The sequence below is a fragment of the Stegostoma tigrinum genome, chromosome 8 (genome assembly GCF_030684315.1).
Source record: "Stegostoma tigrinum isolate sSteTig4 chromosome 8, sSteTig4.hap1, whole genome shotgun sequence".
In the NCBI taxonomy this organism is placed as follows: domain Eukaryota; kingdom Metazoa; phylum Chordata; class Chondrichthyes; order Orectolobiformes; family Stegostomatidae; genus Stegostoma; species Stegostoma tigrinum.
Window position 1 is genome coordinate 20,100,070 of NC_081361.1, and position 144,179 is coordinate 20,244,248.

At 41.8% G+C, this 144,179-nt stretch overlaps 1 non-coding gene across 1 annotated transcript; it reads right to left on the minus strand.

Annotated features, from left to right (window-relative positions):
• Window positions 1–60,657: 60,657 nt before the first annotated feature.
• On the minus strand, window positions 60,658–60,732 carry trnae-uuc (transfer RNA glutamic acid (anticodon UUC)). The gene has a single exon. It is a non-coding gene; the product is annotated as a tRNA-Glu (tRNA).
• Between the last annotated feature and the right edge of the window lie 83,447 nt (window positions 60,733–144,179).

Below are 144,179 nucleotides of genomic sequence, written 5' to 3' on the forward strand. Positions count from 1 at the left end.
ACTTGCTGAGGAATAGCCATTCATTCCCACCTCAGAGTACAATCAGCAAGTCTTCAATGCACTAATCTGCACATTCGTAGTCTCACGAAAAAACCCCCTGAATGCATGTTCAATAATGCACATTTGGGTTTTAGCAAGCATATTAAATTATTACTGGCCCTGAAAAAGTTAATGCAATACCTGCGGAACACAAATTCTTTCTTTTTACACATAAGTATGTTTTTTTTTACCATGCCTGTCGATAATAACTTTGTCATTCATGAAATTCATTAATTGCTGTCTGAAAATTTAATTCAAGAAAAGAAACGCAGTATTTATAACTTGTGGGTTTGCTGTCTTTGAGAATACTTCACATGATTGTTTGCTTGCCTTCTTTGCTGGCATCACCGCTCTGACATACTTGCACATCCCCTCAACCATGTGCCACATTAAATCTGTTTTTTTCATCTGAGCCTCCTATTTATAATATTAACGTATGTTAAATCTTAACTTATTTATTCAACACATCCTAGTGCCAATAGTAAATCCTGAAAAAGAAGATTTGCAGTTGTAGTACTGAAAATAATTTTTGATGGTACATGGAAATGTTTCTCAGATATTATATGCAATGCCGGGCATACTCTAGTATGCAGGAAAGCATACCAAACATTCCCAAGCATGGAAACAAATGCCAAAGGTTTCCAGTCACCATATAAACAAATGGAACTGCAACTTGCTTCAGAAATTGCTACAATTTTGTTTTTATTGCTTGTTTATAAGAAGTCTAGCTCAAAACACACTCATTTCAAATGCAATATTCCATGAAAACCAGGAGGAACGTGATCATCAATTGATAGAGAAAGCAAGCAACAACAAAGTTGTTGACAGATGAACATGAGCCGGAAATGCACCAGAGTCCCAGATGGCCACAGGAAAGTTCTATTAAAAGTGGGTGGTTTCAACTGATGGTCACCACATTTCAGGAGAGGGGTGAATGCTAGGAAAGAGAGTCCTTCATCATAGCCTCAACTGCTCGCAGGAATTAAACCCACCATACTGGTAACACTCTGCACCACAAAACCAAAATCAAACTATCCAATTAACCATTCATGACATTAAAATATTTAGGTGGTGTTTTTGACCAGCGCAGACTAAATGGGTCAAAAGGTCTTTTTGAGAACTGCGGATCTCTATCACTGTATAACATCGTCTGTCTGGTGATGTTATTCTGTACAATTTGATGTTTTCGGTTATGTCGCTCTCATTTTGGACACTGATTATCGACATTTCTACACAATGGGTAGACAAGGTAGAAGTAAATCCTGTGGACAATTATAATTTGAGTAACAATTTGAAATGGTCACTCGTTTGAATTGAACACAAATGACACATGATTGACACAGGCAACAAGAGTTTTGCAAGTCATGTAAATTAACCTCTTTTTCCCAGTTTATAAAACACCAAGGCAGTGATTCTTCGCCTATGAAGTCATGCAGTCATTACTTGGCTCGTGTCACATTTGCAATCCCAAGTGAAACAAAACAAAAAGCAAAAATGAGACAACAAGGTGTAGAGCACGATGAACACAGCAGGCCAAGCAGCATCTCAGATTCTCCAGTACGTGCAGTTCCAAGTATCTCTGAAAAGCAAGAACGATTGACTGACTCCTCAACACCATTCGACAGGACTTCCCCAAATGCAGAAGCCTGGTGCTGACATGGAAAACTTCGTAAAATGTCAAGCTGACTTGTTCAAGAATGCAGATTTGGGATGCAGCCAAGCCTGTGAAAGACTGCACGTGGGTTAGATCCCATGCCCCCACCAGCCTGGAAAACACCGAGCTTACCAGTTGGCTTCAGGAGGCATGGTACACCTTGGTGTGAAGGATAACAGAAAGCTGAGCATTTGCCGCAGGATATTGCACAAAGGGAAGGAAAAGCATACCCCCTTCCTAATCAACCACACCTGCAGGATTTACACACGGTGTAACATATGGGCAGCGGGAAGTGTATTTACAATGACCCTGCGAGTCTGGCAGTGAAGTCAGACGACCTGGCCACAGCACAAAATCAATGGTAAACTTAATTCTCCAGGGAATTTCACTGAGTCTTGACGTCAAATCAAACCAATGAATGCTCCAAGACATGCACCAATTCTTACTAACACTTCACATTTTGTGTGAACAGAGCCCCAAACTGTAATGCAAAGCGAGATAGCAAGGTGTAGGGCTGGATGAACACAGCAGGCCAAGCACCATCTTAGGAGCAGGAAAGCTGACATTTCGGGCCTAGACTCTTCTGATGACCCTTCAAATGCAAGATTTTAAAACACCAGAGATGGATGTGAATCCTATTTCACAAATGCCACCTCCAGTTATGAATCGAATGATCTTAAGAGCTCCAAACTAACTATTCCAACCATGCATGAATCTTACAAACATGCTCCTGTTGCCTTTTTTTATGTACAGCCACTTCAACAACAGAACACAAAACCAAAAAATGTTGTGAGACATCTCAACATGCCAAACATATCCAAATGGAAAATACCAACAAGTTCAGCACTGCGCAACATTCAAGTAACTAAAACAGTTGAAATGATGGAATCTCCAATGAGGAAAAAAACAAACAATTCAAAGCAACAGAGGAAGGCAGGAAAAAGAGAAAAACCTACAAGAAAGAATTAGCTGTCAAAAACAGCTCTTTCAATCGAGTTAAATCTCTGAATGAAAATGAAATCTCTTTTAAACAGGACTGAGGCCCACCAATTTTCACAATAAATTCCACCGTCACTGCTTTCTCATAAACTCTGTGCAGGAAATACAAATGTAATTAAATCTGTTCAACTATGTTTGTTAACCATGACAGTTTCAATTTTTCATCTCAATTTTCTTTCCTTTTCTCTCGCCCACCTACAAGACCATTAGTCCCCAAGCATCAGTTTTCAAGTAGTCTGGTTTTATGCACAAATCCAGTGAATTATTGAAGACACTTAATGAAGCGAAATATTGCTCTTCCACTTTAGAGTACAAACTCTGAAACAATAACAATATATTACCAGCCTTGTTGGGATGATATGTTCATGTTCTACAAGAGATTAGATGAGGCCTCTTTTGGAATAATGTGTCTAGTACTGGTTGCCCAGTTAGAAGAAGGATATTAGCAAGCTGGAGATGGCTCAGAAGAGATTTACCAGGATGTTGCCGCGTATGGAAGGCTTGAGTTATAGAGAAAGACTAGATAGGCTTGGAGTTTTTTCATTGGAGTGGAGGAAGTTGGGAGGTGACCTGATAGAAGTTTATCAAGTAATGAGAGGTATAGATAGAGATGATGGTCGTTGATTTTTCCCTAAGATGGGGAATTTCAAGACTTGAGGATACATCAATAAGGTGAGAGAAGGGAGATTCTGAAAAAGACATAAGAGGCAATTGTTTTACGCAGAGAGTGGTTCCCATGTGGAATGAACTTCCCGAGGAACTGGTAGATGTGTGCACAGTTACAATGTTTAAAAGGCGTTTGGATGAGAAAATGAATAGGAAAGGTTTGTCGTAGATATATCAATACGTCAATTCGTCTTTCTTAATGCAAATAAGTGATAATCAAGCTTTCCTTTTTCAGCCAAAATAGATTGTGTTCTTCCAACAGATGATGTTAATTTACTTGCCCACTCTCAGCCTCTCCATGACTGTGCATTTCTCACTGTGATGGTTGTTTTACACAGTGCTGATTACAACAGAGATAGAGAAAAGCATTTAAAGGCGCTTGTCCAAAATAAATTTATCTTCATACACTGTTTTTCATCTGTGCTTCCATTTATAATATTAACTTCTTTATTCAACACTTCCTAGTGCCAAAAGTAAATCCTGAAGTAGAAGATTTGCAGTTGTAGTGCTGAAAATAATTTTTGGTGATTCAAGGAAATATTTCTCAGCTGGATAATTCAGAGTAAATGCTGTGAACTGTTGGACCATTCCTTTCTGACTGCACACCTATGTGCCACCACCTCTGGTGGAACTGTCCTGCCAGTGGGGAAGAACAGAAGCGGGGTAGTTATGTGGGAGTCTGTACTTTATCAGGCGTGATTAAGGAAATACGACTATATCAGACTATTGCTCCTCTAACGTTGATGCAAGTTCAGGATAATAGTAAGTCAGACTGGAAGGACAGAATGGGGATGATATGCCATTATGGCTGCCTGATGGCCAGATACATGCCAGGTGCTCAGTCCAGTTTTATCCCTCATTGATACTTACGATCTGATTCCTTACTGCTGCAAGTGCGATAATTTCAGTGGGCAGTTAAGAGTTAACCACCTTGCAGCCATTCTGGACAACTATGCATTAGACCGGATGACAACAGCATATTTCTTTCTTTGATGGACATTTGTGCAATCGATAGATTTTCACAGCAATCAAGGAGCTTTGCAGTCACCATTACTGGTACCAGCTTTTTTTCCCAAATTTACGAATTAATTGAATCGAAATACCTTTCGCTGCCGTACTGGGATTTGAATTTGTGTGCCTCAAACAACAGGCTCACATGTCTGAATTACTCATCTAGTTACATTAGCACACGTCTGTACCCTTGTGCAAAAAGGCTGGGAGAATGCCACCTATTTACACAGCATGATTGACAGTGCAGCCCATTGAAAATGATTGAGGTGACAGGAGCAGGAAAACATACAACGCCTCGCTTTTGAAATGCAGAAACAAAAACAATCAATTTTTCCAAAGTTGCATCGAACACCAAAGCAGCAGTGACAGTTGCACCCTAAACAAGCATTTAGATTGAAAGTTGCTTTGTGGGTGTTCCTGACATTTTGGTGGCCTGTCATGAGCAATTCAGAACACAAAGGCTCCTGTGTCTCCTCAACTAAACGGTTCAGGTAACCACATTAATTTCGTAAGAGTCTCTAATGACATCAACAAAGACAATCAAACTCTACTAAACTGAACAATCAGAAAGTTTCATGATAGTGTTAAAAAATACCTGATTTGATTTGAGTTGAATGCACGAATAACTGACGTTTTCCATTGTCTGAAATGGAAAAATGAGATTGAAAATTAGGTCTGTAACTTGGTCGGTGAGGGAATATATTCAGTTGTAATATCGAAATCCAATTTCATTTTGCTTTTGTACAACACATGCCCAAAGGGGACACCCATTAAGATCAATCATATTGCCCAGCTAACTCTGAAGAGCAGAAATCAATAGGTCAAGCAGGAGGTCTGTGACTGTAATATAAGCCTGTTTCCTGACTAATATTCCGCTCACTTATGCAGAGACGCCAAGGTAAATTCTATTTTTCTAGTCATTTGAATGGATAGTAGTTAATTAATCATATATCGGCCTTTTAGTCTGCACAAGTTCTCACTCTCACCTTCTGCTCAAACACTTGGGACATATTGCTGCATTAAAAAGTTGCTGATATATTTTTACAGCTCATTGGATAATGCTCAAGAGGCTGTGGAAACACTCCAACGTTGCCTTCTAAATGGAGAAAGGTTCCAGTATTATTTAATTGCCATTTGTGGCAACCAGTTTATGCCATCCATCCCAGGAGCAGAACCTGACTGAAAGGCAATATCAGTGCAGCCTCTGAACTGGGTGGACGTTAACTCAGGCAACAACTTCTTTGGTGGAATATTGGGGGAAGAAATCATTTGCAACAACTGAAAAAGATGATGCACCTCCCACTGACTCAATGGCCAGACATGTTATGGTTGTGTAAGTACTGAAACAATGAAAATGAGACTTTCGGTAAGTGTTCAATAAATGCATGGCTTGGTGTCACTGTGCATTTTATAGCAAATAAATTTCCCTCCTTTCATCTGGTTCAGCAATCAACTTGTTGCTGTTTTGACACTGCCATTCGCACGGCAAATTGCGCACAATTCATTCATTCAAATGAGACACGAGCACAACACGGCGCTGTAAGAGTAAGCTGGCATTCCTCAGTGTGTTAGTGTCTGGTGGATTGGAAGAAAAATGGACAGGAACAAAATTCAGTGTTTGTTTCATTTCAACTCTCAGTCTGTTAATAATTTCTTAGCCAAATCATCGGGAGCTAAGTCTTTTCTGCCTCTGAAATAGCTGCTATTTAAATGCATTTCTTTATTTTGTGTATTTAATTGAACAGATATTTGTATTTTTCTCATCTTTCAGAACCAGTATTGACCAGATTTAAAATATCATCATTTTTAAAGCTTAATGCATTTGGAAAATCTGCGGTACCTTGCGCCAGTAGAATATGCTGATACATTTTTCTGACACACTACACGGCAACAAGAGACCCAATTCCTCTTCATAGTTTTATGGTTATTTTGTGCTCATCATGCACATAAATTAGATAACCATTCTACCTCAGTATTAAATTGAAAAGAAGATTTCAAACACATCATATCCTTAATTCACACCAAATGGAAAACTTTGAACAGATCTCTATCCTCGGAATTTCAGCTACATTTTTTGAATTCATCGGAATAAGGCTGCTTGAGCGTGTTCCATTGAATCAAATCATGACGCATTTCTCTCTCCATTCCATTTACCCACCATTTGTCTATTGACCACTAATACACTGACATAACAAAAATGGGAGTGTTGAAATTTTGAATGAGCCCAACAGAATCCAACTTTCGAAGCTCCAATCGACAACCTTTTTTGTGAAAAACATGGATTGCCACATTTCATACCCATCTGACGCAGCTCAAATTTGAAAAGTGCCACAACAGATATTTCCTGATATAAACTGTCAGTGGTGATCACAACAAAACCCAGATTGTTTATTCCAAAGTCACCCATGCTTCACAAAGAAAGGTCACCATTATCGCACCACATCACAGGGCTGTGCACACATTCGAGTGAGGCAACTGGTGTTATTTAACCTGGGGGTCAGGCAAGGGGAGAGGTTGAGACGGAGAACCCTTCGTGATAAACACAAATGTTTGATGACAATTTCAGTCTCATCTTGGTCTTCCTTGGAACACTTGAAACTTTAAAAGGCCAAGTGTGCAATTGAGGAAATCAGCCTTCTGATACTCCAGCTCGCTCAAAATGAAACTTGCCAAAACTATTCCACAACACATAAAACATCTTGCACATCCTGGAAGAACATGTGAGTGAGTGAGTGCAGGATGGTCCATAGTAATATGAAGAATAAGTAATCAGTGGATTGGAATTTGTCGAGTGTGAGGAACCAAGGATAGTTCATACCTTTTAAATTCAGTACAGTATGAAGAAAATCTAACTGATTCAGTTAGCTGACTGACTGGAAACGACAGTCAAATCTATAAGACAAATGAAACCATCATGAGAGTCAAAACCAAATTCAACATGAAAAGACAATGACGAAGATCAAAATTTAATATCAGAGCAAGAATGATCATTTGCTGACTTCAGTGTATTTATATCTGTCCATGATTTGTTTGCTCTTTTGATACCATTTTGGTCTTCCTTAGAAAACCTAACAGTTTAAAATCCTAATTGAGAAAAGTGGGGCATCCGGTTAGACATTTCAGGACACAAAATGAAAATCAACTAAGCTTTCACATTGAATTATGAAAAAAATCACTCTGTACATGCTGGAATGATGTCTCACAATCTAAAGGGAGGAAAACACAGTCAAGGCAAGGGTGACTACCTTCATGCAGGATAAGTTAGTCAAGAGCAGTCTCTGACGTTAATCCAGAATAATGGGCAATGTCAGTTGTACAGCCAAGGCAGTCAGCTTCTCGGAGCCCATACCTCAGCAGTGCGGTCAGCGGGTCACAGTCAGCCCATTGGGAGACTGAACCCAGTCTGGGCAGTGGGGACAAAACAGCTGGCAAACTGTACAGGCATCAGTTGGACGTCTTGGTCATTCATTGCTCACACTGTCTGTCAAGGTCACTCGTAGGGTTTGCCACATCAGTCCTTGTTGTGCTTAGTTGTATTACGACTGAGAACTGTTTGACTCTGCAGTCAGACTGCTGCCAATTGATGCTTTTCACTGCCATCGTGCAAGCACTGGTGTTTTTATCGTGTAGGATCTGTCAGAAATGCGTGTGAGCAAATGGAACAAAGGAGCTGGCAAAGTTGCATGTGAGTTTCCTGGATTAAGTGAGCCAATACCTGGCTGAATGTCGGGAGACGACAAACTGGATTGAAGCTTGCATTTTGTGAAAAAGTACCAAGAACTAATACCTTTCAGAATCAAAGTAGAGTGGAGTCTGAGGAACGACAAAGATGAAGTTTCGTCAAGTCTAAAAGACAAATGAAAACACCGTGAAAGAGAAAGCAAATTCAACATAAAAAGAGAAAGAGTGCATCAAACTTACACACTTAACCAATAATATCAACTGCTGATTTCTGTCAATTTACGTGTGTCTGATATTCATTTGCTCCTTCACGATCTACTTGGTCTTCCTGAGAAAATGTAAAACTTTAACTTGTAAATTCAGCAGACAGGATACCCTTCAGACCACACTTCAGATACTTCAGGCCAAAATGAAACTCAACAAAGCTTTGCTCTCATCCACCAGCTTGCACACCTGGAAGGATTTCCCAAAGGGCTTTTTACCTCCAAGTATGTTTTGGCTGCTGCTGCACAATGTGCAGACAACACATTTTCATGACTAGCAATCGGTAACAACTAGTTTCTCCTTTGAAGCGATACTCATCGAGAGATAAATAGGAGATAATGTAGACAGGAGAATTCCATTGTTTTGTTTTCAATTGTTGTGATAATGGGATTTTATGGTCATCCGAGATGAAAATTTTTCCCTGCTGATATCACATTCAGCGAAGACCAGAATAAACTTGATGCTGCAGTCAAAGAGTAGGCACAAAAATGTGGCCAATTTGGTTTTGGTTTTGTCAAGTATTGGAGCCATTGCCAACCGCAACATACAAACATTAATTCAATAGATTTACCCCCATGTGAGCATCATATCTCCAATTTTCCTGTCTTTGAAATTTGTACCAAAATCCAATTTCTATCAAAGTACTGCTCGTTATAAATTGATTTCAGATTACCTCAAAACTCTTCTCACAAACAAGAGTGATACCACAAAGGTATTGCTCCTTTCTCTCTGCTTCAGCTAGTGTTCGTTCTAATTGCACTGACGAGAGAGAAAAACAAATAAGTGATGCGTACTTGAAACTGCAGAGTTAAAAGTCTCCAATGTTCACTTCACGTTGTCTCAACATGAAATGAGGGCCCAGCAGCTATCGTTGATTGTTGTTTGTGCTGTCACAAGTTTCCTTGTTTGTTGGTTTATGACATCACAGTCAAACCATTGTGAAGTCACTGGACTCATTGTTTTGTTAAAAAAAAACCTTCTGAGAAAGAACACAAAACCTGTTTGAGCAATTAACTGCTGTTTTCCAATTCATCTCTGTTTGCATGGGTGTCTTGTGATGAGGGTTTGTTCGTAAAGGTGGGCACTATGTCATGGATGCACTTCCCCATCACCACTGAGTTCCCTTCACCGCCTTCCTGGAAGCATGGCCATAGGGGTGAAGGCACCATGAGGCCAGCCCACATGCGACCAATACGTTCACTAATTTGATTGCTGGTTGGAATGGCTGGTCAGCTGTCAAGAGGGCAGGTGGTCACATCAGTCCTCAAAGTCCCATCAAAACATTCCTGAGGTTAATTCAACCTTTACATTGACCTTTGAATCCTCTAAAGACTCCACCAGCACCATTTGGTTTATAGGCTGAGAATAAAACTGGTTCTGGCACTGTTGTTCATAATCTTTTTAATTCATCCTCCGGTGTCTGGTCTTTGTGGATGTAATTGTAATGTAATTGATTCTGAAAATGAGATCTGGCACTGATGTCTTTTCGTTGGTGTGAACAGAAGACATCATCTTTCTCTTTCCTTGTCGCACGTCAATGAACCAATACCATTTAGTACATACTGTGTGATTATCCGACCTTTGTGCCATTTCTTTGTGATTTGGATGAATGATTAAAATGGCACAGGAAAGGGAAACAAGCTACCTGAGCCTGCCAGGGTATTAATCCTTCAGATACCTCAGTAGGCCATCCTAAATGGAATACAGGGAAACTTTGATTTACCTTGCATCGTTATGCAACTTTGAAGCAGGTCCAAAAACCTCTTACTTTCCAAACTTCATTTGCTGCATTGTTGGAAACATGGCTGACCATTTGCACACAGCAAAACCCAACAAACTGCCAAATGGAAATGACTGAATACTGTTCACTGTTTTTGTGAATATTTTTGGGCTTGTATGTTTTAACAAGAACCAGGCAGAAATCCACCATCCCTGTTTACACAAGGCCACAACATTTAAGCAGAGTAGGCAACCAGTCGCTCAGTTGAACATCCTCTCCAAAAGATGAGAATTTTGAAAGTGCAAAACGTGCTCAGTGCTGGACAGTAATTCCCAGCCATGACTTTGCAATCAGTCGCATGTTGAATGGTCAATGTCTGACTCTCGGATGAGACAGCTGCCACTGTTGCAAAGCTAACAATAACATTTAAAAGAAATCTGGGAGGGGATATAAATAGAAAGGGTTTAGAGGAACATGGGCCAAATGCTGACAAATTGGACCAGATCAGTTTAGGTTAATTGGTCAGCATGGGCAATTGGACCAAAGCGTCGGTTTCTGTGCTGTCCAGCTCTATGATTCTATGAGTACCAGAGACCTTAAACCTCAGAACACATTCCTCCTCACCTCAGTTTTAGGCTAAGCAGTAGGATCTGTCCCCTCTGTTCATTTCTTTCCTATTGCTTCCTGCTTTTTTTGGCTTCTTTCTTCTTGATGATAGAACATAGAACACAGAACATGGAAAAGTACAGCACAGTACAGGCCCTTCAGCCCACGATGTTGTGCCATGGAATAATAATCCTCATCCAAAAATAAAATAACCTCACCTACATTCCTCTCAACTCATTGCTGTCCATGTGCATGTCCAGCAGTCGCTTAACTGTCACTAATGATTCTGCTTACACGACTACCACTTCCAACTCTCTGGGTGAAGAACCTCCCTCTGACATCTCCTCTGTACCTTCCTCCTAACACCTTAAGATTGACAAGTCGCCAGGCCCGGATCAGATTTGTCCTCGGCTGCTTTGGGAAGCGAGAAATGCAATTGCTTTGCCACTTGCGAAGATCTTTGCATCCTCGCTCTCCACTGGAGTCGTACCTGAGGACTGGAGAGAGGCAAATGTAATTCCTCTCTTCAAGAAAGGAAATAGGGAAATCCCCGGCAATTATAGACCGGTAAGTCTCACGTCTGTCGTCTGCAAGGTGTTAGAAAGGATTCTGAGGGATAAGATTTATGACCATCTGGAAGAGCATGGCTTGATCAAATACAGTCAACACGGCTTTGTGAGGGGTAGGTCATGCCTTACAAACCTTATCGAGTTTTTTGAGGATGTGACTAGTAAGGTTGATGAGGGTCAAGCTGTGGATGTGGTGTATATGGACTTCAGTAAGGCATTTGATAAGGTTCCCCATGGAAGGCTCATTCAGAAGGTCAGGAGGAATGGGATACAGGGGAACTTAGCTGCTTGGATACAGAATTGGCTGGCCAACAGAAGACAGCGAGTGGTAGTAGAAGGAAAATATTCTGCCTGGAAGTCAGTGGTGAGTGGGGTTCCACAGGGCTCTGTCCTTGGGCCTCTACTGTTTGTAATTTTTATTAATGACTTGGACGAGGGAATTGAAGGATGGGTCAGCAAGTTTGCAGACGACACAAAGGTCGGAGGTGTCGTTGACAGTGTAGAGGGCTGTTGTAGGCTGCAGCGGGACATTGACAGGATGCAGAGATGGGCTGAGAGGTGGCAGATGGAGTTCAACCTGGATAAATGCGAGGTGATGCATTTTGGAAGGTCGAATTTGAAAGCTGAGTACAGGATTAAGGATAGGATTCTTGGCAGCGTGGAGGAACAGAGGGATCTTGGTGTGCAGATACATAGATCCCTTAAAATGGCCACCCAAGTGGACAGGGTTGTTAAGAAAGCATATGGTGTTTTGGCTTTCATTAACAGGGGGATTGAGTTTAAGAGTCGTGAGATCTTGTTGCAGCTCTATAAAACTTTGGTTAGACCGCACTTGGAATACTGCGTCCAGTTCTGGGCGCCCTATTATAGGAAAGATGTGGATGCTTTGGAGAGGGTTCAGAGAAGGTTTACCAGGATGCTGCCTGGACTGGAGGGCTTATCTTATGAAGAGAGGTTGACTGAGCTCGGTCTCTTTTCATTGGAGAAAAGGAGGAGGAGAGGGGACCTAATTGAGGTATACAAGATAATGAGAGGCATAGATAGAGTCGATAGCCAGAGACTATTTCCCAGGGCAGAAATGGCTAGCACGAGGGGTCATAGTTTTAAGCTGGTTGGTGGAAAGTATAGAGGGGATGTCAGAGGCAGGTTCTTTACGCAGAGAGTTGTGAGAGCATGGAATGCGTTGCCAGCAGCAGTTGTGGAAGCAAGGTCATTGGGGTCATTTAAGAGACTGCTGGACATGCATATGGTCACAGAAATTTGAGGGTGCATCCATGAGGATCAATGGTCGGCACAACATTGTGGGCTGAAGGGCCTGTTCTGTGCTGTACTGTTCTATGTTCTATGTTCTATGTTCTATGTTCTATGACCCCTCATGGCAGTCAATCCTGCCCTGGGGAAATGTCTCTGGCTATCAACTCTTTCCATGCCTCTCAATACCTTGTACACCTCGATCAGGTCACCTCTCTTCCTCCTTCTCTCCAGAGAGAAAAGTCCCAGCTCAGTCAACCTATCCTCAGAAGACAAGCCCTCCAGTCCAGGCAACATCCTGGTAAACCTCATTTGCAAAAACCTCTCCAAAGCCTCCACATCATCCCTAAAATAGGGTGACCAGAACTGGGCACAATATTCCAAGTGTGGTCTCACTAGGGTTTTGTAGAACTGCAGCAAAACATCACAGCTCTTAAAGGCGATCCCCCTGTTAATGAAAACCAAAACATCATATGCTTTCTGAACTACCTTATCTGCTTGAGTGGCAACTTTGAGGGAGCTATGCACATGAACACCAAGATCTCGCTGTTCCTCCACACTGCCGAGAAACCTGCCTTAAATCCAATACACAGCAGTTAAGTTCAACCTTCTAAAATGCATCACTTCACATTTATCTAGGTTGAACTTCATCTGCCATTTCTCAGCCCAGCTCTGCATACTGTCAATGTCTCGCTGAAGCCTGCAACAGCCCTTGATACTATCAATGGCACCTCCAACCTTTGTGTCATCAGCAAACATACTAACCCACCCCTCAACCTCCCCATCCAAGTCATTTATAAAAACTACAAAGAGCAGAGACCCAAGAACAGAGCCCTGCGGGACACCACTCAGCACTGACCTCCAGGCAGAATACTGATCTGCAACCACTCTCTGCCTTCTGTCAGCCAACCAATTCTGAATCCAGACAGCCAAATCACCCTGTATCCCATACCCGCTGACTTTATGAATGAGCCTGCCATGGGGAACATCATCAAATGCCATGCTGAAGTCCGTGTATACCACATCCACTGCTCAACACTCGTCTACCCGTCTCGTGACCTCCTCAAAGAACTCACGAAGATTTGTAAGTCATGACCTGCCCCTCACAAAGCCAAGCTGACTCCCTTTAATCCCGCTTTGCTTTTCCAAATAGTCATAAATCCTATGCCTCAGAATTCTTTCCAAAACCTTGCTGACCACAGAAGCAAGACTGACTGCTCTGTAATTTCCAGTGATTTCACTATTCCCTTTCTTGAAAAGAGGAACAACATTTGCCTCCCTCCAATCTTCCAGTACGAGTGAGGAAGCAAAGATCTTCACCAGCGGCTTATCAACCTCCTTTCTCGCTTCCCGTCGCAACCGAGGATAACTAACAATGGCTACTTTTCACTGCTGTAATGCAACAATGTTGCTATCATTCAGTAGATTAGGGTTGCTGTTTTGAAACAGTGTTATGAAAATTGAATTATTTCCTCAAGTTGACTAAGACGATGTACGGATAAAATCTAAAAGATAAAAGTAAAACCAAATTGTGTCAAATTTCAACTTTGAAAATGGACAGACTGCTGTCAAATTTAATACTGCAATTTATGTCAATTGCAGTCTTCAGAGTGACTACATCCGTCCATTATTCATTTGCCCCTTCAATATCTATTTGGCCTTCCTTAGAAAACTTAAAACTTTCAAAGCCATTGATCAGCCCAGGACCATAGACATCAGACATTTCATTTCACTCAAAATAAACTCAACAAAGCTTTTACCTCTAACGATAAAACACCTCGTGCATCTTGAATGGAATTCCTAAGCAGCTTAGCAGTTCTTTAGCACTTTGTTGGCTGTGGTTACTGCTGGAAGGTAGGAAAGGCACTTTTTAATGTGCACACAGCAAGCTTTCATTTACAACAAGGTGGTAATGAATAGCTCATCCATTTTGGCAATACTGCTTGAAGGATAATATTGGCCGATGTATGAGGGAGATCTCCACTATTTTGAATGAATCCTTGGGATAATGGGATCTTAAAGCCATCCGAGATTAACATTTTTCTCTGATGTCGACGTCTCTGGAAAAGGCCAGCTCCCTCTTGACAAGCTTTGTTTCAACACAAAAAAAGCAACTGTTTGGCTCAACGGTGAACATACTACACCTCTACGGAATGAAGAAAGTCCTGTTGCTGGATTGTTTCCTTGGGACAGTGTCAAGGGATCTTTACTTTCAACTTCTTTTTAGTTTAAAGAGAAGGCACATAAAAAGCAGTTACATTTAAATTTGACTGTGACAAAAGTTGGAACCATTGCCAACTGCAATATTCAGACAAAAATTCATGAAAGGTATCCCCACATGAACATTCATATTTCCAAATCTCCTGCTTTTGAAATATGGACTAAAATCCAAGTGCTTTGTAAAATCTACAAATTGATCTGAAATTACCTGAAAACAATTCTTATAAGCGAGAGTGACACCGCAAAGGTATTGAATCTTTCTCCCTGCTTCAGCTAGTGCTGGTTCTCTTGACACAAACGAGGGAGAGAAAAAAAAATAATGTGATGCACAATCGAAAGTGCAGAACTAAGAGTTTACAATGTTCACTTCAGATTGTCTCAACATAAAATAAGGACACACGGCAGCTATTCCTTCTGGATCGCAACGTTGACAAAACAGTTTCCATGGTTCCTGATTCATACTGATACAGGCCATTGTGAGATTATTGAACTCATTACTGTCAAATAAACACCTTGTGTGAGTGGGCACAAAATATGCTCAAGCAGTTTGACACGTCCACATTGTTTACATGGTTGCCATGTAGTTAGGGTCTGTTGGTAAAATTAGGCATCATTACATGGATGCAGTTCGCCACCTCCCTCAACATCTTTTCTGCAATCATGCCAGTGGAGGTGAAAGTGCCAGGAGGTCTGTCTACATGTGATCAAAATGCCCATTAATTGTTTTTGTGGTCGGACAGGCTGGTCAGCTTTCACACCTTCTGTCCATACCAACCCCTGCCAACACTTGCGCAGCAAAAGGTCTGCCCATCTGAGTATTTCCTCATCCATTCTGGATTTTATCCAACCGCATCTCCCCTCACTCTTCCATTGCTGAGTCCTGGCCCCAGGGTGACCTTCAACTTACCTGCAGCTGTCCTGCCTGTATCGTAGAATATCTTCTTCTGGTTTGACTCCAGTGCCAGAAGTGGGAACATTTCCTGGTCATGCTGATGTGACCAAATAGTGGACTGCTATTGTATTCACTAACACATCAGTAAGACCAGTTTTTCTGCTGAATGCTGTTGACGAGTGCCTTATTGTTTGATAGATATTGAGTCATGAAGGGGTGAGCTGCCCAATATAGGTGCAACTGATCCCTGATGGAGGGGTTTCTGCACCCCACCCTTACAATCTAGCTCCATGCTTTAGTAGACATTATTTCCCATACTCCCTTAATTTTTGATACAATCCCAAAATCCTGATGAAGTGAGCGAGTGGAACCAAAATACGTGAACATATTACATCTAAATTAGAATAGCTCATGACTTTGCGTGGCTCATGTTGTCCTCCGTTTCTGAACAATTGTACTTACTCATTTGTTGCTTAGAAAAGAAATTTTGCTGAGCATTGTCTTTCCATAGCGTGTGAATGTATCGGACAAATACAGTTTTAATTCCAAATCATACCGTTTGGTGTGAGTCAAGGTTTTCCACTTGCCTTAAAATTAAAAGCTGAAATGACTACGGCTGCTGAAAATCTGAAGCAATCACAAAAATTACTGGAAATACTCAACAGGTCTGAGAGCATTTTTGGAGAAAAAGCCAACTTTGTTCTAAGGGTCCAGTGATCCTTCTTCAGAGGTTTAAAAATACGTTTGTTCTAAACAAATGGTTTCCTTTGACTTCATTCAGGAAGCCTGGTGAATATTTCTTTTATCCTGGATAATACGACAATAGAAAAGCAATTGGTCATCATGGTAATTGGATCAAAACATTCATATTATATTCGTGATGCAACTGATAAAATATTAGGACTCGATTATCAATGTACTACTCTCGTCACAGTCACAACAATGCTTACTTGTTATTTCCTGCATGTTAACCAACTCTCTCTTCATAATGATACATTACCTTCAGTTCCAGAGCCCTTATCTTATCTGAGAAAGTAGGAACTGCCGAACTGGAGAATCTGAGATGACAAGGTGTAGAGCTGGGTGCACACAGCAGGCCAAGCTGCAGCAGAGGAGCAGGATAGCTGATGTTTTGGGTCTGGACACTTCTTCATTCCTGGACTCAGGGAGACCTTGGACTTACTTGCAGGTGTCCTGCCTACATTATGGAACATCTTCTTCTGGATTGATCATGTTGATTTAATCAGAAGATAACATTGTTTTAAAAGTGCACAGCTGTCACATATTTAATGAAGGAACATTATTGAGCACTTTTCCAAGTGATTGCTGTCATGCTAAATTACCTGGGTTCTGTAATTCCACTCCGCCTTCTTTCTTAAATAGCAGTGCTACATCTGCTAATTTTCACTCCACTCTGACTTTTCCAGAATCCAGGGTATTTTGACAAAGCAGAAACCATTACGTCCAGTATGTCTGAAGCTGGGCTCCAGTGACATTCAGTATTTTTGGAAGGACAGACAAGAAGAAGGAGGTGGGTTCGCATTGCTAGTGACAGATTAAACACAATATGGTCATGAAAATGGATCTTAGTTCTGGGGAAATGGATTTTGGGCACGATTGAGAAACACTAAGGGACAGAAATTGACAGTGGTTGATGTTCATACACCACACAAAACTCTTGTGGTAATTTTAGCAGAAGGCACAAAACAGGAAATTGAAGATTCCATCAGAAAGGGAGACCACTAATTATGATGAAAAGTCACTGACTTCAAGAGTCAGGTGACTTCAGTCTGCATAACGATTGGACAAAACAGATCAGTTGTCATTCCACAGAGGTTGATTTCTTAAGCACTTTTAAAAAAAAATCATTCAAGGGATGAGTGCATTTCTGGCGATGCTTGCATTTATTACTCATTTCGAAATATCCAGAGGGCAGTGAAGAGTTAACCAAATTGCTGTGGGTCTGGAGTTACATGTCAGCAAGGCTGGTGGGTGCTGCCTCCCCTGCTGAGTGTTTCAACCTTTTAAAGGCATTTTTTTTGTGCCACACATGTTCCTCTCATTGGCCCATTTCTTGTGGAGATGGAAACACTCACACTGTTCACCTCCACACGTTTACCACAGGACTCTGACTGTACAAATCTCAGGAGCTGCGTGGAGGCTGACAAAAAGCTGTGCACTCAGTATCTTGTCAGAGATATAGCAAAATGTTTTATGCTAAAAAGTCACAAACAGGTACGGTTTAATAATACCACACTTGCCAAGTTGACTTGGTTCAAATGCTGGAGCCCACTATCCAGTGACTCTTCACCAGAAGTGTCTGAAAGAACTGAAGGAACACTGCTTTGATACAGGCACCTTCATTTTAATGTTCTGTTCAACCTCTCAGCTAGATGTTAAAATAACACCATTTGGAGAACAGCATGAGGCTTCTCCAGTGTCTGGGTGAGCATGAAATAATAGATGGTCATCATCACATTGACGTTTGTAAAATGAAGCTGCTGTAAAATAGCTCTTGAATCTAGCGATGTCACAGTCATTCCACTTGAAAATAATTTATTTTATGTCGCCTTCAGAATTACTTTCACAGAAAGATCTGTGTCAATATGACGCAGATCTCATCAGAATCTGAGTGATGTGGGCTATGCATTTGACAAGTGGGAGGGTCACTTTCTGACTAACAAGCAGCGAGCTGCCATTTAAATGCTTTTTCATTTGTGAAATAACCTCTTCTCCCACAACTCACCTCATCAATGTTCAGCTTCCCATTTACCAAACGTGCCAGTCAAGGCAAATTTTGAGAAAATGTGATTTGAAAATCACAGCAGATACCTGGCGACTTCAGCTCACCACTTGCTTGAAATGGTATCCACTGGGCACAAACATCTCAAGGCAATCTCCATGGGCATCAGCCACATGGGCCCCTCATCCAGAGATATCGGTATCAAATATGTGCCAGCCTCTATAGGCCTTCATTACTTTTCTTTGATTCGATTACAGGACGTCTTTGCACTTCATTGGCATGCCTTGGGTTTCACAAGTAACTATCACTGTAATACTGCAGTGATGAAACTGTGTGCATGGGGTCAGCCATCCACCTCATGGACTGGACCAGGCTGAATCACTGAGATCTTCACTAACTGTCATACCACTCGCTCACTTTTAAGTTTCCGAGATACTCACAGCATCTCTGCCTCAGCTTCCCCTTTGTATTTTGCCAACTGACAGAGAGATTCCAGTCTTATACTAACTCTGTCTTGTCTTGCTGTTTAGAATGGGCACAAAGACAAGAAGCTGGTCAAGGATGTCCACAGCCCCCAATCAACTCATGGGTGATAGAGTCATAGAGTCAAACAGAATGGAAATATCCTTTGGTCTATCCAGTCCATGCTAACCATAATCCCAAACTAACATAGTCCCACCTGCGTAAATTTGGCCCATAAACCTTCAGAGATTACTCACCTATCTAAATGTCTTTGACTTGATTTGCTTTATTATTGTATATGCACTTTGTTACAGTGAAAAATTGTGTTTTGCATGCAGTTCAGTGATACCATACCATACAAAGTGCATGAGGGTAAAAGACAGAAATAAGAAAACAATGTTATGGCTGGATAGTAAGTGCGCAGAGAATGTGACCCATAATAAAATTAAAACTTGAGCGGTCCATTAAGAAGTCTAATCCCGCAGCGAAGCTGTTCTTGAATTCATTCATGCCTGCGCACAGACTTAGTGGTCTTCTGCCTGATGTAGGAGGATGCTGGAAGAGTGTATAAGCAGGGTGGAAAGTGTGTTTGATTATGTTGGTAGCCGTCCCAAGGCAACAGGATATAAGGATGGAGTCAATTGATGGCAGGGTGATTTTGTGACGGACTGAGGTACGTTCATGACTCTCTTTAGTTCCTTGCACTCTTGGGAACAGTAGTTGCCAAACTATGCTGTGATGCACCCGGATAGAATGCTTTATTTCATACATCTGTAAAAACTGGTGGTCATGCCAAATTTCCAAGGCATTCTGACAAGTAGAGAGTTTGTTGTGCTTTCTTGACCATTATGTTGACTTGGGAGGACAAGGTCGGACTGTTGGTGATCATTTTAATGCCTTTTTATATTGTAACTGTACCCCATCCACCACTTCCTCTGGAAGTTCATTCCCACACACAAACCATTCTTTATTTGTGAAAATTGCCCCTCGCGCCCTTTTAAATCTCTCTCATTACACCTTTAAAAAATGCCCCATCATCTTGAAATCCTCCAGCCTGCAGAAAAGACACGACACCTGCCATTCACTTTATCCATATCTCTCATGATTTTATAAACATCGAGAAGGTCACCTCTCAACTTCTTATGCTCCAGTGAAAAAAGCACCAGCTGATCCAGCATCTCCTTGTGACCAAAACTCTCGAGGTCACTGATGGGACGTGGCTTTCAGTCATGAGAACCAGCACAGTAAGTGAAGGACAGCCTTTGTTCCCAATCCTAGAGCTTGGAAACAGTGAGTTAGCACTTGGGCACTCACTGTCAGTCATGAAAAGTAAGGACCTGAATGCCAGGCAGGTCATCTTGAGTCTTTCTCCTGTATCATGGGAGGTTTTCCATTGTTCTGACAGATAAATATGAAGAGAGTTGCAAATGTGTGGCAAGCCTTTTCCTGTTGGTGAAGGTGGAAAGGCATCCCAAGCAAATGAATAGGCAGCACAGAGGGCATTGCAGGGCTTGTGTTCGGGGATTGGGTAGGGAGGGGTGACAGCAAGTGAGAGATGATATGACAGGCAATAGAGGCAGTGGTGAAGCATGAGCCTTGGTGGGAGCTGGGTTCAGTAGCAGAGATAGACAGTTCTTTTTGATTCACTGGCGGCATGTTGCTGACAGGCCAGTATTTATCAGCTGTCCCTAGTTGTCCTTGAGAAGTTTGTGCTGGGCTAACACTTAAACCACACCAGTTTCATGTGCAGTCGGTTGACACACAATGTCCAAAGGGAGGGACTTTCAGGAGTTTGCCTCAATGTCAGTGAACGAATGGCTATATATTTCCAAGGCACGATGATGAGTGGCTTGAAAGGGAAGTTGTAGATCTTGGTGTTCCCATCTAACTCTGCCCTTGGCCTTCTAGAAGCAGGTGGCCATGAGTTTGGAAAGTGCTGTATATGAATCCTTGGTGAATTTCTGCACCACACCTTGTAACTGGCACAGACTGCTGACACTGAACATTGATGTTGCAGGGAATGGATTCTTGTGGATGTGGTGCTTTTCAAGCCGTTTGTTTCGTCCTGGATGGTGTCCAGCTTCTTGAGTGTTTTTGGAGTTGCAACATTTCAAGCTATGCAGTATATTCCGTTACACCCCTGACTTGTGCCTTTTCGATGATGGACATGCTTTGGAGAATCAGCAGGTGAGTTACTAGTAGCAATATTCCTTGCATCTAACCTGCTCCTGTTGCCAATGTGATAACTAGGTGGAGAGCTGGATGAACACAGCAGGCCAAGCAGCATCAGAGGAGCAGGAAAGCTAATGTTTCGAGTCTAGATCCTTGGGCTGAAATGTCAGCTTACCTGCTACTCTGATGCGGATTAGTCTGCCACATTCATCCAGCTCTGCGTCATGGCATCTCAGATTCTCCAGCATCTGCAGTTCCCACTATCTCTTGTAGCCACTGTGTTTATGTGATGCATCCAGTTGAGTTTCTGGTCAATGGGAAGCCGCAGGATGTTTACAGTTGAGAAATCAGTGATGGTAACACCACTAAATTGGCAATGATCAAGAGTGACATTTAGATTGACTTTTATTCTAGATAGTCATCAGCCGGCATTTGTGTGGCGCAAAATGTTACTTGCTACGTGTCAGCCCAGGCCTGGGTAGTGTCGACATCATTTCAACTTGGACTACTTCAGCACCAGAGAAGTCACAAATGGTGCTGAACATTGTGCAATCATTGCCAAACATCTCCATTTCTGAACTTATGATGGAGGGAAAGTCATTGATGAAGTTGCTGAAGATTTTTCATCCCAGAACACTGCATTGAGGATCTCCTTTGGAAATGACCTGGAGCTTAGATGATTTACTTCCAACGATCACAACCATCTTCTTACGTGGCAAGTGTGACTCCAACCAGCAGAGAGTTTGCCCATGATACCTATTGACTCCAGCTTTGCTGCGGCCCATTGATGCCGCACTGTTGAATGCGACCTTGATGTCCAGGGCTGTCACTCTCACCTCATCTCTGAAATTCAGCTCTGTGAAATGTCAGAAAGCACATGATAGCACTTACTCTGGTGGATGCAGGTGCATTGACCTTTTTCCTCCTTTGCTGAGCATTCCCCACAAGTTTGAGTGAATTTTAACTCAGGAGGCAAACTTCTACTGGGCTGGCATGACTTTGCCTGGGGAAGAAGTCGTGCCTCTGCGCCATCTCATCCAATGAGACCTCCAGCTGCTTGCCCGAAAAGTGGGCACTCATTTTCCCCGGTCTGCTATGTCCAGGGCAAATGTCAGGAGCTGAACAAGGCAGCTTCAGATTGACAGCACTTGCCCGGATGCACAATGGGCTTTAAAAGATGGTGCAGTGTCCAGTGATGCCAATCACTTCCAGGACATCCAGTGGCAAGTTGTTCTGGCAAAGGTGTATGGTATGATGGACACAGAGTTGGACCTGAGGGATGGGGTAGTCAGTTAGTGAAGAAAGTTTAAGTTATGTCAAGAAAACCTGCCAGGCCTCATGCTCGAGAAATCTGCAAAAAACTTGATGATACGGGGATTTAGGTAAATCAGAAAGTGTAATTATTTCAATCACTCATAGAAAAACGTGATATTTGTGGCACCTTTTTAAACTCTTGCTTCAGTAATTGTGCTGCATGATTGCAAATTTATTCATGTTACTCTGTTTTTTAACAGAGGGGAAGAGAAGCAGTTAATAGCACGTCCATTAATTAAATACCATTTTGAATCATTGATTCTGAGAAATTTAAGGAAGAAAAGGAAACCATTTGGTCCAATGTGTTTGTGCCAGCTGTAAATAAAATCCCTCCAGTCTAATGCCACTTTTGCATACTTATTCCATTGCCTGGAGGCAAAACTATTTGTATCCACCACGGGGGAGAGATTGGCTGAGCTTTCAGACAAATGGGCTGATCGAAGAGAATCATCAGGCGTCATTAAGAGTAAATCATGTCTGGTTAATCTAATTCCAACATAATCTATTCAATTCCTAATCCAGTGCGGTGTTTTGAGACAGTCGCAGATCAAACAAACTTGGAACAGGAATGGGTCATTCACCCGCTTGAGCCTGCTCTGGCATTCATCACGAACATTGTTGATGCATTGTTTGCTATTTCATTCTATGATCTGGAAGCCAGCAATGCCACATCCTTCATTGTATAAACAGGCAAATCAGGGGGACAAGGGGGATATTGTTTTCTTGGAATAGAAATGATTCATACAGAAACTACAAAACTGAACAACTGTCCAACTGACTTCTGTTCGCCGATGGTCAGATTTAACCTTGTTCACACTTGTAAATCAGAGTATATCTTCCAAGCGATTTAAAAGACCCTCAGCTGGTCGAGTGAGTACAAAGTCCAACCTTCCTGTAACATTCTTCCCACCCACACACCCACACGCGCACACACACACACACACACACACACACACACATGCACACAGACACACGCACACACACACACAATTAATCCTTCTGAATGTATTGCTGTTTCTCTGTTTAAAAACAGAGAAGCACTTTTAATCTAATCTGTTTTATCCTCATGTAAAAGTACTGCATGATTATAATTCACAACTGATTGGTGGTTCAGTCATCAATCACTGTTTAAGTTCTTCTCAATCGAGACACAGATGAATCGCACAGCAACTTTGCTCAACAAGCAGGATGTCAGAAAATGACATAAAACAGCTTACAGATTTATGATTGTTGTGAAATAATTGCTGCTTGTACGAATAAAAATGACAACAGTGGGTCAGAAATAGAATCATTGACTTATCTGAGTCGTTGTCAGTGACTTCAGATAATCAGAAAGTTTGTGAATTTTTGGCTTTGTTAGCCTTGACTACAAACTAAATTTCACACTCTGAGCAACTCACCGCTTCAGTGGGCACTTTTGTTCCATATTATATTTCCTCATTTTTTAATGCCACATTCCTTGACTGCCCTCTTTGAAGACACAGGGACATCACTGAAGCATTTTGTCACAAATATTGTGGATGCTGAAAGAATGAAAGAAAAACAAAAAGGAGCTGGAAAACCTCAACAATCTGAAGGGAAGTTGAGTTAACGTTTCAGGGTGATGGACTTAACCTGATCAGAAATGGTTTCCTCTTCATAGATGATGTGTTGTCCAGTTGAGGTTTTCCATGGCCCTCTTGTTCTTGCATTGTCACCTCCTACTCTTTCAATGGCTGAGGGACGCAACTGGGCAGCAATGTTCCATCAACGCCACCGTAGTGCAATGGTAACCTTCAATTTGGTACAACATTAAGGGATTAAGATTGAGGGTGAAGAAGGGAAAATGCCAGGTAAATGTCAGGTGCCACATTGTAGCAGATCCCCACCATAGTCCTGCCAAGGGTGATGTCTCCCATCATAGGAAACGGTTGCAGCCTGCTATTTGAATAAAGAATGAACGATTTTGGGTAATTTTCCCATCTCCTTGCCATTTGGCAAGCATTGGTAAAATCACAACTCCACTCTAATGCCATGTCGGGTGGCCTCCAGCTGTTCTCAGGCTGCAGGGTGCAGTGAGCAGTGTAGTGAAAAGGAAATTACTTGCTCGACAGCCCAACACTGCAACTCAAGGGCACCACACCCTCTCTCCCACCATATCTGGCTCTGTTCTTGGGGCCTTGTCTGCCCGGCTCACATGTATTTCTTAACCCCTCAGCAGTGACCACCTGCCTCAGAAGCACTGCTGCAGTTCTGGAGATGCTGGCCCTCTGATGGGTTTGCAATATACTATGCACTGAAACACAGCAGAGTAATTAAATGCCCATAAGCATCGGAAAACCAAATGAGTAACCTTCAACCATTACTAAACACATTAATCCAGGAACAGCTGTATGAGAAATTCTGAAGACAGCTGGGTAAAGTTCTACACCTTGACATTTTTGTGCAGCTTTGCTTAATTTTTACAATGTACAAGTAGAAATTATCTGAGATTTCTTGCAATCAACTAACCACCAAATTAGCATAGCAGCCTGTCAGTCATGACTCAGAAATTCCCTCAAATATCAGCTTATTGCAAATTTGACCCGGAATGCTGTCATATTATTCATCCAGAACTTTGTGGACTTTAATTTTTGTACATGACAAATGAATAGCATATGAATTCTTGATGCCTCTCTTTCCCCCACCTGTCAGGATGGAAGGGTTGCAGGAAGGCCTACAAAAAATAATAATATAAACCTGACCCCAATTCACCTTGAAGACTTTAATTTCCAATGTTAAAGTTGATGGGTTTGGGATGGAGAGACTGTGGTTGGTGGTGGTCTGGTGTACTATTAATACAGTTAAACATTGTTATAAATTTTCACAAACGTTATCAGATTTTAAAGGTCCAATTTTCATTGTGTGGAAGTCAATGAGTTTTGAGTTGATTAAATAACTGCTACTGTCTTAATTTGACCTTTGAAGAGGAGGATGTGGTTGAAGTGATCCGACAGCAGGTGAAATAGAGGGTGACAAACAGTCAGGCCATTTTAACAGGGAGTGTCTCCAATCAGGTGACAAGAACAGAACAAACAGGAAACATGTGACACTGTCCTGGGAAACACATTTGAATTGCATCCGGCTAATTCTTCACACTATGATATGACAATGGGCAATCTATTTGCCGCTCAGCTGCAGATGTTGGGATTACACCAAGGTGTCCTGTTCAGAAAAGTAAGTGCAAAAGCATCTGGTGGCCGAGGTATTGAATCATTCCATGAGGTTGCAGGTTTATATGATTGTGTTGAATGATCATGTTGATCTGACACTAGCTTTTAGTGCCTGGGGGTTCCAATGAAACTCAATGAAGCCTGGTATTGGGATTATGAACACAAGATGTATTGTTACGGCAAATCTGTGCTTCCTGATATGTGGCACTGAAAAGAAACATTGATGTTTCATCTTCTTTGCAGGAATTAGATTTTGAAGAACTGAAGAAGAAATGATTGATTTTAGGTTTTGGGGGCTATATGAAATATTTTCTTTAAAGAGGCCATTGAAAGGTGGCTATGGACTTTGGAGTTTTTTTTTTCAATATGATTTCCTATAAGGAAAGAGTTGGGGGATGAGAAGCTGTGTAGAAGCCCTGTCCAGCTCATCTCTCCTATTTTTGAACATAGCGATCTTGTTGAGTTCAGAGGCAAACATATTTGTTCTTCTGAAAAAAGTAATTGCAAAATCTTCTCAAATTGTTCTTCAGCAAGCTGTGTCTGCTAAGACTCCAGAGACAACTGTATGTGAATACTGAAGGGAATGGGAATTTGAGGAAACACAGGAAGCTGGGAAAAGGAGGAACAGTGGTTCTGGTAGTGATGGGAGTTGCACAGTAGACAGTGATGATCTAAGTTCAGTGAAGAAGATGAAGAAACAGTTTGGTAGAGCGAGGTAATTATACAGAAAGGAAATCACTTGTGGGAGTGACATACTGACCTCAACACTATTGTTTGAAATAAAAAGGAAGAAATAATTAGAAACAAAAATGGAAATTGTTGGACAAACTCAGCAAGACTGTCAGCATCAGTAGAAAGAAAGCTGAGTCAACATTTTGGGTCCAGTCTCCCCACTGATACTGCCAGACCTGCTGACATTCACTAGTTACTTACATTTTTTTTAAGATTTTCAACATCCTTCATTTTTTCTTTTAGTTCAGAAATAACAGAGCTTGTCAAAAAGCTAAACTGGTAATCATGGGAGATGCGTTGATGTGGCCTAGATGGAGTTTATGGCAGGTTGTTTAAAATGAGTTTTTCAAACAGCACATTCTGGAGCTAACCAGAGAGCAGGCTGCTCTAATCTACGAGATCTGCAATGACATGGGATGAATTAATAATCACAGCAAAGGTGTCTCTATGTAGCAGCAATCATAGTGTGAGAGAATTTAACATTTAGTTTGAAGGATGGAGTAGTGGGTGCAAGTCTCGTATTATGAACGTAAATAAGAGCAGTTATGAAGGGATAAAAAAAAAGCTCGTTAAGTGAACTGCCAAATTACATTAAGGAATAGGTGAATAGAGATGCAGTATCAGATACTAAAGGGCATATTTCAGATTACACAGAATAGATCCATTTCAATAAGAGGAGGACTCATCATCGCTGGAAAACTAAAAAGATAAAAGATGAAATTAAGCTTAAAGGAAAGGCATTGAATCATATAATGTTGGGTTGCATCTCAGAACATTGTACAGATCTATTGGAATCCCAAAGATGGACTAAAAGATAATGATGAGCGAAATATTAACTATGGAAGTTAATGTAAATACAAAACAGACGCAAATTTCTGTAAATATTTAAAAAGGAACAGGTCTAAAAGAGTTTCTATTCATCCTGTAAGAAGTGAGTCTGGCCATTAATGTTGGAAAAGAAGGAGATAACAGATTGAGGATGCAGACGATACAAGGATCATCGACCATCACTGACCCCCCCCCCACCAAAAAAAACAATAAGCCTGGAAATGGAAGGCAGGGAGGAACCAATTCTAAAGATGGGCCACCAAATTTGGAAGATTAACTCTGATTTATTTCCACAGACGTTGCCACACCTGTAGGGTTTCTCCAGTGATTTCAGTTTTGTCTCAATTATTGACTATTTAGGACAGTGGTCAAATATTTTTGGAAACAAAGGAAAATAGGCCAAATGGAGACAGTGCAGGAGGAGGAGCTGTGCTGAACGATCCACCAGTTCTGTTTTTAAACAAATGGCAGCAACATCTCACAGTTCTCTCTTTACATTTGCATGAATGAAATTACTGGCATTTCTTTTTCTGAGGTATTGTAAGGAAATTCTTGAAGATTGCTTTTCTTCATTCATTGAAAAGAACACTGCAGTTGTTTTAATTGAATATACCACAGTCAATTGTAAAAAAGATGTATAAAATCATCAGGCGTTCAAAGGTTCCCCTGGGAGACATCCCATTAAGTGCCACCCAGATAAAAGAGGGCTCTGTCTCAATCTGAATTGGACAAACCACGTTAAAAAAGAAATCAGGACAGAGGTACATCAATCAGCACACCACACCACGAATCTAATAATAATGATGCAGTCAAAATTCAGAGATTTATCTCCAGATCAGCTTTTGAAAACTTGTATCTTTTTGGATTCACAACATGCTTCTCCCATCTGTGCATGTGTGTAGCATTGCTATTTCTTCTCAACTGCAGCAATTAATACACCAACTCATTTTATGAAAGATAGAAAGCTTGGTTAAATTAGCTCCTTTCAAGAAAAATATATTTTGATGCAGGAAGTATCCACAAAGGTGCTGATCCTTCTTAAATTCAACTTGCTTACCCACCTGAGGGATTTTGAGAATAAAGTGCGGCCATTTCATTCCTCTTCAAATGAGAACTTAACAGTTTTGACCATCATGTTTGGAACCGGTTAGCTTGAGGAACCTCACCTCAGGGTTGGTCTCAACATTGAGGTGAGGGGGAAGGAGAAGGACATACCATGCATATTGTAAGGGATTAAAGTGGTCTTCACCATTAATGTGAAACCAGGATAATCAATCATCAACCCATTTAACATTGACCACATTGATAAAGCAAACAGGGTATGGAGCTGCTGATTCACCCTGAGCCGATCTTACTTTACTGGGGCGGAACTGAACAGACAAAGTTCTGATGAAGGATCACTGAACTCAAAACATAAACTCCGTTGCTCGCTCCAAATGCTGCGAGGTCTGCAGAGTTTCTGAAGAAGAATCAGCTTTCCTGCTCTTCTGTTGCTACTTGGCATCCAGCTCAACACCTTGATATCTTTACACAATGTAACCATCCCAGTTTCCCCATGAAATCTACAGAGCTCAGCAGAACAATGACAGCAGAATGCATTGGACTAATATCCAAAACAAAAATGAAGATATGAACCAAAAGACTTTCTTCACGCAGTTGACACAATTACTTTTTAGGATATCGGACCACATGCACTAAGGAACCTGTGACCAAAACAATCAACTCCGATCTTGCAAACAACAGACAATGGCAATGAAGAATGGCATCTGATGAAGATGTATTATTGTATCAGAAACAGAGATTTGCCTGTATTCATTGCATCACTGCAGTGTGGACATCCCCCATTGACAAAGAAATGATCACAGAATTTTTTGGAGGAATCTGAAAGGTTTTGCGAGGCTATGTAACTGGCTGAGATGTTCAGGGCTGTGTTTGTTCAATGTCCAGCAGCCGGGTGCAATTCACTTCTCATCCCTGCACCAGACCTGCATCATTTAAATGTCAATGGTCTGATCGGGCACGATGTCAGCCTTGGTGCCCAGAACATGTCATCACTGAGTTTCACAATGAAGTGGCAAGATACCCCTACATTGGTCCCTTGAAAATGCAAAACCAACCTGGAGATATCAGGGTCCAGGGCCACAATTTTTAATTCCTGAATGTACCAGTCCCAATCCTTCAAATCCAGCTCTGGAAACTTTCAAACAAAATTGAATTTCTCCTTCAAAGGGCATGAACAAATCAGGGACAGAGGAATTGTTGATTTTGATTTCACGCTGCAAAGTAGCATTATAATCAAACATTGTCATCTTTGATGCTGCCACAAATGGACAAAAGTTCGCTCCTGTAGAATTAAGTTTGAGACGAGTAAATACATGCTACACTTTCAAAATGACATGCAATTTTGCAGTGCAAACAGGACAGGAAATTTGTGTTATCGGGTACAGACTGGGAACAGATGGGAGTTATGAAAGTTTCCCATGATGGGAAAGCTAATAAATAATAGGGCCTGAGCAGGATTGATGCCAGTGTTTTGATTCGGGTCTGGATTCGAGCTACGATTTGCGTTTGGATAAACTGGAGGCTTTTGAAAGAAAAAGTCAAAACTTCTGGGTACTGGAGAAATCCAGTTGGCAGAATGCTGGATAATTCAGATGTTGCTGTACTTATTGCTCAGATATAAATGATCAGAGACAAGGATCTGATATCTGTATTCCATCTATGTGCTGGGGTGGCAACATCCAGAACAGTGGAACACAATCTGAACTGCAAAGAAAGGCATGAGTGACGTCAGGAAGAACATTTTTCATACACAGGAAGCAGAACCCTCTCCCAAAAAAACAGCGGCATTTTGGAAAGCGAATCTTTCAAAGCTTAAAGATGATCTGTTTTGTGCCTGTAAGTATCGCACAGGATGTCGATTGAATTCAACCAAACGGAGTCACAGATCAGAAATGGTTTAGGTGGTCTAATGTTGCTGCTTTCAATGTTTGAGCAAAATGATGCGAGTGAGTAACTTACCCAAATTGTGAATTTTTCATGGTGTTTCACATTATTATTTAAATTGTTTCAAAAAAGACAATTGTGCTCGTTGTTTGTTGCCTCTTGTTAAACCAAATAACTGGAGGCCGACCACGGGCTTCTGGATTTAACATCAAACTATTCAAGTATTGAGCTATGAAATAATTGCTTGCATGGTGAATAGATTATTGAATTTATAAATAAAATAAGCACAGAGAAAGCAATGCTTTTTTTATCACATGATATACAACATGTGCCTGAGAAGATGCAAAATGCGAGAGGGAGGCATTCAATAATCAGGTTGCATTTTACAGAAATGCGGCCTTTTTTTTTAGAATATCAGTTGGTTTTCAATGGAGGATGGGTGCATTTTCACTTTGATATCAGTCGCACAGAAAGACTTGGGCAAATAAACTGCAACAAAAAAAGAAATGGAAAATAAGAACTGTGTGAAGAATACTCTCACCATATGATTCATGAGATCATTAACTACCTGTTTTGACCTGACAATTAACAGAGCCTATTAATTAGTCCTCTGTGTTTGTAATGATTTTCTTCAATCTGTCATTCTACGCTAAGCTGTTATAGTTACCATGTGGATTACTGCACCTCTCCAAATACTCAATCCAAAGATGTAAAACAGCTTGTGTCAAACGTAAATTCTGTGTAATCCTATGTAGACACAATGGATATGAACATCATCTGGAAGAACTATAAAATTTTTTGCAAAAAATCTCAAGTGTGCAGCACCTATTTAAATGATTTGAGCAGAAGGCCAGTCTTCAATATTTGCTTGATAGTACTGAAACAACAGTATTCACAAAATAGCCTGTGAGGTAACTGGATTAGCCCACTGTCCATGTGCCAATTGGGGAACTTAGTGACTCATTAGTGGCCTCGGTAGGACCTGCCAACCTGGCCCTGGCAACACTTGCTTTTGTTTCCAGTTCCAGTAATGATTGCCACTGTGGACAGAAGACTATTCCAGGATGCAGATGGGGCAGCCTGCTGTGAACCATACAGTACTTGTTTAGGATTGACATGCTGAGTCTTCAGGCATGCCTCTCAAAATCAGGATGTGGTCTTCGGCACAAGGGGCGGCCTACCCATTGCTGACTAAATGGCAGTGGTGGTTGGAACAGACTCGATATTGGGCACCTGAATGGAATGGTTCCGTGCATTTGAAAAGTTCCTGAGGACTAGCAACGTTTGGTGTCAGAGGTGCACACGGTTTGAAGGTGTTTCCAGCTGAAGTTTTACTCAAGGTTTGGCAGATACATTACACTTAACATCAGTTAAATCTGCCAAAGTGAACATTAAATATTCAATTTATGAGGCCCATTAACAGGAGAAGGATGTACCGAATGACAAATAGGAGAAAATTGCTGTCATGTACGAGACAAGTTCGGAATGATCACCACAGAGTGTGAAACAGAGCTTTGAAACAGGCTTACAAAGAGACAGAATGTGTGCCAGAGGGCACCTGAGGAAATTTATCAAAAAAGTACAGCCAATTCAGAGGGAATCTGTCATAAACGTGGAGGGAAGGAAGACATACAGCAATCAGGGAACCAAAGAACAAAGTGCGTATATGGAGGTTACAAGACAGAGCATGGTTCAAGGCCATGAAGAATTTGAAGGTAGACACAAGTTGAAAACCAAAACATTAGACAACAGTGAGCCAGTAAAGGTCTCTCATTTCTCAAAAAGCACAAATTTAAGGTTCCCAGTCTGGTCCAGGCAGCAGCAAATGGGACTTCTATTTGCACTGTGCGCATCTCCTGATTTTACAAAGTATCATAATTCTGTGAATGCAATAGAATGCGTGGTCCAATGTTTAAGCAATTTATTCATTAGCCGTAATAGAAGTGATCAACTTTCCAATGTTAACATACAACAGCTGGACTGATACAATATTCAATGTGGATCTGCGTGAACAGAATGGGCTTGTCAGGGGCTTAAACCATTCCAAGCTCTAAAATTAGGTTCCATTTTAATCATATCAGCAACATGTTGGATACTCCATTACCAAAGACTTGCGATATTCAACCAGTTGTTTGGAAATACACAACTTGGGTATATCTGTAAAACAGGTCATGCATTTTCAAGTATTATGCCTTTCATTCATCAGGATAGCTGCAAGAATATTGACACAAAAGGAAACAACATTTTAAACTGCACAAAAAAAAGTTCTGATGTGTTGAAAAGTGCATTATGATTGATAGGGATGTTATCAATGGAAACTTTCAGGGAAATAAGGAAACAGTTATCATCCTCGAGGGCATTGGTCCATGATGATACCAAGCAAGACCTGGTATTAACAAGTGATTCCTGCCCATACAGCATCAGGATAGTATTAGCTCATAGTCAGCCCAATGGAGAAGAACACCGAATAGTGTATGCATCTGGGACTTTGGTGGATGTGAAGTGTAAATGCACCCGGCTGGAGAACAGAAGTTCAGTGGTCATATTTAGAGCCAGGAAGTTCCATCAATACCTTTATGGATGTAAACTTGTCATAATAATGGGCCACAAATATCTGCTGGATCTACTTAAAAAGTAGCAGGCAGTGCCACCCATAGCTTCAGGCTAAATTCAGCAGTGGGCTCTAATACGAAGTGCATGTAATTAAAAGTTGGAACACCATCTGGGAAGCCAAGTAGCAAATGCATTGAGCTGCATCCCACTGGCAGATCCGCTGGCAATAGGAGCTGGAAGAATCCATAATGGTTTTAAATTTTCTGGGCACACTTCAAGTCACAGGTAACAATATCAGGCTTTGGACGCAGAAAGATCTGGTCCTGGAAAAATTGAAACAGCTGATGGTGATGGGGGAAAACAAAGGGCTATCACAACCAGAACAGGAACCTTTTTGGACACAGAGAGACCAGATCACAACAGAGGGTTTCACATTATTATAGGGAGCAAGTATGATTGTCCTGAGTAAGGTCACCGCCAGTTACTGGCTGAGCTCTACCAGGGTCATCCAGAGGTTTCCAAAATGATGATATTAACGATGCATTATATACACAAGACTCTGCTGAGCGAGAGAGACGGTTTACTTCAGGCGACAAAGTTTGATGTCGGAACCATGGGAATGGCCCCGCAAGGGTAAGGGACACTGTCGATGCATATTCACTCCACTGAAACATAATGTTCTGACATTATATTGTGTGACTATACTGAACATGCAAGTGAACCACATGAGAGTGGCAAACTCACAAGCTGTGCGGTAGCAAAACGTGCCCGGTTTCTGGACTGCTTTTCCCACTGTTCCGGAATTTGTGGGTTGCCCTTCCCTGTCAAGTGTTGAAGATACCTCAGGATCTTAGAAGAATACAGTGAATATCTCCGATTTTGCTGTCTGAAGCGGAGAATTAATTTCTTCTGAGACACTCCAGGCGCAACAGGCAATCTACTGTGTGTTGCACACCTCCCATATCAGAGGCAAAGTTAGAGGAACCTGACCCAGTGCGAAAATGCCCCAGGAAGAGCTACAAAAAAATCAGCCTATGCCCTTGTACACAGAGGGAGAAGGATCTAGAGACTGGAACTAGGTGAGCCAGGTGAAACTCAGAGTACAAGTTCCCTGATTGGGACTCTTAACTTGTTTCAATCAGGAAGCCATGGCTGACAGATCAGAACAGGAGTGTCATATGTCCTGTTCACACTGAGAGCTGGCTCAGTGTCAAAGGCTTTCCATGTGTAAATAAGGGGTGACTGTTGATGGGATACTGGCCTCTGTGGAGGTATTTCGTCATATGGAGATGTTTACCCACACAGTCATTGGCGTCGGCACTTTTGAACCAAGTACGTTTCAATTCTCCTTCAACCTTGTTAAGATTTGGAAGGAGAGACTTTCAAATTTCTTCTTAGCCAGAATGCATGTCATGTCTTACAGTTCAAGGGCGAGGTTATCTTTTCAATTATATGTTGGAAATCTCTGCAGATCTCGTGGTAGTTGCATAGGATTTATCAAAAGTTTAATCCAGGACAAACTGATGGAGTAATGGGAAGGTAGAATATCTTATAAACGATATCCTTCAACTTAAGTGTTCAAACAGAGCCAAACCTTGGAGCCAGAAACAAAATCAGAAGTTACTGGAGAAACTTAGCAGATCGGGCAGCATCTAAGGGAAGAAGACAGAATTAGCTTTTCGGACTGGTGACTCATCACAGCCGGAGTTTTCAGTCACTGGGCTCGAAAAGATTAACTCTGCTTTCTCCTCCCAGATGCAGGCAGTTTTCCTGAGTTTCTCCAGTTTTATTTTTGTTTCAGATCTCCAGCATCTGTAGTTCTTTGTTCTATTTTCATGGGCGTGGAAATCTGAAACAAACACAGAGAATTTGAAATACTCTGCAAATCTGGCAGCATCTGTGGAGAATGAAAAAAGAGTGAACGATTCAGGTTCAATATGACTCTTCTTCTGAACTGAAAGAGGTTGTAAAAAGTCTTCTTTTATACAATGAACAGAGGCAAACGAGACGAACGGGAAAATTAGATGGTGTGCAGGCCCAGTGCAAAAGGAAAATGTGCTTTCCGTCGTGGCGAAAGACAAAAAGAGCTGAAAATTGGGTAGAAATCAATGTGTGAAAGGGAGCGAATAGGTGATCTCCAGTGATAGCAAAACAATTGAGACAAGGCTGTTGTGGCGCATGGGGAGAGAGCGGCTGTAAGAAGAATGGAGAACAGTCATCATACAGCAAGTTTCTCATGTAATTATCTTCAATATTGAGTCCTTGAGGCTGTGCAATGCCGAAAGGGAAAATTAAGTATTGTTCCATGAGCTTGGGCTGCCCTTTGTTGAAAGGCTGCAATCAGCACAGGACAGAAATGTGAGCGTGAAAGTTAAAATGGCACGCAACCCAGAAATCTGGGAGTTCAAATTGTTTCCGAGATAGTAGGAACTGCAGATGCTGGAAAATCTGAGATAACAAGGTGGAGAGCTGGATGAACACAGCCGGCCAAGTAGCATCAGAGGAGCGGGAAGGCTGATGTTTTGGGCCCAGACCATTCCTCAGAAATGGAGGAGGGGAAGGGGATGTGAAATAAATAGGGAGAGAGAAGGAGATTGATAGAAGTTGGATAGAAGAGAGGATGGATGGAGAGGAGACAGAATGGTCAAAGAGGCAGGGATGAAGCCTATGAAGGTGAGTGTAGGTGGGAAGGTAGGGAGGAGATAAGTCAGTCCAGGGACGATGGACAGATTAAGGGAGCAGGATGAGTTTAGGAGGTAGGAGACGACAGTGGGACTTGAGGTGGGAAGAGAGAATAGGTGGGAGAAAGGACAGGTTAGGGAGGCGGGGACAGGTTGGGCTGGCTTTGGGATGCGGTGTCGGGAGGGGAGATTTTGAAGCTTGTGAAATCCTCATTGATACCATTGGGCTGCAGAGTTCCCAAGCAGAATATGAGTGGCTGTTCGTGCAACCTTCGGTTGGCATAGTTGTGGCACTGCAGGAGGGCCAGGGTTATCTGCGGAATGGGGAAGGGAAGTTGAAGTGGTTCGCGACTTGGACATGCAGTTGATTCATGTGAACCGAGCGTAGGTGTTCTGCAAAGTGGTCCCCAAGCCTCTGCTTGTTTTCCCCGATGTAGAAGGGGCCACAATGGGAACAGCGGATGCAGTATACTGCATTAGCAGATGTGCAGATGACCAAAACCTTCTTGGGGCCTGGGATTGGGGTGAGGGGGATGTGGAGGGGCAGGTGTAGTACTTGCTGCGGTTGCAGGGAAAAGTGCCAAGTGAGGTGGGGCTGGAGGGGAGTGTGGAGTGGATAAGGGAGTCGTGGAGAGAGTGGTCGCTCTGGAAAGCAGATAACGGGAGGAGGGAAACTGACTTTGGTGGTGGGATCGGATTTCAGATTGTGGAAGCGTCGGAGGCTGATGCGTTGGATTCAATGGAGTGGTATGTGAGGATGAGCATGATTCTGTGTTGGTTACTCTTGCGGGGAGAGGGTGTGAGGGATCAGTTGTGGGAAATGTGGGAGACACAGTCGAGGGCATTGTGAAAAGGGCTTTCCCCAGGGACCACTCTCTCCCTGACTCCCAAGTTACTGATTTGGAGCATCTGCAGTCTCTTCGGGGTATTTATTTTCAAAACTTGATTGGGAGAGGCTATTTGTAGGTAAAGATTGGGATGCAGGATTCCTTTCAAAAAGAGGATAATTGGAGTCAAGAGACAGTTTGTTCAGGTTCATGTGAAGGGTCAGGCTGTTCTTTGCCGGGGATGCTGAATGGCGAGAGAAATTGAAGAGAAGACAAGGTGTTGAGCTGGATGAACACGGCAGGCCAAGAAGCATCAGAGGAGCAGGGAAGCTGATGTTTTGTGTCTGGACCCATCTTCAGAATGAGGCAGGTGAAAGAGATTCTGAAAAAAAATAGAAAGATGGGGAGGCGGAAGGATAGGGGAGCAGATAGGTGGAGAGGAGATGGGCAGGTCAAAGAGGTGGGGATGGAGCCAGTAAATGTGAGTGCAGGTGGGGAGTGAGGGTGAGGGTCAGTCAGTCCAGGGAAGACAGACAGGTCAAGGAGGCGGGGATGAGGCTGGGAGGTAGGAGGTGGTGGTGAGGATTGAGGTGCGAGGAATGGATAGGTGGGAGAATGGAGGGACAGGTTAGTGAGGCAAGGACAAACTGGACCGGTTTTGGGAGGCGGTTGGGAGTGGGGAAGTTTTGAAGCTTGTGAAGTCCACTTTAATATCACTGAGCTGCAGGTTTCCCAAATGAAATATGAAGTGCTGCTCCTGCAACCTTCGGGTGGCATCATTGTGGCAATGGAGGATGCCCAGTATGGACATGTTGGCCAAGGAGTGGTAGGGGGACTTGAAGTGGTTCGCGACTGGGTGGTGCAGTTGTTTGTCCCAAATGGAGTGTAGGTGATCCACAAAGCTGTGTCCATGCCTCCGCTTGGTTTCCCAATTGTAGAGGAGTCCACAAAGCGAAATTAAAGGTCTGGTTAAGAAACACGAAGTATACGTCACGTTGAGACAGTTGGGATTGAGTGAATCCCTGGAGAAGCAGAAGGGCAGTAAGTGTGTATTAAGAGGGAAGCCAGGAGTGCAAAATAGGGACATGGAATAGCTTCGGCAAGTAAAGTTCAGGACAACCCAAAGAGATTCTACAACTACATTAAGGGCAAAAGAGTAACGAGGGAGAGAATAAGGTGCTGTAAATATCCAAATGGCCAATTGTGTGTGAAACCGCAGGTGACAGGTAAGATTCGAAATGAATATTTCACATCAGTATTTACTGTGGAGAAGGACATGGAAGCTCGGGAACTTGGGGAAATAAATAGTGATGTCCTGATAACAGTTCATATTACAGAGGAGGTGCAGGAGGTTTTAAAATGCATAAAAGTGGATGAGTCCCTGGGAACTGAGCAGGTGCATCCCAGAGGGAGGGCAGCAATTAGTGGGCCCTTTGCTGAGGCATTGGCATCATTGAAAGCCATGTGTGAGGTGCCAGGGGACTGGAGGTTGACTAACGCGATGCCATTTTTTGAGAAATGTGGTAAGAAAAAGCCATGGAACTATAGACCATTGGGCCTGACTTCAGTGGCAGATAAGTTATTGGAGGGGATCCTGAGGGATAGGATTTACATGCATTTGTAAAGGCAACTGGTGAGCGTGGCTATGTGTGTGAGAATTTGTCTCTCCTAAGTTGTTCAAGATTTTCTTTAAGACCTCAGGAAGAAGGCTGTTGAAGGCAGAGTAATGGATGTTGTTTATATGAACTTCACTCAGGCTTTCGACAATGTGCTGCATGGGTAGACTGTGAAAAAAGTTTAGATTCCGTGGAATACAGGGACAACCAGCAATTTAGGTACAAAATTGGCTCAAAAGTAGGAGACAGGTTGATGGTGGGGGGTTCCTTTCTGGACTGAAGGCCTGTGACCAGCGGTGCACTGCAAGGTTTTGGTGCTGGCTCCAGTGCTTTTTATCATTTATGTAAATGATTTGGGTGTGAACATAAGAGATATGGCTAGTAGATACGTAGATGACACCAAAATTGGAGATGTAGTGGGCAGCAAAAAATGTTACCTTCGAGTATAACAGGACATTGATCAGATGGGCCAGTGGGCCAAGGAGTGGGAAATGGAGTTTATTTTAAATAAAGGAGAGGTGCTGCATTTTGAAAAGTCGAATCAGCACCGGACTTAACGGGAAGGTCCTGGGGAGTGTTGCAGAATAAAGAGACGTTGGGGTGCAGGTGCAGAATTCTTTGAAAGTGGAGTGGCAGGTCGATAGGATAGTGAAGAGGGTGTTCAGTGTGCTTACATTTATTGCTCATTGCATTGAGCCTAGGAGTTGTGAGGTCATGTTATGGCTGTACGGGGCCTTAGTTCAGCCACTCTTGGAATACTGTATTCAGTTCTGGTCTCCCTGCTATCTGAAAGATGTTGTGAAAGTTGAGAGGATTCAGAACGGTTTCACAAGGATGTTGCCAGGTTTGGGGGTTTGAGCCACAGGGAGAGGCTGGGGCTATTTTCCATGGATTGTCAAAGACTGAGTGGAGAGGTTTAAAAAAATGTTCAGCATTGGTAGGGTCAATAGCCAATGTCTTTTTGCCCAGGATGGGCAGTTGAATACGAGAGTGCATAGGTTGACGGGGAGAGGAGAAGGTTTTGAAAGGGACCTCAGGGGCAATGTTTTCACAGAGAAGGTGGTGCATGTATCGACCAAGCTGTCAAAGGAAGTGGTGGAAGTAGGTACAATAACATTTAAAAGGAATTTGGATGGGGATACAAATAGAAAGGGTTCAGAGGGACATGGGCCAAATGCTGACAAATTGGACCAGATCAGTTTAGGGTGTTTGGCCAGCGTGGACAATTGGACCAAAGGGTCTGTTTGTGTGCTGTACAGCTCTATGACTCCATGAGTACCAGAGACCCTTAAACATCAGAATACATTCCTTCTCACGTCAGTTTTAGCCTGAGGAGTAGGATCCGTCCACTCTGTCCATTTCTTTCCGATTGCTTCCTCCTTTTTTTTTGCTTCTTTCTTCTTGGTGATGTCCAGAATGCCCGGCTTCAGTGCAGGCCTAGTGAAGTTATCTCTCAGCTGACGTGCTCTCAGCATGGTCTTCTGGCCTTGAGGTGATTCCAAAGCAGTGTCCTCGAGAGATTCAAAGTGTAGCCTGCCACGGTTGGGAGTTGAGGATCAGACAGGAGGTTAGGTGCCAGAATGAACTGAGTTACAAAAACTGACATTCTGAACTTTTTGTTTGTACTTTAGAATGTGTTTCTCTGATCTATCATGGTGAACATTTTCTCTATTTTTCCAATTGATTCCTATGATCTATAATCCTTATTTATTTCTTTATTTATTATTCGAATTGATTCCGATGATCTTCAGTTTCATTTTTGTAAATATTTTCCTGACCAACAATTTGTACTTAAGAATCTTAACCTGGCTACCTCTATACATAAGTTGGCCCAAGATGTGACATTTGAGTACGTGTGACAATAAAACTAATTCTAAGATTCAGTTCGAAAATGGCACCCTTTATTTGGAGACTATACTCTATGGTCCTAGACTCTCCCGTGAAGGAAACTTCCTTTCAACATTTAGCCTGTCAAGCCTCTGAAGCATTCTGTACGATTCAACAAGATCACATCCTTCTATATATCACAACCCACTCAGCCTTTGCTCAGAAGGTAATCCCACCACACTGGAGGTCATCGAGTGAATCTTCTTTGTGCTGCCTCCCGTAAAATGATATCTTTTAAATAAGGGTACAAAAACTGCTGACATTGTGAAAATATGGTCTCACCAGCACTTAGTACAGTTGCTGTAAGACCTCCCTAGTCTGACACCCCAACCTCCTTGAAATAAGGGCCAACAAGTCTTTGTGTATACCTGCTGCATCTGTGTGCTACCTTCTTGTGTTTTGTGCACAAGTACCTCAATTGCCTTTGTTGCACATTTCTGCTGCTCTTCACCATTTGAATACAACAGCTCTTTTGTTTGTCCTTCCAAAATTAACAACATTGTATTTTCTCACATTAAATTCCAATGGCTTTTTGTCTGCTCAGATGTCAATATCTCTTTGTGAACTCTTTGTGTCCCTCTCGCAACCAGCCCTTTCACTTATTTTTTTTTTTTTCTGCAAATTCTGCCCCGGTCATTATATTTCCTTGCTCTAAGTGATTTATGTATGTTGGAACAATTGTGGTCCCAGCACCGATCCCTGTGAAAATCCACTGGCCACAGGTCACCAAGTTGAAAACGAACCTCCAATCACTGCTCACTATTTCTTAGCTGTTAGCCAATTCTCCATCCCTGTTAACAAGTCACCTCCAACACCAGGGGCTTTTATCTGAAGACTTCACCTTTTGTGAGGTACCTTGTTGAACGCTGACTCAAAGTCCAAATACAACACATATCCTGGCTCCTCCCTAATTGCTCTGGTTGAGCAATCTTTAAAAAAATAAGAGTCAGAGATGATTTCTCTGACATGGAGCCGTGATGACTCTGTTTAATTAGAGTACTATCTTCCAAATGCACTGTTATTATTTCCTTAATGATTGATCCCCATACTTTTTCAACATTAAATGTTTGGCCTAAAGTTACCTGCTAGTCTGGTCCCCTGTGCATCCTTTAAATAACTTACAGCCCCTTTTACACACACACACACACACATCTCACAATATAACAATTCAAAATAAATTTATTACAAATCTGAACATTAAATAACATGAAATTTGAATCTGAAACATATGTAATAGCACTGGCAATAGTAAACAATCTATTAATTCTTGTGGTTTCCTTTGTTAAAAAAAACAATGGTTTTTTTAAAAATCCAGAATATTTAAAACGACTCAACAAACAAAGATTTGTGCGCTGAAGACACTGAAGACCGAGACACACATTTCAGCTAAGTGCTCATCACTGCACCAATGGTTTGGATAAATGGTCAATGAGTTTGTTTGTTTCCCCCAAAATGGCTTGAACTTTAGAAATGTGTCTCCTCTCACAGAATCTCTCTCACTGTTTCATTCACAGTCTCGAGTTATACACACAGACTCTCTCACACAGAGTCACATCCAGACAATCTCTCACAGACTCACACTTCCATTTAGCCTCTCTCTCAGTCTCACTTATCCGCAGTCTCACTCACACAATTTCTCTCTCGCTCTCTCACACACTCTCAGTCAGTCACACTCATACTTCACAAAGCCACACTCACACTCACTCAGTTTCACTCACACAAATGGACTTATTCACACACATGGACTCACTCTGACATCCCACAATTTCACAAGCACAGTCTCGTCCAGTCTTAGTCTGACACACACAGACACAGACACACAGATATACACACGCACACACAACCTCACAGTTTCATTCACACACAAGCTCTCTGTGACCTTCACTCACACACATTCTCACTCACACTCACGTTCTCACTCACACACACGGTCTCACTCACACAATCTCACTCAGGTGCTGCGGTCAGAGATTACACAGTATGCAGCTGGAGGAACACAGCAGATCAGGCTGTAACAGAGGAGCAGGAGAGCCAACGTTTTGGGTTGGGACCCTTCATCAGGACTGGGGAGGTGGAAGGGAGCTGGGAAATAGAGGGAGTAGGGGTGGGGTTGGAGGAAGGTAGGTGGGATGGTGGTAGGTGGATGCAGGTAGGGGTAGTGGGGATTGGTCAATGGGAAGGGTGGTGCGGATAGGTGGGAGAGCAAATGGACAGGTTGTGTCAGGTGAAGGAGGTGGGGATGAGAGGGAGGATTGGACATGGGATGAGGCCAGGGTTGGGGAGGTTTGAGACTGGTGACTTCGGTGTTCAGGCCATTGGGCTCTGGGCTTGTGAGGTGGAATATGAGGTGTTGTTCCTCCAGTTTGTGTGTGGCATCACTGTGGTGGAAGTAGCAGAGAATGATATGCTGGATGTGAAGGTTGGTGGGGTGGCATGTGAGGACCAGGGGGATTATCTCTTTATTTTAGCTGGGGTGACAGGTTTGAGGACAGAAGTGTGGAAAATGCAACAGATGCAGTTTAAGGTGTTTTGAACCAACAGAGGCAGGTTGTTGCAGTCCTTGAAGTAGGAAACATACTTCAACAAATGTACATTCCCACTCTGTTGATCCAACATGCCTTCAACCACAGATCTTGTATTTCCCATACTTCTGCCCTCAAAACACCTCGCCGCAATAAAAATAAGGACAGAGTGCCCCTGCTTCTCACATACCACCACTCCAAACTCCGCACCCAGTGTACCATTCTCCACCACTTCTGACAGCTACAATTCGATCCCACCACCAAAGAGATAATTCACTCCCCACCCCTTTTTGCCTTTCTGCTCGGCCCACGACTCCGTCATCTGCTCCACACTGTCCATTTACACCACCACTGAGCCCTGGCATCTTTCCACACAAACACAGGAGGTGCTACACCTGCCCGTACACTACCCCGACTCACCTCCATCCAAGGACAAAGGCAAACTTTCCAAATCTGACTGGAATTCACTTGTATATCCTTCAACCTGGTCTACTGTCTCCACTGCTCCCGATCTTACCTCCACTGCAATGGTGAGACCAAGTGCTGGCTCGGGGACTGATTCAAAGAACATCTGTGCTCTGTACACGACAAACAACAAACACCTTCCAGTTGCCAACCACTTCACACTCCCACTTCCTGGGTGACATATGCATCCAGGGCTTGGACCAATGCCAAGAATCACAACTACACCACTCCATTGATTGAAAACTCCTTCACCTGCATCTCTTGCATTTCTCTCCTCAAACCACCTCCCCTCAATAATAATAAGGACAGAGACCCCTGGTCTTCACAGACCAATCCACCAACCTCCACATGCAGCGTATCAGTCTCCGCCACGACCGCCATGTGCGATCTGGCCCCAACAGCATAGAGATATTTATCCCCCCACCATTGTCTGCCTTTCGTAGCGATCGCACACTCTGTGACACCCTCATCCACTCCACACTTCCCATTTTGGGGGCACTGTTGTTTGCCTTTTTTTATAAATGACCTGGATGAGGGATGGGTTCGTAAATTTGCAGATGAGACAAAAGTCGGTAGAGTTGTGGATCATGCGAAAGGATGTTGCAGGTTACAGAGGGACATAGATAGGCTGCAGAGCTGGGCTGAGAGTTGGCAAATGGAGTTGAATGCAGAAATCTGTGAGGTGATTCACTTTGGAAGGAGTAACAGGAATACAGAGTAGTGGGCTCATGGTAAGAGTCTTGGTAGTGTGGATGAGCAGAGAGATCTCGGTGTCCATGGACATAGATCCCTGAAGGTTGCCACCCAGGTTGATAGGTTGGTTAAGAAGGCATACGGCGCCTTAGGTTTTATTGGTAGAGGGATTGAGTTTCGGAGCCATGAGGTCATGTTGCAGCTGCACAAATCTCCGGTGTGACCACACTTGTACTATTGCACACAGTTCTGGTCGCCGCATTATTAGGAAGGATGTGGAAGCATTAGAACAGGTGCAGAGGAGATTTACCAGGATGTTGACTGGCAGGGAGCGAAGGTCTTTCTGATGAAAGGCTGAGGGACTTGAGGCTGTGTTTTGTTGGAGTGAAGAAGTTTAAGATGTGACCTCATAGTGACATACAAGACCATTAAAGGATCAGATACGGTGGACGGTGAGAGCCTTTTTCCTCGGATGGAGATAGCTAGCACAAGGGGGCATTGTTTTAAATTGAGGGGTGATAGATAGAGGACAGATATCAGAGGTAGATTCTTTACTCAGAGTAGTAAGGGCATGAAATGCCCTGCCTGCAACAGTACTAGCCTTGCCAAGTTTAAGGGCATTTAAATGGTTGTTGGATAAACATAGAGATAATAGTGGAATAGTGTCGATTAGATGGGCTTCAGTTTGGTTTCACAGGTCGGCGCAACATCGAGGGCTAAATGGCCTGTACTGTACTATAGTGTTCTATGTTCTATGTTCTAACCCCACCACCCGCAGCCTATTCCTCTGCAACTGCAGGAAGTGCTACACTGACCCTACGACTCCCCCTTCACGGTCATCCAAGGCAAATTTTCCATGTCCAATTGGGGTTCACCTGTACATCTTACAACCTGGCCTACTGTATCCATTGTTCCCAACATGGTGACCTCAACATCAGTGAAACCAAGTGCAGACTCGGAGACCAATTCATGGAGCACCTGCCCTCTGTTCATAACAAATGCAACAGCTCCTGGTTTCAATGCATTTTAACTCCACCTCCCACTCCCTGGATGACATCTCCATCCTGGGCCTCCTCCGATGTCGCAATGATGCCACCCGCAAACTGGAGGAGCAGCACCTCATATTCCACATCAGGAGCCTACAGCTTTGTGGCCTAAGCATGGAAATCACCAGTTTTAAAACCTCTCCACCACCCTGCCTCATACCATGTCCAACCCTCCATCTCATGCCTGCCTCCTTCACCTGACACAACTTGTCCATCTTCTCTCTCACCTATTGCTCTGCCCTTCCCACTGACCAGTCCCCACTACCCCTAGCTGCACTCACCTATCACCATCGCACCTGACTTTCCCCAGCCACACCCCTCCTCTCCCTCTTTATTTCCCGGCTCCCTTCTCCCTCCCTCGTCGTGAGGAAGGATCGACTCTCCTGTCCACTTATGTTGCCTGACCTGTGAGCTTCATTCAGCTCCACACTGTACTGACTCACTCTGAGTTCACACAATCTCACTCTCACATATAGACTCACACAGTCTCACTCACACAAATGCACGTTCAGTCACATACAAATTCCTAGTCTCTCACACACGATCTCACTCTGACTCTCTCTCACACAGTCACATTCACACACAAACACCCACACACACTCACACAGTCTCACTCTGACTGCACACAGTCACACGCACTCACTCTCATACAATCTCACTCACTCTCTCACTGACTTGACACAATCTCGCTCACACTCATGGTCTGACTCACACTCTCACAGTCTCACTCTCAGTCTCACTCACACACAGTCTCACTCCCACTCACTCACACACATGGTCTCACTCTTAATCTCACTGACTTCACACAGTCTCACTCTCAGACACACACTTACACAGTCTCACTCAGACAAACACATATCTCACTCAACTACAAACTCCACGTCTCTCTCACACAGTCTCACTCTCTCACTCGCAGTCTCACTCACAGCCTACTCTGATACTCCCATTTTCACAGTCTCACTCACACACTCAGTCTCAGTCACAATCTGACTCTGACTTCACACAATGTCACTCACCCAAACACTCACACATTCTCACTCACACAAACTCAGTCTCGCTCACACACAACCTCTCGGTCTCATTCATACACAAACTCTCATTCTCACTCACACATAGTCTCATACTGGCTCACACTCACAGATTGCTTTTTCAATACCAACCAATCAAAACGTGTTTGTGATGTTTATGGAAGACAGGTCACAGGATTCAATTATCCAGCCTTTAACCAAAATTTGCTGTTGTGCGAGATGTTATAAAAGGCAGAGAGAAGCACTTCACGCGAAAATCTAAAGTTCATGTCGTCCAGGTTGTCTGAAGGCAATCACTGTTTCCAAATTGCCCTATAATTTGAAGTAGAATACTGTCAAGGTCATTTATTCAGATATAGCAGGGTTTTGAACATTAAACAAGAGGTTTTAGATGCAATTGAGACAATATGAAACTGTGTGTTCCTTACAGCTAAAACTTCCAGAAATACGAAGATCTTCTTCTGGTGAAACCTGGTATTGTCATGCTCGGAGGCCTATATGTGTACCGATTCCTCAGGATGAAATTATAATTTACGGTTTTATTCATTGCATAATACACATTTGCATTTTGCGGAAGTACGAGCACTGAAAAAAACAGAGGAAAAGCACATTATTATTCACATATGCTTTCATAATCTTGATTGTACAGCATCAAACACAGAAAGTTGCAGTGTGATCAATGCAAAAACACTGAGAAAAGCAATCATTTCCTTCAGCATTGAATCGGAATCTTCAAGCTAACACCACTGGGGACACCGAAAACAAACACAAGTCAGTGATCCAGCGTATGACCATTTTCTGAGGGCAATGATAGATGCACAATAAAAGCCAGCTTTGTCAGTGACTCTTGCAGCCAGTGGATTGATTTTTTTTTTCTCAGAAAATTGACAGGAATTGCATGCGGCAGATGCATTGGGACTCTTTATCCTAATAAGACATCCTGTTTAACACAGTCTGGATCGCATGTTTTAAACCACAGCAGAATGAAACCTCTGAGTCCTCTTTTCTACTTTTCACCAGGAAATGGTGAGGGGAGGCTTGCTGCAGATTAGCAATTTGGCTGCAGTGACCACACCTGTATTTCTTGTCTCTCAGCCATGGGGCAAAAGGAGGGGAAAAAGATTAAGTTTAGCAACAGGAAGCATTTCTTTTGGAATAACCAGTTAGAACAAGACTGAACAAAGCAGAACAATGTTATATCAATGTGACTAATTCTGGGCTCATTGCCACAACCAACACCAGATGTGTAACCTTCACTCAATACGGCTTTAAGAGTGGTGGGCATGTGGAATGCGCTGTTGGCAGTGATAGTGGAGTGAGATACTTTCGAGACTTTGAAGCGGCCCTTGGGTAGGCCCGTAGAGGATAGTAAAAAGTACAGCGTGCAGGATAGATTGATCCTAGTGGGATAATAGCTCGGCACAACATGGTGGGCCACAAGGCCTGTACTGTGCTGTACTGTTCTATGTTCTATGTGAAGTGGTTCTGAAGAAGGGCTGCTGGACCCAAAACATTCACTCTGATTTCTCTCGACAAGTGCTGCCACACCTGCTGTGTTTTTCCTGCACTTCTGCTCTCCAGTATTTGCAGTTCTTGGAGATTTTTTTGGCTTTAGGGCAATCAGATGAAATTCGGTACACCAAATAATTCTATTAGGTGCAAATATTAGCTGTTTACTGGCTTTACATTCATCAGAGATGAATCCTGCTGAACATAGTTGGATGTGTTCAATTATACAAATTGAAATATCTTCAGCATTTTGGTGAAATCAGTGGGAAATATCAATCCCCTTGCAGCTGTTATGATATTCAGAAATAGATTTAGACTAAATTGATGCAAATTCCACTGCTCACCTTTCTTTGATTCGATGATCTGCGCAAGATCATAATCCTGAGGACGGTCGGTTTCCAATCCGAGCACGGCCATTGCTTTCGTGAAGATGTCCGATACCCGGTCTTGGTTAGTCACCTAAATAAAACAATATTCACTTTTCATTGATGCATTCGACACACACACACAAACAAATGAAATTTGTCAAAGCTCAATTTCCAAACGGTTGAAAAACATAGCTGTTTTCACTCAGAAGACCAATTGGGACATTACACTGAAAGCTGTAAAAGTTACGTGAAGAAAATTAAGACTGGTAGGGCCGTTATTGTAAAACATGCCTTCGATGCTCCATAACCCATAGACTGTGATCAGTAAATGCTGCAATGTGAATAGCAACAGATTCCAGTGCTCAGGTTTACCTACACAGTCAGTTTGAAGTCAGTAAGTAGTTATGAAAGTAGTAATTTAAATAAGCCACTGCCATCCCCTCCCACCCAAAACCCCAATACCATTTGCCTGCTTTTAACATTTATTGTCAACACAGAAAATGGCTCAATGGTTGTTCACAAAATCTGAAATTTCCTAACACTGTGCTTATATGTATAAAATGGTTCATAAAATTGCTTTACAGTTTGAGATATTTAGCAATTTGTGATTTGAAGACAGTGCAAATATTTCACATTCAATCAATTGTGAATTGCACAGGAATAATATTGGTTGGGCAGGATATTGAAAAGACCAATTTTTTGGAGAAATTGTCTGTTTTTGTTTAATTCTATCTTATATTTGGCGCTCACGTCTCTCAGCTCAAGTTTGAGCAATGACCTGTAAGATGAAATGCACGAGCTGATTTGCTGTTTCTCCTGGAGAACCACAATGTTTTCTGGTTGACGAGACTCATGCTCAATTTCAACTTTAATTGCACCGTAGTTCATGGCTAAAAAAAAAATTACTTTGCCAGCCACGCAAAGCAAAGATCATAATAAATATATTAACGAACAACAAATTTGAAAATTACCACAGAAGTTGTGGAATTAACTTCCTGAGGAAGTGTCAGATATAGGCAGAATAACAATAGGTAAAAGATATTTGGATAAGTACTGAAATAGGAAAGGTTAGAAGGGATATTTTGCGCTGTATGTCTCGACAACTCAAAGTGGTAGAGTCAACGATGACACAATTAGAGGTTATGTTAACTAACATCCCGTAAATTGATCTTTTTTGAGTAACTAATGTCTTTTCAACTCCGTTTGCGCAGGCTGTAAACAATTAATCACTGATTTTAGTGATTCATTGGCGATGCACTGGGTTTTCTAAAATTTGTTTGATAAAGTAGCACACAAGTGTGCGAGCAAAAACTGAAGCCTGTGGAATGAAATGGGCAGTGGCGGTATAGACACAAAATTGAGTGAGAACGAGAGTGCAGAATCATGAATAACAGTCATTTGCTCAGACTAAATCAAGGAAATGAGGGAAACTGTTTCCTGGACCCTCTGATACGATGTACCAAGGACAAAATCTGAGGTCATTGGTGAGGAGAAAAGGCCAAAAAAATTGCGAATTCTGCTGTTACCAAACCACAACATCTGAACATGTGGACAAAGCAGATTAAATTGCCTTCTTAAGGGGAATGAATAATTATATGAGACAAAATTTGCAGTGCAGTGGTAAAAAGGACATTGGAGCAGGACAAGTCAGATACTTCTTACTGAAATTTAGCACAGACACAATTACCCAAAGTTTTTTTCACTTTGTAATAACGTTCCATGATTGGCCTGGCCTCAAACAACCGTGTTCATTGGCAAAAATATATTCCTTTTTTAGCAGGAAACGTTGTTGCCATTTTTGTTGCAATTTGTTTTGTATTTCACAAATGTTCAATTTGAATAGGTCGTTTGCCATTTGCTTGTCTAAATTCCTCCTCAATTCTTCGGCTGGTTCTGCCCCAGCTCCAACTCTCTGACAACCCAACAAATGTTCTTTTTACCAGGTCACAGAGATGGTGTTTGTCAACCATATTTAAATGCCAGAAGCAATTTCACACACATCACACTGAGCTCTGTGGACCCACAATCAAAGACTATCACTGATCCCTTCAAGGAAAATTAATGATCAAGCCAAACAAATAATCTATATGCCTTCCAATTTGGCCAACATTCCTTCGGCTTTACTCAACTAGTCAGTTTGGCAATTCTTCTATTTTGCACACTTCTCCAACCCTTTTTTTTGATGTGCTTTCTTCCATGCTCCAGCCTTTTAAATTTCACATGAGTCAAAGACAGGAAAGAAATACTATTCAATGTCTCTGCTAATATTACTCGATTTGTAGACAGATGGGCCAAAGTGCCTGTGGTCAGCTAACTAAAGATCTGGTCCCTCCTTGCTGATTTTTTGCACAGTTAATGGCATGGGTTAATTTGCGATTTTTCACTTCAATAGTTATCAGCCCATTCCCAAAATGGGGTAGCAGAGTGCTGCACCTTACTATTGACATTTAAACGAGAAATACAAGGGAAATGCAGTCAGGCCTAAAATCTAAACACTGCCAGTGCATCGCAAAACCGGATCCAAATGATGGACAAAGCACACCCATAGACCAAATAAAAAAATAGGCTTTGGCAATGTGGAAAGCAGACAATGAATATGACTGCATGGCAACAAATAGTTTGGATAAAATATTCTCTCGCCTTTCTGTCGATACTCACAGGAAACAACAACAAATACTTAGACTTGCGAAGAGAGAAAACAATCCAGGTACTTACCAAAATAGTTTTAAATTCTTTTGCTTGGTCTTGCTCAAAACCCACACGGATGAGGCAGCTTTCCCCATTTTGTTGGTTGTATCGGGGGCGTGTTGTACTCTCAAAACTGCCTGAGCAAGCACGCTTCCGAGACTTCGCGATGTCACAGTGTGGATTTGATATCACACCACTACTGCGTGAATCTCCTGTGGAAGCACTGTCCGTGGATTTCAGTGACTGTGGAAGAATTATTTTGTTTGAGAAGACTTTTGGAAACTGTTGCATATGAGATAGTTCCTTCTTTCCAGTTATATTTATTGTTCCACTTCTGAGGAATTACACTCCCACATGTGTTTACTAGCTGTTTAGCCAACGTCAGCAGTTCATCACATAGCACACTGATAAATTACCAAGTTAGTTCCTGAAGCACAATAACATTGTGGTCATTTCACTTGACCATTTAAATTGGTGCTTCAATTCTAAGTTTGTCAGATGAACCCTTTGGGACCTCAGTTTGCACTCAGCAATTGAACATTCTTACATCAATATTTATCTGCCCGTTTCACCCAACTATGCACAGAAATCTTGAATCCAACTACACTGTGTACACTGTGTAACGTTCAGGCACACATTTATGGCATTATGAGTGACTGTGAATGGGCCAGTGTATTGTGAGGGTCAGAATGTGTGCGCGACAGTACCACAGACAGAAAGAACGACAGAGATAGCAACAGCAAAACACATGGAGCCATAGATCCAATGAAACTGGAAGCAAAATCATTCAAGTCACTGCAGCTCTTAGTTTATTATTAATATAGAGGCGATCACAACACTAAACAGGAGAATCCATAAAAGGGGAGAGGGTATTTTAAAACAAAATAATACCACTCCAAAACACCCAAACCTGACCGAATAATGCTTAACCCAATTCTTGGGAGAATAAATTGCTAAAATATCCCTGAGACAAGTCCCCCTGGACATATTCAATAAACATCAACCATGAACTTTGATAATCTCCCGCGATACAACGGTCTTCAGCAGACAACACAATAATCAATAGCTAAAAGGCCAAGGATAGAAGAAAAACAAAACATGCAGTCAAGAGGTCTGCGTGCAGGGAGCTGCATTCCTTTATTGCAATTGCTGGATCAAGGCACAGCCGACAGACTCGAAAGTACTGCTTTTGGTGGCAGTGCACTTCAAGCTGCTGCAGTCATACCCCATGCACTAAAATTTACTGTGCAGAAATGAAAAATGATGTTCAGGATTCAAGATGAAATACTTTCATTGTTCGTGCGATGATTTTTTAAAAAATCACATGTATAGCTTTGTATTTTTCAAAGTTGTATAAAATATCTAAGCAAAACAAAGCAAATCTACACATCTCAAAAAAAAAGTTAGCTTTCATTTCGTCAGCAAATAATATTTGTTTTGGAATCAGATGCTTCAGTAAACGGCAAAAGGTTGAATTTTGTTGGGAATGGCATAGCTGTCTTGCATTGCTTCTGAAACCAAGTAACCCAACTTTGGCAAGTGGGACCTGCGATGGAAAATTGCTGGCAGCGGCCAATCATGAGGATGCTTCGTGAAGCTGCCTTCAAACTGAGGATTACAGTCTGGCTGAAACCTCAAAATGGCTAACAGTCCATTAGCTCTCAAAAGAAAGGTAAAGTAGTTTGGCCAGGCAGTCATCCAGCTCCAGTGGTTGAGGCGCTATCACCGAGTCCTCTTGCATCCTCTCGAAAGGATAGGGTAACAGAGCGAAGAAACACAGAAGAAAGTTAGAAAAGAAAGAAGAAGTAAATGCATCTGGACGGACCAGTGTCTCCGTGAACAACCTATTTTATGTGGTGAGTGCCTTCTTGTCTCACCTTTTCCGGTGGATTTTGCAAAGTGCTGTGCTTTTGCATTTCCAAGTTGCTGCAATCTCCTGAAATTCTGGCTGAAGCAATGCTTTCTTCACAATCGTCACTCTCAGGGGATGTTGGATGCTGAGAGCTTTAAGTTGGTGTGCTGTTTGCTTTAACACCTCTCCTTGAAAACAGTTTGCAAAATGGAAAGGGGAACACATCAGAAATATTGAAACGTCATTACATTCTGGACAAACTTTCAAACAAATTAAACTAGAATGAAGGTATGTTGATGCTGTGAGTATCAGAAGTTTGAATTTTGCCACATTCAACCTGTGACAAATTAATAGTGACGCACTAATACCAAGAGTTAGCATTATTAGTGTTGAATATTGTTCCATTTTCTCATGATTAGGGAGTATACGGATGGGAGATAACATTTTGCATATACAAGTGGCACAAGAATCTGGACTTATGACAACGTTATTCAACCTGATATCAACCTAGTTCATACAAAAGGGAAAATGTGGACTTGAATACCCACAAAGTAGAAAATCTCCCCCAACCTGGCCACATGCTAAGGCGTACATACTTTCTTCCTGAAAGAAGAATTTTGTTGACAATTAAAGTTAAAACAAAGTAATACCATTGATAAGTGATAGAAAACTGTGCACAATACTTTGAAAGGTAGGATAGTGAACTCTTAATCTGGCCTTCAGGATATGGGTTCTGCAAAAGTTAGAATTCCTATTCAGAACCTTGCATTCAGATTGCACATTTAACACAGAAAATTTCCCAAAACTCTCAAAAGGAGTACTGCAGATGGCATGACAAAAATTTCCCACACTGAAAATCCTGATGTTGGCACCTGAGGCATGACATAATACAGGGAGCAGAGCAGATGGCTGCTGAAATGTGAGATTGCAAACTAATGCAGCGTTGTTGATTGCCTCCACTTTGACAATCATATTTCAGCTCCGGAAACTAAAATCACATCCAGAGAACATCTACACTCATGTAAAGAGAAGATATTCCAGCAAGTGAATAAGTGTTTCCCTTCACTTTCTTGGTTTTGATATAACAGTTGCATGACATAGTCCACATCACTGCAAGGCAAAATGCACCAACAAGGCATGGGCTTTCCTCCGAAACTCTACATGGGTGTGTGGGGGAAAAGAATATGACTTTGCTGAGATCAGCTCAGTCCTTGACTATTGTACAGAAATATAAAATAATGTCTCTAGCTCAGGAAAGTTACTGAAAAAAATAAGTTTGAAGTCTTTACTTATGCATGCACGACAACACAAACATATACTTTCATGTCAACTTCTACATGGCAATACATTTGAGTTGTCATGTGGAATTTCAAGTCTGAGAAGCATGGCCGATAATTTTTCAGCACAAGTTATTTTTGCTGCCTGCTGACCCACAAAGTAGAACATAGATCTGATTTTTCATTCCAAATTGTTCATCATTGCCAGTTTTCATCTTATCGGACCACAAATATGCAAATTCATTTCACAGTAACAGCTTTTTTGTTTAATTGTCGCTCATAAACAAATTCAATGAGGTGAAATTTAGCCATGGTGTATAAACTTCTGATCATAAATGAGAATCATGAGACAGCAATACCAAGCTCATCACAGGTCCACATTCTACAATCACGGTCAAAGCAAAGAATCTCTATCAATCAGTCTACAATAGACACATTCACAAGGTGAGAAGAGCACTACTATTCCTTGCTTCGCCTCAAGTTAATCAACTTTATCAGTGACTAAAAACATCTCAGTCCCATGAAGCAATAATGAGTCCATATCAAACAAAACCATTTGTCAAGAAACCGATGTACTTATCTGTCTGTCCAATCATCCCTATAATAAAGGAAGTCATGACATATCTGTTGTATTTAACATGGGATACTTACCAGCTGAAGAGCTTAAACACGCTCTTTTTGGGATTTGCTGGTTTCTCCCGTTCAGAGGAAATACTGGAACTGCAGGATGGCAGACAAACATTTTCAGACAAAATTCATTCAAAATTAAACAGATGCCTTTGTTCAATATTCGTATTATTGATAGAAAATCAATCATTGACATGGAAATGAAATTGCATAAATGATAATTTTGCTTGCAAAAGACACATGTTTTCAGGCAGGAGTACATTGAATATTAGTTTGACTAATGAGTGGCAGCAGATTTAACTGCAAACGTTCTCACTGTCGGCACAGTGATCTTTTCTGCTATGTGAAGAGCAGATCAAGATGATAAGAGGTCTTAGGAAGTGTCACCAGACCCAAAAGTTAACTCTGTTTTCTTTCCACAGATGCTGGCAGACTTGCTGAATTTTTCCAGCAATTTCGGAGTGTGTTTTTGAATGACAGCATGCACAGGTCCTTTGGGTATTTTTTTTTTTACCAAGAAGATAACCCAACAAGTCTTTTTGCAGAACACATGGAATTGAACAAAACTGTCAAACATCGACAGCAGGTGCAGAAAAATTAACAAGGACCAGGCTTGAAATAAAGTGAATTGAAAAAAATGAGAATCAAACTTTGAGTGCCTAAGGTAATAGAATAGGTTTTAATGTGATGCAGAAGTTCGTCTGGGCCTCATCCACACTGTCATGTGAACGTACAGACATTATCAGGCAAACAATATAAAAGTGGTCATGAATCAGTCACGGCAGGTGACTAAAACACCACGTGTCACGTGTAGGAGGTAGTGAAATGAAAGAGTAGCTCTCTTGACCAGTAGCAACGGGAGCAAGGCTTTCTGTTTCTGATTCTTTTCAGACAATCTGTCCGAAAATCAGCCAAACTGTCCCAGAGGTCAAAACGAACTTTAAATACAACTTATGATCCACTCAAACTGAGGTTCTGTCACATATTGTACTTCCTGTTACAAAAAATATCATGATTGAAGTTGGTTCAAAACTGACTGTACCGGTGTTTGAATTGATGATAATGCCAGGTGCTTGTTACACATGTTCATCCATAGCCTGAGCATGAGCTTAATAGGGAGCTAACAAAGTGTGGAGCTCGCTGAACACAGCAGGCCAAGCAGCACAGATTATTTTAAATAATAACTTCTGTCCACCCACTTATGAAGAAGCTAACTGCTGTCAACTAATGTAAATATTACAAAGCCTGCTCTGTCAAAACAAAAACCAAATTTAGTTTTCTAAAATCTGATCCTTAACCAACTCTGGCCCACCAATGGCAAAGTCATTATTTTTTAGTTGGAGCTTATTTTTGCTTGTATTATTAAAAAGGCACTGTGGCCATCTCTGGATGAGGAAATGATATTTTTAGGCAACCATTTAAAAATACTTAAAAATGCTGACCAATTGTGTCGGCTTGTTACTGATTTTGTGTTCGTAATAGGATTGTGTATTTGAAAAGAAATTCGAACAAAAAGAAACACATCTCAAAACTAGTACAGTTTACATCTGGATTTGTAGATGCACCCAAAGCACGAGGTCTTGGACATGTTGCGAAAATTGGTCACTCATCAAGTCTTTGCATTTTCCTGTTCCCGTTGGCTTAGCGGCAGTACGATCTGTGCTATTATACGCCAATAAAACACATTTTGATACAACACAATGGAAATGATTCATAGAGCAACCGGCTTTATTCCAATATGTCAGAATTCATGATCACAACTTTGAAACCAACGAAAAGGAAGACGATAATAAATCGGCAGGCTCACTAGCATTCAACAGTAGTTAAAATTGTGGTAGATTTTAAAAACCAAATGAAAATATTTTATCTGCACATTCCTACAATCCAGTTACTTACTTGTTATTCTCAGCTAAGTATAGTTGTGTGAAGAACAGGTCCAGAAACTTCTCGTCTGGGCGAATGATGTAACATTGACAAGCAAACTGCATATATTTAAGACACGAAATGATTTCATATTCCTGAACGAACACAAATAAATAACAAGCTGTTAACAAAATGTTAAAATTGCAAGAAGTGTAACTGCTATATCCTACTCAGTGGTACTTTAAACAGCATCAATAACTTTATTCCAACCACACGGTAAATCATGTCACAAAAATATTTCTGCTTTGGAAATAAATGACATTTATGTGACTTTTCAAGGATAAATTTCTGTACAGATTATCCAGGATGGTTTCAGGTCACAAATTCATGATTCAATGATGGATTTTTCTTCAAAGAAGTATTAGGGATTCACCTCAGAACCAGAAGCTGATTTAGGTTGAAGGCAAGAAACATTATGAAAGATCATTTATCCAAGCAAAAGAAATTCTGCAAAGTACAAAATAAGTGGCTGGTCTATCGTAATTGATACCAAGGCAGAGGGTGAACATGTTGAGTTAATTTTTCAACGTTGCGGCATCATAAAATTTACGGGCCATGTGCCGCGAGAAGTTACTGGACTATTTTCTTTCAATCACATTGGCTTCTTGGTTGAACCTTGTCACGAGTTGACATGTAAAGAGGGGCGGAACTCTCAAAGTCAAATGTTGATAACGTTACTTTTAAGTTGTAAAGTGCATGCCAGTTTTCAACAGATCAGTTGAAATAAACACTTGAAGCATCATCCATGAGAAATGACGGGCTATTTGACAGATGACACTCTGTGCTCATTAAGTGGAGTCACACAGCGTTGGATGTCTATTTTGCATCCCAGCTGATTTTACACCACAGGGCCCAGCTTGGCAAATTCGGCGTCAGTTGTTTCTGATTGCAACCTATTCTATTCATAGGTTAGATTAAAATGGCACCTCAAGTTACAGTTTTGTCAGCAAAACCATGTGACAAACAATGAATTGAACTTTGTATCATGTTAATATTCTCACGCTGTCTGCTGAATGCTGCAGTACAAGACCAAAATATCGTCTGCATGGATTTCCTCTGGGTGCTACTGTTTCCTCCCAAAGTCCAAAGATGTGCAGGGGAGGTGGATTCCCATGCTAAGTTGTCGATAGTGCCCAGGGATGTTGAGGTGAGGTGGGTTAGACATGGGGAATGGGTCTGGATGGGATGCTCTTCCGAGGGGCAGTGTGGACTTGTTGGGCCAAATAGCCGGTTTCCACCCTATAGGGATTGTACGATACCCTCAATAGTAACCATGGCAACAGAGATATTTCAGAAGTTGGTCTTACCAAATTCAGAAATATGGAATCAAATGCCCAGTCAGTGATGACCCCAACGGCTGCACTCCCTCACTTTCTGATCTTCCATAAGTAACCGATGCCTCTCTTCTGACGGAAAATACCAACTAATATGGAGAGATTATTTACTCAGTCTCTTCGATAATGAAATAGCTTCCATTGCACCCAGACTAATTTCACAACATCTTCATTCACAGAACACCAGGAAGGTCCTGGACCTGGTTGTGAATGCTGAAAGGTAACTTGCATCATAACAGCAGTGCAAAAACAGGCCATTTGGCTGAACTGCTCCATGCTGCTCTTTACACTTCTCCCACCATGCTCCAAATTCTTAATGTGCCTCTTTGTGCCCTTTCTGACATCTAACTTTCTCTCAAATCCATCTCTGCTATTCTTCTCAACTTGTCCTGGTAGCAGCAGCTTCTGCAATCTGACTGCTGCGAGCAACAAAGCTTCTCCTGATTTCTTTATTGGATTTATTAGTGATCATCCACATTTAAGATGTAGTTGTGGACTCTTCCAACATTCCCCATCAAGCAGAAAAAGCACAACAGTATTGAAAGGCACGCTTTTCCCGTTTCATGCATTTACAAACATTTTGCACAGTACAATCACCTTTCGTCTCTTGTCGAAGTTGATCAAGCCATTCTGTAAGAAATAGACATGAACAAAGAAAATTAATTCAATATATATAAAGGTCAAATGGTACTATGAGATCATGAAATTTAACAGATCAGCAGTGAAATACAAACTCTGTAAACTTGTTTCAATTTTAGGAAATAGTCAAAGGTCAAACACAAATGATTGATCATTCCACCAGGTTTATATTTTGGCCATTACATAGAGCCCTTTGTTCCACTCAAATAGATCAGTACCAAGCTGATGCCATTCTCAGCTGCTCAACTGCACAATAGGCAGTGACGTCCAGCTAACAAATTTACCTGTACAAAATAAAAATGATGCCCACTTTATCCAACCTTTAGAAAAACTAAACCTGTATTCAATCAACTGCAAAGCCTTTTGCATGTTTCTTTATTTACATACTGTTTGATTCGCAACACAAAGCATCACATTATTCTCATCAGTATCATTAATCATACTTATTCGTTTCTTTTATTGCTATGAGCAGCTTGCAATGAAACTGTAACAATAGTGCTCATCAGCAAATAAGGAATCCAAATCTTGTAAAACAGACTTACGAAACGATAATTGGGGAAAGCCGAATCCAATTTTGTTAAGTCCGTGAAGAAAGTTCCCAGGAATGGTACAATTCCCTGAACTACACCCTGGAAAAGTGAGGTGAATTTATTTCATCCATTGTGAACGCACTGTCATATTTCCCAAACATACTACTCCATGCCTTATTTATACCATTTATCATGCAACTAAATCTAATTAGAATCAAAATTTTGGACTCAATTTTTGACACAGTTACACAGTGGAATACAAAGTTAGATCTATAAACAACAGGCAAGTTCGGAGTTTTGATCCCTGATCTGTTAACTGTCAACCAAACTCAATGTTTGTGTAACTTCATCATTTGGAGATTGGAAATTTTCTAAGTACTGTGTGATTTTGCCTGAAGATGGAAACAATTTATCGCACCAGATTTCCAAACGTTTGACTCAGTAAGGTTAACCCTTATTTTTCAAAACTCAAGAATATAATTCTACTCAATGTCTTTTCATAGGACACCTTTCTGACCCCAAGAAATAATTTAATGGTCTCAGACTGCTTAAGGAGCTAAAAGCCTAGGAGATACACCGGAATTGGCAAACTGGAACCAAAACTGACTTTGCGACTGGAAGTATGTGTGATTTTTGAAGAGCATTTTTGCAACTTGAAGCATTCATCCGGCAGCATACCACAGCATAAAGTGATGGTTCTTGTTGTGTGTACATGAATTTTCAAGGCACAAAAGCTACAAGTGTGAACAGCAGGTTCACAGGTGCCACAAGAATTGGCGATGTGGTAAACAGCAAAAAGCCTTAGTCTCCAGGATTACACACATGGGCTGGTTGGAAGGCCTGAAAAGAGGCAAATAGAATTCTATCCTGAAAAGTGTCAGGCGAAGCGTTTTGGGAGGACAAATAAGTCAGGACAAGACATGTTAAATGGAAGTTTTTGAATGTACAGAGAATCACGAGGACCTTGCTGTGCGCATAAGCATATTCATGAAGGCAGGAGGACCTGTGGATAAGGTGGTAAAAGCACCATATTGGATACTTGCCTGAATATAAGAGCAGACGTAAATAAAATTAGTTGAGCCACAGTTAGAACACGGTGTGCCTAGAGACTAAAGCATTTTGCTATTTACCACACCTCCCATTCTTGTGTCATCTGTGAGCCTGATGTTCATAGTTGTATCTTTTGTGTCTGGAGCATTAAAGTACACACAGCAAGAACTATCACTCTACCCTGTGCTACACTGCCGAATGAAAGCTTCAAGTTGCAGAAATGTTCTTCAAAAGTCACGCTTACTTCCTGCCAAAAGCTAATTTTGATTCCAATTGACTAATACAGCTCGGGCGGGAACATTTCAGTTATAGAAAGGGGCTAAATAAGCTGGGACAATCTTCACTGCAACAAAGACACTGAGGAGGAACCTGGTTGAGGTTCAAAGAGTTCTGAGGGATTTGGCTAAGCATTAGGAAAAACTTTATTCCCTGTCTATCAATATCAGGGCTTACAGTTTTAATACAACAAGCAGGCTATTTTGAGGGGATTTGTTCAAAAACTTTTCACCCAGAAGTGGTGGGTTTCTGGAACGCACTGCCTAAAAGGGTGGTCCAGGCAGGAACCCTTGAGACACTGAAGAACAATTTTGATGAACTCTTGAAACGCCATTGCCATCAAAACTCCTGGGTGGGGGTAGGGGTGGTGGAATTTTGTAGGAATGATACCTACCGTTGAGGCAGGGGATCCCAGTTCAGTCCAACCTCCTTCAGAATGGAGTCATAAGCTTGGCTGAATGGGTTGACAAAAACGCCAATAAATGCAAATTCTTTAAAGGGGTAGAAACCAAAGTTGCTGGAAAAGCTCAGCTGCTCTGGGAGCATTTGTGAAGAAGAAAACTGTGTTAATGTTTTGGGTCTGGTGACCCTTCATCAGAGCTCTATAAAGGGGTCTTGTGGTTCAGTGGTAGCGTCCCTACCGCTGAGCCAGAAATCTGAGTTTGAGTTCCACCTCTGCCAGACAAGTGTCATCATGTGTTCAGAACATGTTGATGAAGAATACCTAGAAGGCGATGGGCTAAGTTCTACAAAATGGGATCAGAATAGGTGGGTGCTTTATGACCAGCGCAGACACAAGGGGCAGTGCTGAAAAAATTCTCGTCATGTTGCCTCATTCATGATGGCTAACCGAGTTATTGTGTAACCCGGGTTTAGTTCTTCCTTTGCTACACAAAAAGGGAACACCAGATGAGTACCTGAATCTCTGCCTTTGTGAGCGTCGGCATATTTCAATGCTTCAACCAAGATGTTGTATTGAGATTAAATTCCATTACCCACAGTGTAGAAACAGGCCCTTCGGCTCACCAATTTCACACCGCCACTTGAAACATCCCACCCAGAACCATCCCCTACAGCTCGCACACCCCTGAACACAACCAGCAATTCAGCATGGCCAACCCACCTAGCCTGCACATCTTTGGACTGTGGGAGGAAACCAGAGCACCGGGAGGAAACCCATGCACACACGGGGAGAATATGCAAACTCCACACAGACAGTCACCCGAGGTTGGAATCGAACCTGGGTCCCCGGCACTGTGAGGCCGCAATGCTAACCACCGAGCCACTGAGCCACCCCAAAATGTGCTGCACTGACCGGGAATCGAACCCAGGCCGCAGCGGTGAAAGCGCCGAATCCTAACCACTGGACCACCAGTGATGCTAACCATCTCTCAAAGACAGCAAGAACTGCAAATGTTGGAGTCAGAGTCAATACAGTGTGGTCCTGACCTGACACGTTGATTTTCTTGCTCCTCTCATGCTGCCTGACCTGCTGAGTTCCTTCAGCTCCACACTGTATTGACTGTTGTATTTATCCATTAGACCATGGGAAATGTTTGTGCATACCTGCCTGGCCTCGCAGATTTACTTCCGTTCAATGTAGAAATATTCTACCCACAACCCAACACACTGATAGATATGCAACAAGCAGCATGGTTATAGCTTCAAACATATAACCAAACATGTTCAATGGCTTAAGTAGCAGCAATGCTGATAACTTCCCTTTAGTTACCCGGAGAACTGCTTTACAGCATAGTTATAACAAAGATACACCATTATGGAAAGATAAATCAGATTTACTTGTAAAGCTTCAAGATTAACTGCTTCAACTTGAGAACGTTTCATTCCAATATTAAACATAAAGGGATGATTACCTTCTTCTTTGTTACTTTCTGTGTTTTGTGTGTCAGTGTTTTGTTCTCTTTCAAGGTGCTGTTGAGGGCGGCAAATTTTGAAGCTCCATCCTGAAAATGTACATAGAAAACCAGCTATTCATTCACTGCATCTAATCTATATCTCCCATAATATCAAATGAGATAACAGAAGAGATTTCAAAACTCAAGCCTTTATTGTAAAAACATTTTACAACGCTAAAGCCTTATGTCAACAATTGGCCAATTCAAACTCAAGAGGTGATAGCCAGGCAATGATATTTGGAAGTGATATTACAATTTATCCCACGCACAATAGATTATCACAAAACTAGTATCAATGTTTAACCCATAAAACAATCACTTGGCAACTATTTCAGATTCCCATCCAAGTGTGCAAATCAAATTGTTGGACATGGTGAAGTTGCTGCTTCAAACTGCATTTAAAATGAGGTTTCAAATTATATTTTCTGAGATTTAAAAACACAACAGTGAAAATGATGATTGCTGGCTCACTCAGGTGAAATTCACCAGACAGTCACATTTGGGGAAGTATTTTCAGAAAATACGCTATGGTATATCAAGGTGGTATCTTATCACTACACTCAGTGTCAATTAAGGATCGACAGTAAGTGTTGATATGGTGGCCTGGCGAATGGCACACCCATATAAAGTAAAGCTTAGCAAGCCATATTGCCAGAGAACATCTGTGTAATATGCTTAAAGATTAACGAACCATGCATCGATATTCACTGTACAATCTGGGAGACAGCATTATGGAAGTTAAACAACTGTCCAATCTTGAACTCAGATTTTCCCATGTATATTTACAGAAATTGACACCACAAAAGCAATCATCCTGCACAACACACGTTTTTGATTATTAAAAACAAATCTACTTTTAGATTCAAGCCAGATATGAAAAGTAATTTGGAATTCTGCACTGTGCACCAATAGCAAACATAATAAACAAGGTGTGACAGCAGCACCGCAGAAATTCTGGAGCCAGCAGATGGACAGCAATGCAAAAACATCGTCAACCGCAACTAGAACTTTCAGCAGTATGAAAAACGGAGTGTCTGTCAAATTGTTAACAACCCAACATGAATGCTGCATTTCGTCCTCTTCAAGTACCACCTTCAAACTGCTTTGATTTAATCTAAGAATGATTCAACAGAAAACTTGCATCTTGCCTCCTTACTGTCCTGGACACACTAGTTTGGTCAAGTGACATCAAAATGTTTATAACTAACAAATTATTTTGTTACTTTGTAAAATTCAGGAACAAAATGACTGGGCAAACAGCATGACAAACAGAGTGAGGAGGAATGTCTCGAAACCTGGTAAAACAATATGCTTTTTGAGAAGGTTTTTGAAGTTAGTTTGAAATGTCAGTGGTGGTCCAAGCTAGTTGAAACTAAATAGTTGATGTCTGAAATGCTCAACAAACAAAGCAATGTGATTATCTCTCACTTCCAATGCAGTAAATATTTATTACCGCAGAGAACAATAAAAGGAAGACATGCTAATTGAACAAAAACACTAACGAGAACCAATTAAAGCTATTCGTGTTTTGCCTTGGCTTTAATTAATTACGAGGCCCTCCAAGTGTGCAAATCAAAAGAAAAGAAAACTGACATATATACTGCTTTTAATATCATTGTGCAAGTGTTCAAACTTCCAAGATAACGAACACTGAGAAAGATAATCTATGAAGGTTGCATCATGACAGAACGATTTTGGAAGACTTGAGCCAAGTTAGACCATCCATATGTAATACATGTATCCCTTGTTGCATTATTGATTCACAGTATTTGTATGCATTCAGACACCAATGTAATTCATTGTAGATATTTTGCTTGAAAATACCTATAATGCCCTGAATATCGATGCACAGTGCCAAATGCAAACGCTTACCTGTTTTTCGTGCTGGCTACTTGTCATTATGTTGCCATCTTCGGAGATGAGATTTGAAAGATCTTCAAATGTTGCCTTTGTGCTCCTAGTCAAGAGAATAAAACAAATTACTCTTGACAGAATAGAGTCAAGATTGCAAACAGCTGACATGGAATCTGACAAATAAGCAAGTCATACAGACAGTGAAGGGCAGTGAAGCATTTTTCAAACAATTGCAGTTATTTTAATGAAACAGTTCAGATATGTTTTGACACATCTCTTTGGCAGGTAAAATTTGAACCCAAGAGATATTGGGAACTGCAGATGCTGGAGAATCCAAGATAACAAAATGTGGAGCTGGATGAACACAGCAGGCCAATCAGCATCTCAGGAGCACAAAAGCTGACATTTCGGGCCTAGACCCTTCATCAGACAGAATTTGAACCCAGATTATTTAAGCCCAGAGATGGAGATGTTACCACTGTGCCACAAAAGCCCTTCATTGCAGTAGTTTTAGGAAATCTCATCACAGCAAGTGAGATTTCACCTCCAAGCTGCCTCAAAAAAAAATCATGATCAAATCGTCTACGGCACAGGAATATAAACTACAAGTGTGCACTTCAAAGAGGTATAGACTGCTTTCTTGGGTGATTAAAATAATTGTGTTCTTTGTATTTCAGGTTCCTATACAAACCCCCAGTTCATATCACCCCGTCACAGCACATCCACAGGAAACTGTCTTACATTACATCCAACAGCAGATCAGTTTTGGAACACAATAGTTCAATATTTTAAGCTGTCAAACAGTTTTCTTTTTCCACTGTAGAAAATTAACTCCTCACTCCTTAGTGAAAGAATGAAAGATTCTGCCAGTACGCCAATTGTTGGGATTGCACTGTAGTGCCTCTGGTAATCCTGTCAACACATCTGGAGTGTGAAGATCACTTTGGCAAGTAAACTTGGAGGTGAAACCTGCAAATCCCTACCACATATTTAGTAAAAATAACGACACGGCTTTTCCAGAAAAATGACTCACTTTGACACGGCTGCCCAAGTCTTCTGAAACTCAAAGATGTTATTTGCTTGCAATGCACGGGTAATTGCACACACTGAAGAGAAATTTCCCAAAATCCGACATTCCTGTGAGAACATAAAACATGAGTTCTGTGGGAAAAACAGTGGCTCCCCATGACCCAATACCTCAGACATTAAAATGTTCCATCAGAAAAACGTGATCTGCAAAAATAACAGCATTAACAAACGACTTTGTGGGGGCAAAAATTCCACAAATCTTAGCGACTTAAAACTTGATCTTCATTTTTTTTTCCCTCTGAGACATTTCACTCTCTGCCAACACTTGACTCGTTAGACATGGTTACTGACGCCAAAGCAAAGATTCGAATGAATAAGTTGGAGACACGGCCATCTGAGTGGTGGAAGTGGCGAAGTTAGGGAGCTGGAGACGGGTAATCATCTGTGTTATATCCATTGTATTCAGCTGATAAACGAATGACAGATTACATTTTCTGCCAGCATAGGAGCGCAGGGCCTGACACATGAGATAATCATTCAAGGAAAGCGTACAAATCAGAAAATTGAGTCTACTTTTATGAATCACAATGTTATTGAGACTGAGTTAACTAATCGTAGTGAGGATAGCATGTGAATGTCCTTCATCTGCCTGCCCCACGGAGGCAGGGAGAAGAATAGAACAAATCAAACCTCCCTTCCACAAGCATAAATTTGAACTTGTTGGGAGGGGCCGAGGGGCAGGAGAGTAGGAAGCCTGCAATTGTTTGTTCTCAGCTCTCAAAACCACTTCTGCTTAGCGAGGAAGGCCAAGGAGGGAGAGGGTCATTAGACCATATTGGCTTTATGTGGATGTGCCTCACTGGGCATCATAAGATAGATGCCTTATCTGATTAAGTCCAGCAGGTAAGATCTCAAGCCCACAGTCTTCCGGCTTGAGGGCAACAAAGGCTGCTGCAGTCAAAAGTAAGTGACGGAGGACACTTCAACATGGATAAGGACCCTCATCAACTTTTGTCAACTCAAATGACAACCGGAAGAGTCAGCCAAGTGATCACTGGAAGTTGCCAACTCGTCTTCAGAATGGCCTTTGACAGCACCAGTTTCTAGGTCGGCACGGACAGCCTGTCAGGAGCTCATGTATCCATGTCTATGACTGGGTGTCTGCCTCCATTCATTTCAACTTCTCTGGATTGTGAAACTGGAGACAGACATCAATGCTTTAAGACGCTTTACGAGTCCAAATCCTTGCAGGCAGTGTTGCCAAGAGCCAAACCAGACTTGTCTCAAATGCCTGGCAAAGGTATTATTATGAATCTTCATTCCCAACCTTTCGAATGACTAAATATTTTATTGGCACATGAATATGGGAAATTTCAATGATAATACACTTTTGTTGCTATGATCCAGTGCCATTTTGGATGATAAAATGAATATGAATAAATTACTTAATTCACTTAATTAGTTAATTACTGGCTTCCTGTCTTGATTCTTTCCAAATGTACTCGTGGGAATGCCACATATTGATGACAAAGACAAGCCAGACATCAGGTATGACAGCCCTTCCTCATCCTTTTCCCAATTGCTGATTAAAATGCAAAGACAAATTCCTTTGGCAAACACATAAGAAACAGACAACCAGGCAAGTTACTGAAGGGCCATCATACGGGCATATGGAATGCAGAATACTGAGAATAACATTTACAATGTATCATAAATCTGATCACCGCTCGCAAGGGAGGCAAACAACATTCTGTTATGCCTAATAAGTAACTTTGTGTTTGAAGGGCCACTAAAAATCTGAAATCAGTTTCCTTTATTTCTCCACAGAAATATTTTTGTTGGGAAAGAAAACTTTAATATTTCAATGCAACTGTAAACTGAGGCATGAACGATTAGCAGCCAACACTATGGAAATTACAAATGCTAGGATTTGCCATGAAGCATTCAATTCTAATTCTGCTCGTCAATTCGAGAGGCTTTCAAACCCTAAACATCTCAACACATCGTAGGAACTGCTTGCTCTCTTCCACCATGTTTGTTTCATGCACTGAGTGCTTTACCCTGTCATAAAGGTTAAAAATCACTAAAGAACAAGTCTACCTTGGCAACATCAATCCACTTCTCAATGATCTTCGCCCTCTGTCGTGGTTTTAGCTGCTGAGGCTGACTGATGGTGCTGGTGACACAATTCTTAACGTTATTAAACTGTGCCACGATAGCCCAGACGGTTGATGCTCGATCTGGTTGTTCAGCCCAGATGGACCCTAAACATTCGCTGGGCACAAGTTTCTTAAAAAGATCCTGATCAAAAATAAAAAGGAAACAAAGATTACAAATATTAGCAGGACTGTGGTTGAAGGAATGAACTACAAACAAGGTTCTTCCATTCATGAGTAAACTCATCCTGCTAGTTTGCAATTGTACATTCAAAACTGCACAAGCTACTTTGTCATCAACTGAGTACATAATACACACATTGATGCCCAAGGTGCATATAGGTTGTACAGACAGGTCAACAGCCTTGAGTTTTCAGTCATCTCCTTCTTATTTGTAGGTTAGATTCGAAATCACAGGTTATCTCCACCCAGCTCCTACTGCTGGCTCCGTGCACACCATCAATGCACGGCTTTGTTGGCAATAGTCACTCCTCCTGATGCTCAGCCATGGTGGTCCATAAGCTAGACAGACTGGCCATCAGGAAAGTGCTCCTGCATCATGTCCACTTCTCACATCAAGGCAGATTGACAGAACACAATGGCTGCCGCACCCCATGTTGGTTAAGTACACCTCAACGTCAACACCTCCCCACTGTTGGTTTCATGCTGAAGCTGAATGTTGCCAAACATCCAAGCCTGTCAATTGGTCATTCTGTTTGCATTGTCTCCTCTTGCCTCCCTCTTCAAGGCTAACAACTCCCACAAACAATTATGCTCCGAGTGTCAAACTTAACACAAACTCAGAAACCATGGAGTGGGAAACTGCTGCGTATTTATGCAAGCATGGTGCACTCTCACTTTTAACACTCCGATCATGTGACAATGATGTCATCGATTATTTCAGGCAGGGAACAGCTGAGGCTAACCTTCCGCCCTCTACAGTAAACTAAATAATAAATCTCCTGTTTCAGCCTCCTGGACCTGCCTGCAACAGGAACAACACAGGCGACCAGAATCAAAAACACTGCCTTGACATTCACCAGGTCAAACAACTGATTTGAAAAGGAATCACTGATCTCATTGCAGACCTCACTGCTTCAAGGAAAGAAAAGCAGCTATGTTCCTCTACAGACACCAATATAGGTTGTTTCCCATCCAAAATGTCTGTTGTCATCATTGTGTCACATGATTAGACTCGAAGTGCCAGAATGTATACACACGTACAACAGAGACTGCAATGAAAACAGATGTTAACTTTCTAACTCTGTGCAGAAAAGCAGCGATCCATAACCAACTCGTACGTTTGACAAAAAGTTCACTTGCAGATTAGATATGCGCACCCCTGCTCTCAACACTGACAATTGCTCAGGCTTTTTGAGACCTAGAGGACTACTTACATTCTAGAGTCACACCCAATGCTGTCATATAGACCACAGCCCCATTTGCTCAAAGCTGAGCTTCCATTTGAAGCCGAAGCCTATGACCAGACCCAGACAGAACACAAAATTTGAGTCAGCAATCCTTCGCCTCATTTCGTAGAGGTAGGCACCAAGCCACCTTGGAGACTAGACTGGAATAGCCTGATCTCGTGGCTGATTCCATTCCAGGAGATCTCTGCAAACACCAAAGTTGTCTTACTGGACACTTCGAACAAAATCACTGGGTTCATGTCGGAACAGTGACTGTTCTGGTGAAACATTTAAACTTTTACCCTGAAATACTATTCATTTTGTAGAGATTCAACACGAAGTTACGAAGGATTTTCAGTGCTCTCCCTGCTCACTTAATTCATGTGACATTCATTTAAAAAAACAGGCGAGTGCTGAAGTCTTCATCGACAGGTATTTCAAGCTCAAGACTGAAGTTACATTTCAAACAAGACACTTTGACATCTTGGACGACTGCATTGTGAAGGCAATTCAGTTATAATGACTGGTGGAGCGGAAATAGCATTCAATAATATGGTGAGATTCGGATGCTTACTGCTGACTGAAACATCGTATTGAGAATGACTAGGAAAGACAGGTCTCAACAGAATAGACCCTAGATTCCTAGATAATAAAATGTCAGGCTGGATGAACACAGCAGGACCAGCAGCATCTCAGGAGCATAAAAGCTGACATTTCGGGCCTAGACCCTTCATCAGAGAGGGGGATGGGGTGAGGGTTCTGGAATAAATAGGGAGAGACGGAGAGGCGGACCGAAGATGGAGAGTAAAGAAGATAGGTGGAGTGGAGAGTATAGGTGGGGAGGGACGGAGGGGATAGGACAGTCCAGGGAAGACGGAAAGGTCAAGGAGGTGGGATGAGGTTAGTAGGGAGGAGGTGGAGCTGCGGCTTGGGGTGGGAGGAAGGGATGGGTGAGAGGAAGAACAGGTTAGGGAGGCAGAGACAGGCTGGACTGGTTTTGGGATACAGTGGCGGGAGGGGAAGAGCTGGGCTGGTTGTGTGGTGCAGTGCGGGGAGAGGACGAACTTGGCTGGTTTTGAGATGCGTCGGGGGAAGGGGAGATTTTGAAGCTGGTGAAGTCCACATTGATACCATTGTGCTGCAGGATTCCCAAGCGGAATATGAGTTGCTGTTCCTGCAACCTTCGAGTGGCATCATTGTGGCACTGCAGGAGGCCCATGATGGACATGTCATCAAAAGAATGGGAGGGGGAGTGGAAAACGCTCGCGACTGGGAGGTGCAGTTGTTTATTGCAAACCGAGTGGAGGTCTTCTGCAAATCAGTTCGCAAGCTTCTGCTTGGTTTCCCCAATGTAGAGGAGGCCACACCGGGTACAATGGATACAGTATACAACCTTTGCAGATGTGCAGGTGAACCTCTGCTTCACATGGAAGGTCATCTTGGGGACTGGGATTGGGGTGAGGGAGGGGATGTGGGGTCAAGTGTAGCATTTCCTGCGGTTGCAGGGGAAGATGTCGGGTGTGGTGGGGTTGGAGGGCAGTGTGGAGCGAACAAGGGAGTCACAGAGAGAGTGGTCTCTCCGGAAAGCAGGATACAATGCATCATCCTCCGAAACTTCCACCATCTACAGTCCAACACCACCACCCAAGACATTTTTCCATCCCCACTCTTGTCTCCCTTCCGGAGAGACCACTCTCTCCGCGACTCTCTTGTTCGCTCCACACTCCCCTCCAAACCCACCACACCAGCACCTTCCACTGAAACCGCAGGAAATGCTACACTTGCCCCCACACCCCCTCCCTCACCCCATCCAAGGCCCCAAGATGACTTTCCATATTAAGCAGAGGTTCACCTGCAGATCTGCCAATCTAGTATGTTGTATCCATTGTACCCGGTGTGGCTTCCTCTACATTGGGGAAACCAAGTGGAGGCTTGGGGACCGGTTTGCAGAACACCTCCACTTGGCTCGCAATAAACAACTGCACCTCCCAGTCACGAGCGTTTTCCACTCTCCCTCCCATTCTTTAGATGACATGTCCATCATGGGCCTCCTGCAGTGCCTCAATGATGCCACCCGAAGGCTGCGGGAACAGCAATTCATATTCCGCTTGGAAACCCTGCAGCCCAGTGATATCAATGTGGACTTCACCAGATTCAAAATCTCCCCTTCCCTCACCGCATTCCAAAACCAGCCCAGATCGTCCTCTCCCCCCAATGCATCCCAAAAACAGCCCAGACTGTCTCTGCCTCCCTAACCTGTTCTTCTTCTCAACCATCCCTTCCTCCTACCCCAAGTCGCACCTCCATCTCCTTTCTGCTAACCTCATCCCACCTCCTTGACCTGTCCATCTTCCCTGGACTGTCTCATCCCCTCCCTACCTCCCCACCTACACTCTCCTCTCCACCTATCTTCTTTTCTCTCCAACTTCGGTGCGCCTCCGCCCTCTCTCCCTATTTATTCCAGAAACCTCACCCCATCCCCCTCTCTGAAGAAGGGTCTCGGCCCCAAATGTCAGCTTTTAAGCTCCTGAGAGACTGCTGGTCCTGCTGTGTTCATCCAGCCTCACATTTTATTATCTTGGATTCTCCAGCATCTGCAGTCCATTATCACAGACCCAGATTCCTGTTTACTCACAGCATCCATAAAAGTCAGCTGCTCTGCAATGCAGCGTGATGGAGAGCAGAGGAGCTTTTCGTCCACTTCTTCGATGGTTCCTTCATGTTCTTCTCCCACGTTGAACCCAAGTCTTCCAGGGTAGCCTTCTGCGTAAGTGAAGATAGATATTTATTTTGTGCCCAAAGTTCTCATTGCTCCAAAACATCTTAATCACTTGTGACTCGAAATCGTCCATTAATTTACAACAGTTAGCTCACATTTATAGTTTTAAATCTCGATTTGCTGAATTTAATATGATATTGCAGTGAAACCGTCCTTTTGGAAGCATTTCAATTGCAAAAGAAATTGTATTTATTGACAGATTCCCATTCCAATTTCTTGCCGAAGCAAATCTTTCAAATCTCAAGTTCTTGTTTTACAATAACCTGCAAAATTATTCAATCATATTAGAAAATAAAATGTCATTGACAGCAACAGTTAAAAAGGAAATTGTCCTGAAAGACTCATTCAATGCTGCTGGGCCTTAGCAGACCATATTACAGAGTCCGTTCTTTGCAGAATTTGGTCTTGTACATCATGAACTCAGTACAGCGGTATTCACTCAGCAATACTTGGCTTAACCAAAATTTTTGGATCTACTTTTGAAGCTTGTCAAAGGAAGCCCAAATGAACTAAACCCTGAGACAGATGGCTAAGCCCTCCACGAACTGACAGGGAGACACCATGAATTTGACAACGTCAGATGACCACTCAAAATGGAGGCTCTTGAGGCACATTGGTAGTGTTCCTATTTCCGGACCAAGTGGCCTTGGGCTTAGTCTCACCTGCTCCACAGGCATGTAGTAACCAACAAGGGCTCTTGTGCTGTAGTGCTAGTGTCAATAACAATGAGCCACGAGGCCTGGCTTCAACACCCACCTGCTACAGTGTATGCGTTAACATGTGTGAACAAGTTCGATTAGAAAAACATCTTGCTACTCAAAATGAACAGCTTTACACATCATGTCTAAACAAATTCAGACACACCGCCGACCCCACCCATTGATTCTTTCACTGATGTCAAAGTATCCAAATGGTTGGTATCTGGCTAAAATGGTGCTCTTCTACGGTCAATGATTACTACTGCACAACACTGATCTTTGGGACCACTGGTAATCTCGGTGCTAAATGGTCATTTTAACAAATTAATTTCATCACAGTCCATCGCAGAAAAAGATCTTAACTTTCATCATAACTCAGTCATTTGAATTACCATTAAGCTGCAGCGTTAACAATTTATTCTGGCAGCTATGTGAGCTATTTTTCGAGATGTTTCACTTTGAACCCCAAATCACAAGAGAAAGCAGCGAAGTTGCCAAAGGCACTTGTGCTGATCCAAATGAATCCATCTATTGCAATCTCATTTCTCTGTACTGTGAGGTATTGCAGTGAAGCAAACGTAATCCGAATAGTTTGCAGTGCATTCATGTTAACTTTGGAATTCAACTGACATGAACAACCACATCCCTCTGAATACAAACTTATCAAAAGACATTCTGAATTTAGTTTTCCGATCAAACTGGTTAACTTCACACCTTGCCACATTGTATTCCTTCTGCTGCAATTTCTGCCCATTTATCAAAACTGTCTGCAGCCTCTTTTCATTCTCACAACCACAGATGAAGAGTCAGAGATGGAGCAGTTGAAGATGAAGAGAAGGACAGAAAGTGGAAACAAGTTCAATAAACTTTTCCAGTTGGTGACAACAGCAAGCATCAGCTTTGATGGATTGGAATAAGAAATTCAAGAGACATGGCTGGAATAATGTCTGCTACACATCTCAATTTAAAAAAAACACAGCATTTTGGGGTTCCGTGCAAGCATTCATAGCAATGCCTTCATTGCACAGGAAGTGAGTTGCATTACATCAGATGAAGTTGAAATACAGGCTGTTGAGAGGAAGGTCATGTTCAGCAAGGGAACACAGGTGTGATAAATGGCGATTGGTTGGGCAGCCATTGGAGGGAGCGGCAGAGAGCTCCAATACTGTCCTGGTGAGGGACGGAATACAGACGGAGTAGATGTCCATGAATCAGATTTACACTACAGGAATAGCACACTATAATCTTTCAGAGATATATTTAAAGTAAATTCCCAAACTGCCTTTTGGAGCCAAACAGAACATGCTTTCACCACCGCACCGATAAAAACACTGCCCCACAATTATTTCCCCTTGCCTTATGAATTAAAACCACTGTTTTTGCATCATAAATATAAATCTTACTGAACATTTCTTTCTCTGCACTTTCATCCTCCAGAAACTGACTGTGAAGATTCTGGGCCCGTTTTTCAGGGTCTGACCCCGGCGCTGTCTGCTTTAGGTATGTGAGGACTTTATTTAGGCAAGCATAACTTGAGCCTTGTCGGAAGTCTTCAGGGTGCTGATTCAACCAGAATTTCAGGATTTCAGCAATAGCACTGGAAATGAAGTCAGAGTTAATACTGTTCATCAGGGAAGCAAAACTCTTGGGAAAAAAAACCTTCAAATTATACAAATATAAATGCAATAGATTAAATTTGGAATACAGAGTCAATGTGATGGCACAGAAGAAGATGAACTGCTCTCTTGAATTGCTGCAGTGCACACGGCAATGGTAAACCTGCCATGCCATCAGCTAAGGAGCGTGGCACTTGGACCCAGTGACAAAGGAATGACTGTCCAATTGAGAATTGTGCTGGTCATGGATAGAAACTATATGTTGGCCATGTTTCCAAGTTTTCTTCTTTGTAGATTGCACAGATATACTTAAGGCTCATTGCAAAATGATTTCACATGCATCTGAGGATACTTATTACACCAGCAGGATTTCCTGGCATTTCGATGCTGCTTTTCCACCAGTAAGGAGAAAGTGAGTTGAAAAAATAACGTTGTAAAAGTCAAAGAGACAAATCAAGTGAACAAAGAAAAACACCAAGATAATGATGATTTGTTTGCCTGTGTTCTGGGAGTTGCATTGCCAATGCTTGGATACCCCAGTAACATGGCAAAGTCGGGTCTAGCTGGGGATGGCTAATGAAATACTCCAAAATACTCAGCTTGCAATTCACTGATTTAACGACCTGGTTAATACTGAGAGGGAACATTGCATTATTTCACAGGCAAATCAATGGTTACTTTTTGGCAACAAGACATCAGCTGCACACAGAAGTCATCACAACACTGAAATAGAACCCCTTGCACAGAAAAAAACTCCTCATGGCACTTCACAGCAGGGGAGCCATACAAAAACTGACATCAAAGGAGGAGATTTTCATACAGGTGACCAAACGTTTGGCCAGAGTGACATTTCGTGAGCATCTTAAAGGTGAGAGATGGTGATGTTAAGAGGAAGGAATTGCACGCCTGCAAAAAAGTATCAAGAGATGCACAGCTCTCAGGATTTGGCAGAACAGGAAAGTTCCAGGCAAAGTTTGGGACCTCAAATAATTCCAGACAGTAGCAAAGTGAGAACATGAGGGATGTGAGCACAAGAACTTAAAGGTATTTGGATTTCATAGATTCAGGAAACAGGAATGCAAGCTCGATTATTGCAAAACATACAACAGCAACAAGGAGTGGGAGGGCACCAATGTCCAAGGACACCACAAACAAACCACACAACAAGTATATGACTGCACTAGAAAGTGGTTTAATTCCATTTCCAACATTCACATGAAGTTTGCAGGATAACTTGTCATGAAGTGGTGTGAAGAGGGAAGCCATTCCTTCAATAATGCATCACTACTGCAAACTCGACAAATGACAATCCTCAGAACTGGAAGGGTCACCGGACCTGAAGTATTAACGCTGTTTTTACATTCACAGATGCTGCCAGAACTGCTGAGCTTTTCCAGCAACTTTGTTTTTGTCCCTGAATTACTGAATCCACAGATTTGTTTCTGTTTTCAGTTCGCTTCTTTCATGTGTTTTTTATGGTCTGGAGTGCTGTTTGCCATCTAGTCTGGGTGACTGGCGTTTTTGTTGAAAAAGTCTCTATATTGTTTTACAGGATGCTCTGGCTCTCCAGCAATTCTTCTCACATTCTTAAATTCCAAATTATAAATACAATTTAACTACATGTTAAATCAAACTTACTTATTCATGATTGCTTTCTTTTCTGCAGATCTGCATTTGTCCAAATCTGGGAAGTTCGATCTTTGAAAGTGTACGCTTCTGCAATTGATCACAAGCCACAAAACAAAAAGCAAATTAAAATGGTGGTTGGGTTGGTAATTGATGGCCAGCCATTGAAAAAAAAATGAAGTCTCAAAGTGCAGCATTTCAAACCCTGATCAGCTCATTTTAATTTAAACAAGGTCATGCTGCAAATGTAAAACTGCATAAAATATTGAATCCGTCTTTTAAATTCCCAGGAAATTTACAAGAAATGACCTTGAGGGCCAAAGCAGCTCGCCAGCAGTGGTGGCGGCAGCTGGGAACAGGGAAAAGGACCAGGCGCAAGGAGTGAAGCCACCTCTTCAAAAGCTTACATTTGCTACCGAGTCCAGAAATTTCTGTCTGAGATCAACTCAACACCTTCACATGCAACTGCTGCTTGTGCTTCACTAAGTGCTTCGCATTGCTTCTTCCTCGGGATTAGGGAGAAACTATGCAAATAACTGAGAAGCTGTTTCTTCATCAATGTGCCATGATCTGGAGTGATTTCCGTGTTTTTAATTCTGTGGTATGTCTGACACAGTCACACAGCACAGAAACATTTTCATCTTCATCAAGAGATTTCTGATGATCTAACATATGGCCACCAGCTCTCCAGGGATTCCCTTTTGACATTAATGTGGTGCAAATGAAACATACACATGCTCATGCATTGGATCAAACTCACTTCTTGACTGTCACTTTCTTCTCCTGTGAAATTAAATCCTTGCTTTCAATGTTTTCACACCTACAATTGAACATGAAGAACAATTTACAACACTTCAAGCAAACATTTTCATCGACAATTCAATCCATTTGAATGCCCATGAAAACTGAAGATTCGGAATGACAAGCCTTCATCAGATGGTTCTATGAAGCAGGTTACACTCTAGATGGTGAAGATTCCTTAGCATAAAATGTTAGCCCCAAATGGTGCTCCCCAACTTGTATTCAAATTTACTTGCTGCAAATGGCATCTGGCCCCTTTTGAAATTGGCCCTCCTCCAAATCAAAATTATTCAGGATTGCTCATTGTTCTCTTCTATATCCAAACAAAAAATCTTATGATACAGTGATCAGTGCTTCCTTAAATGATCCATGTTTGATATTCGATACACTGTGAGTATGCAGACTAATTATGAAGGTGGTACTGCAGGTTGAAGATATCGTCAGGTTTCTGAACTTTAAAAATAAGAGCATCGTATGCTAAACAAAAAAGATATGACAAATCTTTATAGAAAACGCTGATTTGCCCTCAACTCTCGTCTTTCTAAACCAGGCTTCAGGAAGAGATTTGACAGGATTGTACGAAACATTCACAAAAATAGTACCAGAGGTGACAAACTAGACAACATTGTGGAGATAACAAGGTGTAGAGCTGGATGAACACAGCAGACCAAGCACCATCAGAAGAGCAGGAAAGCTGATGTTTTGGGCCAAGACCCTTCTTCAGAAATTGGGGAGGGGATGGGGTTCTGAAATAAATAGGGAGCGAGGCAGAGGGAAATAGAAGATGGATAGAGGAGAAGATAGGTGGAGAGGAGACAGATAGGACAAAGAGCTGGGGATGGAGCCATTAAGGGTTTTGTGGAAAAGGTAGGGCTGCTTGTCTTGGAGAAGACTGTTTAGAGATTTTACAAGTGTTCAAAATCATGAGGGATTTGGTGGGACTGGATAAGAACAATCAATATCTTGTGACAGAAGAGTTGAAAAGAAAACGATACCGATTCAACATGTTCAATAAAAAAAAAATGGTGACATGGATTATTTTTTAAACAGCACGGTGAGGAAGTGAGACATTCTGCCTAATAGTGTGGTGAATGCAGCTTCAATTGAGGTCTTCAAAAGGGAACTACAATTTTCTAAATCAATGGTTTGGTACTATTACATAGGAGTGAATGTAGGCCGGTTCCTCTTTGAAAGCTATTACAAACATTATCAAATCATTGCCTCTGGGCTGTTACCATGTGATGGTTGTATAACATTGCACAAACGGCCAGCTCCTCAGCTGTTTCCTCGCGTTTTGTCACATTCTGAATAATGATTAATTTAGTCATACATGTAATTAAACTTACTCAGCAATTATTTCGTTTGCTCCTGAGGAACCTCCAAATCCATTTTGTTCACCATTTGTACTCTCAGAACTGCAATTGATGAAAGAGAACAAATTGAGTCATTTCGAACAAGCAAACTCATCCAGAATTAAATCCAACCCAATTTCACAAAAAATATCACTGTCTTGAAAGATGGATTATTCTGACTTCCACAGGATGTCCACATGTCATCACAATGAGGCAGTGCTGGAGTGGGGTTTGGAAGAGACAGAACAGGGCAAAAAGAAGAGCAAAACATTTCTTCACTGATAGTCAATTCTGGGCTCTGCAAGACCTTGATACTGAAAGACAAGCAAAATCCAATCTAACATTGAAAAGCTTTGCTAATAAAATGTGAGGCTGGATGAACACAGCAGGCCCAGCATCATCTCAGCAGCACAAAAGCTGACGTTTCGGGCCGAGACCCTTCATCTGCTGTGTTCATCCAGCCTCACATTTTATTATCTTGGATTCTCCAGCATCTGCACTTCCCATTATCATTGAAAAGCTTTGAATGCTTTATGCTCATTCAACATTATCTAATTTCTCAAAATCAGCCAAACATTTCAGAACCAGTCAAGCAGTTGCTTCACATCATTGCTATCATCTGGATTGGTGTTCACTGCTCTGTATATGGGATGCTTTCCAGAGGCAATCCTGACATCATCTTCCAGCAACTGCCAACAGTTTCCTTTCACATTATTAGATCCCAAATACTGGGCAACAGGTTTAATCTGACAACAGATCAAACGGACTTGCTAATTGCTCCTTTCGCTTCTGAATAACTTAGATTTCCACCTAGTTCACAGTGTGGCATGTCAACATTTTCACAGCTGCAACTGGTCATAAAGCACCAGTTAAATCATTTCAAATGTGCACATAATCACAATATTAATTTCTGGCACTTCTTATCAACACTGGGATTTTTGGCTGTGAGAGGGAGCCTGTGGGCAGATAAGGAGTAAAGAGTTCAAATAAAGAAACTCTGCACACGGGCAGACGATAAACATCCCAAATGCAATGTTTTAGGTTTAACGCTCCCATCTCTTCAAAAGAACCTCAAGCTATTTACAGATAATTGACAAGACCTATAACTTGCCTGACATTCAGTTCCTGACTTTTTCTGACCGGGACTGAGTGGCCAAGTTGCTCATTCACTGTTTCCAAGCTCCTGGGTTGGTACCAAAGGCCCTTCACTTACTGTGCTGGCCCTCCTGACTGAAAGCCATGTACCATCACTCACCTAGAAAGTTTGAGTTACAATGAGAGCTGGATAGGCTGATACTTTTGATCACTGGAGCATAAGAAGTTGAAAGGTGACGTTAAAGAGTTTGATAAAATCATGAGGAATACGGATAAAGTGAATGGCAGGCGTCTTTTCTGTCAGCTGGAGGATTTCAAGACTCGGGGCATATTCTATTTTAAGATGGGATGTGAAAGATTTTTTAAAATGGCATGAGGAACAATTTTCTGATACAAAGAATGGTTTGTGGGTGGATGGGGTACAGTTACAACATTTAAAAGGTGTTTAAACTGATCACCAAAAGTCTGCCCTGGTCTTCCCATGTCAACATTATGGTCATGAAAGCACAACAAAGTCTCTACTTGCTTCAAGGCTCAGGAAATTTGGCATGTCCACTAGGATTCTGACTGGTTTTTACAGATGCAAGACAGAAAGCATTCTATCTGAATCACTGCAATTGCCAGAGCATTAACAATTTCTTTTTGCTTCCTTGTGTTCAGAATGAAGCAAGTTTGTCGTTAAATATGGTATCAAACTTACGTTTTTATGTCATGCTGTTTTCCATCCCCAGTGCAGTTCGAACTGTCCAGGTAATCAGACGTGCAATTGGTCAGACAAGATTAAGTTTTCTTCTTAAAATTAGCATTTGCTTCCATTTACAATTGTGTGACAGCTGTTTGAATGGCTTAAAGCTCTAGGTTCAGTACTGCACCTTGTGTTCAGCTGCTTTTCTGAAACTGGTCACACTCCAGATAGATGACTGGAATAGATGGTAATTTTGTTTCAGCTAACTGACAGAGCTCGTTTGCAAGAAAGCAGAGCACAGGTAGAGGTAGAGGCAAAGAGTGCAAGAGAGAGAAGGACAAAAGGCTTCAGCCATTTTTTCCCTTGCAGCGTCCTTCCGAGAAGTAAAGCAGGGCTAAACATTTCAGGACCAGGATGTTGAAGGGCAAGCAATTTCTCATTGAAGTGTTGCGGATGATTTCTGTTGACTTAATTGAATATGAGCTCCAATCTCTAGCAATAAAGCAAGCATGAGAGAGGCAAATCATTCCCCCTGATGTGATTGCAATGGTCTGGTGTGCAAAGCTGTTTGCTGCATTCCTGCCACTTGATTTCAACAGGAAGCTCCAAAATAATCCAAACAACATCTCTCCGGCGAGTGCCTTTCACATTTTGCACCCTGATTGAAAGATCATTTATGTTTGCATTGTAACAAAGTTCCCAAAGATCACAACTGGCTGCAAGATGTTAAAAGATTCTGGAGTCTCTGAGATTCAGTATTTTATCCCATAACAAACCCAGTGGAATCAGCAGATAGCACTCCAGACATTTGGATCCAAAGGATAACCCTTTTTCCCTTATTCAAAGCCTATCATAGATTTCAAGGACACAGTAGCTGGTGATACAGGGAAAAGTCAGAAATGGGAATCCTGTTTTTCATATTCAACACAGGTCATACAGAAGTAATTCAACATTTCTAATCCAAAAGATGAACAATTTTCGATTGAAACATCTTGTCAGAATGCTATTTTTCTTGAAGAATGAAGGAATAATGCAAATATCAGAGATGCAACAATGTGATTACAATTGCGAGGAATGGAGCTCAATACACTACAGTGTGATGCTTTCACAAGGAATCCTGATGTTCTCCTACAGTAACTGCCATCTCACCTGCAATTGCCTTTCACTTCCTTGCATTCTGAATAAAGTAAAACCTCATTCACATATTGCATTCAACTTACTTTTCGATGACGCCCACCGTTGCTGGAAAACACGCATCTCCACCTCCCTCGCAGCCTGGGTGGTCAACGTTTCCAGAGCTGCAAATGGTCACAAAGTGCTATTAAGTCATTTTAAACAAGCATTTATGTTCACAACAAAACAATTTTTTTATACTCTTGAATCGGTGCATCAGCATTTCAAGCCATTGACAGTTGGGCTGGAGCATGGAAGCACAGAAAGGGGGAAAAGCATGTGGCAAACCATTTCTTCAATGCTTTACATCTGTTGTGTAGTCGAGAAAAGTCTCAAATAAACAGCACGGGGCAATTATACAAGATCAACTAATTGTACAATTTCTCCGGTGAAGATCTTTGGACACAGTATTGAGGTAGAGGATTGAATGGGTATTGGCTCAGCAATTGCAAACATTAATGGTTGCAAAGAAAAGCTTGCTGCTGTGCCATCGTTCTGATTTCACCATCAGCTCTTGGGATCGGCCCATTTCATTTATGGGATACTGATCTGGTAACAGCTTCATGATCAGCCCACATGAGCACACTGCCACCCTGGTGGGGCCACTCCTCACAGCAAGAGTGGCTCAGCTCTCAGTCCAAGCAGCAGGGTTCCACCACAATTCACAAAATTGTTCCTGCAAATGTCTTGTTAAAAAACAGCCCCACTATCTAACTTCTACAAAAATTAAACATTTTGGAAGCAGAGTCCAACAGTTTCCGTAATGTGGTCTGGAATCGTATATTCCAAATTCTTCCGGAAAGTATGCAGAAAATCTTAACTGCATAACTTCACAGGAATTCTTGGTTATCAGCAAATGCTGTTATTCCAATTACAATAATGATCAGGAATTAAATTGCACTTGGAATTTAAGCCACTCTTTTGTTTCTTCAGTTGTTCCTGAAGAACTATTGTTTTCATCTTCATTGCAGATTGGATTGGCAAACTCACTCGGCCTACAACTGGTCAAAAGCGATAAATGAAATTATTTAAATATGTATTTGCCTCCATCTATAATTGCGTGCCAACTGTTTGAAAGGCTGAAGGTTCTGGATTTAGCATTGCAGCCTGCATTCAGCTGCTTGTGTCAAACTGGTCACACTCCAAATGGGTGAATGCAAGAGAATGATCACTTTATTCTTCAAAACCTTTCAAGACTGTGGAAAATAATAAGTGTTAGGGAGAGAAATGGGACACCCATTTCTTGCATTTATTCATATTCAAATTTTGCAAAAAACTTCAGAAGCCTCAGGAATAATGCAGATAACAAAAAGACAGTAATTCAACTGTGAGAGTCTGGAGCTCTGAACACTGCGCTGCTATGTGATGTTTTCATGAGAACTCCTAACGATATCTTACAGTATCAGAGATTGTATCACAGTTTGGAAGCAGGTCCTTTGGCCCAACAAGTCTACACCAAGCTTCAGAACATCCAACCCAGACCCATCCAAATCTAGTGCACCGAATCTACACATCCCAAAACACGAGGGACAATTTGGCATGGCCAATTCAGCTCGCCTGCACATCTTTGGACTGTGGCAGGAAAATGGAGTACCGGGAGTAAACCCATGCAGACATGGGGAAAATGTGCAAACTCCACACGGTTAATTGTCAGCGGATTCAAACCGGAGTTTCTGGCTCTGTGAGGCAGCAGTGCGAATCACTGAGCCACCAAGCCACCCAATAATTGCGAGCTCCTCAACAATTTCCTTTGTATTTCTCAAATTCAAATGAAGCAAATCCTTCACCACATGCTGTATTCAAACTTACTTTTTCATGATTGATTTTAGAATGCATGGTTTCCCATCTACACTGTCAGCGAGTTGCAAATAGTCTGAAATGTGCTATTAAGTAATTTTAAGCAAACTCCTAACTGCACAATAAAAACATCGAATAGACTTGAAAGCAACTGAGTCGGTATTTCCTGCCGTTTTTCAGCTGATTTTGTGCAACAGGTCAAGACACAACTGCAGTATGTGGTGTTTGTTTCCCCAAACCCTTCAATGGTAGTTTGCAGGATAAGACAGAGAGACTGGCGCATGGAAGTTACAAGAGAGAGAGCAAGATGCAACAAATCCATTTCTTCAACACTTTCTATTTGTTGCAAAGTCCAGAAAAATTTCAAATAAAGAGCTCCAGTCCCAAATGTAGAAGGGCAACCAAATTTCCAATGAAGAACTTCTGATATTGTCTCTACACACAGGGCTGAATTGTCGAAGTCAACTGGCCTTGACCTGAGACATGAGATTCTTCACAACGTGGAGCGGAATTCGGGAGGAAAACCAAAGTCCCTCTGTACACACTCTGATTTCACCGTCACTTATTGGAATCGTGCCATTTCAAGAATGGTACAGTGATCAGGCAGCAGCTTCTGGAGTAGCCACCGCCAGCACCATGCCACCCTTGGTGCTGCCACAAACCACAATTGGCTCCAGCTCTCACATCCAGCAGCAGGGCTTCATGACAATCCAGAACATTAAGACCCCAATTGTCTCGTGTGAAAAAGAACGCCATCTTCCAACTTTTAGATGCAATGCACATTTTGTGGACTGAACCCCAACACTTTTCTAAATGTGGTAGCCATGGTTTGGAATATTTCTTGTTTTGTGGTTCCTGGGTGCAGAAGGAAATATCCACAGAACTTTCCACAAACTGCTTGCTCTCCAGCAATTGCCTTTGAGAATGTCGCATTAAAAGAGCCATTCATTACACAAAAGATCAAGCGTGCTTTCAAGCGACTGCAAATATTCCTGGAGAACTAAATTTTTCATATCCCTTGCAGTTTGGATTGTCAAGGACACCGTGCCTGTAACTGGTCAGACAAGATAACTGAAGTCCTTGAAATGAGCGTTTGACTCCATCTGTGACTGTGTGCCAGCTGTTAGAATGGCTGACATCTCTGGATTCAGTGTTGCAACTTGGATTCAGCGCTTTTGGGAAACTGATCACACTGCAGACGGGTGACTGCAATAGTTGGTGATCTCTTTTTGTCAAACTTACATAGCTGGTCAGCGAGAAAGCAGTGATAATGGGAAGTGCAGATGCTTGAGAATCCAAGATAATAAAGTGTGAAGCTGGATGAACACAGCAGGCCAAGCAGTATCTCAGGAGCACAAAAGCTGACGTTTCGGGCATAGACCCTTCAGGCCCAAAACGTCAGCTTTTGTGCTCCTGAGATGCTGCTTGGCCTGCTGTGTTCATCCAGCTTCACACTTTATTCTCTTCGCAAGAAAGCAGATCACATTTAGTGGAAGAGACAGAGAATGGAGGTGAGAAAAGGAGGAGTGAACCAAGCCCATTTTTTCAATTGATTTTTCCTTGCAGTAGAGTCCAGAGATGCAAATGTGAGGTAAACAATTCAGGGCCAGGGCTGATGAAGGGAACAAACAGTTCAATGAAGAGATTTGGATGCTTTCTGTTGATCGAATTAAATAAGAGCTCTAATACGTAAGAACAAAGTAAGGATAAGAGAGGCATATTTAATGCGATTCTGAGCATTTGTGCAGCAATGGTGTTGGCTGCACTGCTGTCATATGCTTTCAAGAGGAAGACCGTAAAAAGCTAAACAACAGCTCTCCAGTAAATTCCTTTTATGTTTTTGAATTTTGAGTCAAAAGTTATTTATACACAGACTGGAGCAAACGTGTTTTCCTCTCACTGCAACTGTCCCGAGAGACATGAGATTTCCAGATTCCTGACAGCTCTGCAGCTGAAATTGATCATGAAGAAAGACATTTTAAACAAGCTTTCCCATCCACTAGTGGCAGACAGCTGGTATAAAATTGCTGGAGATGCATGGGTTCAGTGTTACATTCTTTGATTAACTCTCTTTATGAGATGGATCACCCTCCAGACGTAGTGATACAATAGGCTGCAGCAGGTTTTTCTTCAAAACTTTCACAAGAGGTTTGAAAGCCACTACAGGCAGACAGAGCGGAGGTGTGGAGATAGGAGCCTGAATTCTTCAACATTTTGTATCCTTGTTTCAGATTTCAGCTATCTAAATTTTAGCCTACAAATGGAGATCTGAATATTGAATGGATGTGCAATTTTTCACGGAACACTTTTGGCTCTTTTGCAGTGATGCAACATCTTTTTAAACAAATAAAATCTTTCATCTCTCAGAATAATGCAAACATTATACGCACAGTCAGGCAACTTTGTTAATGTGACTGTTGCAGACTGGTGTTAGCTGCACTGCTCTGGCAGGAAGGCCCTCAATACAACTTACAAGAAGTGCCAGCAATGTTCTTTGACGTTGTTGTAATTTGGATGAAACTTAATTAAATCACACATTGGCTGAAAACTTACCTTTTGCTTGCTGCTATCATTGTTGGAATTTCTTCTGCTCCTGACGTGTCAAAGCTTCCATATCTGCAATTGGTCACACAAAGCAAATTAAGTGATTTTAATCAAGCACTTGAATCTGCAACTTGCATTCTGCCATTGAAAAACATCTGAAGTTATTTGGTGTTGGCATTCGAAGACTTGATTACCGAGTTTGTTAAAACTATGAATTGAAATGCCAATTTGGCATTTTATAGCTTACGCGCCGCGTCCCATGCAGACAGGGAGGTGCAAAACATGCAATATGGTAATATCTCATCTGATTTTAACTTCAAATTTACATTACATTAACCATTCAACCCCACTGTCTCAACAAGAATCTATTTACCTTTGCATTGATAATATTCAAGAGCTCTGCTTTTACCATCTTTTCAGGAAGAGAACTCCAAAGAATAACCACATTTTGAAAGATATTTTTTAAAAATCACTGTTTTACATGGACAACAACTGACTTTTAGATGTTCATCCTTCATTCCAGTCTCTCCTGTGACAGGAAACATCGTCTCCACATCTAACTTGTCCAAATCCACAGGATTTTTTATGTTTCAATCATGGTGCCTCTTCCTCCCCTGAACACTCACTGGTGCAAGCCTTGCCTTTGAAAAGTTTCCTTGTAATCCAAGTCAATTAGTCTCGGTATTATTCTGGTAAAACTGCTCTGAAGTGCCTCCAATGTATTTACATCCTTCCTTTAATAGACTGTCCAATATCAAGAACTTTTAAGATATGGGCTCACCAGTGATCCCGACATTTGTGCTTAAATCCCCTCATGATAAAATGAAAACATTTTTTACCTTTCCTAATTACTTCCTGTATTACTAGTATTTTGTGATTCATGCACTGAGATCCCCAGATTCCACTGCATCTCAGAGGAATGGAATCTCCTTCCATTATAAAAACTGCCGTTCTTCCTACCAAAAAGGAAAACTTGGAAAACTTCAGCAGAAACAGATTGTTAAAATGGTTGCTCAATTTGTCTGATCCGAACCATTTTGAACTCCAGTTAACTCTCAGTCTCAAAAAATCACAGAAGGAAATGTGGATATTCACGTATAAAGGGATGAATTCCCTGGATCTCATTACAGCATGCCAAAACAACTGGAGCATCCAGTGAGCCTGTCTCTCCCTTTCACCATGGATAAAGGAAAACCTTGAAAAGTAGGCTGTCTGTAAGGTGAATGGACACGATAAACATCCAATGCATAATGATGATCTTACAGCTGAACTAAAATGGTTGACTCAAGCACTAATCTTAAACACAACATCTGTCCAATTGGTAAAAGGGATTTGAACTTTTGTTTAGCAGGGACGCCATTTTGTTTTTAGAATTTTTAAAATACTTCAAGATGCCACTTTCAGATGGAGAATTCAACCAAATGCTAAAAGACCAGTCATTGACTAAGCAGCCAAAGTCGTAAACAACTACATTGTGAAAGGAGGAGACAGTAAATATAAGAGGTGACTGTCCTAACCAGAGCTACCTCAGAGGTCAATCACCTCTGGCTATTTTCTACTCTGCTCAGATTTTATCACCATAGCGCATTTGGGAAACATTTTCCTCCCAGTTGCAGGTTGTCCCCGTAATGTCAGAGGCACGTCAATTGAAGGTCAGCAGTGGTGAGAATCCCTGTATCCGCAAATTGAGGTTTGAAGAATAAACCCAAAAAACCATTTGTGAACTGCATAAACTGTTAAATGCTTCCCCATCATTTGGAAAACTAATGTATAAAAACTCAGGTGACAAGAGGAACCATCGCTGATGCCATTTAAAAAAACAAATTAACCCGTTGTTACAGAACTGTTGTACCCCTGCATATTTCAGTCATAAAGAGACATTCATTTGACCAACATAATAAAGTGAAAAGCTGGATGAACACAGCAGGCCAAGCAGCATCTCAGGAGCACAATAGCTCACGATGAAGGGTCCAGGCCCGAAACGTCAGCTTTTGTGCTCCTGAGATGCTACTTGGCCTGCTGTGTTCATCCAGCTTCACACTTTATTAGCTTGGATTCTCCAGCATCTACAGTTTCCATTATCACTTCATTTGACCAACATTTCAGTTTTGCTAAAAAGGCTCCTCAACCTGCACCCAGTTCCCAAAGTTTGATTCTTCTGCTCAACACAGACTGACAGACAATTCACAGACTTTTTCCAATGAAAATACCATTCTTCCATTCACCGCATTCAGAAACTGATGCATTCCAAACATTGTTGCAGATAGCTCCAAACTCCATACAAAACATCGAAGGAAGTCAAAGTGACTGCTTATCTTTAATACCAAGGCCTGGTCACCGTCGTAAACCACTCACCGCGCTTTTTAAACTTGGTGTTCTACTTGCCTAGGTTGCTTCATTGTTGTGAATAATGAACCAAAACAAAAAGTTGTCACCTGTTTTTGCATTCCGTCCCAAACCACTTGTGGGTTTGCTTCATCATGATTTGTGCTGCATATGGGCTCAGGGTTATTGGAAGGGGATGGGGGCACAAACCAGAAGAAGGGAAGGACTGCTCTGCCTTGTTATAAACAAACAAGCTCATCACAGGACCTGGACTGTGGTACCCATCTGTTGACAGAAAGGTTCCATAACAGGAAACACTTCCTGCAGGAAATGGGGAGGCCCAAACAGTGACAAATTCACCTTCGGGAAAATAAAATCTGATGTAAATCCTGGGGAAGTCGAATGAAATTCACATGCTGGAATTGCCATCATTATTTTTCCAGTTTGAAAATTAGAACAGTTGTGTGCTGCTCATGAAATCATTCTGACAGCAATAAGATGGCACAATTTTGTTTTGTGAGTCCTTTAAATCTCTTCTGCATGCAAATCCACATTTTGCAACAGGCCAGTGAATGCTGCAAGGCACCTGAAAAAGTTTGCACTTTATTTCACTGTGGAGAGCTAGAAGAAGAGTTTCAATTGTATTGTAGGCATATAATTTTTTAAAAATATAAACCTGTCCATAAGCTTTTATGGACAACACTGGAGCAGGTGGGACTTGTGCCCAAGCCTTCTGGCCCAGAGCTAGGGACACATATCACTGCACCACAACACTCTGCAAAATCTCTCATTATGGAGGACTTCAAGTTTAATTACTTTTCATCAAGTTATTCAGACATTTTATGACACATGACTGCAACAGATAGAATTTGAATCTGGACCTTTTAGGCAGAAGGTAGGGACATTATCACTGCATCAGTGTGTAGGATAAAGTCTTTCAGAGCACGTCAAAAAATACATGGGCATTTCTGATGAAATCAGATGAAAGGTCAAGCCCAGATCTGCAGAGCTCAATGTCCAAGGTGTGGGGGCTGCACATGCAGGTAACTTAGTGTGTCTAATGATAAAAAAACATTTGTCTCCCTTATTGATGCTTGGACGGTGCTTCTCAGTTCACAAGTGAAGAACTGAGAGTTGTTTCCAGACAGCTAGTTTCAGTGATTCATTGCCAGAATAATTAAAGGCAAGATTTACTCGACTGAACCTTTTCTATCATTGCTATTAAACAAACTGTTGATACTCACTTGTCCAGGAGGCTAACCAACACACTTTCAGTGGTGGTATATGTTTTGTATGTCGAAAGAAATACGCAGACATAGGAAAAATCCTTGTTCATGAAAGCAACTATTAAATTTTCCACAAGTTTTTCCACAGTGCCAGAGTTGAGAATTCGAACTTTGCTGGTATCAGAGAGATTTGAAGGAAGCTGATTTGTTGATGTCTATGGAGAGTACAAATGAACAAAGTAAAAACGATGCAGGAACAACTTTCATTTGTGAAGATCATTGACATGGCAGAAACATTTCAAAATGCTTCACCTTTCCATTATCATTTAAAAATCAGCCCATCTTCATGGAGCTATTTTACTCGGACAACTCACCTAAAGCTTGGTCAGAAAGATCGGTTTGAGGACAAAGAGAAGATGTTTTGGAAGGGTGTTCCAGAATAATCAAGATCAAGCATGCGAGGAAATTCAAAGTGGGCAGAATTAGAACCACAAACTTATGAGCATTGCAGGGCTGGGGGAGGATAAATTCTTGGGGAGGTACCATACGTTCAATCCAATGACAAAGCAGCTGGTCTCTTCTTGTGTTATTTCAACCATTTTAAAATCAAACCTCAAGTCAAAACATCACAGAAATATGGCCAGCCCGATAAATATAAAACCAAAATTTGAATCTTGGAGTTATTTTGGATCGACCTCAAGAGTATTAAAACATAATTTGAAGTAAACAAGCATTTAATATTAAAGCCCTTCATCTGCCCGGCCACTCCTTCTCAATTTCTACTTTGATCCAGTCATCAGAGGGCCAGAAACTTTCCACAGCAGGGACACTGTGCAATTATGTGCATCAAGTTCTGTCTCCACCTCTCGGCCACAGCATACAACAGTCCAGCTTCAATCACGTTTGAACTCTCTGCTAACATTATCACTGATCTCACATTTCTGAACAATATTGTTTTTTAGCAATCTAATTACTCTTGAAAGTAAGCTTACAGAACTGGGAGGAAAGCAGAGAGTTGTAAAATGTTTGCTGCCTTGGCAGAAAATAGAAGGAGGGAGAGAATTGAAGAAAAAGGAAACCTCAGTTTTTATGTTCCACACCTAGTGCTGTGCAAAGTCTCTTCCAATGTGCAGCCTGAGCATTATCAAACTTGATACTGAAAAATTCATCATTTGCAGTCTGAACGATTCAAAATTTAAATGCTTCAGTTGGAAACATGCTGGAATTCATATAAATGGAACTTCATACCAAATGGTTGACCCCCTTCATGTAACTGGTCTTTCACTTCCCACTGTCTCTGCTCCATAAATAAGTGACTGCCGATTGCAGTGGATTCCTGACATTAATTTACATTTCGCCTCAAAAGCAAGGTGGTTCTTTCCTCTCCTTTATATGTTCTCTTCCACTAAAAGCATGGATGCTAGAAAGATTGTCACTTCCCAGAAATCAGTTTTGTCAGTTGGGGCCAGGCCTGGCAGGGGAGAAAGGGGTAAGGAGTCTGGGGTCGGTGCTGTCCGGAGCATGAGAGACAAGTTTGTGGACTTTTGAATGGGTATGACGAAGGAGGACTGTGTATTCAGTTGTCTATTTTTTGACGTGCAACTATATACTTAATTTCATCAGCACTCTCCAAAATCTCCAAATTAAAATGAAGACTTAAACAGTACAGCACAGTGCAGGCTCTTCAGCTCACAATGTTGTGCCAACCTGTTATCCTACAAAGAGCAATCTACCCTTCATACGCTACATTTTACTATCCTCCATGTCCCTATCCAAGATTCGCTTCAAAGTCTCGGAAGTATCTGACTCCACTACCATTGCTAGCAGTGCACTCCACGTGCCTACCACCCTCTGTGTAAAGAATCGAACTTTGACGTCTCTCCTATACCTTCCGACAATCAATTTAAAATTACGCCCCTTCATAATTGTCATTTCCGCTATGGGGAGAAAAAGTCTCTGACTATCCACTCTCTCTAAGCTTCTCATCCTCTTGTAAACCTCTATCAAATCAGCTCGCATCCTTCTTCACTATAATGAAAAAAGCCTGAACCTTTCTTCAAAAGACCTCCCTCTCGTCGAGGCAGCATCCTGGAAAATCTCCTCTGCAGCCTCTCTCAAGGTTCCACATCTTTCCTGTAATGAGCTGACCAGAACTGAACACAATATTCCAAGAGCAGTCTTACCAGAGTTTTGCAGAGCTGCACAACCAGCCCAGCTCATCCCCTCGCCCCACTGCATCCCAAAACCAGCCCAGCCTGTCTCTGCATCCCTAACCTGTTCTTCCTCTCAACCATCCCTTCCTCCCACCTCAAGCCGCACCTCCATTTCCGACCTACTAACCTCATCCCACCTGCTCGACTTGTCCGTCTTCCCTGGAGTGACCTATCCCCTCCATACCTCCCCTCCTATACTCTCCTCTCCACCTATCTTCTTTTCTCTCTATCTTCGGTCCACCTTCCCTCTCTCCCTATTTATTCCAGAACCCTCTCCCCATGCCCCTCTCTGATGAAGGGTCTAGGCCCGAAACATCAGCTTTTGTGCTCCTGAGATGCTGTTTGGCCTGCTGTGTTCATCCAGCTTCACACTTTCTTACATTTAGTTTGCACCTTTTCTTTACTGTTTGCGAGTGATACCTTTCTTTCATTCTGTGGAGGTCTGTAATTGAAAATACCGAATGTGTAAGTTTTGCAGTGAAACAGGCTCTTTGCCTTGCTTGTTTCTTTCCTCCGATCTGGGTGACCAAAATATCTTTGGCCCCGTTGGGTCTGATGTTTTGCCTCAATGTCCATGCTTCATGTTTAGATGTAGCCTGTATATGATCAGGCATTGTTTGCTTGATCATAGATTGCAACACAGGTGAGCCTTTGCATTCCCTCCACAAACAGTTCACAATATTGTCTGCCCAACGGATAGACATCAGAGGGCCTCTAGTGGCAAATTGTACCACAGTTATCACAGCAGCTGAGAAGGTGGGGAGTTAGGGAGGGGATAGGTGATTGCAGGGAAGACGGAAAGGTCAAGGAGGTGGGATGAGGTTAGTAGGTTGGAAATGGAGGTGCGGCTTGAGGTGGGAGGAAGGGATGGGTGAGGGGAAGAGCAGGTCAGGGAGGCAGAGACAGACCGGGCTGGTTGTGTGATGCAGTGGGGGGAGGGACAAACTGGGCTGGTTTTGGGATGCGGTGGGGTAAGGGGACGAACTGGGCTGGTTTTGGGATGCGGTGGTGAAGGGGAGATTTTGAAGCTGGTGAAGTCCACAATGATACCATTGGGCTGCAGGGTTCCCAAGCAGAATATGAGTTGCTGTTACTGCAACCTTCGGGTGGCATCATTGTGGCACTCCAGGAGGCCCGTGATGGACATGTCGTCGAAAGAATTGGAGGGCGAGTTAAAATGGTTTGCGACTGGGAGGTGCAGTTGTTTATTGCAAACCGAGCGGAGGTGTTCTGCAAAGCAGTCCCCAAGCCTCCGCTTGGCTTCCCCAATGTAGAGAAAGCCAAATTGAAGTCTTTTCGTTGGGACAATTTTACCACTCGAAACAAGAGCAATTAAAGACGAACAAATCTACATTTGAACACACGGCATTGTTTATCAGGCAGATTCAAGTGACCACGAGTTTTTGTTTTGTGTGACAATGCCAATTTTGGCCTGTGGCCTGGGCAGAATTTCACACCTCATTGTTACAGCGTAGACTACGAGCAAATCCTGTCATATAATTGCAGTAGACCTCACCTCCACTTCAACTCTATTGTAAATAAATGGGCAATTCCATCCAATATCTGGCAGATTAACACAACTTGCCATAACCCCAATATACACCATTAAAACACAGGCAAATTAGTTGTGCAGAAGAAGAGTAAAGGCAGACGGGAGACAAACCATACTCACTCCTGAACCTCTTGCAGCTTTGTTGGTTGCTTGTTTGCTGTGGTGTCGGTTAAAGATTACTTGATAGGCAACTCCTTCTTCCAGCTCCCACCCCCAGCTTGGCCACTGCTTGTGCTGTCAAAGAATAGAAACAAAACACTCAGTAAATCCCTCTGAACAGATTCTTCCTCCAATTTAGCAACTAGAATACAAAGATGAAAAGGTAAAAATAATTATTGACTCTGCAGAAGAGTGTTGGAAACTTTGCCTTCACCATGTGATGCTTTCACAACAGCACAAAAATATTCTGCAGCAATGCTCACAGGACTTCTTGCACACTTTAAGGTGAGTTTGCAGCATTTACTACATTGATAAAAATTCAAGTTATCACTATTTCCAAATTTGAAATAAAACCTACTTATGCTCAGACTGACTTGATACTCAGTGCAGAAACTGTACACAGTAAAACAAAATAGAAGGCTCTTACAAACAATGTTCACTTTTGTAACAATACTCCCTCGCATTCCAGTGTTTAAACTAAAAGATGAAAAGAGTTAATGTTAGCCAGTGCACTGTATGGACGGCATTCATGAATCAAAAAATAGTATGTTACCATGAGAAAGGTGTTTGCTCCTTTCCTCACTCCTGAAATCAGTAATTCCCTGACAACATACAGGGAATGGCCAAGGGCTCAATTTCCATTTTGATTTTGGTACCAAACGGATGCTACATAAACCGGGACATTCGTTTTAAGTGAATATATTGCAAGGGTCTTGCTTCAGTTCCATTCCTCACACCCACCTGCCACCCTACTTTGGCCATAATCAAATTAAGGTTTCTCCATCTCCGCAATTGCCTCTAGCATGGCAAATGCTAGAGACATCTGTGCTCCTATACCAGAAGATTTGGGCATACCTGACTGTCATTGTTGCATCAATGATTGCCGTGCCGACAGCTTGTGAGGATGTCAACTTAAAAATTAAATTTACCTCCTGAACTTTTCCACTTCAATTTGCTTCTTCAAAGTTGTCCTTCAAAATCTTTCTGATCAAGATTTGATCATCTGACCTCACATTTCCTACACAATTCAAGGTCGTATCTGCCTTTAAAATTCTCGATAATCATAGATGTCTCAGTGCAACAAAGGCACTGAAGATTAACATCAGTTATTTTTTTTAATTACAGTAGACCTGTCAAGCTATGAAGTAGGATGGCCAGGTATTCAGAAGGAAATTGAATTGCCTTGGTCATTGTGTCAAATAATTGCTCTCACTTATGTCGCACTTCAGCACATGACATTCTTGTGATGGACTTTGAGATGGCAATTTCAAAAAAAATAAGGCAGCTGCAAAATTAATTTGGAAAAAGATGTGCAACTGAGCATGTTTCTGATCTATTAGATTCAACTACAACTACAGGCAGCGGGTCGGGCAAATTGGCAAGTGACTTGAAGGACATTCCTTTTTCGTGAATCAGAAAAACTCAATTTTAAACCATTCAAATGGATGACTTTTCAGCGTTGAGCAAAACTGCATATCTAACAGGCAGACATGCTGAGAAAATGGAAATAATTCTAAACGTTTTAAACTATCATCCTTTACATTGCTGGAAATAAAACAATAAATTCACCATTGTAGCTGGCTTTGAGTCAACAAAACACTAAGAGCCAATGTTCAGTCACAGGAACATACGCATTTTTCCAGAGTAGCATCCAGGAAATTGGGGAAAAAACGGAACAATATTCCAGAAAAGGTAACGAGGGAGTTGCTCTCAAAGATTATTTAAACCATTAGCAGTTGAAAAAGGTGGCAGCACAGCAAGCTGAAGACTGGAAAACAAGTCACTAGTGAGCAATCTACACTCAGATTCGATAACTTGTACAGTATGAAGATGCATTACACCAATGTATTGAGTACTTCTGCTTCAGCAAGGGCAGTAATGCACCCAAACCTCAAATAATATCACACTGCTCAAGATCACAAACAGAAGACTCCAACAGCTTTTGAGGTATACTATGAAGATTAAGAAAACCAAAATCCAATTTTCTAGCACTTTTTATTTTCATTTCCACTCTTGGATGTGTCACAGATACACAATCGCTCCATCATGAAGCAAATTGTTCACTGAAAGCTCCAAGCTGAACAATATTGACCAGAATTGTTTTTTAAGTCACTACTCTCTGAAATTGCCAGTATAATCCAGGATGCCTCAGCACAAATTTTATTACATAACAATAAACACAAACACAAAAGAACTCTGAATTTCAGGTATTTACATTCCTTCACTGTCTCCTTCGAAATATTCCAGGCAACTTAGAAACAGAAAGACCAAGATTTATTTTGTTTATAATTGTAAAAGCAGGGTTTTCTTGATAGATTATGAGTAGTGTTGACTTAGTCACACAGATTTGGACAATTCCAGTTTTGTTGCCAGCATTGTGCTGTATCAACTGGTGGTTCAGGGCATGAACATTACAACTTGCTTCAGGAAAGCTACTGCAGTTATTTTACCAAAACTGTTGTGACTTTGCCACATTTTACCTGTTGCAGGAATGCTGTATGTACCTTCAAGACAAAATAAACTGGCTATGGATATCATGATATCATGATATTCTCCTCTCTTACAGTTCCTTGTATGTATTTATATTTAATAAAGCCTGTGAAATGTTCACATAAAAAAGAGTTCATCTGATGGTCAACTTACTTTTCACACATGACCACAGTCAAATTTCGAACAGAGATTTTCTAAGTCTTCGGGGAAGGCACAAGGTTCAACATCTTCAATCAAGTTCAGTACACCCTCCCTCGCCCAGCATCTCTGATCCACATGTACACTGAGTAAGGTGGATGGTGATAGGAGATTCACAGCAATCAAATCAAAGCCACTTGCTGTCTTCATTAACTTGAGGGCAGACAGTCTCACTTTGCTTGGAATCAACCAAATACTGCCAAGTGTCAGGATTATGTGCTGCGAGAATTCACTCTCAGAATTATCCCTCCATTCCATACATATCTTCAAGCCTCATAACAGCAGCCTTAATGATTAGTCACCAAATTATCAGAACAGTCTGAGAAAATATTTTCCAATAAATTTATATCTCATGATTTTCAACTAAAGCATCAGTCCTGCCATCTCCTTCTTAATCAGGCCATTATTTTGCTGCATGACTTAATGGGCTATTTCATTTAAATTGCAGCTTTTCAAAACTCTTCATCACCACTGGAAAATGACCCTGCCTGGTTTGATGAAATTCTCTGGGTATCAGGCAAACAGCAGGGAAACTTCACTGCAAGGAAGACACACGAAACAACTCCCAAAGTGTCACTGATTGACTGGGGCAGTACATCACCAACATTCACAATTAAGAATTGAAATGATGTGGTGTCCAGTCCTTTGCACCATTTGGAACACTGTTTCGGATGATGTCTCCCAAACACGATTTCGAGATAACCTAACACAGATTACCATATCTCCACACCTTCCCTTTTGTTCACATATTTCGGGATTTCAACAAAAAAGTGAGTTTTGCGTCCATTAGTTTTATGAAAATAATGGGAATAATAGGCTAACCAGCTTATATTGACACGAGGAATATTACAGTTCTGTCAAACATGTTCTTCTACAGCTTACTCTTTGTAGCAAGTGGTACTATCTCAGCAGCTGGAAAATCAGGCAGCCCGAGCTTCAAGACCCTCAACTGTGTCAAGTTATCATGTCTCAACGAGATGCATTAAAATTGGTTTTAGTCTGCACTTCAGAATTCTGGCATGAACTTAATAAAATCCCTTGGTCCATCAGAGAACTGAAATTCACGGAGAGCTTAAACATGATCATATCCTGGAGAGCCTTGTAAAGTTTATTCAATTGAAAAGACGGTGTGGCAGTCACAACTTTCACTCTTTCGGAAGGTCGGACTAATGATGGCACCAACACATCACTCAGTCTTGCACACTATTTTGAAATAAACAGAATTAAAAACAAGACATGGCAGCTAATCTATTGTGCCTCTTGAAAACTGAAATCTCAACAAGCAGGCAACTAGAACTGCACTAAAAAAGATGCACTTTATCCGAGCAAAGCAGACTGCAATTCAACCCAATGCGATCAAAATGAATGTTGCCGTCACATTGCCTAAAAAATATCCCAACATTCAATGGATGAATAATTTTAACTCAGAGTAGAAGATGCAGAAGATATTTCTGTTTCCCAACAGCCAGTATTGGAATTTTGTAAAGGTGCAAAGGAACAAGAGCTGCATCCACTCCCAGTTCCGCGCATCTTCCGTACCGACATGACAATTCATCAAATTGACCTGTAAATCGATTGTCTAATATCAAAGAGACGATCATGAAGGGCAAAATACTCCTGTTCGTCTATTTCTCAAAATAGTAAGCCATGCACTTAATTTTTTTTTTCAAACAAGGAAATCAATTAAAAGCAATCAAGATCAGTTTTTGAGAAAGTTGTTTCAAAGAACCAAGTGAAATTCCTGAAAACCAATGTCAACACCTGGCTGTCATATTTTCTCACTATGGAAGGCTCAGCTATTAAGTCACCCAAGCAAGACTGGGCCCAGAGGCCTGGGATACTGCTGGGGTATGAAGGAAAATCCTTCAGTGCAGAATGGCTTGGAAATCCAGAAGCTGCTATTTGCGATTCAACATTCTTGCTGAGGAATAGCCATTCATTTCCACCTCAGAGTACAATCAGCAAGTCTTCAATGCACTAATCTGCACATTCGTAGTCTCACGGAAAAACCCCGAGAATGCATGTTCAATAATGCACATTTGGGTTTTAGCAAGCATATTAAATTATTACTGGCCCTGAAAAACTTAATGCAATACCTGCGGAACAAAAATTCTTTCTTTTTACACATAAGTATTTTTTTTTTACCATGCCTGTCGATAATAACTTTGTAATTCATGAAATTCATTAATTCCTGTCTGAAAATTTAATTCAAGAAAAGAAACGCGGTATTTATAACTTGTGGGTTTGCTGTCTTTGAGAATACTTCACATGATTGGTTGCTTGCCTTCTTTGCTGGCATTACCGCTCTGACATATTTGCACATCTCCTCATCCATGTGCCACATTAAAACTGTTTTTTTTCATCTGAGCCTCCTATTTATAACATTAACATATTTTAAATCTTAACTTATTTATTCAACACATCCTAGTGCCAAAAGTAAATCCTGAAATAGAAGATTTGCAGTTGTAGCACTGAAAATCATTTTTGATGGTACATGGAAATGTTTCTCATATATTATATGCAATGCCGGGTATACTCTAGTATGCAGGAAAGCATATCAAACATTCCCAAGCATGGAAACAAATGCCAAAGGTTTCCAGTCACCATATAAACAAATGGAACTGCAACTTGCTTCAGAACTTGCTACAATTTTGCTTTTATTGCTTGTTTATTAGAAGTCTAGCTCAGAACACAATCATTTCAAATGCAATATTACACGAAAACCAGGAGGAACGTGATCATCAACTGATAGAGAAAGCAAGCAACAACAAGGTTTTTGACAGATGAACATGAGCCGAAAATGCACCAGAATCCCAGATGGCCACAGGATCGTTCTATTAAAAGTGGGTGGTTTAAACTGAAGGTCACCACATTTCAGGAGAGGGGTGAATGCTAGGAAAGAAAGTCCTTCATCATAGCCTCAACTGCTCGCAGGAATTAAACCCACCATAATGGTAACACTCTGCACCACAAAACCACAATCAAACTATCCAATTAACCATTCATGACATTAAAATATTTAGGTGGTGTTTTTGACCAGTGCAGACTAAATGGGTCAAAAGGTCTTTTTGAGAACTGCGGATCTCTATCACTGTATAACATCGTCTGTCTGGTGATGCTATTCTGTACAATTTGATGTTTTCAGTCATGTCGCTCTCATTTTGTACACTGATTATCTACATTTCTACACAATGGGTAGACAAGGTAGAAGTAATTCCTGTGGACAATTATAATTTGAGTAACAATTTGAAATGGTCACTCATTTGAATTGAACACAAATGACACATGATTGACACAGACAACAAGAGTTTTGCAAGTCATGTAAATTAACCGCTTTTTCCCAGTTTATAAAACACCAAGGCAGTGATGTTTCGCCTATGAAGAGATGCAGTCATTACTTGGCTCGTGTCACATTTGCAATCCCAAGTGAAACAAAACAAAAAGCAAAAATGAGACAACAAGGTGGAGAGCACGATGAACACAGCAGGCCAAGCAGCATCTCAGATTCTCCAGTACGTGCAGTTCCTAGTATCTCTGAAAAGCAAGAACGATTGACTGACTCCTCAACACCATTCGACAGGACTTCCCCAAATGCAGAAGCCTCGTGCTGACATGGAAAACTTCGTAAAATGTCAAGCTGACTTGTTCAAGAATGCAGATTCTGGGATGCAGCCAAGCCTGTGAAAGACTGCACGTGGGTTTGATCCCATGCCCCCGCCAGCCTGAAAAGCACTGAGCTTCCCAGTTGGCTTTAGGAGGCACAGTACACCTCGGTGTGAAGGATAACAGAAAGCTGAGCATTTGCCACAGAATATTGCACAGAGGGAAGGAAAAGCATACCCCCTTCCTAATCACCCACACCTTCAGGATTTACACAAGGTGTAACATATGGGCAGCGGGAAGCGTATTTACAATGACCCTGCGAGTCTGGCAGTGAAGTCAGAAGAAATGGCCACAGCACAAAATCAGTGGTAAACTTAATTCTCCATGGGAATTTCACTGAGTCTTGACGTCAAATCAAACCAATGACTGCTCCAAGACATGCACCAATTCTTACTAACACTTCACATTCTGTGTGAACAGAGCCCCGAACTGTAATGCAAAGCGAGGTAACAAGGTGTAGGGCTGGATGAACACAGCAGACCAAGCACCATCTTAGGAGCAGGAAAGCTGACATTTTGGGCCGAGACTCTTCTGATGACCCTTCAAATGCAAGATTTTAAGCCACCAGAGATGGATGTGAATCCTATTTCACAAATGCCACCTCCAGTTATGAATCGAATGATCTTAAGAGCTCCAAACCAACTATTCCAACCATGCATGAATCTTACAAACATGCTCCTGTTGCCTTTTTTTATGTACAGCCACTTCAACAACAGAACACAAAACCAAAGAATGTTGTGAGACATCTCAACATGCCAAACATATCCAAATGGAAAATACCAACAAGGTCAGCACTACGCAACATTCAAGTAACTAAAACAGTTGAAATGATGGAATCTCCAATGAGGAAAAGAACAAACAATTCAAAGCAGCAGTGGGAGGCAGGAAAATGAGAAAAACCTACAAGAAAGAATTAGCTGTCAAAAACAGCTCTTTCAATCGAGTTAATTCTTTGAATGAAAATGAAATTTCTTTTATACAGGACCGAGGCCCACCAATTTTTACAATAAATTCCACCGTCACTGCTTTCTCATAAACTCTGTGCAGGAAATACAAATGTAATTAAATCTGTTCAACTATGTTTGTTCACCATGACAGTTTCAATTTTTCATCTCAATTTTCTTTCCTTTTCTCTCGCCCACCTACAAGATCATAAGTCCCCAAGCATCAGTTTTCAAGTAGTCTGGTTTTATGCACAAATCCAGTGAATTATTGAAGACACTTAATGAAGCGAAATATTGTTCTTCCACTTTAGAGTACAAACTCTGAAACAATAACAATATATTACCAGCCTTGTTGGGATGTTATGTTCATGTTCTACAAGAGATTAGATGAGGCCTCTTTTAGAATAATGTGTCTAGTACTGGTTGCCCAGTTAGAAGAAGGATATTAGCAAGCTGGAAATCGCTCAGAAGAGATTTACCAGGATGTTGCCGCGTATGGAAGGCTGGAGTTATAGAGAAAGACTAAATAGGCTTGGAGTCTTTTCATTGGAGTGGAGGAAGTTGGGAGGTGACCTGATAGAAGTTTATCAAGTAATGAGAGGTATAGATAGAGATGATGGTCGTTGATTTTTCCCTAAGATTGGGAATTTCAAGACTTGAGGATACATCAATAAGGTGGGAGAAGGGAGATTCTGAAAAAGACATAAGAGGCAATTGTTTTACGCAGAGAGTGGTTCCCATGTGGAATGAACTTCCCCAGGAACCGGTAGATGTGTGTACAGTTACAACACTTAAAAGGCGTTTGGATGGGAAAATGAATAGGAAAGGTTTGTCGTAGATATATCAATACGTCAATTCTTCTTTCTTAATTCAAATAAGTGATAATCAAGCTTTCCTTTTTCAACCAAAATAGATTGTGTTCTTCCAACAGATGATGTTAATTTACTTGCCCACTCTCAGCCTCTCCATGGCTGTGCATTTCTCACTGTGATGGTTGTTTTACACAGTGCTAATTACAACAGAGATAGAGAAAAGCATTTAAAGGAGCTTGTCGAAAATAAATTTATCTTCATACACTGGTTTTTGATCTGTGCTTCTGTTTATAAGATTAACTTCTTTATTCAACACTTCCTAGTGCCAAAAGTAAATCCTGAAGTTGAAGATTTGCAGTGGTAGTACTGAAAATAATTTTGGTGGTTCAACGAAATATTTCTCAGCTGGATAATTCAGAGTAAATGCTGTGAACTGTTGGACCATTCCTTTCTGACTGCACACCCATGTGCCACCACCTCTGATGGAACTGTCCTACCAGTGGGGAAGAACAGAAGCGGGGTAGTTATGTGGGAGCCTGTACTTTATCAGGCGTGATTAAGGAAATACGACTATATCAGACTATTGCTCCTCTAACGTTGATGCAAGTTCAGGATAATAGTAAGTCAGACTGGAAGGACAGAATGGGGATGATATGCCATTATGGCTGCCTGATGGCCAGATACATGCCAGGTGCTCAGTCCAGTTTTATCCCTCATTGATATTTACGATCTGATTCCTTACTGCTGGAAAGTGCAATAATTTCAGTTGGCAGTTAAGAGTTAACCACCTTGCAGCCGTTCTGGACAACTATGCATTAGACCGGATAACAACAGCATATTTCTTTCTTTGAAGGACATTTATGCAATCGATAGATTTTCACAGCAATCAAGGAGCTTTGCAGTCACCATTACTGGTACCAGCTTTTTTTCCAGAATTCACGAATTAATTGAATTGAAATACCTTTCGCTGCCGTACTGGGATTTGAATTTGTGTGCCTCAAACAACAGGCTCACGTGTCTGAATTACTCCTCTCGTTACATGAGCACACGTCTGTACCCTTGTGCAAAAAGGCTGGGAGAATGCCACCTATTTACACAGCATGATTGACAGTGCAGCCCATTGAAAATGATTGAGGTGACAGGAGCAGGCAAACATACAACGCCTTGCTTTTGAAATGCAGAAACAAAAACAATCAATTTTTCCAAAGTTGCATCGAACACCAAAGCAACAGTGACAGTTGCACCCTAAACAAGCACTTAGATTGAAAGTTGCTTTGTGGGTGTTCCTGACATTTTGGTGGCCTGTCATGAGCAATTCAGAACACAAAGGCTCCTGTGTCTCCTCAACTAAACGGTTCAGGTAACCACATTAATTTCGTAAGAGTCTCTTATTACATCAACAAAGACAATCAAACTCTACTAAACTGAACAATCAGAAAGTTTCATGATAGTGTTAAAAAATACCTGATTTGATTTGAGTTGAATGCACGAATAACTGACGTTTTCCATTGTCTGAAATGGAAAAATGAGATTGAAAATTAGGTCTGTAACTTGGTCGGTGAGGGAATATATTCAGTTGTAATATCGAAATCCAATTTCATTTTGCTTTTGTACAACACATGCCCAAAGGGACACCCATTAAGATCAATCAAATTGCCCAGCTAACTCTGAATAGCAGAAATCAATAGGTCAAGCAGGAGGTCTGTGACCTGTAATATAAGCGTGTTTCCTGACTAATATTCCGCTCACTTATGCAGAGACGCCAAGGTAAATTCTATTTTTCTTGTCATTTGCATGGATAGTAGTTAATTCATCATATATAGGCCTTTTAGTCTGCACAAGTTCTCACTCTCACCTTCTGCTCAAACACTTGGGACATATTGCTGCATTAAAAAGTTGCTGATATATTTTTACAGCTCATTGGATAATGCTCAAGAGGCTGTGGAAACACTCCAACGTTGCCTTCTAAATGGAGTAAGGTTCCAGTATTTATTTAATTGCCATTTACAACACGAGGATGTACCAATGTGTTTAACAGCCGATGACATACATTTGAAGTGCCGTTGTAAAGTTTAAGAAATGTGGCAACCAGTTTATGCCATCCATCCCAGGAACAGAACCTGACTGAAAGGCAATATCAGTGCAGCCTCTGAACTGGGTGGACGTTAACTCAGGCAACAACTTCTTTGGTGGAATATTGGGGGAAGAAATCATTTGCAACAATTGAAAAAGATGATGCACCTCCCACTGACTCAATGGCCAGACATGTTATGGTTGTGTAAGTACTGAAACAATGAAAATGAGACTTTAGGTAAGTGTTCAATAAATGCATGGCTTGGTGTCACTGTGCATTTTATAGTAAATAAATTTCCCTCCTTTCATCTGGTTCAGCAATCAACTTGTTGCTGTTTTGACACTGCCATTTGCACGGCAAATTGCGCACAATTCATTCATTCAAATGAGACACGAGCACAACACGGCGCTGTAAGAGTAAGCTGGCATTCCTCAGTGTGTTAGTGTCTGGTGGATTGGAAGAAAAATGGACAGGAACAAAATTCAGTGTTTGTTTCATTTCAACTCTCAGTCTGTTAATAATTTATGAGCCAAATCATCAGGAGCTAAGTCTTTTCTGCCTCTGAAATAGCTGCTATTTAAATGCATTTCTTTATTTTGTGTATTTAATTGAACAGATATTTGTATTTTTCTCATCTTTAAGAACCAGTATTGACCAGATTTAAAATATCATCATTTTTAAAGCTTAACAAATTTGGAAAATCTGCGGTACATTGCGCCAGTAGAATATGCTGATACATTTTTCTGACACACTACACGACAACAAGAGACCCAATTCCTCTTCATAGTTTTATGGTTATTTTGTGCTCATCATGCACGTAAATTAGATGACCATTCTACCTCAGTATTAAATTGAAAAGAAGATTTCAAACACATCAGATCCTTAATTCACACCAAATAGAAAACTTTGGACAGATCTCTATCCTCGGAATTTAAGCTACATTTTTTGAATTCGTAGGAATAAGGCTGCATGAGCTTGTTCCAATGAATCAAATCATGGCGCATTTCTCTCTCCACTCCATTTCCCCACCATTTGTCTATTGACCACTAATACACTGACATAACAAAAATGGGAGTGTTGAAATTTTGAATGAGCCCAACAAAATCCAACTTTCGAAGCTCCAATCGACAACCTTTTTTGTGAAAAACATCGATTGCCACATTTCACACCCATCTGACACAGCTCAAATTTGAAAAGTGCCACAACAGATATTTCCTGATATAAACTGTCAGTGATGATCACAACAAAACCCAGATTGTTTATTCCAAAGTCACCCATGCTTCACAAAGAAAGGTCACCATTATCGCACCACATCACAGGGCTGTGCACACATTCGAGTGAGGCAACTGGTGTTATTTAACCTGGGGGTCAGGCAAGGGGAGAGGTTGAGACGGAGAACCCTTCGTGATAAACACAAATGTTTGATGACAATTTCAGTCTCATCTTGGTCTTCCTTGGAACACTTGAAACTTGAAAAGGCCAAGTGTGCAGACGAGGACATCAGCCTTCTGATACTCCAGCTCGCTCAAAATGAAACTTGCCAAAACGATGCCCACAACACATAAAACATCTTGCACATCCTGGAAGAACATGTGAGTGAGTGATTGCTGGATGGTACATAGTAATATGAAGAATAAGTAATCAGTGGATTGGAATTTGTCGAGTGTGATGAAACAAGGATAGTTCATACCTTTTAAATTCAGTACAGTATGAAGAAAATCTAACTGATTTGGTTAGCTGACTGGCTGGAAACAACAGTCAAATCTATAAGACAAATGAAACCATCATGAGAGTCAAAACCAAATTCAACATGAAAAGACAATGACGAAGATCAAAATTTAATATCAGAGCAAGAATGATCAATTGCTGACTTCAGTGTATTTACATCTGTCCATGATTTGTTTGCTCTTTTGATACCATTTTGGTCTTCCTTAGAAAACCTAACAGATTAAAATCCTAAATGAGAAAACTGGGACATCCGTTTTCAGACATTTCAGGACACAAAATGAAAATCAACAAAGCTTTCACATTGAATGGTGAAAAAAATCACTCTGTACATGCTGGAATGATGTCTCACAATCTAAAGGGAGGAAAGCACAGTCAAGGCAAGGGTGACCACCTTCATGCAGGATACGTTAGTCAAGAGCAGTCTCTGACGTTAATCCAGAATATTGGGGCAATGTCAGTTGGACAGTCAAGGCAGTCAGCTTCTCGGAGCCCATACCTCAGCAGTGCGGTCAGCGGGTCACAGTCAGCCCATTGGGAGTCTGAATCCAGTCTGGGCAGTGGGGACAAAACAGCTGGCAAACTGTACAGGCATCAGTTGGACGTCTTGGTCATTCATTGCTCACACTGTCTGTCAAGGTCACTGATAGGGTTTGCCACATCAGTCCTTGTTGTGCTTTGTTGTATTACGACTGAGAACTGTTTGACTCTGCAGTCAGACTGCTGCCAATTGATGCTTTTCACTGGCATCGTGCAACACTGGTGTTTTTATCGTGTAGGATCTGTCAGAAATGCGTGTGAGCAAATGGAACAAAGGAGCTGGAAAAGTTGCATGTGAGTTTCCTGGATTAAGTGAGTCAATACCTGGCTGAATGTCGGGAGACGACAAACTGGATTGAAGCTTGCATTTTGTGAAAAAGTAACAAGAACTAATACCTTTCAGAATCAAAGTAGAGTGGAGTCTGAGGAACGACAAAGATGAAGTTTCGTCAAGTCTAAAAGACAAATGAAAACACCATGAAAGAGAAAGCAAATTCAACATAAAAAGAGAAAGAGTGCATCAAACTTACACACTTAACCAATAATATCAACTGCTGATTTCTGTCAATTTACGTGTGTCTGATATTCATTCGCTTCTTCACAATCTACTTGGTCTTCCTCAGAAAATTTAAAACTTTAACTTGTCAATTCAGCAGACAGGATACCCTTCAGACCACACTTCAGATACTTCAGGCCAAAATGAAACTCAACAAAGCTTTGCTCTCATCCACCAGCTTGCACACCTGGAAGGATTTCCCAAAGGGCTTTTTACCTCCAAGTATGTTTTGGCTGCTGCTGCGCAATGTGCAGACAACACATTTTCATGACTAGCAATCGGTAACAACTAGTTTCTCCTTTGAAGCAATACTCATCGAGAGATAAATAGGAGATAATGTAGACAGGAGAATTCCATTGTTTTGCTTTGAATTGTTGTGATAATGGGATTTTATGGTCATCCGAGATGAAAATTTTTCCCTGCTGATATCACATTCAGCGAAGACCAGAAGAAACTTGATGCTGCAGTCAAAGAGTAGGCACAAAAATGTGGCCAATTTGGTTTTGGTTTTGTCAAGTATTGGAGCCATTGCCAACTGCAACATACAAACATTAATTCAATAGATTTACCCCCATATGAGCATCATATCTCCAATTTTCCTGTATTTGAAATTTGTACCAAAATCCAATTTCTATCAAAGTACTGCTCGGTATAAATTGATTTCAGATTACCTCAAAACTCTTCTCACAAACAAGAGTGATACCACAAAGGTATTGCTCCTTTCTCTCTGCGTCAACTAGTGTTCGTTCTAATTGCACTGACGAGAGAGAAAAACAAATAAGTGATGCGTACTTGAAACTGCAGAGTTAAAAGTCTACAATGTTCACTTCACGTTGTCTCAACATGAAATGAGGGCCCAGCAGCTATTGTTGATTGTTGTTTGTGCTGTCACAAGTTTCCTTGTTTGTTGGATTATGACATCACAGTCAAACCATTGTGAACTCACTGGACTTGTTGTTTTGTTAAAAAAAAAACCTTCTGAGAAAGAACACAAAACCTGTTTGAGCAATTAACTGCTGTTTTCCAATTCATCTCTGTTTGCATGGGTGTCTTGTGATGAGGGTTTGTTCGTAAAGGTGGGCACCATGTCATGGATGCACTTCCCCATCTCCACTGAGTTCCCTTCAGAGCCTTCCTGGAAGCATGGCCATAGGGGTGAAGGCACCATGAGGCCAGCCCACATGCGACCAATACGATCACTAATTTGATTGCTGGTTGGAATGGCTGGTCAGCTGTCAAGAGGGCAGGTGGTCACATCAGTCCTCAAAGTCCCTTCAAAACATTCCTGAGGTTAATTCAACCTTTACATTGACCTTTGAATCCTCTAAAGACTCCACCAGCACCATTTGGTATATAGGCTGAGAATTAAACTGGTTCTGGCACTGTTGTTCATAATCTTTTTAATTCATCCTCCGGTGTCTGGTCTTTGTGGATGTAATTGTAATGTAATTGATTCTGAAAATGAGATCTGGCACTGATGTCTTTTCGTTGGTGTGAACAGAAGACATCATCTTTCTCTTTCCTTGTCGCACATCAATGAACCAATACCATTTAGTACATACTGTGTGATTATCCTACCTTTGTGCCATTTCTTTGTGATTTGGATGAATGATTAAAATGGCACAGGAAAGGAAAACAAGCTACCTGAGCCTGCCAGGGTATTAATCCTTCAGATACCTCAGTAGGCCATCCTAAATGGAATACAGGGAAACTTTGATTTACCTTGCATCGTTATGCAACTTTGAAGCAGGTCCAAAAACTTCTTACTTTCCAAACTTCATTTGCTGCATTGTTGGAAACATGGCTGACCATTTGCACACAGCAAAACCCAACAAACTGCCAAATGGAAATGACTGAATACTGTTCACTGTTTTTGTGAATATTTTTGGGCTTGTATGTTTTAACAAGAACCAGGCAGAAATCCACCATGCCTGTTTACACAAGGCCACAACATTTAAGCAGAGTAGGCAACCAGTCACTCAGTTGAACATCCTCTCCAAAAGATGAGAATTTTGAAAGTGCAAAACGTGCTCAGTGCTGGACAGTAATTCCCAGCCATGACTTTGCAATCAGTAGCATTATGAATGGTCAATGTCTGACTCTCGGATGAGACAGCTGCCACTGTTGCAAAGCTAACAATAACATTTAAAAGAAATCTGGGAGGGGATATAAATAGAAAGGGTTTAGAGGGACATGGGCCAAATGCTGACAAATTGGACCAGATCAGTTTAGGTTAATTGGTCAGCATGGGCAATTGGACCAAAGCGTCGGTTTCTGTGCTGTCCAGCTCTATGATTCTATGAGTACCAGAGACCTTAAACCTCAGAACACATTCCTCCTCACCTCAGTTTTAGGCTAAGCAGTAGGATCTGTCCACTCTGTTCATTTCTTTCCTATTGCTTCCTGCTTTTTTTGGCTTCTTTCTTCTTGATGATAGAACATAGAACACAGAACATGGAAAAGTACAGCACAGTACAGGCCCTTCAGCCCACGATGTTGTGCCATGGAATAATAATCCTCATCCAAAAATAAAATAACCTCACCTACATTCCTCTCAATTCATTGCTGTCCATGTGCATGTCCAGCAGTCGCTTAACTGTCACTAATGATTCTGCTTACACGACTACCACTTCCAACTCTCTGGGTGAAGAACCTCCCTCTGACATCTCCTCTGTACCTTCCTCCTAACACCTTAAAGCTATGACCCCTCATGGCAGTCAATCCTGTCCTGGGGAAATGTCTCTGGCTATCAACTCTTTCCATGCCTCTCATTACCTTGTACACCTCGATCAGGTCACCTCTCTTCCTCCTTCTCTCCAGAGAGAAAAGTCCCAGCTCAGTCAACCTATCCTCAGAAGACAAGCCCTCCAGTCCAGGCAGCATCCTGGTAAACCTCATTTGCAAAAACCTCTCCAAAGCCTCCACATCATCCCTAAAATAGGGTGACCAGAACTGGGCACAATATTCCAAGTGTGGTCTCACTAGGGTTTTTGTAGAACTGCAGCAAAACATCACAGCTCTTAAAGGCGATCCCCCTGTTAATGAAAACCAAAACATCATATGCTTTCTGAACTACCTTATCCGCTTGAGTGGCAACTTTGAGGGAGCTATGCACATGAACACCAAGATCCCGCTGTTCCTCCTCACTGCCGAGAAACCTGCCTTAAATCCAATACACAGCAGTTAAGTTCAACCTTCTAAAATGCATCACTTCACATTTATCTAGGTTGAACTTCATCTGCCATTTCTCAGCCCAGCTCTGCATACTGTCAATGTCACGCTGAAGCCTGCAACAGCCCTTGATACTATCAATGGCACCTCCAACCTTTGTGTCATCAGCAAACATACTAACCCACCCCTCAACCTCCCCATCCAAGTCATTTATAAAAACTACAAAGAGCAGAGGCCCAAGAACAGAGCCCTGCGGGACACCACTCAGCACTGACCTCCAGGCAGAATACTGATCTGCAACCACTCTCTGCCTTCTGTCAGCCAACCAATTCTGAATCCAGACAGCCAAATCACCCTGTATCCCATACCCGCTGACTTTATGAATGAGCCTGCCGTGGGGAACATCATCAAATGCCTTGCTGAAGTCCGTGTTCACCACATCCACTGCTCAACACTCGTCTACCCGTCTCGTGACCTCCTCAAAGAACTCACGAAGATTTGTAAGTCATGACCTGCCCCTCACAAAGCCAAGCTGATTCCCTTTAATCCCGCTTTGCTTTTCCAAATAGTCATAAATCCTATGCCTCAGAATTCTTTCCAAAACCTTGCTGACCACAGAAGCAAGGCTGACTGCTCTGTAATTTCCAGTGATTTCCCTATTCCCTTTCTTGAAAAGAGGAACAACATTTGCGCCCCTCCAATCTTCCAGTACGAGTGAGGAAGCAAAGATCTTCACCAGCGGCTCAGCAACCTCCTTTCTCGCTTCCCGTCGCAACCAAGGATAACTAACAGTGGCTACTTTTCACTGCTGTAATGCAACAATGTTGCTATCATTCAGTAGATTAGGGTTGCTGTTTTGAAACAGTGTTATGAAAATTGAATTATTTCCTCAAGTTGACTAAGACGATGTACGGATAAAATCTAAAAGATAAAAGTAAAACCAAATTGTGTCAAATTTAAACTTTGAAAATGGACAGACTGCTGTCAAATTTAATACTGCAATTTATGTCAATTGCAGTCTTCAGAGTGACTACATCCGTCCATTATTCATTTGCCCCTTCAATATCTACTTGGCCTTCCTTAGAAAACTTAAAACTTTCAAAGCCATTGATCAGCACAGGACCATAGCCATCAGACATTTCATTTCACTCAAAATAAACTCAACAAAGCTTTTACCTCTAACGATAAAACACCTCGTGCATCTTGAATGGAATTCCTAAGTAGCTTAGCAGTTCTTTCGTACTTTGTTGGCTGGGGTTACTGCTGGAAGGTAGGAAAGGCACTGAATAATGTGCACACAGCAAGATTTCATTTACAACAAGGTGGTAATGAATAGCTCATCCATTTTGGCAATACTGCTTGAATGATAATATTGGCCGATGTATGAGGGAGATCTCCACTATTTTGAATGAATCCTTGGGATAATGGGATCTTAAAGCCATCCGAGATTAACATTTTTCTCTGATGTCGACGTCTCTGGAAAAGGCCAGCTCCCTCTTGACAAGTTTTGTTTCAACACAAAAAAAGCAGCTGTTTGGCTCAACGGTGAACATACTACACCTCTACGGAATGAAGAAAGTCCTGTTGCTGGATTGTTTCCTTGGGACAGTGTCAAGGGATCTTTACTTTCAACTTCTTTTTAGTTTAAAGAGAAGACACATAAAAAGCAGTGACATTTAAATTTGGCTGTGACAAAAGTTGGAACCATTGCCAACTGCAATATTCAGACAAAAATTCATGAAAGGTATCCCCACATGAACATTCATATTTCCAAATCTCCTGCTTTTGAAATATGGACTAAAATCCAAGTGCTTTGTAAAATCTACAAATTGATCTGAAATTACCTGAAATCAATTCTTGTAAGCGAGAGTGACACCACAAAGGTACTGAATCTTTCTCCCTACTTCAGCTACTGCTGGTTCTCTTGACACAAACGAGGGAGAGAAAAAAAATAATGTGATGCACAATCGAAAGTGCAGAACTAAAAGTTTACAATGTTCACTTCAGATTGTCTCAACATAAAATAAGGACACACGCCAGCTATTCCTTCTGGATCGCAACGTTGACAAAACAATTTCCATGGTTCCTGATTCATACTGATACAGGCCATTGTGAGATTATTGAACTCATTACTGTCAAATAAACACCTTGTGTGAGTGGGCACAAAATATGCTCAAGCAGTTTGACACGTCCACATTGTTTACATGGTTGCCATGTAGTTAGGGTCTGTTGGTAAAATTAGGCATCATTACATTGATGCAGTTCGCCACCTCCCTCAACATCTTTTCTGCAATCTTGCCAGTAGAGGTGAAAGTGCCAGGAGGTCTGTCTACATGTGATCAAAATGCCCATTAATTGTTTTTGTGGTCGGACAGGCTGGTCAGCTTTCACACCTTATGTCCATACCAATCCCTGCCATCACTTGCGCAACAAAAGGTCTGCCCATCTGAGTATTTCCTCATCCATTCTGGATTTTATCCAACCGCATCTCCCCTCACTCTTCCATTGCTGAGTCCTGGCCCCAGGGTGACCTTCAACTTACCTGCAGCTGTCCTGCCTGTATCATAGAATATCTTCTTCTGGTTTGACTCCAGTGCCAGAAGTGGGAACATTTCCTGGTCATGCTGATGTGACCAAATAGTGGACTGCTATTGTATTTACTAACACATCAGTAAGACCAGTTTTTCTGCTGAATGCTGTTGACGAGTGCCTTATTGTTTGATAGATAGAGTCATGAAGGGGTGAGCTGCCCAATATAGGTGCAACTGATCCCTGATGGAGGGGTTTCTGCACCCCACCCTTACAATCTAGCTCCATGCTTTAGTAGACATTATTTCCCATACTCCCTTAATTTTTGATACAATCCCAAAATCCTGATGAAGTGAGCGAGTGGAACCAAAATACGTGAACATATTACATCTAAATTAGAATAGCTCATGACTTTGCGTGGCTCATGTTGTCCTCTGTTTCTGAACAATTGTACTTACTCATTTGTTGCTTAGAAAAGAAATTTTGCTGAGCATTGTCTTTCCATAGCGTGTGAATGTATCGGACAAATACAGTTTTAATTCCAAATCATACCCTTTGGTGTGAGTCAAGGTTTTCCACTTGCCTTAAAATTAAAAGCTGAAATGACTACGGCTGCTGAAAATCTGAAGCAATCACAAAAAATACTGGAAATACTCAACAGGTCTGAGAGCATTTTTGGAGAAAAAGCCAACTTTGTTCTAAGGGTCCAGTGATCCTTCTTCAGAGATTTAAAAATACGTTTGTTCTAAACAAATGGTTTCCTTTGACTTCATTCAGGAAGCCTGGTGAATATTTCTTTTATCCTGGATAATACGACAATAGAAAAGCAATTGGTCATCATGGTAATTGGATCAAAACATTCATATTATATTCGTGATGCAACTGATAAAATATTAGGACTCGATTATCAATGTACTACTAAAGTCACAGTCACAACAATGCTTACTTGTTATTTCCTGCATGTTAACCAACTCTCTCTTCATAATGATACACTACCTTCAGTTCCAGAGCCCTTATCTTATCTGAGAAAGTAGGAACTGCCGAACTGGAGAATCTGAGATGACAAGGTGTAGAGCTGGGTGCACACAGCAGGCCAAGCTGCAGCAGAGGAGCAGGATAGCTGATGTTTCGGGTCTGGACACTTCTTCATTTCTGGACTCAGGGAGACCTTGGACTTACTTGCAGGTGTCCTGCCTACATTATGGAACATCTTCTTCTGGATTGATCATGTTGATTTAATCAGAAGATAACATTGTTTTAAAAGTGCACAGCTGTCACATATTTAATGAAGGAACATTATTGAGCACTTTTCCAAGTGATTGCTGTCATGCTAAATTACCTGGGTTCTGTAATTCCACTCCTCCTTCTTTCTTAAATAGCAGGGCTACATCTGCTAATTTTCACTCCACTCCGACTTTTCCAGAATCCAGGGTATTTTGACAAAGCAGAAACCATTACGTCCACTATGTCTGAAGCTGGGCTCCAGTGATATTCAGTATTTTTGGAAGGACAGACAAGAAGAAGGAGGTGGGTTCGCATTGCTAGTGACAGATTAAACACAATATGGTCATGAAAATGGATCTTAGTTCTGGGGAAATGGATTTTGGGCACAGTTGAGAAACACTAAGGGACAGAAATTGACAGTGGTTGATGTTCATACACCACACAAAACTCTTGTGGTAATTTTAGCAGAAGGCACAAAACAGGAAATTGAAGATTCCATCAGAAAGGGAGACCACTAATTATGATGAAAAGTCACTGACTTCAAGAGTCAGGTGACTTCAGTCTGTATAACGATTGGGCAAAACAGATCAGTTATCATTCCACAGAGGTTGAATTCCTGAAGCACTTTTTAAAAAAAAATCATTCAAGAGATGAGTGCATTACTGGCGATGCTTGCATTTATTACTCATTTCGAAATATCCAGAGGGCAGTGACGTGTTAACCAAATTGCTGTGGGTCTGGAGTTACATGTCAGCAAGGCTGGTGGGTGCTGCCTCCCCTGCTGAGTGTTTCAACCTTTTCAAGGCATTTTTTTTGTGCCACAAATGTTCCTCTCATTGGCCCATTTCTTGTGGAGATGGAAACACTCATACTGTTCACCTCCACACGTTTACCACAGGACTCTGACTGTACAAATCTCAGGAGCTGCGTGGAGGCTGACAAAAAGCTGTGCACTCAGTATCTTGTCAGAGATATAGCAAAATGTTTTACACTTAAAAGTCACAAACAGGTACGGTTTAATAATACCACACTTGCCAAGTTGACTTGGTTCAAATGCTGGAGCCCACTATCCAGTGACTCTTCACCAGAAGTGTCTGAAAGAACTGAAGGAACTCTGCTTTGATACAGGCACCTTCATTTTAATGTTCTGTTCAACCTCTCAGCTAGATGTTAAAATAACACCATTTGGAGAACAGCATGAGGCTTCTCCAGTGTCTGGGTGAGCATGAAATAATAGATGGTCATCATCACATTGACGTTTGTAAAATGAAGCTGCTGTAAAATAGCTCTTGAATCTAGCGATGTAACAGTCATTCCACTTGAAAATAATTTATTTTATGTCGCCTTCAGAGTTACTTTCACAGAAAGATCTGTGTCAATATGACGCAGATCTCATCAGAATCTGAGTGATGTGGGCTATGCATTTGACAAGTGGGAGGGTCACTTTCTGACTAACAAGCAGCGAGCTGCCATTTAAATGCTTTTTCATTTGTGAAATAACCTCTTCTCCCACAACTCACCTCATCAATGTTCAGCTTCCCATTTACCAAACGTGCCAGTCAAGGCAAATTTTGAGAAAATGTGATTTGAAAATCGCAGCAGATACCTGGCGACTTCAGCTCACCACTTGCTTGAAATGGTATCCACTGGGCACAAACATCTCAAGGCAATCTCCATGGGCATCAGCCACATGGGCCCCTCATCCAGAGATATCGGTATCAAATATGTGCCAGCCTCTAAAGGCCTTCATTACTTTTCTTTGATTCGATTACAGGACGTCTTTGCACTTCATTGGCATGCCTTGGGTTTCACAAGTAACTATCACTGTAATACTGCAGTGATGAAACTGTGTGCATGGGGTCAGCCATCCACCTCATGGACTGGACCAGGCTGAATCACTGAGATCTTCACTCACTGTCATACCACTCGCTCACTCTTAAGTTTCCGAGATACTCACAGCATCTCTGCCTCAGCTTCCCCTTTGTATTTTGCCAACTTACATAGACATTCCAGTCTTATACTAACTCTGTCTTGTCTTGCTGTTTAGAATGGGCACAAAGACAAGAAGCTGGTCAAGGATGTCCACAGCCCCCAATCAACTCATGGGTGATAGAGTCATAGAGTCAAACAGAATGGAAATATCCTTTGGTCTATCCAGTCCATGCTAACCATAATCCCAAACTAACATAGTCCCACCTGCGTAAATTTGGCCCATAAACCTTCAGAGATTACTCACTTTTGTACCTATCTAAATGTCTTTGACTTGATTTGTTTTATTATTGTATATGCACTTTGTTACAGTGAAAAATTGTGTTTTGCATGCAGTTCAGCGATACCATACCATACAAAGTGCATGAGGGTAAAAGACAGAAATAAGAAAACAATGTTATGGCTGGATAGAAAGTGCGCAGAGAATGTGACCCATAATAAAATTAAAACTTTAGCGGTCCATTAAGAAGTCTAATCCCGCAGCGAAGCTGTTCTTGAATCCATTCATGCGTGCTAAGAGACTTAGTGGTCTTCTGCCTGATGTAGGAGGATGCTGGAAGAGTGTATAAGCAGGGTGGAAAGTGTGTTTGATTATGTTGGTAGCCGTCCCAAGGCAACAGGATATAAGGATGGAGTCAATGGATGGAAGGGTGATTTTGTGACGGACTGAGGTACGTTCATGACTCTCTTTAGTTCCTTGCACTCTTGGGAACAGTAGTTGCCAAACTATGCTGTGATGCACCCGGATAGAATGCTTTATTTCATACATCTGTAAAAACTGGTGGTCATGCCAAATTTCCAAGGCATTCTGACAAGTAGAGAGTTTGTTGTGCTTTCTTGACCATTATGTTGACTTGGGAGGACAAGGTCGGACTGTTGGTGATCATTTTAATGCCTTTTTATATTGTAACTGTACCCCATCCACCACTTCCTCTGGAAGTTCATTCCCACACACAAACCATTCTTTATTTGTGAAAATTGCCCCTCGCGCCCTTTTAAATCTCTCTCATTACACCTTTAAAAAATGCCCCATCATCTTGAAATCCTCCAGCCTGCAGAAAAGACACGACACCTGCCATTCACTTTATCCATATCTCTCATGATTTTATAAACCTCGAGAAGGTCACCTCTCAACTTCTTATGCTCCAGTGAAAAAAGCACCAGCTGATCCAGCATCTCCTTGTGACCGAAACTCTCGAGGTCACTGATGGGACGTGGCTTTCAGTCATGAGAACCAGCACAGTAAGTGAAGGACAGCCTTTGTTCCCAATCCTAGAGCTTGGAAACAGCGAGTTAGCACTTGGGCACTCACTGGCAGTCATGAAAAGTAAGGACCTGAACGCCAGGCAGGTCATCTTGAGTCTTTCTCCTGTATCATGGGAGGTTTTCCATTGTTCTGACAGATAAATATGAAGAGAGTTGAAAATGTGTGGCAAGCCTTTTCCTGTTGGTGAAGGTGGAAAGGCATCCCAAGCAAATGAATAGGCAGCACAGAGGGCATTGCAGGGCTTGTGTTCGGGGATTGGGTAGGGAGGGGTGACAGCAAGTGAGAGATGATATGACAGGCAATAGAGGCAGTGGTGAAGCATTAACCTTGGTGGGAGCTGGGTTCAGTAGCAGAGATAGACAGTTCTTTTTGATTCACTGGCGGCATGTTGCTGACAGGCCAGTATTTATCAGCTGTCCCTAGTTGTCCTTGAGAAGTTTGTGCTGGGCTAACGCTTAAACCACACCAGTTTCATGTGCAGTCGGTTGACACACAATGTCCAAAGGGAGGGACTTTCAGGAGTTTGCCTCAATGTCAGTGAACGAATGGCTATATATTTCCAAGGCACGATGATGAGTGGCTTGAAAGGGAAGTTGTAGATCTTGGTGTTCCCATCTAACTCTGCCCTTGGCCTTCTAGAAGCAGGTGGCCATGAGTTTGGAAAGTGCTGTATATGAATCCTTGGTGAATTTCTGCACCACACCTTGTAACTGGCACAGACTGCTGACACTGAACATTGATGTTGCAGGGAATGGATTCTTGTGGATGTGGTGCTATTCAAGCCGTTTGCTTCATCCTGGATGGTGTCCAGCTTCTTGAGTGTTTTTGGAGTTGCAACATTTCAAGCTATGCAGTATATTCCGTTACACCCCTGACTTGTGCCTTTTCGATGATGGACATGCTTTGGAGAATCAGCAGGTGAGTTACTAGTAGCAATATTCCTTGCATCTAACCTGCTCCTGTTGCCAATGTGATAACTAGGTGGAGAGCTGGATGAACACAGCAGGCCAAGCAGCATCAGAGGAGCAGGAAAGCTAATGTTTCGAGTCTAGATCCTTGGGCTGAAATGTCAGCTTACCTGCTACTCTGATGCGGATTCGTCTGCCACATTCATCCAGCTCTGCGTCATGGCATCTCAGATTCTCCAGCATCTGCAGTTCCCACTATCTCTTGTAGCCACTGTGTTTATGTGATGCATCCAGTTGAGTTTCTGGTCAATGGGAAGCCGCAGGATGTTTACAGTTGAGAAATCAGTGATGGTAACACCACTAAATTGGCAATGATCAAGAGTGACATTTAGATTGACTTTTATTCTAGATAGTCATCAGCCGGCATTTGTGTGGCACAAAATGTTACTTGCTACGTGTCAGCCCAGGCCTGGGTAGTGTCTCGATCATTTCAACTTGGACTACTTCAGCACCAGAGAAGTCACAAATGGTGCTGAACATTGTGCAATCATTGCCAAACATCTCCATTTCTGAACTTATGATGGAGGGAAAGTCATTGATGAAGTGGCTGAAGATTTTTCATCCCAGGACACTGCATTGAGGATCTCCTTTGGAAATGACCTGGAGCTTAGATGATTTACCTCCAACGGACACAACCATCTTCTTACGTGGCAAGTGTGACTCCAACCAGCAGAGAGTTTGCCCATGATACCTATTGACTCCAGCTTTGCTGCGGCCCATTGATGCCGCACTGTTGAATGCGACCTTGATGTCCAGGGCTGTCACTCTCACCTCATCTCTGAAATTCAGCTCTGTGAAATGTCAGAAAGCACATGATAGCACTTACTCTGGTGGATGCAGGTGCATTGACCTTTTTCCTCCTTTGCTGAGCATTCCCCACAAGTTTGAGTGAATTTTAACTCAGGAGGCAAACTTCTACTGGGCTGGCATGACTTTGTCTGGGGAAGAAGTCCTGCCTCTGCGCCATCTCATCCAATGAGACCTCCAGCTGCTTGCCCGAAAAGTGGGCACTCATTTTCCCCGGTCTGCTATGTCCAGGGCAAATGTCAGGAGCTGAGCAAGGCAGCTTCAGATTGACAGCACTTGCCCGGATGCACGTTGGGCTTTAAAAGATGGTGCAGTGTCCAGAGATGCCAATCACTTCCAGGATATCCAGTGGCAAGTTGTTCTGGCAAAAGTGTATGGTATGATGGACTCAGAGTTGGACCTGAGGGATGGGGTAGTCAGTTAGTGAAGAAAGTTTAAGTTATGTCAAGAAAACCTGCCAGGCCTCATGCTCGAGAAATCTGCAAAAAACTTGATGATACGGGGACTTAGGTAAATCAGAAAGTGTAATTATTTCAATCACTCATAGAAAAACGTGATATTTGTGGCACCTTTTTAAACTCTTGCTTCAGTAATTGTGCTGCATGATTGCAAATTTATTCATGTTACTCTGTTTTTTAACAGAGGGGAAGAGAAGCAGTTAATAGCACGTCCATTAATTAAATACCATTTTGAATCATTGATTCTGAGAAATTTAAGGAAGAAAAGGAAACCATTTGGTCCAATGTGTTTGTGCCAGCTGTAAATAAAATCCCTCCAGTCTAATGCCACTTTTGCATACTTATTCCATTGCCTGGAGGCAAAACTATTTGTATCCACCACGGGGGAGAGATTGGCTGAGCTTTCAGACAAATGGGCTGATCGAAGAGAATCATCAGGCGTCATTAAGAGTAAATCATGTCTGGTTAATCTAATTCCAACATAATCTATTCTATTCCTAATCCAGTGCGGTGTTTTGAGACAGTCGCAGATCAAACAAACTTGGAACAGGAATGGGTCATTCAGCCGCTTGAGCCTGCTCTGCCATTCATCACGAACATTGTTGATGCATTGTTTGCTATTTCATTCTATGATCTGGAAGCCAGCAATGCCACATCCTTCATTGTATAAACAGGCAAATCAGGGGGACAAGGGGGATATTGTTTTCTTAGATTAGAAATGATTCATACAGAAACTACAAAACTGAACAACTGTCCAACTGACTTCTGTTCGCCGATGGTCAGATTTAACCTTGTTCACACTTGTAAATCAGAGTATATCTTCCAAGCGATTTAAAAGACCCTCAGCTGGTCGAGTGAGTACAAAGTCCAACCTTCCTGTAACATTCTTCCCACCCACACACCCACACGCACACACACACACACACACACACACACACACACACACACACACACACACACACACACACACACACATGCACACAGACACACGCACACACACACACAATTAATCCTTCTGAACGTATTGCTGTTTCTCTGTTTAAAAACAGAGAACCACTTTTAAACTAATCTGTTTTATCCTCATGTAAAAGTACTACATGATTATAATTCACAACTGATTGGTGGTTCAGTCATCAATCACTGTTTAAGTTCTTCTCAATCGAGACACAGATGAATCGCAAAGCAACTTTGCTCAACAAGCAGGATGTTAGAAAATGACATAAAACAGCGGACAGATTTATGATTGTTGTGAAATAATTGCTGCTTGTACGAATAAAAATGACAACAGTGGGTCAGAAATAGAATCATTGACTTATCTGAGTCGTTGTCAGTGACTTCAGATAATCAGAAAGTTTGTGAATTTTTGGCTTTGTTAGCCTTGACTACAAACTAAATTTCACACTCTGAGCAACTCACCGCTTCAGTGGGCACTTTTGTTCCATATTATATTTCCTCATTTTTTAATGCCACATTCCTTGACGGCCCTCTTTGAAGACACAGGGACACAACTGAAGCATTTTGTCACAAATATTGTGGATGCTGAAAGAATGAAAGAAAAACAAAAAGGAGCTGGAAAACCTCAACAATCTGAAGGGAAGTTGAGTTAACGTTTCAGGGTGATGGACTTAATCTGATCAGAAATGGTTTCCTCTTCATAGATGATGTGTTGTCCAGTTGAGGTTTTCAATGGCCCTCTTGTTCTTGCGTTGTCACCTCCTGCTCTTTCAATGGCTGAGGGACGCAACTGGGCAGCAATGTTCCATCAACGCCACCGTAGTGCAATGGTCACCTTCAATTTGGTACAACATCAAGGGATTAAGATTGAGGGTGAAGAAGGGAAAATGCCAGGTAAATGTCAGGTGCCACATTGTAGCCGATCCTCACCATCGTCCTGCCAAGGGTGATGTCTCCCATCATAGGAAACGGTTGCAGCCTGCTATTTGAATAAAGAATGAACGATTGAAGGGCAATTTTCCCATCTCCTTGCCATTTGGCAAGCATTGGAAAAATCACAAGTCCACTCTAATGCCATGTCGGGTGGCCTCTAGCTGTTCTCAGGCTGCAGGGTGCAGTGAGCAGTGTAGTGAAAAGGAAATTACTTGCTCGACAGCCCAACACTGCAACTCAAGGGCACCACACCCTCTCTCCCACCATATCTGGCTCTGTTCTTGCGGCCTTGTCTGCCCGTCTCACATGTATTTCTTAATCCCTCAGCAGTGACCACCTGCCTCAGAAGCACTGCTGCAGTTCTGGAGATGCTGGCCCTCTGATGGGTTTGCAATATACTATGCACTGAAACACAGCAGAGTAATTAAATGCCCATAAGCATCGTAAAACCAAATGAGTAACCTTCAACCATTACTAAACACATTAATCCAGGAACAGCTGTATGAGAAATTCTGAAGACAGCTGGGTAAAGATCTACACCTTGACATTTTTGTGCATCTTTGCTTAATTTTTACAATGTACAAGTAGAAATTATCTGAGATTTCTTGCAATCAACTAACCACCAAATTAGCATAGCAGCCTGTCCGTCATGACTCAGAAATTCCCTCAAATATCAGCTTATTGCAAATTTGACCCGGAATGCTGTCATATTATTCATCCAGAACTTTGTGGACTTTAATTTTTGTACATGACAAATGAATAGCATGTTGACGCTCAAATCTTTTTGATTCATAATGGGGTAAGGGGGGGATTTATCAATCAGTTTAATACTTCCTACACTCTTGAGGACGAGTGAAAGAGAAAACACAAACCAATTCCTGTGCAAACATGAGGGAACCCATCTTCTGGTAAGATTTCTCCTCTGAGGGAAGATGTCAGAAAGAGGTAAGGAAAGATTTGTGAAGCGTAAAACATTTTATAAAAGAAATGTGTTCTCAGAGGAAAAGAAAGATGAGGGATGGAGTTTGATTGAGTATCATGTGGCAGAAACTTCATTGTTGCTGGCTTCAAATCCTGGAACTCCCTAGCTCTGAGCATTTTGAGCAGACTATCACAAGATGAACTGTTGCAGTTCATGAAGGCAAATTACCACCATCATCTTCAGAGCAATTAGATATGGCTACGAACTGCTGCTTTTTGCCAGTGGTGATCATGTTTGAAATGAATTTTTCAAAAAGAATCAAAGGCAACAACAAGGATGTACGTGAATAGACATTGCCCCTTTGCTCTCCTTAACCTGAATTCTTTGCAACGGATCAAAGTTAATGTTAGTGGGAATGGAATTCTTGATGCCTCTCTGTCCCCCACCTGTCAGGGTGGAAGGGTTTCAGGAAGGCCTACAAAAAATAAGAATATAAACCTGACCCCAATTCACCTTGAAGACTTTAATTTCCAATGTTAAAGTTGATGGGTTTGGGATGGAGAGATTGTGGTTGGTGGTGGTCTGGTGTACTATTAATACATTTGAACATTGTTATAAATTTTCACAAACTTTATCAGATTTTAAAGGTCCAATTTTCATTGTGTGGAAGTCAATGAGTTTTGAGTTGATTAAATAACTGCTACTGTCTTAATTTGACCTTTGAAGAGGAGGATGTGGTTGAAGTGATCCGACAGCAGGTGAAATAGAGGGTGACAAACAGTCAGGCCATTTTAACAGGGAGTGTCTCCAATCAGATGACAAGAACAGAACAAACAGGAAACATGTGACACTGGGAAACACATTTGAATTGCATCCGGCTAATTCTTCACACTATGATCTTACAATGTGCAATCTATTTGGCCCTCAGCTGCAGATGTTGGGATTACACCAAGGTGTCCTGTTCAGAAAAGTAAGTGCAAAAGCATCTGGTGGCCGAGGTATTGAATCATTCCATGAGGTTGCAGGTTTATATGATTGTGTTGAATGATCATGTTGATCTGACACTAGCTTTTAGTGCCTGGGGGTTCCAATGAAACTCAACGAAGGCTGGTTGTGGGATTATGAACACAAGATTTATTGTTACGGCAAATCTGTGCTTCCTGATATGTGGCACCGAAAAGAAACATTTATGTTTCATATTCTTTGCAGGAATTAGATTTTGAAGAACTGTGGAAGAATTGATTTATTGTAAGTTTTGGGAGCTATATAGAATATTTTCTTTAAAGAGGCCATTGAAAGGTGGCTATGGACATTGGAGTATTTTTTTCAATATGATTTCCTAAAAGGAAAGAGTTGGGGGATGAGAAGCTGTGTAGAAGCCCTGTCCAGCTCATCTCTCCTATTTTTGAACATAGCGATCTTGTTGAGTTCAGAGACATATTTGTTCGTCTGAAAAAAGTAATTGCAAAATCTTCTCAAATTGTTCTTCAGCAAGCTGTGTCTGCTAAGACTCCAGAGACAACTGGATGTGAATACTGAAGGGAATGGGAATTTGAGGAAACACAGGAAGCTGGGAAAAGGAGGAACAGTGGTTCTGGTAGTGATGGGAGTTGCACAGTAGACAGTGATGATCTAAGTTCAGTGAAGAAGATGAAGAAACAGTTTGGTAGAGCGAGGTAATTATACAGAAAGGAAATCACTTGTGGGAGTGACATACTGGCCTCAACACTATTGTTTGAAATAAAAAGGAAGAAATAATTAGAAACAAAAATGGAAATTGTTGGACAAACTCAGCAAGACTGTCAGCATCAGTAGAATGAAAGCTGAGTCAACATTTTGGGTCCAGTCTCTCCACTGATGCTGCCAGACCTGCTGACATTCACTAGTTACTTCCATTTTTGTTCAAGATTTTCAACATCCTTCATTTTTTCTTTTAGTTCAGAAATAACAGAGCTTGTCAAAAAGCTAAAGTGGTAATCATGGGAGATGTGTTGATGTGGCCTGGGTGGAGTTTATGGCAGGTTGTTTAAAATGAGTTTTTCAAACAGCACATTCTGGAGCTAACCAGAGAGCAGGCTGCTCTAATCTATGAGATCTGCAATGACATGGGATGAATTAATAATCACAGCAAAGGTGTCTCTATGTAGCAGTAATCATAGCGTGAGAGAATTTGACCTTCCGTTTGAGGGATGGAGGAGTGGGTGCAAGTCTAGTATTATAAACGTAAATAAGAGCAGTTATGAAGGGATAAAAAAAAGCTCATTAAGTGAACTGCCAAATTACATTAAGGAATAGGTGAATAGAGATGCAGTATCTGATATTAAAGGTCATATTTCAGATTACACAGAATAGATCCATTTCAATAAGAGGAGGACTCATCATCGCTGGAAATCTAAAGAGATAAAAGATGAAATTTAGCTTAAAGGAAAGGCATTGAATCGTACAATGTTGGGTTGCATCTCAGAACATTATACAGATCTATTGGAATCGCAAAGATGGACTAAAAGATAATGATGAGCGAAATATTAACGATGGAAGTTAATGGAAATACAAAACAGACGCAAATTTCTATAAATATTTAAAAAGGAACAGGTGTAAAAGAGTTTCTATTGATCCTGTAAGAAGTGAGTCTGGAGGTTAATGCTGGAAAAGAAGGAGATGACAGATTGAGGATGCAGACGATACAAGGGTCATCAACCATCACTGACCCCCCCACCAAAAAAAACAATAAGCCTGGAAATGGAAGGCACGGAGGAACCAATTCTAAAGAAGGGCCACCAAATTTGGAAGATTAACTCTGATTTATTTCCAAAGATGTTGCCACACCTGTAGGGTTTCTCCACTGATTTCAGTTTTGTCTCAATTATTGACTATTTAGGACAGTGGTCAAGTATTTTTGGAAACGAAGGAAAATAGGCCAAATGGAGACAGTGCAGGAGTAGGAGCTGTGCTGAACGATCCACCAGTTCTGTTTTTAAACAAATGGCAGCAACATCTCAGCAGTTCTCTCTTTACATTTGCATGAATGAAATAATTGGCATTTCTTTTTTTGAGGTATTGTAAGGAAATTCTGGAAGATTGCTTTATTTCATTCATTGAAAATAACACTGCAGTTGTTTTAATTGAATATACCACAGTCAATTGTAAAAAAGATGTATAAAATAATCAGGGGTTCAAAGGTTCCCCTGGGAGACATCCCATTAAGTGCCACCCAGATAAAAGAGGGCTGTGTCTCAATCTGAATTGGACAAACCACGTTAAGAAAGAAATCAGGACAGAGGTACATCAATCAGCAAACCACACCACGAATCTAAAAATAATGATGCAGTCAAAATTCAGAGATTTATCTCCAGATCAGCTTTTGAAAACTTGTATCTTTTTGCATTCACAACATGCTTCTCCCATCTGTGCATGTGTGTTGCATTGCTATTTCTTCTCAACTGCAGCAATTAATACACCAACTCATTTTATGAAAGATAGAAAGCTTGGTTAAATTAGCTCCTTTCAAAAAAAGTATATTTTGATGCAGGAAGTATCCACAAAGGTGCTGATCCTTCTTAAATTCAACTTGCTTACCCACCTGAGGGATTTTGAGAATAAAGTGCGGCCATTTCATTCCTCTTCACATGGGAACTTCACAGTTTTGACCATCATGTTTGGAACCGGTTAGCTTGAGGAACCTCACCTCAGGGTTGGTCTCAACATTGAGGTGACGGGGAAGGAGAAGGACATACCATGCATATTGTTAGGGATTAAAGTGGTCTTCACCATTAATGTGAAACCAGGGTCATCAATCATCAACCCATTTAACATTGACCACATTGATAAAGCAAACAGGGTATGGAGCTGCTGACTCACCCTGAGCCGAACTTACTTTACTGGGGCGGAACTGAACAGACAAAGTTCTGATGAAGGATCACTGAACTCAAAACATAAACTCCGTTTCTCGCTCCAAATGCTGCGTGGTCTGCAGAGTTTCTGAAGAAGAATCAGCTTTCCTGCTCTTCTGATGCTACTTGGCATCCAGCTCAACACCTTGATATCTTTACACAATGTAACCATCCAGGTTTCCCCATGAAATCTACAGAGCTCAGCAGAACAATGACAGCAGAATGCATTGGACTAATAACCAAAACAAAAATGAAGATATGAACCAAAAGACTTTCTTCACGCAGTTGACACAATTACTTTTTAGGATATCGGACCACATGCACTAAGGAACCTGTGACCAAAACAAGCAACTCCGATCTTGCAAACAACAGACAATGGCAATGAAGAATGGCATCTGATGAAGATGTATTATTGTATCAGAAACAGAGATTTGCCTGTATTCATTGCATCACTGCAGTGTGGACATCCCCCATTGACAAAGAAATGATCACAGAATTTTTTGGAGGAATCTGAAAGGTTTTGCGAGGCTATGTAACTGGCTGAGATGTTCAGGGCTGTGTTTGTACAATGTCCAGCAGCCGGGTACACTTCACATCTCATCCCTGCACCAGACCTGCTTCATTTAAATGTAAATGGTCTGACAGGGCACGACGTCAGCCTTGGTGCCCAGAACATGTCATCACTGAGTTTCACAATGAAGTGGCAAGATACCCCTACATTGGCCCCTTGAAAATGCAAAACCAACCTGGAGATATCAGGGTCCAGGAGTACAATTTTTAATTCCTGAATGTACCAGTCACAATCCTTCAAATCCAGCTCTGGAAACTTTCAAACAAAATTGAATTTCTCCTTCAAAGGGCATGAACAAATCAGGGACAGAGGAATTGTTGATTTTGATTTCACGCTGCAAAGTAGCATTATAATCAAACATTGTCATATTTGATGCTGCCACAAATGGACAAAAGTTCGCTCCTGTAGAATTAAGTTTGCGACGAGTAAATACATGCTACACTTTCAAAATGACATGCAAATTTGCAGTGCAAACAGGACAGGAAATTTGTGTTATCGGGTACAGACTGGGAACAGATGGGAGTTATGAAAGTTTCCCATGATGGGAAAGCTAATAAATAATAGGGCCTGAGCAGGATTGATGCCAGTGTTTTGATTCGGGTCTGGATTCGAGCTACTATTTGTGTTTGGATAAACTTGAGGCTTTTGAAAGAAAAAGTCAAAACTTCTGGGTACTGGAGAAATCCAGTTGGTAGAATGCTGGATAAGTCAGATGTTGCTGTACTTATTGCTCAGATATAAATGATCAGAGACAAGGATCTGATATCTGTATTCCATCTATGTGCTGGGGTGGCAACATCCAGAACAGTGGAACACAATCTGAACTGCAAAGAAAGGCTTGAGTGACGTCAGGAAGAACATTTTTCATACACAGGAAGCAGAACCCTCTCCCAAAAAAACAGCGGCATTTTGGAAAGCGAATCTTTCAAAGCTTAAAGATGATCTGTTTTGTGCCTGTAAGTATCGCACAGGATGTCGATTGAATTCAACCAAACGGAGTCACAGATCAGGAATGGTTTAGGTGGTCTAATGTTGCTGCTTTCAATGTTTGAGCAAAATGATGCGAGTGAGTAACTTTCCCATATTGTGAATTTTTCATGGTGTTTCACATTATTATTTAAATTGTTTCAAAAAAGACAATTGTGCTCGTTGTTTGTTGCCTCTTGTTAAACCAAATAACTGGAGGCCGACCACGGGCTTCTGGATTTAACATCAAACTATTCAAGTATTGAGCTATGAAATAATTGCTTGCATGGTGAATAGATTATTGAATTTATAAATAAAATATGCACAGAGAAAGCAATGGTTTTTTTATCACATGATATACAACATGTGCCTGAGAAGATGCAAAATGCGAGAGGGAGGCGTTCAATAATCAGGTTACATTTTACAGTAATGCGGTCTTTTTTGTTGGAATATCAGTTGGTTTTCAATGGAGGATGGGTTGTTTTCACTTTGATATCAGTCGCACAGAAAGACTTGGGCAAATAAACTGCAACAAAAAAAGAAATGGAAAATAAGAACTGTGCGAAGAATACTCTCACCATATGATTCATGAGAACATTAACTACCTGTTTTGACCTGACAATTAACAGAGCCTATTAATTAGTCCTCTGTGTTTGTAATGATTTTCTTCAATCTGTCATTCTACGCTAAGCTGTAAGAGTTAACATGTGGATTACTGCACCTCTCCAAATACTCAATCCAAAGATGTAAAACAGCTTGAGTCAAACTTAAATTCTGTGCATCCTATGTAATCCTATGTAGACACAATGGATATGAACATCATCTGGAAGAACTATAAAATTTTTTGCAAAAAATCTCAAGTGTGCAGCACCTATTTAAATGATTTGAGCAGAAGGCCAGTCTTCAGTATTTGCTTGATAGTACTGAAACAACAGTATTCACAAAATAGCCTGTGAGGTAACTGGATTAGCCCACTGTCCATGTGCCAGGTGGGGAACTTAGTGACTCATTCGTGGCCTCGGTAGGACCTGCCAACCTGGCCCTGGCAACACTTGCTTTTGTTTCCAGTTCCAGTAATGATTGCCACTGTGGACAGAAGACTATTCCAGGATGCAGATGGGACAGCCTGCTGTGAGCCATACAGTACTTGTTTAGGATTGACATCCTGAGTCTTCAGGCATGCCTCTGAAAATCAGAATGTGGTCTTCGGCACAAGGGGCGGCCTACCCATTGCTGACAAAATGGCAGTGTTGGTTGGAACAGACTCGATATTGGGCACCTGAATGGAATGGTTCCGTGCATTTGAAAAGTTCCTGAGGACTAGCAACGTTTGGTGTCAGGCGTGCACACGGTTTGAAGGTGTTTCCAGCTGAAGTTTTACTCGAGGTTTGGCAGATACATTACACTTAGCATCAGTTAAATCTGCCAAAGTGAACATTAAATATTCAATTTATGAGGCGCATTAATAGGAGAAGGATGTACCGAATGACAAATAGGAGAAAATTGCTGTCATGTACGAGAAAAGTTCGGAATGATCACCACAGAGTGTGAAACAGAGCTTTGAAGCAGGCTTACAAAGAGACAGAATGTGTGCCAGAGGGCACCCGAGGAAATTTATCAAAAAAGTACAGCCAATTCACTGGGAATCTGTCATAAACGTGGACGAAAGGAAGACATACAGCAGTCAGGGACCCAAAGAACGAAGTGCGTATATGAAGGGTACAAGACAGAGCATGGTTCAAGGCCATGAAGAATTTGAAGGTAGACACAAGTTGAAAACCAAAACATTAGATAACAGTGAGCCAGTAAAGGTCTCTCATTTCTCAAAAAGCACAAATTTAAGGTTCCCAGTCTGGTCCAGGCAGCAGCAAATGGGACTTCTATTTGCACTGTGCGCATCTCCTGATTTTACAAAGTATCATAATTCTGTGAATGCAATAGAATGCGTTGTCCAATGTTGAAGCAATTTATTCATTAGCCGTAATAGAAGTGATCAACTTTCCAATGTTAACATACATAGCTGGACTGATACAATATTCAATGTGGATCTGCATGAACAGAATGGGTTTGTCAGGGGCTTAAAACATTCCAAGCTCTAAAATTAGGTTCCATTTTAATCATATCAGCAACATGTTGCATACTCCATTACCAAAGACTTGCGATATTCAACCAGTTGTTTGGAAATACACAACTTGGGTATATCTGTAAAACAGGTCATGCATTTTCAAGTATTATGCCTTTCATTCATCAGGATAGTTGCAAGAATATTGACACAAAAGGAAACAACATTTCTAACTGCATAAAAAAAAGTTCTGATGTGTTGAAAAGTGCATTATGATTGATAGGGATGTTATCAATGGAAACTTTCAGGGAAATAAGGAAACAGTTATCATCCTCGAGGGCATTGGTCCATGATGATACCAAGCAAGACCTGGTATTAACAAGTGATTCCTGCCCATACAGCATCAGGATAGTATTAGCTCATAGTCAGCCCAATGGAGAAGAACACCGAATAGTGTATGCATCTGGGACTTTGGTGGATGTGAAGTGTAAATGCACCCGGCTGGAGAACAGAAGTTCAGTGGTCATATTTAGAGCCAGGAAGTTCCATCAATACCTTTATGGATGTAAACTTGTCACAATAATGGACCACAAATCTCTGCTGGATCCACTTAAAAAGTAGCAGGCAGTGCCACCCATAGCTTCAGGCTAAATTCAGCAGTGGGCACTAATACTAAGTGCATGTAATTAAAAGTTGGAACACCATCTGGGAAGCCAAGTAGCAAATGCATTGAGCTGCATCGCACTGGCAGATCCGCCGGCAATAGGAGCTGGAAGAATCCATAATGTTTTTAAATTTTCTGGGCACACTTCAAGTCACAGGTAACAATATCAGGCTTTGGATGCAGAAAGATCTGGTCCTGGAAAAATTGAAACAGCTGATGGTGATGGGGGAAAACAAAGAGCTATCACAACCAGAACAGGAACCTTTTTGGACACAGAGAGACCAGATCACAACAGAGGGTTTCACATTATTATAGGGAGCAAGTATGATTGTCCTGAGTAAGGTCACCGCCAGTTACTGGCTGAACTCTACCAGGGTCATCCAGAGGTTTCCAAAATGATGATGTTAACGATGCATTATATACACAAGACTCTGCTGAGCGAGAGAGACGGTTTACTTCAGGTGACAAAGTTTGATGTCGGAACCATGGGAATGGCCCCACAAGGGTAAGGGACACTGTCGATGCATATTCACTCCACTGAAACATAATGTTCTGACATTATATTGTGTGACTATTCTGAACATGCAAGTGAACCACATGGGTGGCATCGTTGTGGCACTGCAGGAGGCCCAGGGTTATCTGCGGAATGGGGAAGGGAAGTTGAAGTGGTTCGCGACTTGGACATGCAGTTGATTCATGTGAACCGAGCGTAGGTGTTCTGCAAAGTGGTCCCCAAGCCTCTGCTTGTTTTCCCCGATGTAGAAGGGGCCACAATGGGAACAGCGGATGCAGTATACTGCATTAGCAGATGTGCAGATGACCAAAGCCTTCTTGGGGCCTGGGATTGGGGTGAGGGGAATGTGGAGGGGCAGGTGTAGGACTTACTGCGGTTGCAGGGAAAAGTGCCAAGTGAGGTGGGGCTGGAGGGGAGTGTGGAGTGGATAAGGGAGTCGTGGAGAGAGTGGTCACTCCGGAAAGCAGATAACAGGAGGAGGGAAACTGACTTTGGTGGTGGGATCGGATTTCAGATTGTGGAAGCGTCGGAGGCTGATGCGTTGGATTCAATGGAGTGGTATGTGAGGATGAGCATGATTCTGTGTTGGTTACTCTTGCGGGGAGAGGGTGTGAGGGATCAGTTGTGGGAAATGTGGGAGACACAGTCGAGGGCATTGTGAAAAGGGCTTTCCCCAGGGACCACTCTCTCCCTGACTCCCAAGTTACTGATTTAGAGCATCCGCTGTCTCTTCGGGGTTTTTATTTTCAAAACTCGATTGGGAGAGGCTATTTGTAGGTTAAGATTGGGATGCAGGATTCCTTTCAAAAAGAGGATAATTGGAGTCAAGAGACAGTTTGTTCCGGTTCATGTGAAGGGTCAGGCTGTTCGTTGCCGGGTATGCTGAATGGCGAGAGAAATTGAAGAGATAACAAGGTGTTGAGCTGGATGAACACGGCAGGCCAAGAAGCATCAGAGGAGCAGGGAAGCTGATGTTTTGTGTCTGGACCCACCTTCAGAATGAGGCAGGTTGAAGAGATTCTGAAAAAAAATAGAGAGATGGGGAGGCGGAAGGATCGGGGAGCAGATAGGTTGAGAGGAGATGGGCAGGTCAAAGAGGTGGGGATGGAGCCAGTAAATGTGAGTGCAGGTGGGGAGTGAGGGTGAGGGTCAGTCAGTCCAGGGAAGACAGACAGGTCAAGGAGGCGGGGATGAGGTTGGGAGGTAGGAGGTGGTGGTGAGGATTGAGGTGCGAGGAATGGATAGGTGGGAGAATGGAGGGACAGGTTAGTGAGGCAAGGACAAACTGGACTGGTTTTGGGAGGCGGTTGGGAGTGGGGAAGTTTTGAAGCTTGTGAAGTCCACATTAATATCACTGGGCTGCAGGTTTCCCAACTGAAATATGAGGTGCTGCTCCTGCAACCTTCGGGTGGCATCATTGTGGCAATGGAGGAGGCCCAGGTTGGACATGTTGGCCAAGGAGTGGTAGGGGGACTTGAAGTGGTTCGTGACTGGGAGGTGCAGTTGTTTGTCCGAAACGGAGCGCAGGTGATCCACAAAGCCGTGTCCATGCCTCCGCTTGGTTTCCCCATTGTAGAGGAGTCCACAAAGCAAAATTAAAGGTCTGGTTAAGAAAAACGAGTTATACGTCACGTTGAGACAGCTGGGATTGAGTGAATCCCTGGAGAAACAGAAGGGCAGTCAGTGTGATTTTAAGAGGGAAGCCAGGAGTGCAAAATAGGGACATGGAATAGCTTCGGCAAGTAAAGTTCAGGACAACCCAAAGAGATTCTACAACTACATTAAGGGCAAAAGAGTAACGAGGGAGAGAATAAGGTGCTGTAAATATCCACATGGCCAATTTTATGTGAAACCGCACGAGACGGGTAAGATTCGAAATGAATATTTCACATCAGTATTTACTGTGGAGAAGGACATGGAAGCTAGGGGACTTGGGGAAATAAATAGTGATGTCCTGATAACAGTTCATATTACAGAGGAGGTGCAGGAGGTTTTAAAATGCATAAAAGTGGATAAGTCCCTGGGAACTGAGCAGGTGTATCCCAGAGGGAGGGCGGCATTTATTGGGCCCTTTGCTGAGGCATTGGGATCATTGAAAGCCATGTGTGAGGTGCCAGGCGACTGGAGGTTGACTAACGCGATGCCATTTTTTGAGAAATGTGGTAAGAAAAAGCCAAGGAACTATAGACCAGTGGGCCTGACTCCAGTGGCAGATAAGTTATTGGAGGGGATCCTGAGGGATAGGATTTACATGCATTTCTAAAGGCAACTGGTGAGCGTGGCTTTGTGTGTGAGAAATTGTCTCTCCTAAGTTGTTCAAGATATTCTTTAAGACCTCAGGAAGAAGGCTGTTGAAGGCAGAGCAATGGATGTTGTTTATATGAACTTCACTCAGGCTTTCGACAATGTGCTGCATGGGTAGACTGTGAAAAAAGGTTAGATTCCGTGGAATACAGGTACAACCAGCAATTTAGGTACAAAATTGGCTCAAAAGTAGGAGACAGGTTGATGGTGGGGTGTTCCTTTCTGGACTGAAGGCCTGTGACCAGCGGTGCACTGCAAGGTTTTGGTGCTGGCTCCAGTGCTTTTTATCATTTATGTAAATGATTTGGGTGTGAACATAAGAGATATGGCTAGTAGATACGTAGATGACACCAAAATTGGAGATGTAGTGGGCAGCAAAAAATGTTACCTTCGAGTATAACAGGACATTGATCAGATGGGCCAGTGGGCCAAGGAGTGGGAAATGGAGTTTATTTTAAATAAAGGAGAGGTGCTGCATTTTGAAAAGTCGAATCAGCACCGGACATAACGGGAAGGTCCTGGGGAGTGTTGCAGAATAAAGAGACGTTGAGGTGCAGGTGCAGAATTCTTTGAAAGTGGAGTGGCAGGTCGATAGGATAGTGAAGAGGGTGTTCAGTATGCTTGCATTTATTGCTCATTGCATTGAGCCTAGGAGTTGTGAGGTCATGTTATGGCTGTACGGGGCCTGAGTTCAGCCACTCTTGGAATACTGTATTCAGTTCTGGTCTCCCTGCTATATGAAAGATGTTGTGAAACTTGAGAGGATTCAGAACGGTTTCACAAGGATGTTGCCAGGTTTGGGGGTTTGAGCCACAGGGAGAGGCTGGGGCTATTTTCCATGGATTGTCAAAGACTGAGTGGAGAGGTTTAAAAAAATGTTCAGCATTGGTAGGGTCAATAGCCAATGTCTTTTTGCCCAGGGTAGGGCAGTTGAATACGAGAGTGCATAGGTTGAGGGGGAGAGGAGAAGGTTTTGAAAGGGACCTCAGGGGCAATGTTTTCACACAGAAGGCGTTGCCTGTATCGGCCAAGCTGTCAGAGGAAGTGGTGGAAGTAGGTACAATAACATTTAAAAGGAATTTGGATGGGGATACAAATAGAAAGGGTTCAGAGGGACATGGGCCAAATGCTGACAAATTGGACCAGATCAGTTTAGGGTGTTTGGCCAGCGTGGACAATTGGACCAAAGGGTCTGTTTCTGTGCTGTACAGCTCTATGACTCCATGAGTACCAAAGACCCTTAAACATCAGAATACATTCCTCCTCACGTCAGTTTTAGCCTGAGGAGTAGGATCCGTCCACTCTGACCATTCCTTTCCTATTGCTTCCTCCTTTCGTTTTTGCTTCTTTCTTCTTGGTGATGTCCAGAATGCCCGGCTTCAGTGCAGGCCTAGTGAAGTTATCTCTCAGCTGACGTGCTCTCAGCATGGTCTTCTGGCCTTGAGGTGATTCCAAAGCAGTGTCCTCGAGAGATTCAAAGTGTAGCCTGCCACGGTTGGGAGTTGTGGATCAGACTGGAGGTTAGGTGCCAGAATGAACTGAGTTACAAGAACTGACATTCTGAACTTTTTGTTTGTATTTTAGAATGTGTTTCTCTGATCTATCATGGTGAACTTTTTCTCTATTTTTCCAATTGATTCTTATGATCTATTATCCTGCTCTTTATTTATTATTCGAATTGATTCCGATGGTCTTCAGTTTCATTTTTGGAAATATTTTCCTGACCAACAATTTGTACTTAAGAATCTTAACCTGGCTACCTCTACACATAAGTTGGCCCAAGATGTGACATTTGAGTACGTGTGACAATAAAACTAATTCTAAGATTCAGTTCGAAAATGGCACCCTTTATTTGGAGACTATACTCTATGCTCCTAGACTCTCCCATGAAGGAAACATCCTTTCAACATTTACCCTGTCAAGAATCTGAAGCATTCTGTACGATTCAACAAGATCACATCCTTCTATATATCCCAACCCACTCAGCCTTTGCTCAGAAGGTAATCCCACCACACTGGAGATCATCGAGTGAATCTTCTTTGTGCTGCCTCCCGTAAAATGATATCTTTTAAATAAGGGGACAAAAACTGCTGACATTGTGAAAATATGGTCTCACCAGCACTTAGTACAGTTGCTGTAAGACACCCCAACTTCCTTGAAATAAGGGCCAACAAGTCTTTGTATATACCTGCTGCATCTGTGTGCTACCTTCTTGTGTTTTGTGCACAAGTACCTCAATGCCTTTGTTGCACATTTCTGCTGCTCTTCACCATTTGAATACAACAGCTCTTTTGTTTGTCCTTCCAAAATTAACAACATTGTATTTTCTCACATTAAATTCCAATGGCTTTTTGTCTGCTCAGATGTCAATATCTCTTTGTGAACTCTTTGTGTCCCTCTCGCAACCAGCCTTTTCACTTATTTTTATTTTTTTCTGCAAATTCTGCCCCATATTTCCTTGCTCTAAGTGATTTATGTATGTTGGAACAATTGTGGTCCCAGCACCGATCCCTGTGAAAATCCACTGGCCACAGGTCACCAAGTTGAAAACGAACCTCCAATCACTGCTCACTCTTTCCTTGCTGTTAGCCAATTCTCCATCCCTGTTAACAAGTCACCTCCAACACCATGGACTTTTATCTGAAGACTTCACCTTTTGTGAGGTACCTTGTTGAACCCTGATTCAAAGTCCAAATACAACACATGTCTTGGCTCCTCCCTAATTGCTCTGGTTGAGCAATCTTTAAAAAAATAAGAGTCAGAGATGATTTCTCTTTCATGGAGCCGTGATGGCTCTGTTTAATTAGAGTACTATCTTCCAAATGCACTGTTATTATTTCCTTAATGATTGATCCCAATACTTTTTCAACATTAAATGTTTGGCCTAAAGTTACCTGCTAGTCTGGTCCCCTGTGCATCCTTTAAATACCTTACATCCCCTTTTACACACACACACACATCTCACAATATAATAATTCAAAATAAATTTATTACAAATCTGAACATTAAATAACATGAAATTTGAATCTGAAACATATGTAATAGCACTGGCAATAGTAAACAATCTATTAATTCTTGTGGTTTCCTTTGTTAAAAAAAATCAATGGTTTTTTAAAAAATCCAGAATATTTAAAACGACTCAACAAACAAAGATTTGTGGGCTGAAGACACTGAAGACCGAGACACACATTTCAGCTAAGTGCTCATCACTGCACCAATGGTAGGATAAATGGTCAATGAGTTTGTTTGTTTCCCCCAAAATGGCTTGAACTTTAGAAATGTGTATCCTCTCACAGACTCTCTCTCACTGTTTCATTCACAGTCTCACAGTTATACACACAGACTCTCTCACACAGAGTCACATCCAGACAATCTCTCACAGACTCACACTTCCATTTAGCCTCTCTCTCAGTCTCACTCATCCGCAGTCTCACTCACACAATTTCTCTCTCGCTCTCTCACACACACTCTCAGTCAGTCACACTCATACTTCACAAAGCCACACTCACACTCACTCAGTTTCACTCACACAAATGGACTCATTCACACACATGGACTCACTCTGACATCCCACAATTTCACAAGCACAGTCTCGTCCAGTCTCAGTCTGACACACACAGACACAGACACACAGATACACACACGCACACACAACCTCACAATTTCATTCACACACAACCTCTCTGTGACCTTCACTCACACACATTCTCACTCACACTCACGTTCTCACTCACACACACGGTCTCACTCACACAATCTCACTCAGGTGCTGCGGTCAGAGATTACACTTTATGCAGCTGGAGGAACACAGCAGATCAGGCTGTAACAGAGGAGCAGGAGAGTCAACGTTTTGGGTTGGGACCCTTCATCAGGACTGGGGAGGTGGAAGGGAGCTGGGAAATAGAGGGAGTAGGGGTGGGGTTGGAGGAAGGTAGGTGGGATGGTGATAGGTGGATGCAGGTAGGGGTAGTGGGGATTGGTCAATGGGAAGGGTGGTGCGGATAGGTGGGAGAGCAAATGGACAGGTTGTGTCAGGTGAAGGAGGTGGGGATGAGAGGGAGGATTGGACATGGGATGAGGCCAGGGTTGGGGAGGTTTGAGACTGGTGACTTCGGTGTTCAGGCCATTGGGCTCTGGGCTTGTGAGGTGGAATATGAGGTGTTGTTCCTCCAGTTTGTGTGTGGCATCACTGTGGTGGAAGTAGCAGAGAATGATACGCTGGATGTGAAGGTTGGTGGGGTGGCATGTGAGGACCAGGGGGATTATTTCTTTATTTTAGCTGGGGTGACAGGTTTGAGGACAGAAGTGTGAAAAATGCAACAGATGCAGTTTAAGGTGTTTTGATAAACAGAGGCAGGTTACAATTCGATCCCACCACCAAAGAGATAATTCACTCCCCACCCCTTTTTGCCTTTCGTAGGGACTGCTCGGCCCGCGACTCCGTCATCTGCTCCACACTGTCCATTTACAACACCGCTGAGCCCTGGCATCTTTCCACGCAAACCCAGGAGGCGCTACACCTGCCCGTACACTACCCCGACTCACCTCCATCCAAGGCCAAAGGCAAACTTTCCAAATCTGACTGGGATTCACTTGTATATCCTTTAACCTGGTCTACTGTCTCCACTGCTCCCGATCTTACCTCCACTGCAATGGTGAGACCAAGTGCTGGCTCGGGGACTGATTCAAGGAACATCTGTGCTCTGGACACGACAAACAACAAACACCTTCCAGTTGCCAACCATTTCTCACTCCCACTTCCTGGGTGACATATGCATCCAGGGCTTGGTCCAATGCCAAGAATCACAACTACACCACTCCATTGATTGAAAACTCCTTCACCTGCATCTCTTGCATTACTCTCCTCAAACCACCTCCCCTCAATAATAATAAGGACAGAGACCCCTGGTCTTCACAGACCAATCCACCAACCTCCACATGCAGCGTATCAGTCTCCGCCACTACCGCCATGTGCGATCTGACTCCAACAGCAAAGAGATATTTATCCCCCCACCATTGTCTGCCTTTCGTAGCGATCGCACACTCTGTGACACCCTCATCCGCTCCACACTTCCCATTTTGGGGGCACTGTTGTTTGTCTTTTTTATAAATGACCTGGATGAGGGATGGGTTCGTAAATTTGCAGATGAGACAAAAGTCGGTGGAGTTGTGGATCATGCGAAAGGATGTTGCAGGTTACAGAGGGACATAGATAGGCTGCAGAGCTGGGCTGAGAGTTGGCAAATGGAGTTGAATGCAGAAATCTGTGAGGTGATTCACTTTGGAAGGAGTAACAGGAATACAGAGTAGTGGGCTAATGGTAAGAGTCTTGGTAGTGTGGATGAGCAGAGAGATCTCGGTGTCCATGGACATAGATCCCTGAAGGTTGCCACCCAGGTTGATAGGTTGGTTAAGAAGGCATACGGCGCCTTAGGTTTTATTGGTAGAGGGATTGATTTTCGGAGCCATGAGGTCATGTTGCAGCTGCACAAATCTCCGGTGTGACCACACTTGTACTATTGCACACAGTTCTGGTCGCCGCATTATTAGGAAGGATGTGGAAGCATTAGAACAGGTGCAGAGGAGATTTACCAGGATGTTGACTGGCAGGGAGCGAAGGTCTTTCTGAGGAAAGGCTGAGGGACTTGAGGCTGTTTTTTGTTGGAGTGAAGAAGTTTAAGATGTGACCTCATAGAGACATACAAGACCATTAAAGGATTAGATACGGTGGACGGTGAAAGCCTTTTTCCTCGGATGGAGATAGCTAGCACAAGGGGGCATTGTTTTAAATTGAGGGGTGATAGATAGAGGACAGATATCAGACGTAGATTCTTTACTCAGAGTAGTAAGGGCGTGAAATGCCCTGCCTGCAACAGTACTAGCCTTGCCAAGTTTAAGGGCATTTAAATGGTTGTTGGATAAACATAGAGATAATAGTGGAATAGTGTCGATTAGATGGGCTTCAGTTTGGTTTCACAGGTCGGCGCAACATCGAGGGCTAAATGGCCTGTACTGTACTATAGTGTTCTATGTTCTATGTTCTAACCCCACCACCCGCAGCCTATTCCTCTGCAACTGCAGGAAGTGCTACACTGACCCTACGACTCCCCCTTCACGGTCATCCAAGGCAAATTTTCCATGTCCAATTGGGGTTCACCTGTACATCCTACAACCTGGCCTACTGTATCCATTGTTCCCAACATGGTGACCTCAACATCAGTGAAACCAAGTGCAGACTCGGAGACCAATTCATGGAGCACCTGCCCTCTGTTCATAAAAAATGCAACAGCTCCTGGTTTCAAAGCATTTTAACTCCACCTCCCACTCCCTGGATGACATCTCCATCCTGGGCCTCCTCCGATGTCACAACGATGCCACCCGCAAACTGGAGGAGCAGCACCTCATATTCCACATCAGGAGCCTACAGCTTTGTGGCCTAAGCATGGAAATCACCAGTTTTAAAACCTCTCCACCACCCTGCCTCATACCATGTCCAACCCTCCATCTCATGCCTGCCTCCTTCACCTGACACAACTTGTCCATCTTCTCTCTCACCTATTGCTCTGCCCTTCCCACTGACTAGTCCCCACTACCCCTAGCTGCACTCACCTATCACCATCGCACCTGACTTTCCCCAGCCACACCCCTCCTCTCCCTCTTTATTTCCTGGCTCCCTTCTCCCTCCCTAGTCGTGAGGAAGGATCGACTCTCCTGTCCACTTATGTTGCCTGACCTGTGAGCTTCGTTCAGCTCCACACTGTACTGACTCACTCTGAGTTCACACAATCTCACTCTCACATATAGACTCACACAGTCTCACTCACACAAATGCACGTTCAGTCACATACAAATTCCTAGTCTCTCACACACGATCTCACTCTGACTCTCTCTCACACAGTCACACTCACACACAAACACCCACACACACTCACACAGTCTCACTCTGACTGCACACAGTCACACGCACTCACACTCATACAATCTCACTCACTCTCTCACTGACTTGACACAATCTCGCACACACTCATGGTCTGACTCACACTCTCACAGTCTCACTCTCAGTCTCACTCACACACAGTCTCACTCCCACTCACTCACACACATGGTCTCACTCTTAATCTCACTGACTTCACACAGTCTCACTCTCAGACACACACTTACACAGTCTCACTCAGACAAACACATATCTCACTCAACTACAAACTCCACGTCTCTCTCACACAGTCTGACTCTCTCACTCGCAGTCTCACTCACAGCCTACTCTGATACTCCCATTTTCACAGTCTCACTCACACACTCAGTCTCAGTCACAATCTGACTCTGACTTCACACAATGTCACTCACCCAAACACTCACACATTCTCACTCACACAAACTCAGTCTCGCTCACACACAACCTCTCGGTCTCATTCATACACAAACTCTCATTCTCAATCACACATAGTCTCATACTGGCTCTCACTCACAGATTGCTTTTTCAAAACCAACCAATCAAAACGTGTTTGTCATGTTTATGGAAGACAGGTCACAGGATTCAATTATCCAGCCTTTAACCAAAATTTGCTGTTGTGCGAGATGTTATAAAAGGCAGAGAGAAGCACTTCACGCGAAAATCTAAAGTTCATGTCGTCCAGGTTGTCTGAAGGCAATCACTGTTTTCCAAATTGCCCTATAATTTGAAGTAGAATACTGTCAAGGTCATTTATTCAGATATAGCAGAGTTTTGAACATTAAACAAGAGGTTTTAGATGCAATTGAGACAATATGAAACTGTGTGTTCCTTACAGCTAAAACTTCCAGAAACACGAAGATCTTCTTCTGGTGAAACCTGGTATTGTCATGCTCGGAGGCCTATATGTGTACCGATTCCTCAGGATGAAATTATAATTTACGGTTTTATTCATTGCATAATACACATTTGCATTTTGCGGAAGTACGAGCACTGAAAAAAACAGAGGAAAAGCACATTATTATTCACATATGCTTTCATAATATTGATTGTACAGCATCAAACACAGAAAGTTGCAGTGTGATCAATGCAAAAACACTGAGAAAAGCAATCATTTCCTTCAGCATTGAATCGGAATCTTCAAGCTAACACCACTGGGGACACCGAAAACAAACACAAGTCAGTGATCCAGCGTATGACCATTTTCTGAGGGCAATGATAGATGCACAATAAAAGCCAGCTTTGCCAGTGACTCTTGCAGCCAGTGGATTGATTTTTTTTTTCAAAGAAAATTGACAGGAATTGCATGCGACAGATGCATTGGGACTCTTTATCCTAATAAGACATCCTGTTTAACACAGTCTGGATCGCATGTTTTAAACCACAGCAGAATGAAACCTCTGAGTCCTCTTTTCTACTTTTCACCAGGAAATGGTGAGGGGAGGCTTGCTGCAGATTAGCAATTTGGCTGCAGTGACCACACCCGTATTTCTTGTCTCTCAGCCATGGGGCAAAAGGAGGGGAAAAAGATTAAGTTTAGCAACAGGAAGCATTTCTTTTGGAATAACCAGTTAGAACAAGACTGAACAAAGCAGAACAATGTTATATCAATGTGACTAATTCTGGGCTCATTGCCACAACCAACACCAGATGTGTAACCTTCACTCAATACGGCTTTAAGAGTGGTGGGCATGTGGAATGCGCTGTTGGCAGTGATAGTGGAGTGAGATACTTTCGAGACTTTGAAGCGGCCCTTGGGTAGGCCCGTAGAGGATAGTAAAAAGTATAGCGTGCAGGATAGATTGATCCTATTGGGATAATAGCTCGGCACAACATGGTGGGCCACAAGGCCTGTACTGTGCTGTACTGTTCTATGTTCTATGTTAAGTGGTTCTGAAGAAGGGCTGCTGGACCCAAAACATTCACTCTGATTTCTCTCTACAAGTGCTGCCACACCTGCTGTGTTTTTCCTGCACTTCTGCTCTCCAGTATTTGCAGTTCTTGGAGATTTTTTTGGCTTTAGGGCAATCAGATGAAATTCGGTACACCAAATAATTCTATTAGGTGCAAATATTAGCTGTTTACTGGCTTTACATTCATCAGAGATGAATCCTGCTGAACATAGTTGGATGTGTTCAATTATACAAATTGAAATATCTTCAGCATTTTGGTGAAATCAGTGGGAAATATCAATCCCCTTGCAGCTGTTATGATATTCAGAAATAGATTTAGACTAAATTGATGCAAATTCCCCTGCTCACCTTTCTTTGATTCTATGATCTGCGCAAGATCATAATCCTGAGGACGGTCGGTTTCAAATCCGAGCACGGCCATTGCTTTCGTGAAGATGTCCGATACCCGGTCTTGGTTAGTCACCTAAATAAAACAATATTCACTTTTCATTCATGCATTCGACACACACACACAAACAAATGAAATTTGTCAAAGCTCAATTTCCAAACGGTTGAAAAACATAGCTGTTTTCACTCAGAAGACCAATTGGGACATTACACTGAAAGCTGTAAAAGTTACGTGAAGAAAATTAAGACTGGTAGGGCCGTTATTGTAAAACATGCCTTCGATGCTCCATAACCCATAGACTGTGATCAGTAAATGCTGCAATGTGAATAGCAACAGATTCCAGTGCTCAGGTTTACCTACACAGTCAGTTTGAAGTCAGTAAGTAGTTATGAAAGTAGTAATTTAAATAAGCCACTTCCATCCCCTCCCACCCAAAACCCCAAAACCATTTGCCTGCTTTTAACATTTATTGTCAACACAGAAAATGGCTCAATGGTTGTTCACAAAATCTGAAATTTCCTAACGCTGTGCTTATATGTATAAAATGGTTCATAAAATTGCTTTACAGTTTGAGATATTTAGCAATTTGTGATTTGAAGACAGTGCAAATATTTCACATTCAATCAATTGTGAATTGCACAAGAATAATATTGGTTGGGCAGGATATTGAAAAGACCAATTTTTTGGAGAAATTGTCTGTTTTTGTTTAATTCTATCTTATATTTGGTGCTCACGTCTCTCAGCTCAAGTTTGAGCAATGACCTGTAAGATGAAATGCACGAGCTGATTTGCTGTTTCTCCTGGAGAACCACAATGTTTTCTGGTTGACTAGACTCATGCTCAATTTCAACTTTAATTGCACCGTAGTTCATGGCTAAAAAAAAAATTACTTTGCCAGCCACGCAAAGCAAAGATCATAATAAATATATTAACGAACAACAAATTTGAAAATTACCACAGAAGTTGTGGAATTAACTTCCTGAGGAAGTATCAGATATAGGCAGAATAACAATAGGTAAAAGATATTTGGATAAGTACTGAAATAGGAAAGGTTAGAAGGGATATTTTGCGATGTATGTCTCGACAACTCAAAGTGGTAGAGTCAACGATGACACAATTAGAGGTTATGTTAACTAACATCCCGTAAATTGATCTTTTTTGAATAACTAATGTCTTTTCAACTCCGTTTGCGCAGGCTGTAAACAATTAATCACTGATTTTAGTGATTCATTGGCGATGCACTGGGTTTTCTAAAATATGTTTGATAAAGTCGCACACAAGTGTGCGAGCAAAAACTGAAGCCTGTGGAATGAAATGGGCAGTGGCGGTATAGACACAAAATTGAGTGAGAACGAGAGTGCAGAATCATGAATAACAGTCATTTGCTCAGACTAAATCAAGGAAATGAGGGAAACTGTTTCCTGGACCCTCTGATACGATGTACCAAGGACAAAATCTGAGGTCATTGGTGAGGAGAAAAGGCCAAAAAAATTGCGAATTCTGCTGTTACCAAACCAGAACATCTGAACATGTGGACAAAGCATGTTAAATTGCCTTCTTAAGGGGAATGAATAATTATATGAGACAAAATTTGCAGTGCAGTGGTAAAAAGGACATTGGAGCAGGACAAGTCAGATACTTCTTCCTGAAATTTAGCACAGACACAATTACCCAAAGTTTTTTTCACTTTGTAATAACGTTCCATGATTCTTTGCCTGGCCTCAAACAACCGTGTTCATTGGCAAAAATATATTCCTTTTTTAGCAGGAAACGTTGTTGCCATTTTTGTTGCAATTTGTTTTGTATTTCACAAATGTTCAATTTGAATAGGTCGTTTGCCATTTGCTTGTCTAAATTCCTCCTCAATTCTTCGGCTGGTTCTGCCCCAGCTCCAACTCTCTGAAAACCCAACAAATGTTCTTTTTACCAGGTCATAGAGATGCTGTTTGTAAACCATATTTAAATGCCAGAAGCAATTTCACACACATCACACTGAGCTCTGTGGAGCCACAATCAAAGACTATCACTGATCCCTTCAAGGAAAATTAATGATCAAGCCAAACAAATAATCTATATGCCTTCCAATTTGGCCAACATTCCTTAGGCTTTACTCAACTAGTCAGTTTGGCAATTCTTCTATTTTGCACACTTCTCCAACCCTTTTTTTTGACGTGCTTTCTTCCATGCTCCAGCCTTTTAAATTTCACATGAGTCAAAGACAGGAAAGAAATACTATTCAATGTCTCTGCTAATATTATTCGATTTGTAGACAGATGGGCCAAAGTGCCTGTGGTCAGCTAACTAAAGATCTGGTCCCTCCTTGCTGATTTTTTGCACAGTTAATGGCGTGGGTTAATTTGCGATTTTTCACTTCAATAGTTATCAGCCCATTCCCAAAACGGGGTAGCAGAGTGCTGCACCTTACTATTGACATTTAAACGAGAAATACAAGGGAAATGCAGTCAGGCCTAAAACCTAAACACTGCCAGTGCATCGCAAAACCGGATCCAAATGATGGACAAAGCACGCCCATAGACCAAAAAAAAAAATAGGCTTTGGCAATGTGGAAAGCAGACAATGAATATGACTGCATGGCAACAAATAATTTGGATAAAATATTCTCTCGCCTTTCTGTCGATACTGACAGGAAACAACAACAAATACTTAGACTTGCGAAGAGAGAAAACAATCCAGGTACTTACCAAAATAGTTTTAAATTCTTTTGCTTGGTCTTGCTCAAAACCCACACGGATGAGGCAGCTTTCCCCATTTTGTTGGTTGTATCGGGGGCGTGTTGTACTCTCAAACCTGCCTGAGCAAGCACGCTTCCGAGACTTCGCGATGTCACAGTGTGGATTTGATGTCACACCACTACTGCGTGAATCTCCTGTGGAAGCACTGTCCGTGGATTTCAGTGACTGTGGAAGAATTATTTTGTTTGAGAAGACTTTTGGAAACTGTTGCATATGAGATAGTTCCTTCTTTCCAGTTATATTTATTGTTCCACTTCTGAGGAATTACACTCCCACATGTGTTTACTAGCTGTTTAGCCAACGTCAACAGTTCATCACATAGCACACTGATAAATTACCAAGTTAGTTCCTGAAGCACAATAACATTGTGGTCATTTCACTTGACCATTTAAATTGGTGCTTCAATTCTAAGTTTGTCAGATGAACCCTTTGGGACCTCAGTTTGCACTCAGCAATTGAACATTCTTACATCAATATTTATCTGCCCGTTTCACCCAACTATGCACAGAAATCTTGAATCCAACTACACTGTGTACACTGTGTAACGTTAAGGCACACATTTATGGCATTATGAGTGACTGTGAATGGGCCAGTGTATTGTGAGGGTCAGAATGTGTGCGGGACAATACCACAGACAGAAAGAAAGACAGAGATAGCAACAGCAAAACACATGGAGCCATAGATCCAAAGAAACTAGAAGCAAAATCATTCAAGTCACTGCAGCTCTTAGTTTATTATTAATATAGAGGCAATCACAACACTAAACAGGAGAATCCATAAAAGGGGAGAGGGTATTTTAAAACAAAATAATACCACTCCAAAACACCCAAACCTGACCGAATAATGCTTAACCCAATTCTTGGGAGAATAAATTGCTAAAATATCCCTGAGACAAGTCCCCCTGGACATATTCAATAAACATCAACCATGAACTTTGATAATCTCCCGCGATACAACGGTCTTCAGCAGACAACACAATAATCAATAGCTAAAAGGCCAAGGATAGAAGAAAAACAAAACATGCAGTCAAGAGGTCTGCGTGCAGGGAGCTGCATTCCTTTATTGCAATTGCTGGATCAAGGCACAGCCAACAGACTCGAAAGTACTGCTTTTGGTGGCAGTGCACTTCAAGCTGCTGCAGTCATACCCCATGCACTAAAATTTACTGTGCAGAAATTAAAAATGATGTTCAGGATTCAAGATGAAATACTTTCATTGTTCGTGCGATGATTTTTTAAAAAATCACATGTAAAGCTTTATTTATGTATTTTTCAAAGTTGTATAAAATATCTAAGCAAAACAAAGCAAATCTACACATCTCAAAAAAAAAGTTAGCTTTCATTTCGTCAGCAAATAATATTTGTTCTGGAATCAGATGCTTCAGTAAACGGCAAAAGGTTGAATTTTGTTGGGAATGGCATAGCTGTCTTGCATTGGTTCTGAAACCAAGTAACCCAACTTTGGCAAGTGGGACCTGCTATGGAAAATTGCTGGCAGCGGCCAATCATGAGGATGCTTCGTGAAGCTGCCTTCAAACTGAGGATTACAGTCTGGCTGAAACCTCAAAATGGCTAACAGTCCATTAGCTATCAAAAGAAAGGTAAAGTAGATTGGCCAGGCAGTCA